Source organism: Ursus arctos, unplaced genomic scaffold (assembly GCF_023065955.2).
Source record: "Ursus arctos isolate Adak ecotype North America unplaced genomic scaffold, UrsArc2.0 scaffold_25, whole genome shotgun sequence".
NCBI classification, from domain to species: Eukaryota; Metazoa; Chordata; class Mammalia; order Carnivora; family Ursidae; genus Ursus; species Ursus arctos.
Genome location: NW_026622930.1, coordinates 7,850,453 through 7,994,631, shown reverse-complemented (window position 1 = coordinate 7,994,631; position 144,179 = coordinate 7,850,453). Strand labels below are relative to the sequence as shown.

The 144,179-nt window shown below is 42.8% G+C and overlaps 1 protein-coding gene across 2 annotated transcripts; it reads left to right on the top strand.

The window, feature by feature from the left end:
- The first annotated feature begins 31,295 nt into the window (after positions 1–31,295).
- Positions 31,296–109,065, top strand: VRK1 (VRK serine/threonine kinase 1). 2 transcript variants are annotated; one of them, XM_026515333.4, is made up of 13 exons: positions 31,296–31,403; positions 65,438–65,602; positions 71,028–71,083; positions 78,969–79,038; positions 79,834–79,921; positions 83,894–84,002; positions 84,121–84,213; positions 86,467–86,599; positions 87,394–87,514; positions 87,813–87,871; positions 91,749–91,927; positions 103,844–103,931; positions 108,633–109,065. In XM_026515333.4, exons 2-13 carry the CDS (start codon positions 65,443–65,445, stop codon positions 108,662–108,664), a joined length of 1,188 nt encoding a protein of 395 aa, XP_026371118.2. In that variant the 5' UTR covers positions 31,296–31,403; positions 65,438–65,442; the 3' UTR covers positions 108,665–109,065. The 2 variants fall into 2 exon arrangements, with proteins under 2 accessions (XP_026371118.2, XP_048075998.1); XM_048220041.2 differs by lacking the exons at positions 91,749–91,927; positions 103,844–103,931; positions 108,633–109,065 and adding an exon at positions 88,779–89,167 and having other exon boundaries at positions 31,301–31,403.
- The last annotated feature ends 35,114 nt before the right edge of the window (positions 109,066–144,179 follow it).

Here is a 144,179-nt window from a genome sequence, read left to right as displayed (position 1 = left end):
ACTCATGGTGAGGCGCAGGGTTGAGAATTGCGTGGTGGGAGGTCTGTGAACACTGCTCACGGAATCTGTCTGGAAGAGGTGACCATCAGCACAGGTGGCAAGCTAGGGATGCCTTAAAAGCTGAATAAAGCAGGACAAGATGTGGTTCCTCCAAACCCAAATCCTGTTCCCAGATCAGAAGGCAGACTGTTGTGTCCCCAGACACTCTGCCTCTCAGGAGTCCTTTACCCTGTGTTTCCTGGGTCATGCATTTCAGAGCACTAGCAGAGTCTGGGTCATTTAAAGATTTTCTGAAATCGAGGTCCCCACTTGAAATAGGGGTGAGAAGAGATTCACTTGCTGGAAGAAGGGGTTGAGGTTTTCTCTGAACCTGTAGAGAGATCAGAGACACTGCACAGGAGGCCCCAGTCTAGAATGATCCATTTTACTTGAGAGCATATACTATTTTCTCTCTAGCCATTAATATCAAAAGGCCCTGCTCATATCTAAAGAAAAGAGACTTTTCCATTAGTCAAGGGCATTGGGAAAAAACACAAGGCAATATAAAAAAAATAAAAAAGGCTTGATGCTAGAAGTAAGAAAACCAACACTCTTTCTACTATGAAAGCAATTCAGTTCTTAAAATCTGGTGTGCACTAAAATGGTATCAATCATTCATCCATGTGTTGATGCGTTCATGCATCCTTGTATCCCCCTAGCCATCCACCCATCGCTTTTTTCACATAGTCAGCTATGCCCCTGGTTGTACCCATACTAGCCTCAGTCAGAGAAAAGCTCCGATGCCTGGTAGAGGCCTGGAGAGAAATTCTTAGAGCAGAGAAATAGTTAAAATAAATCAAAATAAAATCGGAGTTGGCTGTGGTGCTTATTCTTAATGACACACAGGAAATGATAAACCAGCCATGCTACATAATTGACCACTGAGGATTTTTCTCTCTCAGTCAGTTTGAGATGTACCGAATCCAATATCATATCAGTGATTTGATTTGTTAATAATCAAATTGCAAATACCTTTTCATTTGGCTTCAAAAAGCAAACAGCCATTCGGAATAATTTTTATGGGTCTTGGAAAGCAATATAAACTTAAAATATTGTGTTTGCAAGTCCTATTGGCATGACCATATTATAATTTATATTGGCCTATTTTGATGTACAGTTGCATAATGAAACTTTAAAAAATATATTCTGCAAAGCTGCATCTAAGCCCAAGCCAGCAACACAGATTAATGTAAGAACATCGTGGGGATTCTTTGCATATTTTCTTAAGAAGATTTCTAGAGAATGATGGTTCTACTCACCAAAACTTTAACTGAAGCAGAGATTGCAAAGTCTTTCAGAGTTTTGCCTCTTGTCACCTTTCCAGACCCCGTCTGACACTCCTCCTGCTCCATGCTCCCCCACCCCCTGCCCTACTATTTGCAATTTTGTGAACGTATTGTGTATGTACATTTCTGTATTCAGTTTCCTGTTCCCTCTGTCTAGAATGTCCTTCCTCTCTTCTCTGCTTGGAGAATATCTCTTAGATATTCTTCATCTCCTAGCTAAAATGTCATCCCTGCTGGGAACTTTCACACTCCCAGTGGTTATTACTTCCATTCTGCTACAACAATTTAAAGGGGACTCTATTATAGCACTTGTCACAGTGTGTTATTGTTATATGTTTACACACAGGAGTGTTTTGACCAAGAAATGTTCTATTTGAAAGCCCCAGTGCCTACCACTGTGGTGCATAATATATGCTCAGTAAGTGGAATGGTGCTGTGGATGGATAGATGGGGCATGTGGTAGTAGACAAATGAATAGATAGGTAGATAGTAGATGGTTGGGTGGATGAATGGGTGGTGGATGAATGAATGGATGGGTGGGTAGTGGATGGATGGATGAATGGATGGATGGGTAGGTGGATGAATGGGTGAGTGAATGAATGGGTGGATGGATGGATGGATGGATGGGTAGTGGATGGATGGATGAATGGGTGGGTGGATGAATGGATGGATGGATGGGTGGGTGGGTAGGTGATGAATGGGTGAGTGGATGAATAGGTGGATGGATGGATGGGTGGGTGGGTAGGTGATGAATGGGTGAGTGGATGAATAGGTGGATGGGTGGATGGGTGGGTAGTGGATGGATGGATGGATGAATGGGTGGGTGGATCAATGGGTGGATGCCACTGTACATGGGTTGGCGGATGGATTGAAGGAACAGATCTTCCTAGAGGATAATATTTTCTTTGGCATTGAAAGCGTCCCAACGCAGGTTGTCGAGAGGCTTCAGGACCTAGATGGGTTGTCAGAAAAACTCATCTGTTAGATTTCTTCCAACCAGAGAGCCCCTGATTCCATTATATTCCTGTAGGGTTTTGCTTCAGCACAGAAATGCAGTAGAGACTTATTTTACTTTCAGAAACTTAGAAAAGAAATCTTTTTTCTCTTGTAATAGGTAGATGTGTGGGATTCTCGATTATGGCTGAATAAGAAAGAAGGGAAGGAATAGTATTTACTGAATGCTTACTATATGTCAGGCATGGGGTTAGGCATTTTCTAATCATTTTATCATTTAATCTTCATGATAATCTCATAAAAAACTATTATTCCCATTTTGTAAACAAGGAACTGAGTCTTAAAATCTCTTATATTTTAGCCACTTATTGAAATCTCTTACCATTTCTAGTACTTTTTAGTAGGAAAGCAGATAACATTGCCTACACATAATGGAAATTTCATTTTTCCTTTCTAATAGTATTTTTTTCTCACCTAATTGCTGGCACATGGCTAGGACATCCAGCAAAATGTTGACTAATAAAGAGAGCAGGTATTCTTTTCTTCTTGATTTTCATGGGAATGCTTCTATGATTCATGACTGGAAATTAATTTGTGGTGATTTACGGTAACTACTGCATTTGTACACTGGTTAGGGCATTGGCTAACTGGCAAAACAAAGCGAGTCTAGACTACTGTGGCTTAAGTAAGATAGAAGTTAATTTTTCTACATCAGAGTTCACAGGGATAGTCACAGGGAACAGCCCAGGGGTGGTTCCCCCAGTCTCTTTAGAGAGCTTCCACACTCTCCAGGAATTGCTATTTTCCGGCCAGCTGGAAGGGGAAAGGGGAACTCAAAGGAAAACAAACAGTCCCCTCTTTGGAGCAATAACCTAGCAATTGCAGGTATCATTTATATTCACATCCCATTGGCTTGAACCTAATCACCTGATCACACCTAACTGCAAGGAATGCTGGGAAATGTAGTCTCTGCCTCAGTGGCCATATTGCCTGCTAACAGTGGGGGTTAGGTACAACAGGGGAAACAGAGAATGGATGATGGGGGACTAGAACCATCTCTGCCACAATACTCTTTATCTACTTACATAAATCTCCTTCTATTTCTAGTTAACAAGTAGTTTGTTTTATTTTTAAATCTTGGATTAGAAGTTTGGTTTCACCTGATTGTTTTTCAGTAACCTTTGAGGTGACCATATGATTTTCTCCTTTAATCTGTAAGTGCGGTGGACTTCCTCATGTTGAACCATATTTGCATTTCTGACATTCGACTCTACTGGATCAAATTGCATTATTCTCTTAACAGACCACTGATCATGTTTTATTTAGGATTTGGTTCTATATTTATAAAAGATATTGACCTATAGTTTTTATGTATGCACTATTCTTGGTTTTAGTATTGGGGCCATGCCAACCTGAAAGGTCGAAATAGGAAACTTTCTGTCCTTTCCCACTCTCGGTAACAGAGGATTGTAGAGAATGTATCCTGAAGCACTCTATTTCTTAAAGGTTTGGGATAATTTGTTCTTAAAACCATCCAGCATGGCGTTTTGGGTTTTGTTGTTGTTGTTGTTTGTTTTTAAGAGATAGATCTTTGGCTCCTGTGGCGCAGACTGCTGTTTGTCCACAGTATCTGTTCTCTCATTTTTCAATTTTTAGCTGGGTATAAATGCCTGGAATGAGACAACTTTTCCGAGCTTCTCTTGTGGCTGGATGTGACCCAGTCCCACAGTTCAGGTTGTGGGAGATTTCAGAATTCAGGTTGTAAAGAAAGGGTTGTGTGCAATTCCTGGCACGTGCCTTTAAATGTGGGCATGTTCCCCTTCTTCCCTTGATGTGCTGCTTGGAAGGGGTACTTAGAGATGAGTCAGCTGACAAGGAGCTGAGATGCAGATCAATAAAGCAAAAAGAGCCTAAGATGAGAACTTAGTACTATGAGAGAGTTGACTTCTCCTTTGTTTAAGCCTCTTTGTTGTTGTTGTTGTTGTTTTGTTTTTGCTACAACCACTGACCCACATCTAATTAATACAAGCTGCATTTTCAATAACTTCTATTAAAAAAAAAACACCTCCTCTATGCCTCTTTATTGTATATTTGTTCTCTCCCCACTCTTCCCCATCAGGATCTTTCTTGCCTCCTTTGCAAACATAGCAGGCATGTCCCTCTCTCAGGGCATGCTCTTCCCTCTGCCAGGAATACTCTTCTCCTGATATCTGCAAGGCTTTGTTCCCTCCCTCCCCTTGGCCTTTTCCCAAATGTGCCTTCTCAGTGAGGTCCGACCATCCTCTTTGTAATTGCAAACCTACCCAATCTAAGGCTCTGTATCACTCTTCCATGCTTTTTTCCTCTCTAGAACACTCATCATCCTCATCAGATGTATTTAGATTCACTTGTTTATTAATTTATTGTCTCCCCACTGCCACCAGAGTGTCATCTGCACAAGGGCAGGGGCTCTTTGCTCTGCTCGTTTTCTTTTCCAGTGCCTAGAACAACACCTGGCTCATTGCCTGTGCTCCAAAAATTTTCAATGAGTCTCTGATGAAACACACTTGCCGAAAGTATGTCTATTTCATTTCCCTCTCAAAGTGCAAGTGTTTGTTTTTACTGACTGTTTTCTGGTTTTCTATTTAATTAATTTCTGCCTTTGTGTTTATTAGTTTCTTCCGTCTACAATTTTTAGGTTTATTTTCTTGTTTCTCCCAGCTCTTCAGTTTCCTGAGTTAAATGTTTAGCTCATTTATTTTCAATCTTTCTGATAGAAAGATTTTCAGATAGAAGATTTAGGGCTATAGGTTTTCCTCTGAGTATTCATTTGGCTGCAATCCATGGGTTTTTATATGTGGTGCTCTCATTATTGCTCATTTCTGAACAGTTTTTAATTTTGGTTTGCTTTTCTCTTTTACTCAAGAGTTATTGAAAAATGGCATTTTAACATTTTGAGGCAGGTCAACTCTATTTAGCTATCTTCACAGTTGCTGTTAATTTCTAATGGTATTGAATTGTGGTCAGAAATGTGTTTGTTTTCACCTTTTTTTAAAAAATACTTTCTAATGGCTTACTGTATGATCACATTTTATGAGTGTTCCTCGAAAAGAACATGGATTCTCTGCCTGCTGGTTCAAATTTCTATGTTTCTAATATATCAAGCTTGTTAACTGTGTTATTTAAATCTTCTACACGTTTCTTTCTTCATTTGATCCCTTCGTTTTGAGAAAAGTATGTTAAAGACAGTATGATTTTATAGGAGTAAATTTCCTGCTCTGTGTCTGTCTTTTAAAATAATGTTGTCAGGTGCAAAAAAAAATGTCATAACTATTACATTTTCTTGTAAATTATACTTTTTATTAATCTAAAATATTACTTTTGGCTTGTATTCAATGCAGTCTTATATTAACATTACCACAATGACCTTCATTTTTGACTTGCTGCTGGTCTTATGTCTTTATTTTCAGTCTTTGTGTGTCAGTTTTTAGTTGTAACTCCTATACATGATAGGTATTTGCATCAGAACAACTCACTCTGAGCTTCTGGACTATTAATGTAAGAATTTAAAGCATTTACATTTCTTTTTCCACAGACGTGATTTTATGTTTTGGAGTTACCATGCTCCCTCCCGCTTTTCCCAAACTTTTATTGTAAAGATTGAATTTTCTTTGTTCCATTTTTTTTTTCTTTTCTCAGCCTTTGGAAGCTATATGTCTCATTCATATCTATTAACTTTTACCCTTTAATTATCAGCACATATATTTAAGCATATAGTCCTAGCATCCACTAGAATGGATATTATCCTTTCACACAAGACAAGAACTGCTATTGATTTGATGTGTATCCCTGCAGAGCCTTTTCTGGGCATTTATACACATGTGGATGTTCTCCTACGAGGTAGACCGCTAATGACCCTTGCCTGTATGCTCCCTCTGGAGTGTGATCGAAACCTGCCAGTATGGTGAACTATCATTCCCGTGATTATGTCACCTTCCACGACAGAGGAAGATTATCAGGCTGGGTCTAACCTAATCACATGAGCTCTTTAAAAATAGAGTTTTCTCAGGCCAGTAGCAGAAGACAGATCTGAGGCACAAGAAGGATTTTTTTGCTATTGCTGATTTGAGAATGGAGGGGACCCCAGGCAAGGACCAGAGAGTGGCCGCAATGAGCTGATGTGACCCCCCAGTTCATAGACAATAAGGAAATGGGGGTCTTGGACCTACAACCATAAGGAACTGAATTTTACCAGTAACGGGAATAGCTTGGAAGAGGACCTGAGCTCTAAAAGAGAAGGCAGCAGGCCAACACCTTCATTTCAGCCATGTGAGACCCTGAGCGGAGAGCCCAGCCATACCATTTGTGACATCTGACCTACAAAGCTAACTCCTTCCTTCCTTCCTTCCTTCCTTCCTTCCTTCCTTCCTTCCTTCCCTCCCTCCCTCCCTCTGTCCCTCCCTCTTCCTTCCTTCCTTCCTTCCTTCCTTCCTTCCTTCCTTCCTTCCCTTCTTTTCCCTCCCTTCCACCCTCCCTTTCTTCTTTCTTTTTCCTAGGTCATATTGCATAAGACACCATATACATATGCCATTACATAAGACACCTAGACCCCAGGTTACCATTAAAATGGTCACAGCTTGCAGAGGGAGGCCACAGAAGGCACACTCAGGTACCTGAATTAGATGGTACAAGACAACATCCCCCAGCTTCAAAGCAGGTGGGCCTTGGCTAACCAGGAATGGAGGGGCAGCAGGGAATGAAGATTCCAGTCCATTCCGTGACCTGCCTTATGGGTGTATCCATAACAAAGTACCCACACTGGTGGCTTAAGTCAAAGAAATGACAACCTCCCAGTTCTGGGGGCCAGAAGTCTGAGATCAAGGTGTCAGCACCAGAGAGGCCTGCAGGTGCCCTGGGCTGGCTGACGGTATGCTTCCCAGGGTGGGCGTTCAATGCTGTGCAAAGCTATTTGAGGTATGGTCACCTGGGAGTCACACTGCTGACCCATCTGAGCCTCTGTCCTGGACCCCCGGGAATTGGCTTTTAAGCTATTTTATGGCCCCTTCTGTTGATGAAACACACCCAATGTTATGCCCTTAATAAGGATGCCTCTAGAAGAAAGCTTTGAGTAAGGACCATTCTCCTCAGATCTGAGCTTCCTCCTTTCCCTGTCAACTTTAGCTCTTCCAGTAGGTGGATAAAGGGGGTTCTCCTGAAAGAAGAGAATGCTATGAAAAGACAAAGTCACTCTTTGAACACTTTGTCTGGGGATCTGTCTGGGGCCAAAGGCAAAACTCTATCTTGACATGCACACCCAGAGGTGTGGGCGAGAGAGAGGGGGTGGTCATGGCCAGCCCACCGGGAAAAGTTGGAAGCCCAAATTTTACAATTTCGCTGGCATGGGTTTTACTTTTGAGAGTACTGTACATGAATAAACTGACATAGAGCAAGAACTAATAAGGAAAATGAGGTAAATTAACATAAAAGATCAATTCATAATAGGCCTCCGTTTCACAATAATGTCTACGCACAAAGGCCCCAGGTTAGAGCATTCATTTTGAATTTGTTACTCAATAAGAATAACATAGATGAGGCTTGAATAATTGAAAATTCCCAATTACAGTTCCGACGAGTGGGGTTTTCCAGCCTCTCGTGAGTGACGTGCGAGACAGTCTCGCTAAACCCAGTCGTCACGGGAGAGGGAGACGCTATCCGTCCTACCTTTCTTCCTCCGAACAAAAGCCGTGATGGCTTTGTCAGGTCCCATTTGGAAACACAATATCAATCTTGCCTGATCCATGTTATTGATGGGTTGTGGGTATTCTACTGTAATTATGTCAAAAATGAAATATTTCAAAATGTGATTGGCAGGCTGATTACAATAATGCATGTGATTAAAGCCAGGGCTTGCTTGTGTAACTAAAGGGAGAATGTCAGTGGCAATTAACTGTATTTTCTTTAAAGTTTGCCAAGATTTCTCTTGTTTTTCATTGTGTCGTCGGGAAAGAACCCACCGAGGCACCTGGCGGTAGACATACTCAGTATTCTTCCTCAGAAGAGCCAATGGGATTGGAGGCAGGGACAAAAGGACTCCTTAGCTCCTGTCTCTGTCAGGAAACTTGGAGAGCCTCAGGAAGGGACTAGAACCAGGGACAAAGACCATTCAAATTCTCTCTCCATCTCTCTCATTCTCTCTCTCTCTCTCTCTCTCTCTCTGGGTCTTCCTTTCTGTCTCTGGCTCTCTTGGAGTCCATGTGTCTCTTTCATTATCTCTTTTCCTCATCTCTTCCATTGAAAATCCTTGGAAAAGGTACTTACTGGGTGGGTCAGAGGCTCAGTTGGCTGCCATTTTGTATGGTGCACCCTCTCCCTCCCACTTCTCACCCACTGCGTTGGCCACAGATGCATGGACTTGATGACTAGGTCCACAGCCAGGTGGAAGGAGCAGGTGGCCACAGTGGTCTACGTGAGCTGCGCAAACACTCCTAGGTCCCTTGGAGCCTGATGACCCCAGGAATGGGCTGGGCTGGAGTTCAGTTCTGGTCTCATTTCAGTTCAATAAACACCTTCAGAAAACCTACCAGGTGCCAGGCTCTAATCTGGACCCTATTGGGTTTAGAGCCCATGCATTACAAATCTTCCCTGCCCCAGGGAATTCATATGGAGTCATGAAATCACTAGGAGGCCTCACTGACCTCCATGCCCCCAGCTGCTCCTCTGCTAACAAGAACCCCTGTGTAGAGAAAGGATTCTTGTCTTGGACACACCTTGCCACTCGGGGTTTTATCTTGAGATAGAAGAGCATGAGTGGAGTGCCAGGATCCAGGTGAAACATAACAGTGGACCATATCAAGGGGGAACTTGTCCCTCATGGCCTGAGGGGTTCCCCAAATCTGCTATGCCACTTCCTTGCAGAGCCTTCCCCGACCCCGTGGGCTGGGGGAGGTGCCTCTTCTCTGCCACTTTTGCACCTGCCGTGGTTTTGAACTTAGCACATGGCTTTGGGATGAGTTTTTCTCTTTGGAAGGCCCTTGAGTGCAGGGAAGGGGTGTGTCTTGGTCATCTCTGTGTGTGTGAGGCCTGAGATGTAGAAGAAGTTCAAGAAACACAAGTTTGTTAAACAAATGACCCCTTGTATGGGTTTCCTCTGGCTGCCAGGACAAAGAACCAGCACTGGGTGGTGTACAACAACAGAACCTTATTCTCACACTTCTGGAGGCTGGGAATCTGAAGTCAAGCTGTCTGCAGGGTCATGCTCCCTCTGAAGGCTCTAGGGAAGGATGTGTTCCTGGCCTCTGTCCCAGCTTCTAGTAGATCCTTGGCTTGTGGTAGCTTAACTCCACTCTTTACGTGGCATTCTCCATGTGTGCCTGTGTGTGCATATTTCTGCTTTCTCTATTATTATTATTATTTTTTTTTTTAAGTAAGTAGGCTCCACAGCCAGTATGGAGCCCAACATGGGGCTTGAACTCACAATCCTGAGATCAAGACCTGAGCTGAGATCAGGAGTCAGATGCTTATTTGACTCAGCCACCTAGGTGCTCCCGTATTTCTGCTTCCTATAAGGACATCAGTCACATTGGATTAGGGGCTCACCCTGCTCCAGCATGACCTGATCTTAACATTACAAATTACCTCTACAACGACCCTGTTTCCAAAAATGGGCATCTTTCTAGGTACTGGGAATTTGGACTTTAACACAAATTTTGGCAAGATGCATTCCACCCATAACAACACTTGAGGAAGCTGGTCTCGAGGCTGCTTCTCCCAGACATAACAGTTTGCAAGTTTGCCTCCTCACTGTGTTCGCACAATAGTCCCCGAGACAGATAAACAGCTGTCATGTTACAGGGACCCTCAGGTTCGGCACCAGAACCTGAGCACAGGTCTCTTGATCACAGAGCGGGGCCAGGGCATCTCCAGGTGTGTCCTGGTGAGGATGCTCTCTGCTGGGTGCTCTGGGACTATGTTTCTCCCTCCTGCAGAGTCATTCCCCCACCCCACCCCCCACCCCCAAGTCCTCTCTCAGCCCCTGCACTTCCAGTACAGAAAGCCAGGGTGAAGCTGAGCTTTGCCTTTGGCTATTCTAGGCTGACTTTGAGCCTTGGGAGGAGATGAATGGCTTGAAATTCCCCCAAATGCCTTCCTTGAAGGGAGGTTTTTGCTGGCTTTGCACTGAGGTCTTGGATTTGACCCAGGAATATAAGAAATAGCTGCAAAGATGATCTTGCCGTGGGAACGAAATGCCGACTGATGTGGTATTCTTGCTTGGCTCCCGGAATTGCATTAAATTCTTATCAACAAAACCGACCTCATAATAATACTCTGCATATTTCCATTGTGTTCTTTGTCAAATGGGTCACTGTCCCTACACCTTCAGAATTGTGGCCCCAAAGTGACTCCTGCTAGAGTGGAGGCCAGAGTGGGAATGGACTATAACATAGGAGGTGTGTCTGAGAAGTGTGAGCGTGTATGTGTGTGTGTGTGTGTGTGCACATGTGTGCACTATTTCCTATTTGTTCACAGGAATATATTTTTTTACTAGACCTGATGCTTTGAGCTTGTCCAGTGTTCTGTTTAGCTCTTGCTGTGTAACAAACCACCCCAAAACTTAGTGGCATAAGACAATAGCCATTTAATTACATGTGCAATTTTGTGGGTTAGGAATTGGGGCAGAGAGGCACGCAGGACAGCTGGTCTCTGCTCCACAGTGGCTTGGCCTCAGCCCAGATGACTTGAGCAACTGGAGATAGCAGAGCAGCTCGGCTGGGGCTGCGGTGCTTGGCCTTGGTCCGGGCTGCTGGCTGGGCTCCTTTGGTTCTTCACGTTGTGTTTACTTGGGCTGGATTATCCAAGATGGCATCTGTCCTCACATGTCTGATGACTGGGCTGGGGTGACTAGAGCAGCTGGGGTGGCCAGGCATCGTGCTTTCAATACACAGCTCCCCATGTGGCTAGCTTGGGCTTCCTTACAGCATGGTGGTCCTAGGGGAGTTGGACAGCTGGTCTCCCTCCAGACTAGGTATTCCAAGAAGGCAGAGTGGAAATACCAAGGGTTCTTATGACCTAGACTTAGAATTCACACACTCTCCCTTCTTCTACGTTTTATTGGCCAGCAAGTCACTAAGGGCAGTCCTGATTCAGGAGGAGGGGAAATACCCCCACCACTCAGTCAGGGGATTGACAGAGAATTTGCCGCCATCTTTAACCTTCCAAGCACACCTGCCTCTTAGCCGTTGTCCAATGCTTCACGTGTCTCCCCAAGCCCTTCTCCATGGGATCTCAGAGCTATTGTTCTTAACCACAGATCTAACCATGTGGTCCTCCTGCCCCCTCCCCACATGCATACACACATGTGCACACGAACACACACACTCACAAACATATAGCTCTTCAGTTCTAAAGGATGCCTACACTCCCTGGCATACATGCTCAGTAAATTCTTCATGGCCTGCCCCCTCCTTACTTTTCTACTCCTTTCCCCTCATCTTCTGTTCTCCATCCTAATTTTATTACTTGTAATTCCAGAAATCTCTTTATCTTCCTCCTGGGCCTTTGCACGTGCTCTCTCTGCCATATTCCTGCCTCCTCTGTTTCCTTGGGCAGCAACTCATCTTTCAAACAAGGCTTTCCTGACATCCACCCCACCCCAACCTCCCCCACAAGGTGCACATTTATCTTATGGGCCTTGTCACTTTGCATGTAATTATCTGTTCAGGTGTCTGTCTTCCCTTTTATACAATGAGTTCCTTGCAGCCAGGAGCTGTATTTTGGAGGGTGTTCTCTTTGCCTAGGAGACACGAGGGAAGCAGAGCATGCCCACTGAATATGGAAAACATGCATGAAAGAATGCTTTGGGAATGGATGGATGGATGGATGGCATGGCCCAAGGAATGGCTTCATATTGGAATACCTGAATGAAGGCATATGAAGTATTGGCAGGAATATCACAACTAAGAAATAGCTGAAAAATTCCATTTCTGCCTCTGGAATCTTGGAGCCTTGCTCCCCAAGTGCTCTCTTCCTCCCAGGAGAGCTATGGGTTGGTGACAGATGTTCTGTGCTAGAATTTGGGAAGCCCTAAATTAAACAAAATTAATTTTTTCCCTTTGACCAGAAAAGCTACATATTCTGATGTGCATTGGAAATTTCACAGAAAGTATAGAATGCCATGCTTCCCAAACTTATTTCACCCTGGAACTCTGGTAGGGCCACTGGTCCATGCTGCATTCTCTGGGAAATGTTGTTCAATTGCTCCGACTTCTCGCTGCTGCTCTGACCACAGCTCCTTTCAAGGGATACCCCTGCCGTTAGCCCCTGACAACCAGGGAGTGAGCCAAACATCCCTGGTGCTCAGCTATTGGCAAAGGGTGGGTCAATGACCAAGAGGTGCTAATCATATTCCTCTTTTCCATGTCAGGTGACTGAGCTGAAAGGTCTCATGGAATCAGGGTTGGAAGTAGCCATATTGGTCTATGCACAGCAACTCTGTGACATATTCAACTGTCCCTTTCCAACAAGGAAGTCGGACCTTAGAGAACTGAGTGTCCCGCCCAGGGTAAAGCTGAGACATGGGTGCTCCCTGGGCTCCAAGTGTGAGGTTCTTTCCACTACACCACTGCGCTTAGCGGGACCCTGAATCCCTCAGTTATTGAAGAATCACTATCCACCAGGGACAGGGACCCCACCTTCACAGAGCACCTATATGTCCCAGGTTTCTTAGCAACTGTAACTAACTGACCCCTCACAAGGACACGGGGAGCTGGTACTACTGAACTTATTTTGTAGATGAAGTGACGCAGCTGGGGGTAAAGGGGACTGAGAACTAGCCCCATGGGCATTCTGCAGGGCTGGATGTTTCTGCTTGAGTGGGGTGCCTGAAGAGGCTCATTATAGTCCAGGCAGAATGGCTTCAATATCTGCAAATGGGCACACAGGAAATGTGTCTCCCTCCCTAGCTGGAGGTCCAGCCCCGCCATGGGATTTGCTACTGCATGGGCTGCTTCCAGAGCAGTCTTCTGGGGAAAAGGATCAATGGCAAAATTGGTGGATCCAGCAAAGGCTTTTGCAATAAAAGCTCTTTATGCCTCTTGTTCAAAGCGTTTAAGTGCCTTTTAGATCACAGATTGAACCATCGACATTATAAAGTGGAGCCTTTTAATACCAAAATACACTTCCAGAGTAAAATTCCATTATGGGAAAAAGCATTTCACAGCACCGGGCTAGATAATAATTCTCTCACGTGTAATAGGATGTATGAAATGTTTGATGATAAACAGAGTTTCTCAGCATTGTAATAAGACGACTCACACAGCTGTGTGTGTGTGTGTGTGTGTGTGTGTGTGTGTGTGCGTTGTCTACACATAACAAGACACGTCTCATTCTGGATACCAGTCTCTTTATCTGTAAAGAGTGGAATCGGGCTTGATGGGTCCTGAGGTGCTTCCTGCTGTCAGATTACAAGGAAAAGCCACTTTCCACTCCCAGCCTCCCTTCCTCATCCTTAAAACGAAGGCTTTTGTATCAATCAGGACACTTAGTTGCAATGACAATTTAAAGTGGCTTCAGACACCATGCGGGGACTAAGCAGCTCTTGTAACCACGAACCTCGGAAGTGCTGTGGGTTCAGGAGCATCCTAATGCTCCAACAGGCTTCCCAGGACTTGGTTTCCCTCCCTCTCTTGACATCTCAACTCCTCAAATGCGCCCCGTGGGCTGCCCTCCCTTCGCTCCAGGCTCACATTCTCACGGCATGGCAACACCAGCAGAAGGAGAACTTCTTTTTTCCAACATTTTCAGTAAAAGCCCCAGGATTGGATCTCAGTGGCTCAGATGGAACCACACTGCTGTCCCTGAATGAGTCCCCGTTTTCAGGGTGCAAACTGCCCTGGGGAGCCAGATCTGGGTCACAGGCCCACTCGAGGGCAGAAGCAGGAATGGGGTCAGTCCCTCCCAACTGTAAAGTGAAAGTTACAGAGGTTGGTTCCCCCTTGGACTCGAGAGAGGCCACACTCCGTGGAAGGGCGAAAGGATGAGAGGCAGAGCCTATACCAGACATCCACTGGGGGTTTGAACTAGCTTTAGTTGACCCCGAGGTTTGCACAAGCTCTAGAAGCCGATGGACAGCAGGTGCTTAGTGTTAAAGGCCATTTTGAGATGATTAAATTCAACCTTTTGGCTTCCAGTTGAGGAGACTGAGGGAAGACGTGACTTGCTCAAGGTTGCTTGAGTTTTTTGTAGCAGGCCTACCACTAAGACTCGGGTCTCTAACCCTCAGCTCCCTCTCTGGACTATGCAGGGAGGGAGGCCTCCTGGGAAGGGTCAGCCCAATGGAGCCTCTTGGCAGAGTCCGGCAAGGACTTCACTATTTCCACTTGCTTCCACCAACAGCAACACTTCGGCACAGCCAATACAGGATATGCCAAACTGGCTGATGCCTTCCAGGTTTCCTTGTGCGGAATCAGGACTCCCAGGAGTGGTTTCTGGTTATGCTGCTGATTTGCTGCGTACTCGTGATCAAGTCACTTAACCTCTCTATGCATCGGTTTCTCAATTTGCAAATTTACCCTCCTCCTTATTGCCTCTTTCCCCACATGCGTACCTCTGGGATCTCTTGTGTTCTAAAAAAGTGGTCTAATACACATCTCTACAATCTGGGGTTCTACGAAGGCTTGGGTAACCTCTCTCAGGAAGTATTTGAGTCTTAGCAAAGGTATTTAAAGAATACGGTGACTCTCGGGGCACCTGGGTGGTTTAGTTGGATAAGGGTCTGCCTTTGGCTCAGGTCATGATCTTGGGGTCCTGCGATTAAGTCCTTTGTCGGGCTCCCTGCGCAGTGGGGAGTCTGCTTCTCCCTCTCCCTGTGTCCCTCCCCTGCCCCACTCGTGCTGTCTCTCTCTTTCTCAAATAAAGAAATAAAATCTTAAAGAAAAATAATATGGTGACTCTCTAATAACAGGAGTGTTTCAGGCAGTGTGGGATGGCTGTCTTGCTGGCTTTGGAGAGGACATGCCTAAGGTCAAACCTTGACTTCTCCATGTGTGTGACCTTGAGCAGCTGATTTAATCTTTTTTGGCCTATGTTTCCTTCTCTGAAGAGTGGGAATTTTGCAGAATGGATGTACTCGGGCCAGAGCAGCTCCAATCTGAGGAGGCTGCATCACAGCAGGAGACATGCCCTACCGCACCTGGGGTCAGTGGGCAATTGTCAGCGCAGGCTCCTCTCTTGATGCCATTAGAGGGAATGATGGCAGCAACATTGGCCATGGCTGTCGTAATGGGTTCAATAGTGTTCCCCCCAAAGATACATCCAAGTCCCAACGCCCTCCTGTGATTGTGACCTTGTTTGGACGTAGGGTCTCTGCAGATGTAATCAAGGTAAAGATTTCAGAATGAGATCATCCTGGATTTAGGGTGGCCCTAGGTCCAATGACTGGTGTCCCTAAAAGAGAAAGGAGAGGGAGGTTTTGCAGACACAGAGAGAAGGCGGCCATGAAGACAGAGGCAGACAATGGGGTTATGCAGCCACGAGCCAAGAAATGCGGAGGGCATCTGGAAGTGCTAGAGGCAAAGAAGGGTTCTCCCCTGGAGCCTCCGGAGGGAGAACGACCCTGCCAACACTTTGATTTTGGACTTCTGGCCTTCAGGACCGTGTGAGAAGAAATGTCTCTTAAGTCATCAAGTTTGCAGTCATTCACATGGCAGCCGGAAGAAACCAAAACAGCTGCTAACCTGTTCATGATAAAACAGGGACTTCATAAGTCCTGTAGTAGTGACTCAACCACTTTTCTGACTTAAAAAATAAATAAATAAAATTCTTATCTTTGTCTTTTTCACCCCCCAACCCCACTCAATCTCAGCATGCCCTATCTTTATGTTCAGCCTGATTACCCATGGGAATTTTCCCTACTGAGCTGATTAATCAAAATACTGAGTCATTCGTATTACCCTTAGAAATTCCTGATCATGCTTAAAAATAGTCAGTAACAGATATGTACAAATAAACCCAGCTACAAACCAGAGTGATTATTGGTGATTTAATTCACTCCAGGATCATAAGGGGGTGTGCAAAATTATATGGCAGGAAGGCATTTTTAATCATATGTCTTCACTAATAACAAATATACTAATGTATTATACACACGCAGGCTTTGGTGAGTCATTTATTCATTCAATAGATATTTATTGGACTGTGTGTCAGGCACCATGTGAGCCCTCTGCTTTTATGGAGCTCCAGTCTAGTGCAAGAGACAAATAGCTCCATGTGCAATGCCATTGGGTGTTGAATTTGGTGACGAGTGCTTTAGAGGAAGGATGTGGGCTGCTTGGGTTGAGTGAGGGTTGAGCACGTGGGTGAGGTTGAGCGCTTGAGTTCTGGAGCTGGGGCCCTTGGGTTTGAATCCCAGCCCTGCCTGGACAAGCTACTGACATGGTGGGGCCTCTGTTTCTTAGTTCCCCAGTCCTTGAGCCTAGCCTTTCTTCTCAAGTCATGGTCTTTTGTGGGTTTCGGTGGGTAGACAGCCTGACATGTTAATCAAGCTCTGCCAACTGGGTAGGACTCAAACTCCTGACTCAGTCTCCCTTATGGTGGGCAGCTGTTGAGATCTCTGCCTTGCTCTTTCAGCCTGCCAAATGTGTCCCCCTTGGGTTTCTTGGAGTCTTGCTCATGTGGGTGCAAGTCATCAATCGGCCAAAGATTTCAGGGGTGTTTATATGGGGGTCTTAGGGCTGCCCCATGGCTCTATTCTGCAATCCTTTCCCATTTCCAACTGCTCTAGCAGTTCAGATCCCATTCTCTGACTCCTCGGGCTAGTGAGATTGTGACTTTCCTTTTGAGTTTCTAGCCACCATGTGATGTGTAGACTGGGGAGTGTCCTCAGTGGAAAAGTCAGATAAACATGGATCTTCTTCTTTCAAGGATCAAATCCTCTTCAGTTTCTGCCTACTTTGGGCTGCCATCCTATGGAAGGTTAGTATGCTATAAGCTCCTCCCCCACTATCCGCAGAACTGTCTGACTTCTCCCTTCAGTCTACACTTGCTCCTTGGGTTAGTTCCTCCATTCTCACAAATAACCCACCCTCATTTCTAACAAGCCAACTATGTGCTGATGACCCCCAAGTTTTTATCTACACCCTCTGAAATCTGTGTGGATTGGAACAGAGACACAGAGAAAAGGGCCTTAAAGACTCAGAAGTTGGAGCCAAAGAAGTGCTAGCAAAAGACACAGGAAAAAAGTTTCCAGAAAAGGAAACAGAAACCAGGCCAGAAATGTGTTCTAGAGGCCAAGAGGAGAAAGTGCCTCAAGAAGAGGAGAAGCTCAGGCGTGTGTGTGGGGGGGCTGCTTCGAGGAGGCCAGTGACCTAAGCAATGGTCACCGTACTTAGTAACATGGGGTCATTGGTGACCATTGAGAGAATGCTTTTGGTGGCATGAAGGAGGCCGAGAGCACATTGGAGGGGTCAGAGAGAGGGTCAAAGAGGCGATGAAGGAACAAAGACATAGGTGTAGAGAGGGGGCCACAGTTAAGGGAGGTGTACCCCATGGAGCATCACAAGACAAGGGTAGCTTTTTACAGTTTCTCAAAAGCACCAAGCCTCATACTCCCATGTCTTTGCATATGCCCTTCCCCTGGCCAGGAATGCCCTTCCCAGCCCTGTCTGTTTGATTCATGTCTACCCCTCCTTCAAGACTTCATTCGAGGGTCTGGCTATGCCTACTGGATTCCCCCCACTGCTTGGTTAGATATTGCTCCTCATGTATTCATTCATTCATTCATTCATTCATTCATTCATTCATTCATTTTTATTCTCCTTCATCTCCTCTTGCTTACCCCTGGTCACAGCTATTGGAGTTCAGGAATCCAGTGAACTAACACCCCATCTCCTTTCCTCTGAAGTAAACTGAAATACAGACCTGGGATCAAACAGATAAAGAGCAGAATGCCACCTTTATGATTGATAAAGCTTCCCTGCAGGTTTCACCTGTGGACTCGTGAGCTTCCTTGAGACTCTGGCCCCCAATCTAAACCTTAGGATGAGCCCCCTGAGCTCAGCCAAACACAGCCATGTGGGGTCTCAGGCCCCACGCCTTTGAACCTCAACAGAGAGGTTCGTGCTTCCAGACCTGAGTCAGGAAGGCAAGGCCGGTTGGATCCCAAGCTTTCTACCCCACCTGGAGGCAGGAGCAGGAAGATCAGAGAGGAAGGCCCCCACCCCATGTCCATGCTCAGTGACTTCTCCTAGTCTACCCATCTGACAAGTCCCTTCTTATTTGGGAGCAGTCAGTGGGAAAGGGCTGAAATTCCTTCCTATTACTGCTTTCCCTGGGATGAGGGATGTAATTTTCCTCGTGGGAACTTGAGGGAAGGAACAGCAATCCCTTCTCATAATGCAGCTATCACCATCCTGTAACAGTCACTTTGTGTCCATCTGCCCCAGTAGAGCGTGGCCTCTTGGAGACAGCAATCTCGTCCTGTCCCTCCCCATCCTGAGAACCAACACTGTGCCTAGGGCATAGTAGGTGCTCAGTAAACCTTTGTTCAACAGTACATGTATATTGTTAAGCATGTAGATGCATCAAAGGAGGCATCTCAAGTCGATGCCAAATGTCCTGAATCCACTTAAAGCTGCTTGACAAATTTTTAAGACATCCTGAGGCCTTATCACTATGCTAACCTAAGACCAATGATAGGGGAAAGAACGATCAAGTTCACAAATTGTCCTTTGGCTTATATTTTAATTCCCAGAGATACATGTTACCTTGGTTAAATCAGGCTTTACGCTTCTATTGCAGGTGTTAGCTTATGAAAATATTGGCTGAGCTCAGCTCTCTGGTGTGAAATGCAAATCCTGGGAAATTCAAACATACCCATGGATTGCAGCCCGAGTTTCTTTTATTAATGGTCACTAATGGTCTGCAATCAAGCCACACCTGCTAGCGGCAAAACAATTGGTTTGTTTGCTTGAAGTGAGTATAATTTATCAACTTGCTGAGTATTCATCTCTCTCAAGGCATTAGCCAGAGACATTTATGCAGAAAAAGAGAAGAAAGAGGGGTGCCTGGGTGGCGCAGTCGTTAAGCGTCTGCCTTCGGCTCAGGGCGTGATCCCGGCGTTCTGGGATCGAGCCCCACATCAGGCTCCTCTGCTAGGAGCCTGCTTCTTCCTCTCCCACTCCCCCTGCTTGTGTTCCCTCTCTTGCTGGCTGTCTCTCTCTGTCAAATAAATAAATACAATCTTTAAAAAAAAAAAAAGAAAAAAGAAAAAGAGAAGAAAGAAAGTTCACTTACCTTGTTTGAGTGGGCAGTGTGGAGTCATGACGGCTCTGGAGTCAGACTGTCCTGAGTATAAAGCCCCATTCTGTCTCTGAGTAGCCGGCAAGCATAGTCAAAGATTCCATTTCTCATGTGCAAGGTAACGATGATCAGACCTGCCTTTCAGGGTTGATAATAAGGATTCGAGAGGTCAGCATCCTCTCAAAGTCTCCCTTAACAGATGTACAGCACATTTCCATTCCTGTGCCCTTCTGCTACTTCCCTGATTCTGTTGTCTAGCTTACATCTGAAAACACACTTGCGCCAACATCTCTCCCTCCATTCATGCCTTTGGCTTCATAGAAGTTTCCTTCTAAACAGAGTAACAGAAGAAGCAAGGGCACCCGGCTGGGTGCACGGCTGGGTTGCCGCACCTGCTGGTGCCCAGTAGAGACGGAGCGCTCAGCCCGGAGCTGGCCCCGGAACCTCAGGAGCGGGCCGGAGGAGCAGACTGGCGCTGTGGGGTCGGTCTGGGTGCACAGCTGCCCGGGTCTGCAGCTCGAGGGCTTGGTCACCGTGTGAATGCATTTGCTTGAGCTGCCAGGACGAAACACTGCAGACTGGCTTCAACAGAGCAAAGGTATTTTCTCTGCAAGCCCGAGATCAAAGTGATGGCAAGACCGTTTCTTCTGAGGCCTGTTTCCTTGGCTTGCGGGTGGCCCCTTCTCCCTGTGCCCTCACGTGGTCTTCCTTCTGTGCCTGTCTGTGTCCGAATCTCCTCTTCTTATAAGGACAGCAGTTGGAGTGCCTAGGTGGCTCAGTCAGTGAAGCATCTGCCTTCGGCTCAGGTCATGATCCCGGGGTCCTGGGATCGAGCCCCACATTGGGCTCCCTGCTCAGTGGGGAGTCTGCTTCTCCCTCCCTCTGCCTCTTCCCCAGCTTGTGTACGCTCTTGCTCACTCTCTATTGATCAAATAAATAAAATCTTTAAAAAAAAAAGGATGACACCAGTCATATTGAATCAGAGCCCACCCATATGACCTTGTTTTAACCTAGTCACCTCTTAAAGACCCTATCTATAAATAAAGGCATATTCTGAGATACCAGGGATTAGGACTTCCATATATGAACTTTCTGGGGCACACTATTCAGCCCAGAGCACTGTGGAAGCAGGGCCCAAGGCCCAACAGCAGCCCGGCATTTGGGAGACAAGGTGGGATCCCATTCCCTGAGATGTGTCCCACACGGGGTTCTAGGACACCTGCTGTCTGGGGTTGGCCTTGGGAAGGGGCAGGACATACACAGGGCCCTTCTCAGGGACACCTTGGCACCTCATCCTTTTGCCTCCCTCTTCCTTCTCCCCTACCTCCACCCTCAGTGTTGCTCTGCTGAAACCTCTCCTATGCTCTGGCCTTACCTCCAAGACCTTGACCTTTGACACTTAAAAACCCAACCTTTTGAAACTCACAAACCTTTTCTGAATTATATTGCTTCTGCCATGAGTTTCAAAAGTGTACTTTAATATTAAAAAGCTGAGAATTGCCATCTCTGTTCTTTGGCTCTCTTCCTAGTGGCTTCCTGCCCCTGAGGCACAGGACTGGAATGTCCTTATTGCCTGAACTGTGGAGAAACCACAGGGCCCAGAGAGATTGATAGAGGGAAGGTGAGGGAAGTAAAGAAATTCATATTAACAAAATGTAGCCCACTGTACTTTGTCTTCTCAAAGAGCCCTGGCTCACTCAGATTTCTCCTACAGCTGACCTTGACTCTTAGCTCAATGACCAGATCCCAGATTTCTGAAGGTCAGGGACCATGTGCCAGTCTATGCTGTGAGATCCCACATTCCCTTTGACATATGGGAAGATCATAATCATTGACATTGTACAGATGAGTTCAAATCTGCCTCCACCACTTACTAGCTATATGACTTTGGGAAAGTTGCCCAAGTTCTCCAAGACTCAATTCCCTTGCCTGTAAAATGGGCTAATAATGGTACTTAACCTCACAGAGCTCCTGGGAAGACCAGATGAGATGTAGGTATAATGTACTTAGGACCATGCCTGGCAATGGTAACTGCTAAAATATTTCAGTTATTTTTTTAAAAGATTGATTTATTTTATTTTAGAGAGAGTGCACATGTGTGTGAGTAGGGAGAGAGACAGAGGGAGCAGGAGAGAAAGAATCCTTAAGCAGACTCCCGGCTGAGCACAGAGCCCAACGCAGGGCTTGATCCCAGGACCCTGAGATCATGACCTGAGCTGAAATCAAGAGTCAGCTGCTCAATTGACTGAGCCTCCCAGGCTCCCCATCTTTTAGTTACTATTACTGAAAAATATTTGCCTATAGATTAATTGATAGGCTATGGGTTTAGTTAAAGCAAGGTGGTGGTGATGGCAATGGTCTGTGGAAAATGGGAAAAATGCATTTTCCATGCAATGACTATATTGGGCAACAAGTCTCTCCAATTCTCTGGTGATAAAATGGTTTTGTTTTGCTCAGGGTCCCTTAGAGTCTCATAACAATGTTCACAAATAGTGCCTTTTGTTCCGGAATCTTGGAGCAGCCCTGAAATCAAAACATAATAAGAGCTGGATGGTTGAAAAGAAAAGCAACAATTTGCTTTCGTTTTGGAAGAGCATTCCTTCCTTTCCTGGTTTGCAACCTGGCAGCTCGTATGAACGTGTACGTGTATTTGACCTGAGTCTATGGCTAGTCGCTGGCGATCAGTAATGACAGCCTCTGGCAGTTGGCTCCTGGAGGTGGAGTGATGTGAGAAGCGGACCTCATGGTGTTTAGAAGGAGAGAAGAAACAGAGGGATGAACAGAAGGAAGAAAGCAACTTTTACTGAGTGGCCAAAGGGGCAAGAATTTGGCACACACTGTCTCACTTAATCCCAACAACTATGAGCAGTTCCAGGTGAGGAAAGAGGCTCAGTGAGGTTAGTAATTTCTACAAGGTCACGTAGCAATGAAGTGGCAGAAGGAGGTTCCAGACTCAGGTCTGTCTCATTCACAAAACCCACACTGCTCTCATATTAACACAGTGCTTCTCTCTTTCTCTGAGGACGTTTGTCTTCACTTTCAGAAAGTGTGGAGTGGGAGAAAGGAGGAATGCTTATGCCCCCGGGAGTTTGGGAGTGTCAAATCGAGTGTGCGATGTGGGAAGTGTAGGGAGTGGGAGAGATGATCTGGAGAAAAGTTCTAATGAAGCAGGTACCAGGTACCCTGGAATTTATTCAGATCCACCAATCTTAACATGTCCCATTATTTTATGTGCTCCTGATAAAGATGAAATCACTGCCTATACGATTGGCATTGGTTGTGAGACATATCCTGATTTCAGAGACATTAAAGAGTGAAAAGCATGCATGTTAGAATTAATACGAGATGTTCTGCATCAAGGCCAGCTCCTGTCCTGTCTTAAAGTTTAACACAGGACACAACAACCATACGAGGTATTTTAAGCACAAAGCGATTTAATATAAGAGGTTAGTGCTTTAAAAGATTACTGAAGGGCTAGACTAGCAGAACGTGCTGGAACTTGGCAGAACTCTGCAGAGCTGCCTTACCAGCGAAGCCAGTTGCTCTGCCACAGTCAAAGTGAGGAAGGACGAGGAGGCTGCCATTGGGACTTGTAAGTTGAGATAAAGGTGTGAGAGTTCTAGCCAATTCATGGTATACTCATGGGGAGGATACAGATTAAAATTGCCAAGGGAACGAGCAGAGCCCAGGATTCCCAGTGTAGAGCATCAGTTGTCCTCTTCCCACAGGGTTAGGAGAGCGTTACTTCCCAGTATCAACATGTGACAATACTGTTATTATTGCCAACCAGACACCCAAACCTCAGTGTCCAGAGTTCTGATTGAGGCTCTACCACAAGTGTGTGATTGATGGCCCACGTGGCTGATCTCAGTCTCTAGTCCCTCTGGAGGTTGCCTGATACTGCGTGACCCAAAGCACCTGCCGTAAATCAAGTTCTTGGTTCTTCGCACGAGACCAGTCCCCACCCTAAATCAGATTGTTGCACCATCTAGTGACCCAAGGCTCCCAGGCACACAGAGACACTCCTATCAAGCGTGGCATTTCAAGGTCTTAGAGATCACCTCCCAGAAGCTGGGACAAAGGTCAGGGCAAGGTTTTTTTGGGCAAGGTTAGATTCTTCACTACACATACTCACAACTGCACCTGCCACCCAGGGATCAGGAAGCTGCTCCTGCCACCAGCGCAACTGCCTTCTGACACTTATGAAATAAGGCACATGGCGCTGGAACATGGTGGCAAAAAATCCCAAGGCTCCATGACTGTATTGCTGCCCTCCAAATCTGCCTGAGGAATCTCACCTGATGGAGCCTAATATGCACGTAGAGCCCTAAGCACTTAGGGGGTCTGGGAAATGCAGGTTTTAGCTTTGCAGCCTCTGCAGTAGGAAGGGGCAGTAGAAGATGGTAGAAATGTGTGGTGAGTGTCAGTAGATCCTATCTGTCCCTGTTCCTGCGTAGGCAGAGAGCGACGCCTCTCCCAGCATCCTCCACTGAGAGCTGGTGAGCCACCCCACCGAGAAACAGCACGGTCGTTCTTAGAGGTGCACATGTTAAATTTTCCTGTACCATTAATCTCTCAAAACTTAGGGAAGACAAATAACTATGGCATCTTGAAAACTGGCTCAGTAGATAGAAATACATGAAATGATGAATGGTTGGTGCACTGCAGGGGGAGTGGCTAAACATTCAGTCTTCTGAGTTGGTCGAAAACTTGGCTTCAAGTCCAGCTGCATCACTTCCTAGCTGTGTGACTGTGAGCCAGTTACTTACCTTCTCTGAGCTTTAGTTTCCTTATCTCCACAGTGGGGGAGGGGGTAGTAATACCAACCTCCAAGGGCTATTGTGAAGGTTTCTTGAAATTTTGCTGGGAGAATATTAGCACGATTCCTGGACAATGCTTAAAACCATGAATGGAGGCTGTCCTCATCACCATCACCTCCATCATCATCATCATCATCATCATCATCATCATCACCACCATCCTTATCAGGATGAAGAAAAGGAAGAGGAGGAAACATTTTCCTAGGCCTTCAAAACCCCCTTCATCCACTTCTGACCTCAGAATAATCTATAATCATCCATTATTATGTCAGTAAATCTAAAAGGACCTGTTTCTACTATTGTGGAAGTCACCAGATTAGTTCAGTAGAGTAACTAGGTCAATGTCTGTTACCTTGTCTACGAAGCCTGGCAGAACAACTTGCTCTCTTTTCTGTGTTCTCATTGCATAGAGTCTGTGTGCCACCAGTTAGGCTTTACATCATTACCTCTTCCAACATCAGCCGCTGTAACTGATGTCAGGATGGATATAGAGTCAGACAGCTCTATTGGTCACCAGCAGTGAACTTGAACAAATCAGTTCATTTCTCTGGGGCTTTGTCTCCTCACCTGGACACTGGGGATCACATTATTCACCTCTTTTTTTTAATGATTTTTTTATTATATTATGTTAGTCACCATACAGTACATCCCCGGTGTCTGATGTAAAGTTCGATGATTCATTAGTTGCGTATAACACCCAGTGCACCATGCAATACGTGCCCTCCTTACTACCCATCACCGGTCTATCCCATTCCCCCACCCCCTCCCCTCTGAAGCCCTCAGTTTGTTTCTCATAGTCCATAGTCTCTCATGTTTCATTCCCCCTTCTGATTACCCCCCCTTTCTTTATCCCTTTCTTCCCCTACCGATCATCCTAGTTCTTATGTTCCATAGATGAGAGAAATCATATGATAATTGTCTTTCTCTGCTTGACTTATTTCACTTAGCATTATCTCCTCCAGTGCCGTCCATGTTGCAGCAAATGTTGAGAATTTGTTCTTTCTGATAGCTGAGTAATATTCCATTGTATATCTGGACCACAACTTCTTAATCCAGCCATCTGTTGAAGGGCATCTCGGCTTCTTCCACGATTTAGCTATTGTGGACAATGTTGCTATGAACATTGGGGTACATATGGCCCTTCTCTTCACTACGTCTGTATCTTTGGGGTAAACACCCAGTAGTGCAATGGCTGGGTCATAGGGTAGCTCAATTTTTAACTTTTTAAGGGACCTCCACACTGTTTTCCAGAGTGGCTGTACCAACTTGCATTCCCACCAACAATGTAGGAGGGATCCCCTTTCTCCACATCCTCTCCAACAATTGTTGTTTCTTGCCTTGTCTATTTTTGCCATTCTAACTGGCGTAAGGTGGTATCTCAGTGTGGTTTTGGTTTGAATTTCCCTGATGGCTAATGATTTTGAACATTTTTTCATGTGCCTGTTAGCCATTTGTATGTCTTCACTGGAAAAGTGTCTGTTCATATCTTCTGCCCATTTTTTTTTTCCAGGAATGCTAGAAGTTGTTTTATTATTTTTATTTATTATTTTTTTAATGATTTTTTTATTATATTATGTTAGTCACCATACAGTACATCCCCGGTTTCCGATGTAAGGCTTGATGATTCATTAGTTGTGTATAACACCCAGTGCACCATGCAATACGTGCCCTCCTTACTACCCATCACCGGTCTATCCCATTCCCCCACCCCCCTCCCCTCTAAAGTCCTCAGTTTGTTTCTCATAGTCCATAGTCTCTCATGTTTCATTCCCCCTTCTGATTACCCCCCCTTTCTTTATCCCTTTCTTCCCCTACTGATCATCCTAGTTCTTATGTTCCATAGATGAGAGAAATCATATGATAATTGTCTTTCTCTGCTTGACTTATTTCACTTAGCATTATCTCCTCCAGTGCCGTCCATGTTGTAGCAAATGTTGAGAACTCGTTCTTTCTGATAGCTGAGTAATATTCCATTGTATATATGGACCACAACTTCTTAATCCAGTCATCTGTTGAAGGGCATCTCGGCTTCTTCCACGATTTAGCTATTGTGGACATTGCTGCTATGAACATTGGGGTGCATATGTTCTGCCCATTTTTTGATTTGTTTATTTGTTTCTTGTGTATTGAGTTTGAGAAGTTCTTTGTAGATCTTGGATACCAGTCTTTTATCTGTAGTGTCATTTGCAAATATATTCTCCCATTCTGTGGGCTGCCTCTTAGTTTTTTTTACTGTTTCCTTGGCTGTGCAGAAGCTTTTCATCTTGATGAAGTCCCATAAGTTCATTTTATCTTTTGTTTCTCTTGCCTTTGGAGATGTGTCATGAAAAAGGTTGCTTTGGCCGATGTCATAGAGGTTGCTGCCTATGTTCTCCTCTAGAATTTTGATGGATTCCTGTCTCACATTGAGGTCTTTCATCCATTTGGAGTTTATTTTTGTGTATGGTGTGAGAGAGTGGTCAAGTTTCACTCTTTTGCATGTAGCTGTCCAATTTTCCCAGCACCATTTATTGAAGAGACTGTCTTTTTTCCACCGGATGTTTTTTCCTGCTTTATCAAAGATTAGTTGCCCAAAGAGCTGAGGGTCAATTTCTGGGTTCTCTATTCTGTTCCATTGGTCTATGTGTCTGTTTTTGTGCCAGTACCGTGCTGTCTTTGTGATCACAGCTTTGTAGTACAGCTCGAAATCCGGCATTGTGATGCCCCCAGCTTTGTTTTTCCTTTTCAACAGTTCCTTGGCGATTCGGGGCCTTTTCTGGTTCCATACAAATTTAAGGACTATTTGTTCCAGTTCTTTGAAAAATGTCCTCAGTATTTTGATCGGGTTCGCATTGAAAGTGTAGATTGCTCTGGGTAGCATGGACATTTTAACTATGTTAATTCTTCTGATCCATGAGCATGGAATATTTTTCCATTTTTTTATGTCTTCCTCAATGTCTTTCAAGAGTGATTTATAGTTTCTAGAATATAGGTCCTTTACGTCTCTGGTTAAGTTAATTCCAAGGTAACGTATGGTTTTTGGTGCTATTGTAAATGGGATGGATTCCCTAATTTCTCTTTCTTCAGTCTCGTTATTCGTGTATAGAAATGCAACTGATTTCTGAGCATTGATTTTGTATCCCGCCACATTACTGAATTGCTCTATAACTTCTAATAGTTTGGGAGTGGATTCTTTTGGGTTTTCCATATAGAGTATCATGTCATCTGCGAAGAGAGACATTTTGACTTCTTCTTTGCCGATGTGGATACCTTTTGTCCCTTTTTGTTGTCTGATTGCTGTTGCAAGGACTTCTAGTACTATGTTGAATAATAGTGGCGAGAGTGGGCATCCTTGTCATGTTCTATGAGGCCAATATTACCTTGATCCCCAAACCAGGCAAAGACCCCATCGAAAAGTAGAATTACAGACCGATCTCCCTAATGAATATGGACACCAAAATCCTCAACAAGATCCTGGCTAATAGAATCCAACAGTACATTAAAAGGATTATCCATCATGACCAAGTGGGATTCATACCTGGGATGCAAGCGTGATTCAACATTCGCAAATTGATCAGTGTGATACATCATATCAACAAGAAAAGTCTCAGGAACCATATGATCCTTTCAATTGATGCAGAAAAAGCATTTGACAAAATACAGCATCCTTTCCTGATTAAAACCCTTCAGAGTGTAGGAATAGAGGGTACATTTCTCAATCTCATAAAAGCCAACTATGAAAAGCCTATAGCAAATATTATTCTCAATGGGGAAAAGCTGGAAGCCTTTCCCTTAAGATCAGGAACATTATTCACCTCTTAGGGTTACTGGGGGTAGTTTTCCAGCACATAATACATGTTCATAAGAATTCACAGCTCCTAGAATTTGTAGACATATCTGGCTTTCCCACAGGATTATAAATTTCTTAAGGACACTGTGCCTGGCACAAGGTAGATGCTCAAAAGTCCTTGCTAAAATGGATATAATGGCTCTGGGCACCTGGGATGAAAGGAGGCATTGAAACCAGGGGCAGGGGACTCAGAAGACCCTAATACACATTCTACTCTTCCCTCTTCTCCCTTTTCTCTCCTCCCAGGAGGTAATATTTTCTGGGGTTGTTGTTAGGTTGCTTAAACTAATAACACACTAGCAGCTTTGTTCCAGGTAGATCAAAGCCCTCTCAAAGCCCTGGGGAAGACAGAGAACTGGTTGGCTCAGGATGATTATTCCCATTCTACGGATGAAAACAACAAGGCCCAGGACTCATGAACTGACTCATGAGCAGAACCAGCGACTGTTGGGCAGCCTGTCAGGGCAATGTTGCCTCTTGGTGACTATCCTATTTGTTTGAACTTTGCAGACCTTTTCTGCCATGGTCTAGCCAATACCAACATTCTCCCTCTTCATCAAAGTACACTGTTCTATTGTTACCTTTCTGTGCCTTTGTACTAGGGTTACAAGAGCTGGTAGGGCTCCTAGAAATAAAAAAGGGCTATCTGGGGCCTCGCTATCTGGCAAATCAATACAGATCCCATACATAGATTTTTGGCTGGTCAGCCTTTGCTAGGAAGCTGGAAAGTTTTTATTCATTTAGCTGAACCCACTTATGGGTCACCCTGCTTTATCTATGATGATCTGTTATCCAGGAATCCCATTAGCTGACTATGACAGCCTTGTGTACAAATCTCTATTCCTGCATTGAAAATAGTTCTTTATTAGATGTTTCCTAATGTAACTGGGGCTGTGCATAAAACCACAGTGAAAACAGCACTTAGTAGATTCAGGGGGCCTGGAATAATTTAAAGTCTTTGAGATATTTTTCCCCTTTAAGAACTGAAATAATGTATGTGAAAAAGCAGTGTCTAACCCACCATAGAGGCTCCTTAAACATTAGTTAAACCAGAATCCCCAGAGTTCCCAGAGGTTAGCTCATACCCTGGCTCAGAGTAAGTGCTCAGTAAACATTTGTTTGGACTGTAGATGTTTTTGCAGAGACGGCAGGGTTATATTCATGGACCTTTCCTCTCTAGCTCAATTCATAAGTTCTAAAACCCAGCCATAGCAAGTTCTGACTGGTCAGCTTTCTGCACAACCCTGATCTTGTTACCAAGCTACCAACTCATCAAAATTCATGGATGTCCCAGCAGTGTATCCCCATCTACAGGGGAGTATCCCAAGGGTGTATTCTTGGGATACCTATGTCCCAGGGGTTTATTCCCATCTACAGCATTTCAGACACACTGTCTCCATGACGGCAGCTTGGACTAGTCTCCTGCCATGCTCTGCACTGGTAGGACATCTCACCATGTGTGGGTGGTGTTGGAGGTGTTAACAACTGCCTTGGAACATAGCTTCACTTAAGCAGCATTTAACAGTAAGCCATCCAACTGAGGGTGACATAACCATGAGCTCCAGAATAAATATGTTCCATTCTCACCTTAGAATACTCCATGCACTGCTGCTGGCTTAATTGTGCTTTAAGGCCAGGCAACTGTCAACCCAGCCTGGAAGCAGGGACATTTCTTCTGCATGTGTATGTTGGGGTTAGGGGAACATGGTCACAATGTGATGGGTAAGTCCCGTTCCAAGTCTTCTTACCATAGCACATGAGTGTGTGTGTGTGTGTGTGTGTGTGTGTGTGTGTGTGTAGAGTGTTTTTTCTCAATGGATTCTGGACACATTGTCTTGCTGGGAAATTCTACACCCACGAGATGTGTGAATCTTGAGACCTCTTTGCTGACAAATATTCATCGGGTGCTCACCTTGTGCATGTATTTCCTTTGGGGTATCAACAGAAAGCAGATGACACATTGGAGATAAGATGATCTGAGGAGGGTTTATTTTCAAGGAGACTATTAACAAAAGTGTGGGTGTGGGAACCACAGGGGTGGAACAGTAACTTATGGCTCAGAGTAGTTGTGGTGTTTGTCAGCAGATCTGAGGCACAAAGGAAGGGGCCTGTCACTGTAAACGGGATGGGAGGGCCAGGGAGCAGTGACCTTCAGCTGAGGGACCCAGCCAACTGGAGGTGACCTTGCCAAAACAAGGATCCAGGGGAATACCCATCCTCATCAATGACCCTCCTCACTGATATCCTTCTGCCTATGGCTTTGGTGATTTTGAGCTAGAACATTGTTCCAGTCCACAGTAAGCTTACAGCCGCATGGCTGATGGAGGTTTAAACGATTGTAAATACAAAGGAAACCATGGCATAAGATAATTATAGATGAGATGCTACAGAAGGTTAGGTAGACATTGAAGTAGGCTTTGAAAGACAGGATTTAGATGTATGACAATCGTTGGGCAGAATATTATTAATACTATCTACTATTTATTGAGCACCTACTATGTACAAAGCACTGTCTTAAATGACCATCTCATTTAATTCTGACGGAAACAGGAAAGCAAGACTCACAGGGATTAAGTAACTTGCCTTAAGTCGCAAAACTATAAAGTGAAAGAGCTAGGGTTTGTATTGCGGGCTGTTTGCTTCCAGACCCAGGCCATAGTGCTGAACCAAGCTGCTGGGGGACGAGCCTTCCAGGGTGGTGGAGTAGAAGTTGGGAAAACGTGAGCGCAAGTAGGCAGAGGAGACCCTTAGCCCATGGGACTACAGGGCTTCTTTCACATCCAACCCTTTGCCAACACACTTACTTAATAAATCAAGCTACTTCGAACACTGGCAACACTTATTTCGGTTCCAACAGCATTGGAGGATACAGTAACCGCTCAGGACTGACTCGCAAGCAGTAAACCACACTTCCCGGAAGCCGGAGGGAGGGACCCGGATCATCTTGAGTCTGGGAAAGACTCTATTTCCCAGCATGCAATGGGAGCGCCGGCCCATAGCTCCCGGCATGCGTGGAGAGGCGGTGCGGGCTGGCGCGGGCTCCGCCCCTCTGTGCGGCTGCCCCGCCTCTCCCGCTCTCCCTCAGCCAATGGGAAGTCTCCATACTGCAGGGTGTGACGGGGCAGACGCCGCGGTGGAGTTGCAAGTCGGCGAAAGCGGCGGGAAGTTCGTACAGTGCAGAAGGCGACGCGTCTCCGGCTCGGGGTAGGGAGGCCGCGGGCTGCGCCGTCCGAGAGCGCGGGCGCCGAGCGGCGGCCGCGGAGGGGCGGCCGGGGGTTGGGCCGGCGCGGGGCGGCCGGGCGGCCGTGACCTCGGGCGGCGCCGCGCGGGCGTCCCTTCTCGCTGGTTCCCCTCAGGCCCAGCCGCGGCCCGGGCTTCCTGCACCTGCCAGGCCTTCCCCGCCCTCCACTCCCCGGCGTGGTGGTTCTTTCTCTCGCGCTCAGACCTGCCTCGCGTCCTGGGCACTCGGGGCCCGGTCTCAGGGCCGGGGGCCGCGTGCTAACAAGGACCGACGAGGTCCTTCTGGCATCGTGAAGTTCACATTCGGGGGCGGGGGGGACACCGAATAGAAGCAAATGCTACAGTTTGCAGACCCTGAAAAGCTCCCTTGAAACCGGGACAGGCGATTGTAGGCCGGAGTGTTGGGGGTGAGGAAGGGTATCCCAGAGGAGGTGACGTTTGACTTGAAAACTGAGAGGGGAGAAGGAGCCTGCCCTCTGAGGATAGCGTTCCAGGCCCGGGAACCTTAGGGTAGGAGACTGTCCCCTTACCAACCTGTCTGTCCGGGTGAGGCCGGGTAGGAGCTTGCCCTGGAGGACATGGTGCAAGGCGTAGGGCTCCGTGGGTCGTTTATATGCTAAGGGATTTCGTAAGCCGTCTCTCTCCCTGGCTGACAAGGTGGTACCCTTTACTGATGCAGTTGTATCCGAGGGCAACACATAGTTTTTCCTACCGCCGAAATAGTTTTTGGTTCTTGTCTCAAAACTCTTACGGTGATGTAGTTAAATTCGACGGACAGCACCAGAGTCGTTGGGCTGAGAGGCAGGGAGAGAGGCAGACACCAGGTTCCTGTTGAGGCCATCCATTTTTCTAACTTCTTTTTTGTCAAGTCACTCATGTTTGTTTTTCTTTGTATCGACTCTTCCCTTTCCCTCTCCCATCTCCCTTTCTTGGAACAACTTGGAAATACCAGTTTTGCTGTTGGAGTGGCGGTTTTAGGAAGCTGTTGAAGAGCCTCATTAATCAATCCACCCTTCCTTCCATCCTTCCTCCCTCCCTCCTTCCCTCCCTGAATTTGCCTGTCTGTTGAGTCTGAATTCACAAAAGGGAAAAAATGTCACTATTTATTTTTCAGAGTTCAGAATCAAGACACCTTTTTACCATATGCTGAGCATATCTTTGGAGAGAATTTAATCTACAATTTTAAAGCAATTTCAGAGGGAAGCTAGGGTTCTTTATATAATCATTTTATTTAGATTATGCTGTTCAAAATGGCGTGTAGTAATTGGAATTAAATTTCTGGATAGATAAGGTTATGTTCATCTACCCATAGAAGGAATGTAACTTAAATAGTCACCTAATAATAGCTTTCTCTGCTGAAGCGATCACAGATGGTTATTCTCTGTGCATCTCAACGTTGCTGATCCGATTCTGTTTTAATACAGTAAAACAACTTGAATTTAATAACAAAAAACTTGTGTGAAATATCACTGTAAATTTAGTGCTAGTATCTGGTACAGATACCAGGTTTATAGTGTAGTGGCTTCTTGTTGAGTACTGCAAAAATTATGAGAGGGTATTTGTTAAACAAATGGGATAATGGAGTAATGTGTCAAGCATAGAACCTGGCATAGAATAAGTTACTAAGTGCCCAGGAAATGGTTCTGTGGAAAGCTTAGGCTAAGTTTTATTTCAGGATGCAAGTGTATATATATAAAACCAGCAGTACATTCCAAATGTTGACAGACCCTAAAATTTCTTAAATAGGCCACTTTTTTTTTTATTTGAGAACTAATGTGAAATAATAAATATATAAATGAATGTCTTAGATGTCTAGAAAAGAAAAAATTAGGTTTTTATTTTGACAACTGTATATTTTTGCCTTAAAGCCATCCCTAATAAGATACATTGTACAATGGATAGAATTTTGAATTGAAAAATAAAATTTTGAAAGGGTTTTTGATTTGCAAAATAAAACTCACTGGAAGGTTTAAAATCTGCCTTCTATCAAGTGAAGGATGAATCCTGAATTTATGCCAGTGTGCAAGTACCGATAATACCATATATCAGGCAGTGAACCTAATGGGAATTAAGTGTTGCCTCTGTGTGTGGGGGTGAGGCTTTCATGCAAATTGGTCTTGATGGGTTATGAGAATGGATTGGTAACTGAATAGGACTGGAGAGTATTTTTGGGACTGGTAGGATATTTTCCATGCTTGCTGAGGTTATTTTTCAGAGTGAGCAGAAATGGACTCATTTATTCACCAGATATCATGTGTCTGCCAGGAACTTGGTTAGGTACAGTCTATTCTTGCCATTGGAGTGTTGTGTTTTAAATTAATAGAGGTCATTCTTTTTGATTTCAGTTGTCTAGCATCCAGCACACAAGAAGTCAATATATGTATAGGACACATTTGAAAAACTGTACTATTTCTTGATAAATTTAGAAAATATGAAATTTTTAGTAAGGATATATTAGTTTAGAAAGGTGACAGAATCCTGACAAAGCACTTAGCTAGGATATATTTGTATTCTAAAATATGTTTGGCCCCTGGACTGAAACTCCTGTGAATATGTTCCTACTTGACGTTGTAAATATGAGAAGAGGGCTGTGCCCTTTAATTTTTCCCCAACTTGGTTCCTGAATGCTGTTTACCTAGTATTGAGGTTGCTGTTTTGAAGTAATTTTATGCACTTTCCCGATTCCTTCTGCCCCACCTCTCCCAGTGTTGTCTTTCATCTCTGCACTCAAACCAAGCATACTCTACTACTCTTGTTCTGTATGACATAGGCAACCCTTTCAAAAAGGAACACTCTCTAGAGAGCCTAGAGAGGGATGAGGTGCGCACTTCCCTCCCAGGAAGAGTTAGATTTTTACTATTCATCAATAAATACTAATGACAAGAAAGTACTCTACTTAATAGTAGCATTCTCCAGTAAATTTATTAAGAAATTTACTAGCCACAACATCTTTGTCAATTTGGAAAAATAGAGTGCGAATCATATTGTTTCTTTTGTCTTCATGTAGATACATGGATTTTGATGATTCTTTGCAATAATTCCTGTCTCTCCATAGGTTTTTGGCCCATTGGATGGGAACCAGAACTCTAGGATTTGAAAATTAAGATAGACACTTTCACACTGGCTAATATTTAGGAGGAATAGTAAACATATGCACATACTAGGATATTTACCAATAAAGCCATATACATTAAGTGGGATGATGTAGTAGGTGGGCTCATATAATTAAATTGCAAGGTTATTAGTTGGGAGATTTAGGAGCGTTCTGTCCTCTACCTTTTAAACAAATAGCATACTTTATTGAAAAGACACATTTGTCTTAGGACCTCACTGTCTAGTAGGTCCCACAAGGGACTGAAGAACTGGAAAGTCGTTAGGAACAAGGACCGCAGCACCAGCCCTCCCTCCCACTCTTTTGGGGGAAGTTAGAATTCTTTTCGTGCATTTATTTCTTTTCTTCGCAGACTGGCTGTCTTGCTGCTGTTTGCACGTGTATGTCTGCTCCACAGCTAGCTCCTTGTTTTAAGAACCCAAAAGAGACTCCATTATCTGTCTTTGTCAATTATATTTAAAATTTTAAAAAAATCATGAAGTTAGAAATTTTACAGCTAAGATAACTACAGCTTTCTTTCAGATTAATTGCTTTTCTCCAATTGTTTTACCAAGTCACAGCTGAACAAGTGCCATTGTTTGATGATACTATGTATAAATGCATTGTGAACACATTTTACAATACTCTGAGTTGGAAAGTGCTGCTAAACCTCCAGTCTTCATAGGCTATGTCTGGAAGACATAGAAACAAACTTGTACTGTTTCTGTTGGCAATATTGCCTTTTTTCACTTCTTATTGCAGTTTACTATATAATATGGCAACAGAGCTAGCAACAAGGGGATTATATTTAAGTATACATTTTTTGTTAGAGGTAGTAAGGAAAACTCTGTTATTTGGGAATCAAGATAAAAGTTTTAAAAATTCATTTTTTTACCAACTAAGCTCAGGTTAGGACATTTTATTTTATTTTTTATTTTTATTTATTTATTTTAAAATTTTATTTATTTATTTGACAGAGATAGAGACAGCCAGCGAGAGAGGGAACACAAGCAGGGGGAGTGGGAGAGGAAGAAGCAGGCTCATAGCGGAGGAGCCTGATGTGGGGCTCGATCCCATAACACCGGGATCACGCCCTGAGCCGAAGGCAGACGCTTAACCGCTGTGCCACCCAGGCGCCCCAGGTTAGGACATTTTAGAGGCTTAATCTTATTGGTTTTTCAGGCCTTTAGAAAATATTTTAGAAATTGTGACTTTCAAATTTACATTACCTCTCATGCTGCTGGTAGGAATGTAAAACGGTACAGCACTCTGGAAATGAGTTTGGCAGTTTCTTAAAAAGCTAAACATACAGTTAACAATTGCACTCTTGGGTGTTTATCCTAGGGAAATGAAGACTTATTCACACCAAGACCTGTACATGAATGTTCATAGCAGCCTTTTTTATAAGAACCCATATCCCAGAACAACTCCACCTGTCCTTCAGTGGGTAAATGGTTAAATAAAATGTGTTCTAGCCATATAATGGAACACCCACTCATAATAGAAAAAAGGAACAATATTGTGGGCCTGCCTCAGTTTGGGTGGAGCTTAACGGGCATTGTACTGAGTGACAAAAGCCAATCTCAAAAGGGTGTGTGACTGTATCATTTTGTTTATATAGTATTCTTGAAGTGATAAAATTGTAGAAATGGAGAACAGATCAGTTTCTGTGGGGTTAGGGCTGGGGGGTTGGCGTAGATGTTTCTGTGTAGTAACAGTTCTGTATCCTGATTGTTGTGATGGTTACACAAATCTTTACACATGATGAACTATCCTAGGACTGTACATACACTCATAAAAAGAATGTAAGCACTGAAATTTGGATAAGTAGTTTAATTACTAATACTGTATCAGTGCAGTTTCCTAGTTTTGCTACTATGCTTGTCCAGGTTATGGCTCAACCACATTTCATTTAACTATTCACCCACTGAAGGAGCTGTGGATTTCTGGGTTTTGGCTATTCCACGTAAGGCTGCTATGAACACTCATGTTCAGGTTTTTTTTTTTTTTTCCTTGATTTATTTGAGTGTAGTTGACACAATGTTACATTAGTTTCAGGTGTACAAAAGTTACGGACATGTTTATGCATTCTGCTACCTGCACCACAAGTATAGCTACCATCTGTCAGGATACATCGCTGTTACATTATTTACTGTATTCCGTTCTTTGTGCTGTTCCTGTGACTCATTCATTCCATAACTGGAAGCCTGTATTCATGTACAGGTTTTAGTGTGAATATAAGTTTTTATTCTTCTCGGATAAATGACTAAGAGTGAGAATGTTGGGTTGTGGGGTAAGTGAATGTTTAACTTAAGAAACTGCCAAACGTCTCCACTGTAGCTGTACCATTTTACAGTCCTATCATCACTCTATGAGAGATGCAGCTTCATCACATTCTCGCCAGCATTTGGGGTTGGCAGTATTTTTCATGTTAGCCATGATAATAGGTGTGCAGTAGTATCTCATCATGGCTTTAATTTGCATTTTCCTAATGGCTAATGATGTTGTGAGCATCTTCTGTCTTTTTTGGTATGTCTATCTTTTTTGGTGACTTGTCTGTTCATATCTTTTGCCCATTTTGTGATTAGATTGTTTGTTTTCTTACTGTTGATTTTAGAGTGTCCTTTGTATATCCTGAATACAAGTGCTTTGGCAGATAAGTGATTTGTAAATATATTCTCTCAGTCTGTGGCTTGTCTTTTCGTCTGTTATACTGTCTTTTGTAGTCCAAAAGTTTTTAATTGATGAAGTCCAACTTACTGATATATGGATTGTGTTTTTGGCATCATGTGTGTGTCAGAACTCTTATCTAATCTTAGGGCAGAAAGATAATTTTATGCCCTACATTTAGATCTGTGATCCATTTCGGGTTAATTTTTGCATAAGATATGAGGTTTAGGTCTTCGGTCTTTGTTTTTCTTTTCCTTTTGCCTATGAATGTCCAACCGTTCCAAAACCATTAGTTGAAAAGACTACTCTTGCTCCATTGAATGATATTTTACCTTTATAAAAAAATTAATTGGCCATACATGGTAAACTTCATACCAAAATGAAGGTAGGAAGTGAGTGTGCAATGAAGTATGAAAATTAATACAGATTTGTGAAAGTGTGACATGGCTTGAGTCTTAAATTAAGTATGTATAGATTTGAGAGGAGTGGGAAAACGTTTTAGAGAATAGCATGAGCAAAGACAAGCCCTATAAAAAAATAAGAACTGGCTGTTTTGGGGAGCCCGTGAGTGAAGGGGAGGAGGGAGATGAAGGATAGTTGCTTCACGAATATAACTGTTGCCTAGATTATAGAGTCTCTAACTGGGTTTCATTTGCTCCTGCAGGTTCTTGAACAGGAAAATGATACAGTAGAAATGGCATTCATAGAGGTTGTTGTAGGCCCTGTGTGGCGATAACAGGTTCACAAGGAAGAACAGGGTGTAACCATGGCCCTTGACTTAGCACTTTGTGTTGCGAATGTCTACTGGAAAGCTCGAAAAGTGGTGTAATGTCAGAGTATTAAAAACCTAGTATTTTCTAGAAGAATCATGGTAGATTTCAGACTTTTGCCACTGTCTTTGGCAAACAGAACTCTGCTGCACTTCCAAACTCCTTCAAATTAATGCTACTTTCAGTACGTTTTACATGTGGGAAGAAGAGTAGTTTCTATTGACTCATTGTTGACGTGGTTGACATTTCTTACCAAGTCTGAAGGTCCTCGAGGTGAGCAGCTGAAATGGTGGAAGCATAAATAGTTAATAAATTGGTCCAATAAGGAAAGCTAATGGCACCGCCTTATTTATCATGGCAGAGAGGAGACTCCAGTTATTCCGTCAGTGTGTCCTGCCGCTTGTATGTGAAGAACTCTGCAGAGAATGAGGGCCAGCAGTCCTTCTAAATTACTGAGGGCTAAACAAGGACACAAGTTTCAAACTGCAGTATTCGGGATGAGTCTTAGGTCAGAATCTGGAAGAATTTCCAGACAATGAGAACATTAGATAATTCACGCAAGCGATCCAAAAGATCTTTAAGGCCAGGGTAGGAACCTCCATGTACTTTGGGACGTTTTGCTTTAGTCAGGGGGATGGCAGGGACAGGCCTTGAATCCTAATTTGTTAATTTGTGACCCAATTGTTTGTGACCCAAATTATTCAGTTTTTGGTTCTTAGCACCTGTTTCATTTTTTGATTTCTTTCTCTGAACAAATTATACTCCCCTCCCTCCCCCATTCATCTGTGGGGATCTCTTTTGGTTTCTGCTTGCTTTCTTACATTTAAAAGATTATCTTGGATAGCGATTGGACTTCTGTCATTTAAAAAATAATCACCCAACAAGTAGAACTTAATCTCAGGCAGACTGCTAAATATCAATGCATTTCTGCTTTTTTACTTAGAACATGGAAAAGCATGTCATCCCATTTTTTAAAACAATGATGACTCTTTGAGCAAGGATTTACTGTCTAAGAGATCACCGTGACGTGTGTTAATGAAAGATTGGCAGTGTGAAAAGCTTTAGTGCAACCCCTTGTCTTCAAAGTACCTTTCCTGTTTGATTTAATTTCTTTAGTCTGATTCTTTTCTACCAGTCTAGATCTTTTTCCCACTGAAATGTTGAGATTGACCAAGAATATTTCATTTGTGATTGCAACCCTTCAGTATTATCACAGAGTTTGTTTTTTTTTTTTTTTTCTGCAGAAGAGCAAGCTCTTACAGTGCTATGCAAGCTGCCCATTTAAAACTATCATTGCTTGGCACCTATGCCCTAGTGACAGTTTGACCAACATGTGAGCAGGCACACTGCCATCCTGACAGATGGGCGGGAGTATAGGCAGCCAAGAAACCATGTATCTGCATCTAGTGTATTTGTTAAGGGCAGGATTCCCAGTCGGGGATGTTCAAACGTCTGTCCATCCTGAGCTTTCACGCCTATGGATAAAGGGATGTCATCATTAATTTCAGCTTCTGACTGAGATTCCATGGGTATATAAGAGCTTCTTGGCTCTTACAGAAGTAGGCAATTGGGGACAATCAGGATAATTGTTCTCTCCTTCATCACAGGACTACTTCAAATAATCCTTTCCTCTTTCTTCTAGCCAGCTAGGTTTCAGTGCGTACAAACCTGTTCAGACACCGTCCCTATACTTCTAGAGTATGTGCTGCTTCATTTGTTTTCTAGAGTACAAAAGCTTCGAGAGTCATTTAATATTTGTGCTATGTATATGATTGAAGTCGGGTAGATCTGGGTTCAAATGTTAACCCCTGTATGACATTAGGGCAACCTGATCTTACCGTCAGATCAAGGTAAAATAATACCTGTCTCAGCGTGGCTGTGAGAATTAACTGTGAGATGTGTATCCGAATTACTTGGTGTAATGTCTGGCCCACAGTAAGTGTTCAGTAAGTGTTCGTCATCACTACCATCACCGTTGCTTTAACGTACCTGAGGGGATTTTTCTCTGGAGAATTATTTAAACGGGAAATCTTTTTTCAGCTCTTCTCCCACCATTTTTGAAAGTCACGTACTGGATATTAGCACATTGTCTGGTCTGTAACGGAATGCTTCCAGTGATAGGGATCTCAGTACCTTTAGAGCAGGTTTTTCACCCATGGCACTAGGGACATTTTAGACGGGTCATTCTTCGTTGAGGCAGGGGTTCTTTGAATTGTAGGATGTTTAGTAGCATCCCTGGCCATGGGGACAAAATCATCCCAGATTGAGAATCACTGCTCTAGAGACAGCCTATCCTGTTTTTTGTTTTGTTTTTTTGAAGATTTTATTCATTTATTTGAGAGAGAGCAAGAGAGAGGGAGAAAGTACTAGAGGGGGGAGGGGCAGAGGAAGAGCAGAGTCCCTGCTGAGCCGGGGAACCTGACATGACATGGCACTCGAGACATGACATGGCACTTGATCCCGGGATTCCACGATCATGACCTGAGCTGAAGGCAGACGCCCAACCAACTGAGCCGCCCAGGCGCCCCGGCCTCTCCAGTTTTTAACCCAGTTAGCAAGCTTTTTCTTATATTGAGTGGAAGTCTTCTTTATTATCTCTCTTACCCAGTTCCGTCTTTTGGAGACACTTAGAACAAACAAGTGGCGTCTCTGTTCTGTATAACGTCTTTTCAAATACTTGAAGATGGTCATCAAGTTTTCTCAGTCTTCTTGAGTTGAGACATCTCCAGTTCATTAACTATTCCTTACAAGGCATGATTTCATGTCCTTTCACCACTTTGGTGGCTTTCCTTTAATTTAATTCCATTCTTAAACTGTAGTGTTTAGGATTAAATGCAGTACTCTAGGGCTGGTTTGATTAGTAAAAAATAGAGTCACATCTCTTGTTTTGGGCGTAGCATTTTTCTTCTATTAGTGTAGGGAAGAAAAATACTTTACTTCTACATACTGTGTTCTTATTTTCAGCTATATAATGGTTTCGGTGACCACATCATACATTGAACTTGGATGATGTTGAGCAGATATATCTATGCTGTATCTTCTTCATCCTGTTCTCAGACATTAGTTTTGGGGTCCAACATGGGAGCTTATGTGTATCCTGTTAAATTTATTTTAATTGAATTTAGCTAACTGCAGTATTAATTCTTGGTTGACTTCTAAGTTTCTTTTAAAAGAAGTAGGTGATGAGGCCATCAACTGAGATTGAGCTGTGTGTTTGTGTGTGTGTGTGTGTGTGTGCGCACATGGAGATTGAAAAGGGGGTTAAGATGGAAGCTGGGGGAACCCTGATGCCAAGAGGCATCTGGGAGAAAGGAAGGAAAAAAGGATACCAAGGGAGAGGTGGGCAGAAGGTAGGATGAAAATGAGAGGAGTGTCTTGGAGGCTGGAGTGACTGTGTGAAGTACTGTGGTAGATACTTGAATACAAAATGAATAGGACGTGATCTGTTTTCTCTGCCCGTTTTATTTGCCCTATCATTTAACTGTTCAGTTAATGGCACTATCTAGTCAGTTATGCCTGGAAAATTAGAGTCATCCTTCATTTCTTCTTCACACTCTTGCATCTATATGAGTTACCAAGTTCTACTGATTAAAAAAAAAATGTTTTTTTTTTCCTGAAATATAATACACATACTGGAAAAAAAGCACAAATATTAAGGATCTAGCTCAGTGATTTTTTTTAAACAAAGTGAACATACTAAAATCACCACCACCCAGAGCAAGACATTTACTATTCTTGCACTCCGGATGCTCCTATTTTGCCTCTTTCCAGTAATTACTCCCACCCAAGGTAACCACTATTCCGACTTATGTAACTATAGCTTAGTTTTGCCCACTAAGTGAAGTTTTACCGTATACAGTCCTTTTTACCAAGCTTCTTTTATGCAGCATTGTGTCTGAGGTTCATCTTTGCTGCATGTAGTTTGTTGTTGTTTTTTATAGCTCTGTTCTGGTTATCTGTTACTGCGTAACCATTAGTTTTGTTTTTTGATTACTGCATAATGCACCACGCCAAACATAGTGGGGTAAAACAGCAGCCATTGTATTGGCTCATGGATTCTGTGGGTTAGGAGTTTGGTAGGCATAGCTTGTCCATGCTCTACAGTGGTGGTGGTCTAGAATCATTTAGAGGCGTCTTCACTCACATGCATGGTGCTTTGGCTGGGGTGTCTCAAAGACGAGGATCATCTGGGATTGTTGACCACAGCAGCTGCATGTAGAATTCTTCACTAGGCCTTGGGTTTTCACAGCATGTCGGCTGGGTTTTCAGAGGAAGCTTCCTGGGAGTGACTTATCCCTGGAAGTCGTATAATGTCACTCTGCTTTACTATTGATTGAAATAGATGCAAGCCTCCCTGGATTCAAGAGGAGGGAACATAGACCTCATGTCTTTTCTGGGAGAGGGTGGCCATTTCTAAAAGTCTTCACAAATTATGTACCACAATGTATCCACTGTATTGCAGATGAATTTGAGTAATGTCTACTTTGGAGCAGTTATGGATAATGCTGTTGTAGTAATTCTTGTTCATATCTTTTGCTTCACATATATATTGATTTTAATTGGGTATATAGGAGTAGAGTTATTGGCCATAGTGTGTATGTATCTTCAGCTTTGGTGGATGGATACTGCCAGACAGTTTCCCAAAGTGGTTGTACCAATTTATACTACTCCTAACAATGTATGTGAGATCTAGTTGCTGTGCAGTCTTGTCTCTACTTGGTACTGTCATTTAAACATTGAAAGTTTTTTTTAAACCATTCCGTGGTTGTGTAGACGATCTCAGTGTGATTTTAATTGACATTTCCTTGACAGGCATTTTGAGCACCTTTTCATATACTTGTTATCCATTTGGTTATTCTATGTTGCAGAGTGACTGTTCAAGTCTTTTGCCCATTTTAGACAAATTAGGTTGTCGTTTTCTTATTGAAATATTGGGGTTTGTATATATTCTGGATATGAATTCTGTGTTGAATATATGAATTCTAAAAATCTCTTCCCATCCTTTGGCTTGGCATGCTACTCTTGTAACGTGTCTTTTGATGAACTAAAATTCTAAATTTTAATCAGTTCCATCTTACCAGTCTTTTCTTTGTGGTTAGTGCTTTTTGTTGTTTACTTTTGCTACCCCACAGTCATGAAGATTTTTTTTTTTATGTTCTACTGGCTTTATTATTTTACCTTTCATATTTAGGTCTGATTCTCTAGGAATTGATTTTTGTGTGTTGTGAGGTAGGGAGGTCAGGATCCTCTCTACCCCCCCCCCCCCCATATGTGTATCCATACGAGTAGTAGCAGGTAGCATTGGGTCATGTGGACACAGCTGGAAGTTAGGGTTCCTATATTCCTAGCCTTAACCTACCTTTCATGCACCTTCTGAATTTGGGCTCATTATTAAACCCTTCTGGCCTCAGCTTCATCTGTAAAAGGAAGGATTTGAATGAAATGTGTTCTGATTTTCATTCTGGCTCTGGTTTGTTAGATCATTCTATCTAGTTCTACAGTTTTATTTAGGCTTGTCAGACTCTGATGTGTTCATGATACCTCCCAGCTTTCTGCTTTCGCCAATAGTGATGAGTATGCCATTTAGATCTTCATCTAAGCTACTGATGAAACACAGCTTTTTTGATCACATTGGCAAGTCACTGCCCAAACATGGTCTTCTGATCTTCTTGGTATTTTTTGTCCCCTGCCAGGAACTCATTATTCTGTTTAAGTAAGCTGTGGTGCAATTTTTGGCCTTTGCATATACTATTCCTTATACTTGACCCTTCAGTTTCTACTTGAACTTCTAAGAGTCACAGATATGGTGTAGAGTTTCATGAATCATCAGAAGTCGTTCGTGACCAGTGAGTTCTAATCTCGGCAGTCTCCCTCCAAAGCATCTTGCATATGTTCTTCTGGAAAGTGGTGTGCCTTTGAATATCAGGTTTACACACTGTAATTGTGTCCTAAGTAGAGTAGTGAGGAACCGCCTGTATGACAGAACAGGAAATCTGTCATTTGCTGGTTCCTTTGCGTTCTTAGAGGCCTGCTTTGGGGTAACTTCTACCCTTCTTTCAGAAGGTAAAGTTTTGTTTCCACGAAACAGTATAACTCCAGGATACCTATATTGTTCCTTCCTTTATTATCCTTGATACCACATTTTTCTTCTCATTAACTTCTTTAAGCACCTTTATTGAGATGTAGTTCACATACCCTACGATTCACTCATTTAAGGAGTATTGTTCAGTGGTGTTTAGCATCTCCCCGGGACTGCAACTGTCATCATAATCTAATTGTACAATATTTTCATCAGCCTTAAAAGAAGTCTCCTACCCATTAGCAGTCACTCCATTCTCTCCTCACCCCCACAGCCCTAGGAAACTATTAGTCTGCTTTTGTCTCTATAATGCCTATTTCGAGGAATTTTAAATAATTGAAGTTGTAAAATATAGGGTCTTTTGTAACTGGCTTCTTTCACTTAGTATGATGTTTTCAAGGCACATCCATGGTGTAGCAGGTGTCAGTACTTCATTTCTTTTTATTGCTGGGTAATATCCCATCGTACGGATAGACCACGTTGGTTTATTCATTCATCCACTGAAGGGCATTGGCGTTGTTTCTGAGTTTTGACTATTATGAGTAATGAACATTTATGTACAAGTTTTTGTGTGGATGTATGTTTTTATTTCCCTTAAGTGTGTACCTACCAGTAGACATACCGTGTCATGAGGTAGCTCTGTGTTTAACTGTTTAAAAACTGCCCAGTTGTTTTCCAAAGTCGGCTGCACAATTTCGCACTTCCAGTAGCACTGTGGGTGGGTTCAGATATCTCCAAATCTTCACCCCTACTTGTTATATTGTCTTTTTGTTTGTATCTTTGTGAGTGTGAAGTGGTATCTCACTGTAGTTTTGGTTTTCATTTCCCTAATGACTGCTGCCCTCGGGCAACTTTTTGCGTGTTGTTGGCCATTTGTACATCTGTTTTGGAGAAATGTCGGTTTAAATCCTTTGCCCATATTTAAATTGGGTTGTCTTTTTATTATTGAGTTCATTAGCCTTTTAACATTCAGTTTGATTTATTTTCAACTAGAAATATTCTTTTGCCTTGGTTTTCTTTCCTTTGTTTTTCTTCTATTTAGTTCAGGGACCGATTATTCTTTCTGTAGTGAGGGAGAGGGTTAAGAAAGTTTTCAAGCCTTTTGCATTCTCTTGGCAACAGCTTCCCTTGGCAACCTACATAATTGTGGAATACCTTAGACTGGAAAATGTACATCTTCTGATTACGGGAATAGATCTTTTATAGTTCATACTGGTTCTAAAATGAACCATGCTTCTTTCTCTACAAATCAGTAGGTAAAACTCCTGCCTTAGACTTTAATCTAAGTAATTTTACAGGTGAGGAAAAAAGACCGGGAGAAGTTGGACCATGTCTGGCTTCACAGCAGGTAGACCTGGAGCATAGATTTAATTCAGTCCATTCTTAAGAAAAATCTGTTGGTTTCTCACAAGGTGACATCTTCCTGTTAGACTTGGGATACCAGGGTTAGACAGGGTCCTTAACTTCCAGATTCTCACAAAATATGTCAAAAGAGTGACATATATGCAATTAATGGTAATACAGTGTCACAGTGCTGTGAAATGTGGGCAAGGTTGTAGAGTCTAGTGCTCTTAACACTACTCAATGCTGAAATTTTCACTTTACTTTCCTTTGCATGTAGGCAAAATTAGATTTTTGAGTAGTTGATTTTGTCTGGACCACTTAGTAAAGAACGGTAACAAGAGTGCCATCATTCACATGCTGAGATTGTGGAAGAAACTGACCTTAGAATGTTTGGGGTTTTGCACTGGAATCTGAAGATGGTCTCATCAAGTACAGTGCTTTTATACATACATTATTGCCTGTTTTTTCAAATATTCTGCAGTGGTTTATTACATTGTTTTTTCCCTGAATTTATGTCGATATTTTATATTAAAAAACAACAACTAAAAACTTCTTTCTGAAGATCTTTACATCAGTGGTTCGTTTCATTACTTCTTTTGTTCTTTTGATATTTGGAAGTCATTCTCTTTATTCAGCAGAGTTGGGCTGGGTATTTATAGTAACATGTGAATGTATTTCTGTTTTATCTTTAATACTGTTTTAATGGTGTTTATAATAGTATTAGATTGTAATATTAAAGCAAATATTTTACCACCTTAAGACTTCTTGTTTTGCAAATGATTTATTCTGTAGTATGTGCTCTCTTTTAATGCTTGTGTTAAATAACAAAAAGGCATTTTTGCAAAAATTTTATTTTCCATACATGTGTTTTGAATCTTGGTCCTGCTAACTTATTGGTTGTAAAAGCCATGGACAAATTATTTAACTTTTCTTATTCCCAGTTTTGTTACATGCAGTAAGGATAATGCCACCTATGTTTTAGGGTTATTTTAAGAGTTAGAGATAATGCATTTAAATTAGCCAACACAGAGCCTGCCATATAGGTGCTTAATAGTGAGGGTAGCTGTTGTTCTATGTTAGTTCATTCATCTGTAAGAGCTGTCATTAATGGTTAATTCTCCTATAGATTCAGTCATCTATATTTTTACTCATTTAGGATTATTTGGGCAAAAATAAGTGATATTATGAACTTCATGTCAGTATTCACTTTCAGTTAATACTCTTTCAGATTGTATTGCTCTTTAAAGACTGATGTAGGCTTTACTTCAAAACATAAAAGTATGGTCTTTTCTGCAAGTATTGTCTGCAAATGTAGGCATCGAGAATTGTTTTTCTACATAGTTGATTGTTCTGTTTTTAATTTGAGGCAGTGACTGGGCTGACTTGGGCAGATCCTGATGTTAAAAGAGCACAGGCAGATTCCAAAGTAACAACACTGGAAAGAGCTACTTGGTATTTTATGTAATACAAGTTCTTTCATTATTCATGAGGAATTCTTTAAAAATGTTTTAATTGAAAAATAACATGCACACAAAAAGAAATTTAGATGATAAAGGAGGATAAAGAATGGAAACTAAACCTACCACAAAGGCATCTTTTGCTACCAATTGATTATGTAGGATACCAGTAATATGCTATATATACGCATGGTACATTGTTGCACCGGGAGTACTGATCGTATATATTCAAACATACATTTTTCACTTAACTGTATCTTGGAGACTGTTCCATATTGATGTATATAGGTTTACCTCATTTTTAAAATTGCATATTCGTTCTATGGATATGCCATCATTCACTTAATAAGTTCCCTTTTGATGTAAATTAAGGATGTTTCTAGCCTTTTGTTATATTATGCTGCAGTGACTATCCATGTACATGTTAACCTTAAAATAACAATTATTTTACTAGCAGAAATGGATTCATTCAGAAATAACAGAATTGTAATTCAGGACAAGCAAACTGTGGCAAAACTAGAGGCTAGGCAGACAAAGGAGAGGAACATTATTTTACAGAGAAGAAAGAGTAAGCTGGGAGAGGGTGTTCCGAGTGAAAGTCCACCGGAGAGAAACAAAGATGCTGGGTGCTGAGGTTTCTCATTGGCTGAGCTGGGCAGGTGGTCTGTTTCTTGTGGGAGATGCAAAGTACATCTTTCCCTGTGGGGCCTGTAGTTGATGGTTCTTTTCTGTTAACCAGTCTTCTGCTGGGTCTGTAATTGACAGTTCTTCCCGTAATTGATGTTGAGTGATATAGCTCCCCGGTCTAGCCTCCTGACTCTACTTTAGTGAGGTTTCCCTTCATTAATTTTTACAAACATTTGATAGGATGTGAGTGTACCTATAGGACAAATTGCCAGAAGTGGACTGAGCCATAGGGCTGCGTATGTAACATTTTGGTAACCAGTGCTAAATTGATGGGCCTCATACTCCTACCAACCCAGTGTATTTTCTAACTTTTTGAATTTGGCTAATTGATAGCTTAAAAATGTGATTTTAATGATAAGTTAAGTCTTACTGTAATTTTATTTTGCATTTTATTAATGAATGAAGCTGAGCCTATTTGCTGTCGATCTTCAGGATATGATGTTAGTGAAAGAAATCATGGTGACAAACAAGGTATATAATATTTTACCTCTTACCTAAGACACAGGTGATGCAGATAAATGTATCCTATTTGTTGTTTAAAAAGAAAAAATGAAGGATAAACTAAAAACTAACAATTACATGGAGGGAAAGGACAGGAAGGCTGGGGAATGGAAGCTAGACTTCTGAACACACCTTGTGTTGTTTGGGTTTTGGAAATGTAAATGTTTTACAAAATTATAAAAATTCAGAGAGAAGAAATATGTATCAGTTAAATATTTAGGTTAATGTTTGGAACCAAGAATTTTAACACGTGAGAATAGAGACAAATATAAAGGTAAAGAAGTTAACCAGAAACCCTATAATCCTAAGTTGGAACAGGAAATATCAGTATAAACTTGTGAGGTATTTTCTCTTTGAAAAAAATTCTTGGAACTTTGTCCACTCAAAAGATCCAAAAATAATGACAGCCTGGGACCACTGAATATCATAGGGCCCAGATTTTGGGGCCTATGATATTTTGGTCTCTAATCCGTTTTCCACTAAAAGGAGACAGGCTCTTTGTAGAAGTGATTAATTTTAGGTTTGGGACAGGAAAGTGTGCATGAGGAACCTGGAACATCTTATACTAGAAAGCAAGGAAAATATCCGGGACTGTTGGGGTTGAATCAGAAGGTACAGTGGCCAACCCGAAGGGCTTCCATTGTTCAGCGCAGAAGAGAAAAGAGTAGCCCTGGCTGCAGAAGCTGCCTGACATTTATAGACAGGCCATGGTTTCCTCCAGTTAAATGTAAGCAATCTCACAGAACACCTCAGATGGGGGTTTCACTCACGTTATGATAAAATGAAACCAGGCATGAAGCCAAGGTCTCTGTGTCGTCCACAAAATTCGTGACCAAAATGAGTGATGGCTGTTTCTTTACCACTTACAGCTTGATCTCCATTCTAGTCTCCCCTCCCTGACATAGGATTTATGGAGATACCCATTCATAGAATTACCCCACATTCTGACAGCTAATTTAGGGAAACTCCTGCTTCCTTAGGTCCTCCCCCAAATTACCCAACCAAAGCCCGAATCCTATAATAGATTCTTTATAACATTCTTTTCCTGAGCCACCCTCCTATTCCCTGTGGAATGTGTTCTCCAGCTGCTTTAATTCTAGGTGTGTCCCTGGTGTTCACTGAGGGGCACTGACACCAGATAGAAGACAGAACGAACAGTCTGAGCGACGACAGTAACAAAAGATACCAGGGAACACATTCAGTGACAGTAGAGGTTCCCAATCAGCAAAATGCACAAAGGGGGAAATTTTACAAGACAAACGACAAGGGAAGGAAAAAAAAAGAGGGAGGTGGCATTTGTCCATTCAAGAGATTCAAAGACACATCTGCCACATGCATCAAGTAAAAAATCAGCTATAAGGAGACATTTCTTGAGACAATTAAGGAGTCTTTGAACTTGTTACTAGACGATATTACAGAACGATTGTTAATTTTGTTAGATGTGATGATATTTAGTGACTATATTTTTAAAAAAGTAACTGTTAGAAGAATTTTTGTATGAAACGATATGATGTGTGGGGTTTACTTTGAAACCGTCTGGCGGGGTGAGTGCATCGGGTATAGGGAAAAAAAGAGATTGGCTGCGTGCGGATAATTGTTGAAACTGGGTGACATGTATGCAGAAGTTCATCATACCGCTTCTCTACTTTGCATGGATTTGAAAATTCTCCTAGTAAGGAGTTTCCAGAAGCCTTTTGTATTTCTTTTTCTGTGAATTTCCGTCTGCACCTCACTTCTCTGCTTTTCTGTTGGGTTTTCGTCTTTTTTTTTCTTAGAAAGGAATCTTGAACACTAAGAAAATTAGCCTTTTGTCATGTTTTATAGTTTTTATTTGTCTCTTGGGTTTGTTTATGCTACTTTTAACCTGTGGAGAATTTTTATTTTGTCAAATATATCCATTTTCTTTATGGCTTGACTGTTTTATTTTGTTTTCTCGAAAAACCTTGTCTCTGGGAGTCTTTAAAGTTTTTCTTTTATGTTTTTGTGAAGACTTTAATGGCTGGAGTACACCTCTGATATTCTCGGACTATTTGGTCATCCGAATTTCCTTTCCAAGTATTTAGAGCTGTTCTCCCCTCGAGCCCTGCCACAGGAACATGTAAGGAAAAATGTTGTGCAGTTGCTATCCTGTGTAGATTTAAATATGAACACCAGAGAATTAACTGTAAACAAAGTTTGGTTGTTAATTTTGCCCCCAAATAGGAGAGCTAATGGGAAATCTATCATTTACAAAATTGCCAAAACATGCTAAGTGCTGTATAAACATATTACCAGTATAGTTCAGCCTTTCCAGTTTTAGAACAGTTTCAGTGTTTGCTTAGCATAGAGAAGCATTCCTTGTAGCTCCTTTCATAGGGCCGATGGGTCACCTCCCTTTGAAGTCAGCATTTTCAGACTTGCGCCCCTCTTAGATGCCTTTGTATGGGCAGAGCAGGAAGTTCCCAATGAATGTTACTGTAATGTCTGCTTCATGGTTGGTTCCCGGAGATCTGTTATGACTCCAGGGGTGGATCTTCTAACCATCACATCTGAAGTCAGAAAGAGAGGTGCACAGGGAGACCTCATGGGATGCTTCCCCTTTCTGGGGAGGTGGTGGTAGCGCGGCATCCTGAGCTTCTGTTTGAAATTGGACCATCCTGTGTGTTCGCAGTTGAAATTAATTCTGCAGTTAGTGCTCCTCTTTTAGACCCTTCAGAAATCATTTAAAGGAAATAAAAGTTGGGGAAGTACACTTGATATACTGTATTTTAAACATTTTATTCGCTATACCAAAAAATGTTATAGTGTAATGTAAATCAGTTTCCCAATACAAGTAGAAAACATTCTGACTAGGAAGAAATTTTTCTTCTCTGAAAATACCCACTTTCTTTCTCAGAATTAGAAGCGTGAGTCTTCACCTAGTTCTTTCCAGCGTAGGTGTGAAAACCTGACTAGTGTGACAATTGCTTCCAAAGATGGTGTCACAGTTTGAGTTTAGCTTAATGTTTTTCAGGAATAAGCCTATGAATTTATAGGATCATTATCTCTGGAGGTTCACTTCTGTATGCTCATGGGTTGTTGTGCTGTAGTTGACTCTAGTTTTGTTAATGTCCCTATAGGTACCATATAGCCGTGAATGCTTTTCCTGCTTAAATTGATATGCCTGGTTCTCAGAGTGAGACCAGGGGACTGATTGATCGGGTCTCCCTAATAGGAACTCACAATTAACCTTCCTGTGTCACAGGTTTTTATGTTAAATGATATTGATGATAAGTATATTTTTATTCTATGGATATCCTTACAGTTCAGTCTCAACCGTAGGATTTGTGGGAATAAAAAAAGTAAGTATATGAAGACCCTTGGTGCAATTGGGAAGAGGCTGTATAAACTCAAGATGCTGTATTTTATTTTTTAGATGATTTCTTAGCAGTAATCAAATGCATTAATCAACTTCTGATTAGCTGGCTCATTTGTAAGAGAATTGTCTTTAAATGTATTGCTTTCAAATTGTTCCTGATGTAATTTAGCAAAAGAGGTGATGAAGTTCTTTGTTGACCGATTATCTCTTGTTTGCTTTTATTCTTTGACTTACTGTAGTTTGGCAGGAAGCCATTTATACCAAAACATGTAATTACTTTTTAATCCCAAAATAAGTTTGAAATGTAAATGAGTGATTTTTGATCTGGGATATGATGGGATGGGAAAAGGGTGGTTTTTGGGGGGCTCCTCTTGAATCATTTATTCACTAATTTATATAGTTTTTTCCAACTTCTGAAATGAACTAGAGGGAGCTTTTATTGACATCCTCTAATACAGTAGAGTTGTGTGTAACAGAGCTAGTATGTTGAAAATGAGTGACTGAATGAAAAAAGGAACATGTGCCAGCGTATCTAGATCGGTGGTCCAGTCTGAGCATCACCTCTTCTGTGCGGCATTTCAACACACGGACGCCGGGACTCTTGTGGAAGAGGCCTTTCTAGTTTTGGAGTTCTGCTGGTAATTACCATGCGTAGCCAGGTTTGAGAGCTACTGCCTCAGACCGTGATACTTATGTAATTGAGTTTATAATTTTGCTCTGAACTTGCTGGCACTCGTTGAAAAAATGAGAGACCTGGAGTTTCAGAGCTCTTGCTATCTTAAAAACTTGCACCCCCTGGAACAGGTACTTTCTCCCTGCCCTGAAACCAACAGAGTTGGTTCTGTAGATGTCTACAGCTGCTTGCTGTCTTTAATAAATAGTTTTATCAGAGGATTCAGAAACATTCTTTACCTGAAGGGCTTTTTATTGATCCTTGTTTGAAGCTGATGATATAAAAATCCTAACTGTATGAGGGTGTTTTTACGTGAAGCTAAGAGCAGCTTCTTGAGGCCAAAGGTTGCATTTTATCCATGTGCATTTCGAGCTCCAAGCATCAGTTTCTGGCACATATTTTGGAGGTGTTTTATAAATGCCTTTGGAATAAAGTAGTTCAAATATTTAATATTCTGGTGAACTAAATTGTTTTAAAGATAGAGCTTAGAAAATCTAGAGTAAGAGATGATTAGCATGTTTCCTAGACCATCTGTCACTAATATCAATTGTCTCTACTTGGCACTGAAGACTTGTTTGGGGGGGTGGGGGGCGGTAGCTTGTGTAAAGTTTAAAAAAATCTAAAAAACCTCTTAGGTTATTCTGCATCCCTCTGTTTGGTGACTAAAAGTCAGTGCAATGTTTAAAAAGTTGACATTCTTATTATCCAGGAAGGATTAATGCAGTCATTGGTTTTTCCAATAGCAACACCATTGTAATAAGTGGTAGCTGTTTCTGCTTTGCCCCCTTCCAGTCTGTTTGATGGATTCACCAGAGGGAGCCTTTGGAAATGTAAGCCAGAGCATGCACTTCTCTGCGCAAAACCTTCCCAGGATTTACCATCTCCCTGAGAGCTAAAGTCAGTGTCCTTACATTGAGTGGCCTGTGTGTTGGGCGTGACCACCAGCCGTGTGCTCTTTCATATCTCTGACATCGGTTAGTGCTCTTCCCTCCTGGATTCTTCTCCAGCTGCACCCACCTCCTTGCCGCTTTGGCTTGCAGAACAAGCTGGCCATACTCTCGCCTTAGGGCCTTTGCACTTGCTGCTCCGCCTTGATGCTCTTCCTCTAGACAGGTGCATGGCCAGCTTCCCTCACTGTGTTTCAGATCTTTGCTTAAGTGTCATTTTCTTGTAAGGCTTTACCAGATCATCTTTTAAATTTCACCCCCATCCCCTCTCCCTGCTTTATTTTTTCCCTTAGCACTTATTACCATTGGACGCTGAGCATGTTTTGATTTTTTTTAACAAATTCTCTATCTTAAATTTAAAAAAACTAAATGAGGACAGGAATTTTTGTCTGTTCACTGCTTTATCCTTGTATTCTAGAACAGTTCCTGGCACAGAGTATGCTCAACATAAATATTTGTCAAGCAAATAAATTAATGAAGAAGGCACTATACATTGGAGTAATACAGAATTGCATGGAACTCAGTATTATTTTTATTTGAAGTTAGAGGGTGTAGCATGGTAGAAATTTTTATATTTCCTCTCAAAAAGTTACAAACCATTCACTCTAATAGCACTACTAAATTACTTATATTATATAAGTTAAAAGGAGACTAGGGCCTCTCCTAGGCTGTACTTTTTAGGAATGGAAGCTGATCCACTATAAACCCATTCCTACCCTGAGGTGACATTAGTGACAAAGGCACTACAGAAGCACTGAAGATTTTGAATTTATATCAGGCTTACATAGTTTAGCCTATGGATGGAGTGGATTTTGAGAATGGAGTAACATATATTAGCAAAAAAGACTTTGGTGAGAAATAGATCAGTGGGAGAAGAATTCTTGACTCGTGTTCAGAGTATGATTTTTATTTTGATTGAAGTATTGGGAGTTAAAATGTAAGCATAATACATGTCCCCAAATCTTGTAGAAGTATGTTTCCCCTTTTGCTAAAGTCAGAGTCCTGAAGTGGCCTGCAGGGCTCTGCTTGATGTGTTGCTCCTGTGTTACCGTGTCCCCTCCTACTTTCCCCTTGTTTCCCCCACGTAAGCCACACTGGCGTCCTTCTTCAGTTGCCTGGCGTGCTCTTACCTTAAGATCTTTGCACTGCTTGTCCGTCTGCCCACAGTATCTCCCCAGACACACTACCTGTGAGTCTGCTCAGATCTCACCTACCTTCTTAGTGAGGCTCACGTGCCCGCTGCCAACCTCCTCTCCCTGTCCTTTACCCCCCTGATCTTTGTTACTTTCCTTATCTTTTTTTTTAAAGCACGGCACTTACATTTTATAAAATATTATATAATTTACCCATTATGTTTGTTTTTATTATCTCTTTCTTCCTTTCCTTTCCTTTCCTTCTTTTAATGTGTGTCTCTTTCTGCTAGAATATGTGTCAAAAGAGCAGGACCTTTGTTTTGTTTCTTGAGGTCAAGTAAGTATCTAGAACAGTGCTTGGCACATGGCATATATTCGGTAAATATTTGTTAAGTGAGTGAATGAATGAACGTAATTCATATAATAAATTCACATAATTCACAGTTAGCCTTTATTACTGTGATAACTAGTAGATTTCTATACAGGCATACCTTGGAAATACTGCAGGTTCGGTTCCAGCCCACCATAATCAAGTGAATGTTGCAATAAAGCAAGTCAAATGAGTATCTTGGCTTCTTAGTGCAAATATAAACATTACGTTTACACTGTTCTGTAGTCTGTCAAGTTTGCAATAGCATTATGGATAAAAAAACAGTTATATACCTTAATTAAAAAATCTTATTGCTAAAAAATGCTATCATCTGAGCTTTCAGTGAGTTGTAATCACTGATCACAGATAACCATAATAAATAAAGTAATAATGAAAAAGTTTGAAATACTGAGAAAATTTCCAAAATTACACAGAGACACGAAGTGAGAAAATGCTGTTGGAAAGATGGCGCCAATAGACTTGCTCTGTAGAAGGTTGCCACAAACCTTCAATTTGTAAAAAAGCACGGTATCCGTGAAATGTAATAAAGCAAAGCTCAGTAAAAGGCGATAGGCCTGTAATTAGCATTCGTAAGGACCACCTTTGAAATAATACCACTTGTAATGCTTTTCCAGTTGTGGGTGTGCACATGCGTAGGGGAAGGGTGAGTCCATAGTCACCAAGAATCTGTTGGTATTATACTCTCTTTTTCTGTTGGGTCTATAAACCCTTTTCATTCTTTTTTTTTTTAATCGTGATGGAAAAATAAGAACATAGAATCACAAAATTTACCACCCTAACCGTTTTTTAGTGTACAGTTCACTAGGGTTAGGTATGTTCACATTGTTGTGTGACGAGTCTCCTGAACTCTTTTTATCTTGCAAATGTGAAACTGTACCCATTAAACAGCAGCTTTCCTCTTCCCCCTCCCCTCAGCCCTGGCAACCACTCTATTTTCTGTTTCTATAAATTTGACCGCTCTAAGATACCTCGTATTAGTGGAATCTTACAATATTTGTCTTTTTGTGACTAGCTTATTTCACTCAGCATAGTGTCTTCAGGATTCACGCATACTGTAGCTGGTGTCAGAATGTCCTTCCTTTTTAAGGCTGAATAATACCACATTGTATGTATACACCACGTCGCATTTATTCTTCTGCCCACGGACACTTGGGCAGTTGGAAGCAACTTGGGTTGCTTCCACCTTTTCGCTGTTGTCACTAGTGCTGCTGTGAACATGGAGGTGCGACTGTCTCTTCGAGACTATAAAGTCTGTTCTTGAGCTCTGTTAGCTTACAGGAAAAGCATATCAACCAGTTCTATTTTTGTATGTGCCTCCATCTTAATTTCAAAGCTCTTAATTTTATTTCCAAGATTTTAAGTTTATTTAGCATGTTTTTTCTTTTATTTACTTTCACATGATAAAATGTGTATTTTGGCATAAGCTGGGGAAGTGTAGGTGGTCTTCCTTTTTAACATGCCTCACTCCTGCAAAACTGTATGTCAAAAAGCAGGACAAACTCCTTGAAAAAACAAGCGGTTACTCATTGTTGTATTTCCCAAATTACCTAGACTGTGAATGGGCTAAACTGTAGAATGAGCACCAGGATCGTATTTTGTTATGGTAGCAAAGGAAGAGAATGTTTCCAGAAAGAAAGAATGAACACCAATGTCACATTCTCCTGAGCAGGCAGATCGGGAGGGTGGGGTGTCATTTGGATTCAGTGCCGTTAGCCAGAGCAGTAGTAGCGGATCCTGAAGGTGAAGTCTGGACGGAGCGACGTCTGGTGCCAGGGAGGCGAGTGGAGAGGTTAGTAGGGGCACATGATTATTGAGACATTTGCGTGAAAGGAAGAAGAAAGTTAGGATGATAATGGGGAGGGAGTAATTAGTAGTGTAAGTCCTAAGAAGGTTGGAGGGGATGGGGTATAAGGCAGAGGTGAAGGACCAAGTCCTAAGAAGGTTGGAGGGGATGGGGTACGAGGCAGAGGTGAAGGACCAAGTCCTAAGAAGGTTGGAGGGGATGGGGTATAAGGCAGAGGTGAAGGACCAAGTCCTAAGAAGGTTGAAGGGGATGGGGTACAAGGCAGAGGTGAAGGACCAAGTCCTAAGAAGGTTGGAGGGGATGGGGTACAAGGCAGAGGTGAAGGACCAAGTCCTAAGAAGGTTGGAGGGGATGGGGTACGAGGCAGAGGTGAAGGACCAAGTCCTAAGAAGGTTGGAGGGGATGGGGTATAAGGCAGAGGTGAAGGACCAAGTCCTAAGAAGGTTGAAGGGGATGGGGTACAAGGCAGAGGTGAAGGACCAAGTCCTAAGAAGGTTGGAGGGGATGGGGTACAAGGCAGAGGTGAAGGACCAAGTCCTAAGAAGGTTGGAGGGGATGGGGTACAAGGCAGAGGTGAAGGACCAAGTCCTAAGAAGGTTGGAGGGGATGGGGTACAAGGCAGAGGTGAAGGACCAAGTCCTAAGAAGGTTGAAGGGGATGGGGTACAAGGCAGAGGTGAAGGACCAAGTCCTAAGAAGGTTGGAGGGGATGAGGTACCAGGCAGAGGTGAAGGACCAAGTCCTAAGAAGGTTGAAGGGGATGGGGTACAAGGCAGAGGTGAAGGACCAAGTCCTAAGAAGGTTGGAGGGGATGAGGTACCAGGCAGAGGTGAAGGACCAAGTCCTAAGAAGGTTGGAGGGGATGAGGTACCAGGCAGAGGTGAAGGACCAAGTCCTAAGAAGGTTGGAGGGGATGGGGTACAAGGCAGAGGTGAAGGACCAAGTCCTAAGAAGGTTGGAGGAGATGAGGTACAAGGCAGAGGTGAAGGACCAAGTCCTAAGAAGGTTGGAGGGGATGAGGTACCAGGCAGAGGTGAAGGACCAAGTCCTAAGAAGGTTGAAGGGGATGGGGTACAAGGCAGAGGTGAAGGACCAAGTCCTAAGAAGGTTGGAGGGGATGGGGTACAAGGCAGAGGTGAAGGACCAAGTCCTAAGAAGGTTGGAGGGGATGGGGTACAAGGCAGAGGTGAAGGACCAAGTCCTAAGAAGGTTGAAGGGGATGGGGTACAAGGCAGAGGTGAAGGACCAAGTCCTAAGAAGGTTGGAGGGGATGAGGTACCAGGCAGAGGTGAAGGACCAAGTCCTAAGAAGGTTGGAGGGGATGGGGTACAAGGCAGAGGTGAAGGACCTGATGTTTGGTAGAGCAGCAGAACTTCCCTGAAGTGTGATAGGAGGGACGGAAGATAGGGTGGATGCCCAAGTAGGCTTGATGTAGGTGCAGGTGGTATGTAGGTTTGGGTCTTAGAAAGATGAAAGAATTCCCACTTATAGCTTCAGTTTTCTCTCTGAACTGGGAGATGAGGTCATTTCTTGAAATTTATGACTCAAGAAGGGGAATGATGGTGTTGAGAATAAACAGGGTTGGAATAGTCATTGTAGAGAGTGGGAAGAGATGTCAGTTGCCAGGCTTGTAGGAGGACAGTGTCCATTGCAGTTGAATGAGGTACATTAAGCATGAAGTTAGACATCGGATACTTGAGAAGAAAAACACTTTTTGCTGTTTGATTTGACACATTTATTGAATTCCTACCTACTGTGTGTGTTGGAAGACAGTTCTTGTACCCAGGGAGCTTAGAAACTTAACATTTATTACGTAAAATAAGAGTTGAGAACAGTCCTGAAACTTCAGAGATCGGATCTGATGAAGAAGAGAGAGATGTTTGGGTTTGGAAAAGACTTGAGTCAATGTAGATGGGGGAGGGCGAGAAAAAGCTTTACAACTGCTGAGTGGAGAGAAGAATCCGTAGGTACCCCATTAATGGATGGAATGGGGAATAGTCCAGTTTGTTCAGAATTTTCCCTGAGTCAGTGTGTCTCCATGCACTTTAAAAACATATCAGAGAAGCTTAGGCTTTAAAGAAGATTCCGTAAAAGTGGGTGGACCCCCCACCTCCTGGGAGCTTACGTGCATATCTGTTGTAGGGGAAGGTAGACTAGACATCCAGTATATAACAGGCTTTATTGTTGCACTGTAAATTCCCAGTTTGGGTTGCATGAATTTGTAGAGCTCATCAAGTGTAAGTGATACTTTTCTATCCATTCAAGCTTTTTTTTCTATCTTGAGCAGGAGATTAGAAAAAATTATTCCAAATTTGAATCCAGGACTTGAAAAGTGTCAGTTGTCTAAATACAGTACCATATTGTGATAAATATAGCCATTGAAATTTAAAAAATCTCTTCACAAAACTTTATTTTAATATTCACAGCAGAACTTTTTTGGGAATGTTATCTGAGAAACAGGACCATTTTATTATCAGAGCTGACTATTAATTAGGGTATTGTTTCAGATATAAAAGTTGATCTGCCACTGAAATTCTATTTGAATATGTATAGTTCCAAGCTTGCTTTGTGTATTTAATAACTTTAGTACCATAATTACTCTGTTTACAATTAAATTTTGGTGAATATGCTAATATGGAATATGGCAGTGAGTGATTTCAGCAAAGGGCACTGCTGATTTGCATCTTGATGTGCTTCTCGCTTGCATCTGCATTTCATTTAATATCACGGGGAAAGGAAATGGTCAGATTATGTAATGGAGTTTGTGACAGTGAAGTTTTCCTTTTCTTTGAAACCTCTCTGCGAGCAACCGTAAGAGTGGATTTGCTTTGCTCCAGGTGGGCAGAAGTGATGCAGAAAGGCTGAATTTGGTTGAGGTTTGTGCTCTCCAGCGTATCGTCTCACAGAAACCTAACGTAGGTATGGGTTTCATCATTAGGAGAAATCTATAATGTATTGAGGGGATTGTTGAATTCAAATTAATGTTTTAAGTTCTTTAGGAAGGTCACTTAGTAACTGAGGCAAATGCTTATGGTTGTAAAACTTAACAGTTTTTGAGCAGGGGCTTCTAGTTTTAAATACTTCTACTTTTCTTCTTTTCAGAAATCACCTGAAAAGGAACAAGGAGATTTAGAAACACAGCTCTCATATTCTCTGAAACTAGGAGACTTCTGTGACCCTGAACCAGGAAATAAGAGGGGTGGCCAAATGCTGTGAATGTCAAATGGGGGCGTGGCAGGACATGGAAAGAGGACACTCTTGGGGCTGAGACACAGATCTCAGACCAAGCTGGCAGAGGAGTGTTCTCCAGTGAGTGGAGCACAACCAATTGGGGCACAACCAATAAGCCTTTGTTTAGAAGAGCAGAAAATGGGTGTTGGCAGAACAACTTTATATGAAAAAAAGAAAGAGAAAGAAAAAAAGAACAACTTTGTATGAACTTTTTTTTTTCTTAGTTTACTTAGGCTGTATGGTATATTTAAGTTCCTTGAACCCTGTGGATCTCCCTAATGTGCATGCATCACCGAGGAAAAGACAAGAAACTGAATAACCATTTGGAAAATTCTGGATTCCTACCTCTGATTATCTTATACCAGTATAAGTGTAGACAAATCAAAATTTTATCAGCAAAATATGAAACCATAAAATAACTAAAAGAAGACACGGGAGATGTTTGAAAAGAGTAATCTGACTGGGAGGGGACTTTCCAAGGATGACATAAAGTCCAAAAGCTAAAAATAAACAATATCAAAAGACAAATGGGGAAGATCATTTGCAATATAAAGAGCTAATTTCTTCACTAGAGAATATGTAAGAAGTGCCTATAAATAAAAGCAAAAGGCAACCCATAGTTCTTAGGCAATGAAGTGCAGATTTTACTTAGGGGTGTGTGGGTGTGGGGGTGTGTGTGTGTCTGATTGGACAAGCTCATAGAGTATGAAAAGATTCTCAGTTTCGGTCCCTTGGTGATTGTTAATTATAGGAACAGTAATTTTTTAATGCTTAAAACCATAAAATATTTCATAATACAAAAGACCTTATTAAGCAGATACAGACTTAATGAATTATGAGGAACTATTAGAACCACCACCAGCATCATGAGATAGAACCACCTGCCTGTCCTCATAACAACTTTCTGAGACTTCCTAAAAGTAACTTCTGTCTTGTATGGCAGTCGCTCCCTTTTCTTTATTGGTTACCACGCAGATGTGCTTCCCTAAACACTGCGGTGTAGATTGGCCTGATTCGGTTTTGTTTTGGATATGTTGTTTTAAGTCTTTCTGCACCTGGTTCTCTTCTCCCCCATCTCTTCTTTTTTCCCCTTTATCTGTTGAAGAAATGGGATTATATGTACTCTGGGGTTTCTCACCCTTGGGACTTTGCTGATTGCTTTCCTGTGCTATAGTTTATCATGCTCTTCTTTTCATACCCTGTGCATTGATAGGCTTGATCAGATTCGGGGTCTATTAATTTTTTATTTTTCTTTTTTGGCAAGATTACTTCATGGGTAGTGGCGTGCTCTTTTATCAGGAGGCATACAATATGTCTGGACATCTCTCATATTTTGATGTTAGTAGCTATCAGTGCTCAGTGTCTGGATCCATTAATTCAGTAGGAGGTGAAAATGGTGTTAACCTAAAACCATTCTTATTCATTTAGTAGCTGAAATTTTTCCATAAGGAGAAATTTCTCTTTATCTAATATTTGGTTACCCAGTGGTACAATTCATATAAGAAAGAAAGGATAAATGCTTGATTCTTATTCTTTTCCTTCCCTTTTTTTTTTTTTAAAGCAGCTTTCAAAATTGAGTGGTTTCCTGTTATTCTCTAGAGGTGGCCACTTAGGTTTTCTTGCTATTACAAACTCTTGGATTTACCCATTTTATGTGTTTTAATCCATAGTGGTTATTATCTTTATTGACTCAAATTGGCCCATCTTTGGTCAGTGGGAACACCTAAGTTGGCTCCCTAGACATATCTGACATCACTCTGGTAGTTTTTGATAGCTTCCTTGACACCTAGAAGTGACACGGTGTTCCAAGTCTGTCTTTGACATTTCTGGCTCCACATCTGGAATCAGCCCTCTCTTCAAGCAGTCTGGTTTCTTTGAGAAGAAACAGTATTTTTAAGAATACAATTTGTATACTAGAGATACTCATTACTACTGGGTTGGTTAATTGTTTCTAAGCTTTTTTGTGGCTAGGGCTGGAAAATGCAAAGGTGGTGTGTGTGTATGTGTGTGTGTACGTGTGCTTTTTGTAAAAGAAAAAATAACTTCTGAATTAAAAATATTTCCAAATCACTTTTAGCCTTACCTCTTCTGTCTTCCTTTTGTATCACCTTTCTTTCGTATTTGAATCTCGATTTTTAAGGATACAAGGGGATGACGGAATTAAAATATCACGTAATTACTCATTTGCATTATTCCACAGCGATGTGTACAGTAACCCTAGTTTACAAAACCAAGTATCGCACTGTATGATTACTGCAGAGTTGAGGTTTTTTTGCATATGTTCTCCCATTTTTTTACAGTTGTACCGTATCTACTTCGTCAGAACATATACCCATTATATATTCTGTCCTCTCCTTATAGTCCTCGCTGAGTCTCGCTTCTACAAATCAGTGTCTGCTTACTGCTCACTGTCCATTCTTACAGCGACATTTTGGATATCTGAGGCTTGTTCTCTGGTGGATTCTTACTCCCTTTTTCCATGTTGAGAACACTTTCTGGTCTTTATATTTGAAATTTAACTGAGTATAAAATCTTCAGTTCTTGGTTTTTTTTGTCTTAACTATGTTACTTCCCCCCTTTTTTTTTCTGGCATAAGTGTCGCTGTCAGAGTGATGACGGTCTGATTTATTTTCCTTATAAAAGATCTGTTTTTGGTCTGGATGCTCAAAGAATACTTTCTTTTCCGTGGAGTTCTAGAATTTTATTAGGTGGTGTCGGAGTGTGGGTTGTCCTGGGCTGATTTCTCCATGTACTGTGTGAGGTGTGACCTTTCATTTTGTAGTTTCACTTTTTTTTTTTTTTTTAAGTTTAGGGAAGTCTTAGATTAAAGCATTTTTAGTATTGTTCCCTTGCTTTGATTTTCTTTGTTATATGTTCACTGGCTTTTCTTTTTCTGTATTCTAAATCTATGATTTTTCTCTTGAAATGTTTATCTTTTTCACCCTTTCTGATTTTTAAAATTTTTTCCTTTTCACTTTCTGTTTCGGTTAAGTCACTGTGTTTAAATTGCCTTCAGTCTGATGTTTCTTATAGCTTAGTTTCCATCTCTCAGATGATTATGACTTTTCAGTTCTTTCCTTCTATCGCTTAGTCTCTGAGTTTTTCTAATTCTGGTCTCTGTTAATCTTTCTATATAAAAACTTTAAGCTTGTTTTGAAATACTGGTTCATAGCTCTCAACTTTTTGGCAAGCATGTTCTATGTATTTTTCTGCAGGGACTTTAAAAAAAATTCAATTTGCACGGGACTAGGCCTTGGTCCTTTTTTGTTGCTGAGTTTTATAAGCAATTATTTTTCTTCTTTGTGCAATTCTAGATGGTATAGTTCAGGTTGACTTTATGTCATTTCTGGAGTCTGCTCTTCTGTTTTGTTTTGGTGTCGTGTTCTAAAACATGGAGGCTAACTTACAGATCTACTTTTATGCTTGAACCTTCTTTTTCCTTTCTTTGTATTATCTTTGTGATACTCAGTGTGGATTCAGTTCACAGCCATTTCTCATCTACCTCGGGAGGCTTTGATTGGAGAGTATTTGGGCTGGCTGTGGGGGCCAGCCTGCTCCAGCGCCTCCAGCAGAACCTTGCAGGAGCCCGCCGCTGGAGTGCGCATGGCCCTTCCCACCTCCGGCTGCTGTTCCCACGTTGTCTCCATGCTTCTGAGGAGTAACCTGGGGTAACTTGGGGATTCTCAGATTCATCAGAGACACCACCCTGACTTCTTCCCTCACAGCTGCTGGTAGCCTGTAGGTCATCTTGTCTGCGGCCTCCTCACCCACTCCCATTTGAAGTTTGTGGATGTAGGGAATACTGTCGCCTAGTTTTGTTGTAGACGCTGTGCATCAGGTTTGAGTCCTGCTCTCCAGTTGTCCTGTTTGGTTTTATGGGGAAATTTAGGGAGATTAAACAGGTGCGCTGCCGATCCCATCATCTTCGTAGCAGGGAACCTTTGGAAGCAGTGGTTTGCTCAGGGATCCAAGAGACTCACAGTGATGGCTGATTCTGTGGGACTGCTTTTAGGAAGGAAGGAAAGTCATTCCCGACTGCATTAATTGTTACAAGTAGGCTATAGGAATAAAACCCGGAGTAGAAGCTAACCACTTAATTTGGAGGAAAACCACTTTTTGTTGACTCCAGTTTATATTGAGTAGAAGGTGAGCTAGCGTATTTCATTTGAAATATGGTCACTTTTGGAAAGGAATTTGAGTAAAACACAAAAGATAGTCTGGTTACTATCTTGAGTTACAGAAAGAGGAAAAGATTTTTTTTTTAACTCATTTTAAATTGCCTTTACTGTAAGGAAATCATCAAGTAGGAGATTACTCTGATGATTTGTTACAGTGGGGTAAATTTAGAAGGCATCCATTTTAGTATTTGGAAGTGCTGTGCCTTGGTTCTTTCTTTCTTCTTCTTCCTTTTTTTTTTTTGTTTTTCTTTTTTTGGTCTTGGTTATTTCTTGCACTCAGTCTACAACCATCGCTGTCAGAATTACCTTGTCTGGTATATTGAATCTGTTCTGTCACTGTTTACACTGAAATTCCATTCAGGAAGATTGTATAATGATTAAAAATACACATTAAGAGAATTGTTTGATAGGAAGAAAGAATAGCCACATTCATTTATTTTAAATATGTTTTGTTAGAGAAGGTTTAGACAATGAGTAGGGATTGGTATTCTATAGAAAAAATTAAATTTAAAAATCCCAGTAAGTTAATAAAGAGCATTTGTATACATGGAGTTTACTGTGGTGTGATAGTGGGTGGATATTTGCTGAAAAAATCCCCATCTAGCATTGTGTATATGTACTTAGAATAGCTAGGCTCCAAAGCAAACTACCTTATGTAATGTAAATTGTCCTGTCTTAACAAACCTGTCTTTCACCTAAACAGCCATTTCAGGTGTTGCAGACTATAGCCCCTGAGAAAGTATTTGTTTTAAATTTTTTATTCATTTATTTGAGAGAGAGAGAGATAGCATGAGTGGGGGGGGGGCGGGGAGAGACAGAGGGAGAAGCAGGCTCCCTGCTAAGCAGAGAGCCCTCAGACGTGGGGCTTGATCCCAGGACTCTGGGATCATGACCTGAGCTGAAGGCAGACGCTTAACCGACTGAGCCTCCCAGGCACCTGAGACAGTATTTGTTTTAAATCTTTTTCAATTAGTAGTTGTAGAACTGAGAGGTTGACCCCCGCCCCTGGGGTTCTTTTTCTCCGTGAGGTAAGCTACATCTCAGGGCAATTAAAGCCCAGGGAGAAGTGTCTTGATCACCGTCACCAGACTAACTGGTGTCATAGCTGTGCTGGAATCCAGGGCTTTTAATTCTAGCCCAGGCGGGTTTCACTATAACACACTGGTTTCTCTGAATGTTATGTTAAACTTGACTGTGAGAAAGGTGAATCCAGATTCACTGCCAAAAGCAGTGGGTGAGAAGGGAAGCATGGAGTGCTGGGTGTCACCAGCTTTGACTTTTCTGTGAAGCCAAATGACCAAACAGCCACCATTCCTTGTCACTGTTTTGAAAGGTCCTCTCCTTCACTGTGGTAACTTCTGTGATTGTGGGCCATGGCGTTGAGGCTTTGGAGTCACGTTAGCCCTCAGAGCAGATTTCTGTTGCTTTGCCACTTTCTAGGTACATAGCCTTGGATAGCTTGCTAAACTTTGCCGAGCCTTCATTTCCTCATCTGTAAAATGGGGATGATAATGTAATCTTCACAGAGCTGTAAGGATGGATTCGGGGCCTATGTGTGAAGTATCTCCTATCATGTAATAAATCCATATGTGCCATAAATTCCACATTTGAAAAGTACCTTTGTAGCACAGAGCTTTCCTTAGTGGAAAATGTTTTCAGCACTTTGAGGATTATAATTCTGAGCGTTGCTTTCTTTGATTTTATAGTGAAAATGCCTCGTGTAAAAGCAGCTCAAGCTGGAAGACAGGGCCCTGGAAAGAGGCGACTTGCAGAAGACTTTGCAGCTGGGGAGATAATCACTGACTTGACGAAGAAGGAGTGGAAACTAGGATCACCCATTGGCCAGGGTGGCTTCGGTTGTATATATCTTGGTAAGTGTACCAGTCCAAAGATTTACATGCTTTCTTATCAAAATAGTTTCTCAGTTAGGAGCTTTTACAGGATGTTCTTAATTATCTACATTCAGCTTAATATACTGTATGATTTGGCAAAAACACATCTCTGACATAGGAGTGGAAAAGACGATAGTTGATTTAGTCACAGTAGAAAGAGAGGGTGATATATCTGTAATATTGTGCTTTAAATTTTTAAGATACTCTGTATAATCTTAACCTCTTCTGAGACCCAGAGAAAGCCGTGGCCATCTTTCTTTCCCCACCTCCACTCAGCTGGGATTTTATTCCTTCTGTTTTGGTTTAATTTTCAAATAACAGGTGTAGATTGTTTTTCTTTCTGTATAACCTTAGTAGTTATTGTAGTGGAGTTGGGAGAATGACCTAAAAATTGCCTGATTAAATGTGCTATTAATTAAGATACGTACCCTGAAATTTTGGGGGACCCATGTGGAACCCTGAGATTTTATAGGCTAAGTAAATTGTTGATATAAAAATATTTTAACTGATTGCTTCTAAAGCTGACTGCTTCACCCAGAGTATTAATAGTATACAATATATTTCATGTTTGCTTTTGAAATTTCTAACTTTTCCACGATAGGCCTTTATTCCACCTCTAATCTCGATTTAGTTATCTACTTAATTATTTAATTTCTGCCATGAGGTTTATAAAATTTTATTTTTAGTAATGGAACCCTTTTTTCTTTGAAGCGACATCTTACTCAGGATACTAATATTAGTTACTAGGTCAGCGTTAGTGGAAACTTCTTAGCACCGAGATTCTCAGGTCCTGCCCCAGGCCTAGGAATCAGACACTGTATGTAGGGAGAGGGCCCAGCAATGCGACTGAACAAGTCTCCCAGGTGATTCAGATGCATGCTGATTTGTGAGAGCCATTGACGGAGATCAAGAGCTCTTAGGAGGGTCCGAGTCCGACTCCTCCAGGACCGGCGGGCTGTGGGGTTAGCTGCAGCTTCTAGCGGTATGTTCATGAGGCAGCTTGAAGCCCAGTGCTCTACTGTATGTTGTATATATGATTTCTCTAGGTCAGTGGCACCTGCCTTTGGGAGACACGTATTGATTCTTTAGTTTTGTTCAGGGCCCAGCCCATTCCAGTAAACTAGGCTGTCTGTTAAGGTGAAAATTCTCATAAATCAAGAAAGGTTAGTGGCTGTGTTGGCCAGGTATATAGGTTTTGACCTTGTGAGTTAGAGATGGTAGATTCCATAAGCTATCTGTACTGCAGACTGTGTGGACTTAGGACATCCCATGTTAGGAACAGGAACTTGAAGCAAGTAGGTTCTTCATTTTGTATTAGTTAATTTGCTTTTGTAACCTTTGGAACATCTGCAACTCGCACTGCCTTTGTGCTATTTTATTGGTGTTTATATTTATCATTAGAAAGTGCCATCTAATAGTACTATTTTTTAATATCCAGTGTTTTGACAGATTGCCATGATAAAGCTTTGCTTTCGTAAAGCTGGATTGATCAGTCTGGAGTTTGCCTTAGTATTGCTGCCTCCAGTCGGTCTCTCTGTGCCCACTGATTCACAAAAGCAGCCATATTCAGGATCATCAGTGGTTTTTGCTGATGAATTAAAAAGATTGCTTTTGAATTTTCTTTGGATATTTTCTGCAGCATTTGCCACTGTTTATCTTTCCTTCTCAGAAAGATTGCTCCTGTGTCTTTCACAGGAGCACGTCCCCTCTCGCTTTCCTGCCGCTTCTGGAGGTGCATAGTCCCCCTCAGAGCACCTTCTGCGTTCTCCAGCTTTCCTTCCTTAGCTAACTTCCCCCTCCGTGCACTCTCTCTGAGTGCTCTCATCAATTTCACGGCTGCTCTTGCTGTCTTTTTACTGTTGACTTCCCCATCTTATATCTGCGGCCTGGGGCTTGATCTCCGAAGTACGGGCCCATGGCCAGGGGCCTACAGGGCCCTCTCTGTGGGTGCCCCCCTGACTCTCTCATGATCAAGAGAGGCGTATCTCAAGCCAGACACCAGAAGGCATTCTCACGTATTCCTTCACCAGCGAACCTAGTACTTTGTCTAGGCCTATGGCTTTAACTGTGTGGCTTTCTCTCCATCTTTGCCGACCCTGCCTTGGTGCTGGTCATTTTCAGGTCTCGTTTGGATCCTCACTGCAGCAGTGACTCTTCTCTGCTCAGTCTTGCCCCCTTGTATCCCATTGTTCACGCTGTGACTTGAGTGATCTAGCCTAGTTAAATTTCCAGAATGGCTCCCCCCGGCCCTGGGGATAAAGTGCCAGACATAGGAGAATGACATATGACACCCTCCCTCTCGTCTGGTCCCTGCGTAGCTTTAATCTTCATCCCTCTAACTTCCTCAAGATCTGCACTTCAGCTGTCCTGCTGCCCTTTGCCTCTTGATCTCCATATGTGATGCTTCTCTTGTTTCATTTTTCCCAAGCTGAAGTTAGGGCAGGTACTGTCTGTTGTGTTAACCCTTTTATAGTACTTTCCATGCTGTATTGAAATTTCTTTCTTGGCAGCAGGGCATCTCTTCTTACTGTGTTCCTAGTGCCTGGCATATTTTGTAGCACATAATGCTTGAATGAATTATCGAGCTTCCTTTCCCCCCTTTCCTCATTTGAACTGTGCAGTATTATTGGGACACTATCCTTATTTTAATATTTTGTACACTAAATGCTTGTTTAAAAAGATCTAATCTTGCTTTATTATGAATCAGCATGGGAGTGATGTGTCTTGGAGCTCACACTTTCCGCCTACCCATGATAGCTGTTTTTGTGACTCAGCGTTCCGTCTTCACTCTGCAGTACTGGAGCTGTGGTTTCTTCAAAATCCTGCTGTTCCCATCTGATTTGTGGTTTCTTGTTTTTGTTTGCCTGTCCTTCTTCATCTCTTCACCGTCTAACGTGAAAATGCCTTAGGGCTCAGGCCTAGGGTTTCTTCTTTTCTCTGCTATACTCATGCCGTCGGGGCTCTTCCAGGTCATGGCTTTAAATGAGTAGTGTTTCGGTGTTGGTGACTCTCAGATTTATTTCTCCAATTTGGACCATTCTTCTGAACTCAGGGCTTGTATATCAACTGCCTGTTGACCATGTGAACTTGGATGTTTACTAAGCATCTCAGACATAAGGCTCCTCAAAGCACCAGCTCTTCCTGAAGCTTTCTCCACCTTAGTAAGTAGCAACTTCCTCTTTCCAGATGCTCAGGCTGAAAACTTGGAGGCCTCCTTACCTCCTTTTCCTCCTCTTGCCTTCCATATCCAGTTTATCAACAAATCCTGTTGGCTCTTCTTTGAACATATGGCCACATATGAACATGTGACCACTTAATCACCACCTTGTCTGCAACCACATCTCGTCATAGCCTGGCCGACCTCCCTGCTTCTGCCCTTGTCCTCTGCACTCCATTCTCCATTAAGAAGCCTGAAGAATTCTTAAAAAATCCAAGTCTTATCTTGCCAGTCCTCTTCTTAGAACCTTCCAGTGGCTCTGAAGCTCAATCATAGTGACAGCTTTATGTCACCTGTCATGCTGCTGTTTGGTCCCTTCTGCTTTTTTTTTTTTTTTTTTAAAGATTTTTATTTATTTATTTGACAGAGAGAGGCAGCGAGAGAGGGAACACAAGCAGGGGGAGTGGGAGAGAGAGAAGCAGGCTTCCTGCTGAGCAGGGAGCCTGATGCGGGGCTCGATCCCAGAATGCTGGGATCATGACCTGAGCCGAAGGTAGACGCTTAATGACTGAGCCACCCAGGCGGCCCCCCCCCCCCCCCCCCCCGTTCTGCTTTTCTGATCTGTCCCTTCTTACTTTCCACCTCACTTTTCTCCAGCTGTTTGGACTTCTTGCTTTCCTCAGGCTTGCAGCGGCTTCCACGTCAGGGCCTTTGTGCTGGTTTGCCTGGAGTGTTCTTCCCAGGTATTTACATGGCTTATTCCCTCACTGCCTTCAGACCACAGCTCCAGGGACACCCTGTCAGTGAGGTTTCTCTTAGGAGCTTGCAACACTGTCTGCCTTCCTGCCTCGTTTTCCTGCTGAGGCACTTTCACCAACCGTCAAGCACACTTTATATTTTAATTGTTGTCTGTGTCCTGCCACTGAAATGTTAGCTTTATAAGAGCAGTGATTATTTCTTCCTGTTCATTAGTAAATCAATTTCCTAGAAACTGGCATATCGTAGGTACTTGGTAAAAATATTTGTTCCATGAATGTGGGCAGCCTTATATTCCTGACTCAGTATTCCAGGGCATCTGTGCTTTATTTGCATGAAATAAAATGACAGCCACATGATGATTATTGTGGATGGCAGTTCAAAGTTCTAGTGCCGACATCCTGAACTACTGATGTAGATGAAATTTCTTTTCCCTCCAAACTAGTGCTTTTAGGAACTTCAGCTCCCTCTTTTTTTTTTTTTTTTCCCCTTCTTAGAAAGGTTCCCTGGTTTGTGTAATTTAAGAAATGTCATCAGTTATCATCCCCTTGGAAATTCACAACCTACATTAGCATATCAAAGGCCATGAGGACTTTTGAATTAAAGAAATCTTTAATTCAGAGTTTTCCATACTTAATTGATGATCGTATTGAAGATACCAGCAATTATAAAATGCATTCCAATTTCAGACATTTTATTTTTTTTTATTATTATTTTTTTTTATAATGAATTTTTATTATATTATGTTAGTCACCATACAGTACATCCCCGGTTTCCGATGTAAGGCTCGATGATTCATTAGTTGTGTATAACACCCAGTGCACCATGCAATACGTGCCCTCCTTACTACCCATCACCGGCCTATCCCATTCCCCCACCCCCCTCCCCTCTGTGGCCCTCGTTTGTTTCTCATAGTCCATAGTCTCTCATGTTTCATTCCCCCTTCTGATTACCCCCCCTTTCTTTATCCCTTTCTTCCCCTACTGATCATCCTAGTTCTTATGTTCCATAGATGAGAGAAATCATATGATAGTTGTCTTTCTCTGCTTGACTTATTTCACTTAGCATTATCTCCTCCAGTGCCGTCCATGTTGTAGCAAATGTTGAGAAATCGTTCTTTCTGATAGCTGAGTAATATTCCATTGTATATCTGGACCACAACTTCTTAATCCAGTCATCTGTTGAAGGGCATCTCGGCTCCTTCCACGATTTAGCTATTGTGGACATTGCTGCTATGAACATTGGTGTGCATATGGCCCTTCTCTTTACTATGACCAATTTCAGACATTTTAAATCATGAAAAAAAAAGTCTTCAAATTGATGAAATATACTGTAATGATATCCTGAGACACATATTTGGGAACTGAAATTTATTCTATCAAGGAGTTATAGATATACATGGACCTAAATATTAACAAAGGGTTAGTAACAGGCTAATTAAAATAATGCTACTTCTTGTTCTGATATTACATATGTCACTTTTTCAAACAGCTGATATGAATTCTTCAAAATCGGTGGGCAGCGATGCACCTTGTGTTGTAAAAGTGGTAAGAAAATATTTTAGCTGATTTCCTTTTTTGTTGAATGGGTATAGTATTTATTTTGTAAGACATCCTTTTTGATAACTAGAATTAATCATAAGTACTACATTTTTAACAATGTTTAATAAATGTTTAATAAGGCACAAAAGTATCTTTATAGTTTTAAATAATTTGAGTTCACAAAAAGTCCATTTTCTCTCTTTTAAATTAGAGGGATCCTGGTATTTGGGGGAAAAATGAATGAAAGTATGGAGGTATACAAATGTAGAATAAAAATATTCAGCTCATTCTTTTAATTTCAGCTATATTTACAATAGATGAGATACTTTTTTATTTATATCCCACAAGACTACTATTTAAATGAAATTTTACTATAGTTTATCTTGCATTTACTTCTGAGCTTCCACTTGGTCAATTTTTTTCATTTTATTTCCAGTTTTCTTCCCTTCCCCATCTATTTTAATAAATTATTAATTTAATCGTGATCATGTTGAACTTTCTTTTTGCTAAACTAATGGTGAAATTAGTTTGTAATGAGTAAAGGTTGACAGCATCCCATCTGATACAATCATACTTTGAATGGTCAGGTCCAAGTATGCACTGGTGCACTAAAAGGCATTTAACTACTATTTTTTGTTAAGAATATATATTTTGCATCTTTCTGCTTACAAAATTATATTTCTAACTCCTCTCTCAAAGTTCTTTATGAAGAACATACTTTTGTTAAATAATAGAAGAGGTAACAGGGTCTGTTTTTTGGGCAAATTACTCTCGTAAGTTCTCCACCAGTCCTTTTTTCCTAAAGGCTACAGAAGTCAGAATTATCCTGAAGTTTTGTGTTTTGGTTTGTTTTATTTCACTTTCTTTACAATGAGGAATGTATTTGATTCTCGTGAATTAACTTTTTTGGACCTGAATTGTTTTAGTGATTGTTTATTACTTTTTTATTCAGGCATAATTTTTACGAGGAAATCCATAGATACTAAATAATTTGAGGACTATTCACAAGTGCATATACCTGTACAGCTTCCACCTGTATCCAAATAGATAAGATTTCTCTCACCCTGGAAAGATTTCTTATATCCTTCTTTGGTCAGACCCCTATATCCTGGACCCTTTGAGGTAAACACTTATCCGAGTTTCTTTTTTTCTTTTTTAAAAAATTGTTTTTTTGTGTTGTGGACTATTCCTGTCCAGAACGTCATATAAATGGTATTACACAGTATATACTGTTTTGTTTCTGACTTCTTATGCCCTGCAAAATGTTTAATAGGCTCATTCATATTGTCGGTGTATCAATGACTCACTTAGTCTTACTGCTCAGAATATTATATAGACATAGTCTTTTTTTGCATTTCCCATTGATGGACCATTTTTGGCTATTATGAATAAAGCTTTTATAAAATTTTTGTACAAGGTTTTTATTTCTCTTGGATAAATACCTTGAAGGAAAATTCCTGGTTTATAGGGAAGGTGTATATTTAGATTTATAAGAAAGTACCAGCCAGATTTCCAAAGTAGCTGTGCCATTTTACACCAACACCAGTGACGTGGGAGCGTCCTGGCTGCTCCATATCCTCTTGAATGTGTGGTCGTCAGGGGGGTTGGCTTGTTTCACAGCCACGGTGGTGGGTGTGTAGCAGTGTCTCGGAGTTCTACCCGATGGCTGATTTTGATTAGTTTTTCCAAGTAATTGTGCTTATTGGCCATTCAGGTATTTTCCGTGAAGTGGCTCCTCAGTTTTTGTTTGTTTGTTTTAAATAACTGGGTTGTTTTGCTTTTTATAATTGAGTAGTAAGAGAGTTGTTCTGTATGCAAGTCCTGTTCCAGATGTATGCGTTGTAAATATTTTCTCCCAGTTTGTATTTGCCTGTTTGTTTTTTGAATGCTTTTTCTGCATCTTTTGGGATGGGTCATAGGATTTTTCTCCTTTATTCTGCTAATGTGGCAGTAATAATTGATTGGTAATTTGAGTGTAGAACTTTTATTCTTAACATACGCTCCACTTAGTTATGATGTATTATGCATTATACGTAATGCTGGCATTGACTTGCCAGTATTTTGTTAAGGATTTTTTCCATCTTTGTTCGTGAGGGATATTGGTCTTTAATTTTTCTTCTAATATTTCTAAATGTTGAAAATGTCTAATCTCGTTCGGTTTTGGCGTCGGGGTTATTGATGCTCCGTCTCCTTGCGCTGCAGAACCTTGAATCACCTCCTTTTTACTCCTGGTGCCTCTGTGAGGAAAGAGGAGGCTGGCCTGGGGCTCATTGTGTTTGTTTCCTTTTTTTTTTAAGATTTTATTTATTTATTTACTAGAGGGAGAGAGTGTGTGTGCAAGTGGGAGGTAGGGGCAGAGGGAGAGAATCTCAGGCAGACTCCCTGCTGAGTGCAGGGCCTGACTCTGGCCCTATCTCAGGATCCTGAGATAGTGACCTGAGCTGACACCAAGAGTCAGTCACTCAACTGACTGAGCCACCCACATGCCCTGATTTGTTTCCTGATTTTTAGAGGTCACAGTCTGTAATGCCTGTTCTAATGTCTAAAAGGAGTGATTCCATCTGTTTTGTCCAAGTTTTATATTTGTTTACAGCAGGGGGCTAATTGGGTCCCAGTTACTCCAGTCAGGCCAGTAAGTAAAGTTGATACCTTGATGGGCGTGTCCTGGCATTTTGCTTTTCTTTAAGCCCTTTCACTTTGGATTTTTCTCTCTTGGTGGACTAATATTTCTTTTGAAATATGTTTCTTATGAAATGTTTGTTGCTATGTCAGAGGAAGGAAAGTTCTTACTATTAAATTGGGTTGTTTGTATAGAAATGCAGAATGTTATCTGCATTTGTCTTTGATATGACAGATTAAAATTAAAATCGATGAGCAGGACTACTTTCTTCTTAGGATATTTAAAAAGTTTCCACTGTGAGAAGAGAGCAAGTCCACTTAGGACTTCTCATAACCTTGAGGTTCAGAAAATGTGGTTGGCCGTGACCACCTTACAGCGGGCTAACCTGCACTGCCCTACCCTGCACTACCCTACACCCGCCCCCCCCCCCCCCCCCCCCGTGGGAAGGACAGCGCCAGGACCACACCTTACGAGGGGGCGGGGCTGTGCGTCACCATGTCTTTATTCTGGAGAGCCTGAAATTTCTTCCAGCTGTGCTGTAGTTCAAAATGAAGATGCTCTTCTTTTATTATGGGTCATTCTTTTTTTTTTTTTTTAAAGATTTTATTTATTTATTTGACAGAGAGAGACAGCTAGAGAGAGAGGGAACACAAGCAGGGGGAGTGGGAGAGGAAGAAGCAGGCTCCTAGCTCAGAAGCCTGATGTGGGGCTCGATCCCAGAACGCTGGGATCACGCCCTGAGCCAAAGACAGACGCTTAAGGACTGCACTACCCAGGCGCCCCTATTATGGGTCATTCTAAGTATATTGGTTGTTATTTAATGTAACTTCACTTGTACTACCTGTTTTACTTACAGAGTTATGAAAAAATGGGTAGGAACAAGCATTTCCTAACTGCTTAATAAGGTAGTAAATTACTCTTTATTTCTAATTTTAAAGACTTTTGTTACGGAATCTTGTTTAGCGCTCTGCATCTCTCCTGTCTCCTAATTTAGTTCTGTTTCCATTGGTCTGTGTTACTCCTTCTCTTTGTAATTAGAACAATGATAAATATTCAGTTGATTTCTCTTTTGCATTTAATATCATAGTAACATTTTCAGTGTGGTGGTTTGTGATCCTGGAAGAATGCCATAAACAAATCAGTGTTGCTACTTTCCCTTTCCTCTCTCAGGGAGAGCCCACTAGCTGCTACTGCTGATTCCTTCCCAGATCCTCGTCCTCTCTGAACTCCTTGAAACTCCAGTAGCATTCATTCTGTTTACATTTATTTTACCATTTCAGATGCTAATATCCTTCCCACACCACAGTTGCTTTTAGTTTTGTGTGTGTTTTTCTCCTTAGCTGGATTTCAAGTTGTTTAATGATAAGAATCTTGTTGTAAACTTGTTTTCTTTATGACCTTTTTAATTGCCTGTTTTATTCTTCTGAAAACTTTGTAGCCATAATTTCCCACCACCTTTTGGTTTTTTGGGGCCACCCACTTTCATCTCTGGTCTCTGTCTTTTCAAGTGGCATCATTTGCCTTCACTGGTAAGTTGCCGTGCCGTAGCTCTGCCCACTACTATTCTGTAAGTCTTTTGCTCTATGAGCTTTATAATATGAAAGATGGAAATCGTTCATCAAACGCAAACCTGTAAAATGAGTATCAGATCTTTCCAGTATGCAAATCAGCTGTTTATGAACATTTGCCATTTAAAACATTAGGGTCTATTAAAAATCTTGTTTTCAAAGAACAGGTACTATTCTTTGGGGAAATTTCATAAGTAATTATTGAAAAAAAAGCAAGATACAAAATTATGTGTAGTATGGAGGTAATTTTATAAAATAGCCATGTATGTGAAGAAAATATGTCAAAATGTTTCCAAATTTTCTAAAATAAGCACGTATTTTATCTTTGGAGAAAAATCACCCTAGCAAATGTTATTTAAGAAATAATCGAAGGCTGGGGTGCCCGGGTAGCTCTGTCGGTTAAGTGTCTGCTTTCGGCTTGGATCATGATCTTGGGGTCCTGGGATCGAGCCCGCATCGGGCTCCCTGCTCAGCTAGGAGTCTTCTGCTGCCTCTCCGTCTGTGTGCGCACACACACCCTCTCTCTCTCTCACTCTCTTTCTCTCAAATAAGTAAATAAATCTTAAAAAAATAATCGAAGGCAAGTTGATTTTTAATGTGAAATCAGACTTAATAATGCAATGGCGTATCAAAGCAAACGGTGGTTCTCCACTCTGGTTGTGAGGTATAATCTGAATCTCTGAGTGCAGAGCCTGGTTATTGGTATTTTTAGTAAAGCTCCCCAGGGGAATTTTTTGTGCTTCAAGGTTGAGAACCACTGGTGGAGTGCGGTGCACAGAGCACCTTAATTATTTTCAGTGGAATCATGCATGCTCATGTTTACCTTTGGGGATTCTTTCATTCAGTAAGGGGCCAGGTACCCTGTGGTTCTGGTAGGGCTTCCACCTCACTGTGGAAGATTTGTCAAAAAATGTGGTTGCGGCTAATACGCATCCCTGCTCCATGAAAGAGCTTCAGATAGTTAACCCAGACAGGCATACTCAAGATAGATGTTTAGGTACATACTAAATATATTCTCTCTCCTACCAAATGACCGTTCTGGTTTTGTTTAGGGCCTTATTTCTTATTGACTTAGGGGAGCAGCTTTGGAGTCGTGGTACTGGGGTCACCAGAGATGGTAAACTTGTGTTCTCTGCCTTTAGATAACTGGGACACCCTATCTGTATTTTATCTCAGGAAAGGTGATGTGCAGCGAGAAATGGGAAATTGGTAATTAAGTTGGCTAATGCAAGGAGAAAAAAATACTCTTTTGTGTTTTCTGGTTAATAGCCTTGATAACGAATTAGTTTTCGTTACACTCCCCCTTTGCAGTCATGTCAGTGAGCTCAGAGCAGAACTGAGGGGGAGGGTGGACTTTTGGGTCTTGTAGCCTAACAGTTTGTTATATTGTGGTCACTTTACAGTGTGAACGACATAAAGTCTGTGTTTCGAAGTTGCCTGGCAAGAAGTTTGCAGACTGATGTTTAATTTCTCTCACTGACTTTATGAGAAGTGACCTGAATTTTCAATTCACATATCATAATTTTTTAGTAGGAAGGGGAAACTTTATACAGCTTCATTTTTAAATGGCAGCCAGTTGCTTTTAGAGGGTGCCATTGAAATATATCACATTTTAATTTTTTTTCTGTTGTCATCTTCATTTTGACACTTAGAAGTCTTAAAGAAACGTTTAGTGATATTCTAGTTAAAATGTCAGTCCCAATTTCTTTTCTAAATCTTGGCTATTATAGAGTTGGCAAAGTATTTTAGATTTGAAATATGTTAATAAAATTTTAGTTATGAGTTAAGGTATTTTCTTCCACAGAAATAGCGAGCTTTGGCCAGAGTGCAGTGCCAAGGAAGTAGCTCCTTTATTTTGTTATAATGGAACCTTATTGGATTAGAAAAAAGTATGAAATGAGCTCAAAGAGCCTTCATTGTAGTGGGGGCTTTCATTATAATAGTCTGATTTATATAGGTTGATTCTTATTATTATAAGTTTAATAAATTATTGCCCGAAGGGAAGCTTGAAAATTAAAGTTGATACGACATAGGTTGAAATGGAATGAATCAGAATTTTATACCAATGGTAATAAGCCAGGATTTGTCTTAGGAAAACCCCTTTCAAACCTGAATTATATTAATAAGCTATTCTAAAAGTTAGCCTTTGGAGAGTAACTTCGCCAGAATGTCTTCTCTTGAATTTCCACTACTTTCTTCATTTCTTCTGCTGAGACTGCTACTCCTGCTGAAGGCGTGGCCGCGGGCTCTGGACACGTGCAGGTGTCTGTCCAGAGAGCACTGATGCCAAGAGAGGAGCCACAGGTTATGGTGAACCTTGAGGTACTGAGTCCAAAAATTAGCGATTTGGACTGATACCTGATATGTTGATTAGTTTCTACTTCTTAAGAGGTGATGAGATGCCAAGCCCTGTGTACCATTCTGTTCCAAGGCTGGGCTGACAAGCATACTACCTGGAACAAGGCAAGTTTATTTTCAGGTTCTGATCCACGTGTTGGTTATATATGTTGCCTGTTTGCTGTTGAGTGCTCATTCTTAACTAGGTGCTGCCTGACTCTTTGCAGATTGGCCCCACTAGTCTCCAAAGGTGCTTTAACTGGGGATTCCTGAAGCTAGTGGGCCTCATTGTCATTTCTTCTAATGCTCTGCTGACCTTGGAACTCCAGCTACACAGATGTTCTGTCCAAAATAACTTTCTTCCCATATTTCCTAAAGGAAAAGCAACCCTAAAATTAGTTTGGAAATGTTAGCTTCCTTGTTTGACGTTTTCACTGCTTTTCAGAATTTGTCTTAGGTTCTCGATAAACAAGATAATACCAAGAGAAATGATCAAACATGACATGTTAACCACTTTCGATTCAGACACAATTTGCTATTTAAAAAGACAAAATTGTAAGATCTTTTTTACCCTTCCATGTCTATTTAACAAGGCAAAACTCCCAACAGGCGTTTGTTTGTCTTGTTTGTCCATGCCTTTTTGTGCATGTGTACCTCTTTACAAATCATTTTAACTGTTCCTATCCCTTAAAATGTAAAATGAATGTAGTTCAGTGAAGTTGGTGGAAAACAATTATTACTAAGACCTGGTTTCCTCTTGACTTTGAATTATCATGTGGGAAGTAAATTTTGGGGCTCCTTAGTTTGTAAAAGGCGGGAATCTATCAGCAAGGAAGGGATGCCACTAAGTGGACAGTGCTTACTCTCTCTGGAGGTCTAGAAGATTCCCTTTGTGACAAGTCCTGATCAACTAGATGCAACTGTACTGATAAACAGGGAGAGGAGTTGGATTTCACCACTGATTGGTTAAGTCAGGTATTGGAATTTTGTTAGATCTCAGAAACATCTGGTAGCCCTTTGGTGAAACAGTTCACGTGATTGCCAATCATTACTTAAGAGAAAGCTTAACAAAGACGAAAATGAGTTTAAATATTTTTTTTAAACTCCTGCGAAGACAGAGCTGTATATCTGATGTTGAACTTTTTATCACTGCAGAAGCAGACCTTGAGAAAAATATAAGATTCATGGACTCTTCTGAGAATATCTAAATCATTTCAAAAGAGTGTGTGCCTTAAACATAGTTACAAACTTAAGTATCACAATTACATTGGAAAGAAACACTGATGTTAGTGCTTTTTGAAGTTTCATTGAAAATGACTCCATAATGTTAACGACTGCTAGCGCCAATTACCTCTTATGTTTTAAGGAGCCCAGTGACAACGGACCTCTCTTTACTGAACTGAAGTTCTACCAGCGAGCTGCCAAACCAGAGCAAAGTAAGGAATACAGCACACATACGTACACTCTTGAAGTGATTGCTGCTTGCTGTGTGAAGTCAAGACTAGACCACTGGATCGATGTTACGATGCTTTGTTATTTTTATTTTTTACTTCATAAGTAAATTTCATTTTAATGAGATTTGTATGAAAGAATTCTGATCTCTTACTGGGCTTGATATGATAAGATTTCACCTATATTGATATATAGAATAAAGTTAGTAGAGGATATAGGATTTAGGAAATACCGTCAAAAATTGAGAAGTAATGCTAATTCATGCATAGGACTCCCAATCTTTTTGAGAATTTTTTCTGAACTCTGGAGAACATAACCTGGGCAGAGGGGGGATGCTGTAATTGATGAATTAGAAGAGACTGCAGGGAAGAGAGCAGAACCTCTTCAAGCTCCCCCACCCCTCGAGCTTTATTTCCTGGTTGACGACCTTTAGAAATGAGGTAAACAACTTCCAGATTGGGTAAAAAGTAAGTCTTTCTGGAGAAGTGAGTAACCATTTACATCATTAAAGATAGTAACGGCAACTGGCATACTGTGACTGGATTGATGCCTTTCTCAGATTTTTCATTTTAAAGATAATGTTTAGAGCAGGATAAAATTTTGCGTGTTCATAAAAATGCCTTGATTGCAAGGTACTTGTTATTTGTTATTATCATGTATTCACTTTTTTATGAAAAAACATGAAATCTTATTGCATGTATAAGTTCATTCTACTCTTAATTATTTAAAAATTATGTAAAACAAAAGTGAAATCACAGGCCTGTGTTTTTAACTTGTAGTTCAGAAGTGGATTCGTACCCATAAACTGAAGTACCTGGGTGTTCCTAAGTATTGGGGGTCGGGCCTACATGATAAAAATGGAAAGAGGTAAAAATTTGCATGTTTTGTGTTTCTTCTGCCTGTTTTGACGTCTGTTTACTGTCCACTGTTTACTGAGCACCTGCAGCTCTGCCGGGCCTCCATCAGGGGTGCGGGGCGTGCACTTGACAGAGATGGACAGGACATTATCCCTAGTCTGGAGCACTAGCAACCGACTAGAGCCCAGCTGACGAGTAGGAACAAAGCAAATGCACCCTGCATTTTTTCCCCTTACTAATGAGCAAGCAAGCAAACAAAAAACTCCGTGTTGTTTATGGGAAAGGGAGCCCTTCAGGCTTCCGTTCGGTGTTCCATATTAGGTACGTGATCTGCCCGCAGCAGCGTCCTCCTCTTTATGACGTTTTAGTCTAGTTGGTGAGAAAAAACAAACACATATGAGACAGTTATAACTACTAAGTGCTACTAAACTGTGTGACTGATTTGTTCGTGTCTTAGGAGTTCTGCGGTTGGAGAGAGAACCTTGTTGGCACCGCTGAGTTGGAGAAAACCTCCCATACTTTGGTGCATGATTGACATTTTAAAAACATTTGGATGAATGAATGGGACTTCCTGGAGTAAGGCTGATGGCTGTCTGAGGAGTAGATTTAGTTCAGCCCTGGGGGTATATTGGTTAGGGTGCTTTCAGCTGGAAGTAAAGGAAAACTTTGACTCCGCTCTCTGAAGTGGGCCCAGGTTCCTTTATCTTGCCCTTTTGCCCATCTCTCCTTGGCTTTGTGCTGTGTTAATTCTCCATCGTGTGGCCTCAAGGTGGCTGCCCTGCGTCTACGTATCACATGCAGACACAGCAGCCCACAGCAGTAGAAGGTATTGCTTGTTGTGTGTTTCACTTTCCTGGAAAAGGAACCTCCCTTCCTCTCATGTTTCTTGGTCAGGGTTTCATCAGTGCTCATTCTTTTTTTTTTTTTTTTTTTAAGATTTTTTTTATTTATTTATTCGACAGAGATAGAGACAGCCAGCGAGAGAGGGAACACAAGCAGGGGGAGTGGGAGAGGAAGAAGCAGGCTCATAGCGGAGGAGCCTGATGTGGGGCTCGATCCCACAACGCCGGGATCACGCCCTGAGCCGAAGGCAGACGCTTAACCGCTGTGCCCCCCAGGCGCCCCATATCAGTGCTCATTCTTAAACCAGTCAGTGGCAAGGGCTGAGTGATCACAGTGATTAGCGTGGCGAAGCACGTGGCCATGTGGAAGCGGATGGAATGCTTGAGCCCAGTTGGTGCTCTGTTGGAAAGAATGGAGAAGAGAGGTAGTTGTTGGGTGGGCAGCCAGTGCTGTTTTTTGCTTGGAAGTTCTTATCCTGGGATCTGTGTATCTCTTAGGGAAAATGGCGGACTTCCTGAAATGATAGCGTTTTTTGTTACATATGGTTTTGCTGGGACAAGTCTCGATAGTTTTATGAAAATTTCTGGAGAAGCAATATCGAGCAAGGAATAATAGAACCAGACTGTTTGGTTTCAGATCTGTGTTTTGCTCCTTAAAATGTATGTGACTGGGTAAGTTACTCCTTCTGGCCTCGATTTCCTCATCTGTGAAATTGAAGAACAGCTACCCACTTAATAAGGGGGATGAAACACAAAGCTGTTAGAATATATGTAAAATATTGTGCTAGCTTTTACTCTCAAAGGGGTCTTAATCCCTTAAATGTTCACGACTACTGATTAAGAAATCCACTGGAACAGGATAGCGTCTCAGGCGGGAGAGTATCGAGAATGCAGGGGCAGGGTAGGTCTCCTGCCCGCTGTGTGGCACTTGGCATCGCTCTTTCTCAAGGAACAGGGTGTGTGTGTGGAAGGGAGAAGGAGCCTGAGGCTAGTCATGAAGACCGGGGTGGGAAGGGAAGAGCATTGTGGAAGCATGGAAATCTTCACCCCCTTCTTCTGTAAGGATGCTTCTACCACTGAGTAGTAAAATGAAAGTTATTTCTAAGTAACTCCTTCAAGGGAGAACCATCAATTGCACTTTCCTGGAGACTTGAATAAAGTGACGCGAATGATGGAAAATCAGTTGATGTGTATAATGTAAAACAGGCGATTTGGGGATTATTTACAGTTGTGGTGGAGTGGTCTGTGAATAAAAACAAAGATGTACTCAGTGTGATGTATTAATAGATCTCGTGTTGAATTAAGCAATTGTGTTTTAGCCCTCTTTTAGACTCTTAGCAGAGGTTGTATTTTTGTAACCCCTGTATTATTTTATACTAATTACATCATGTACTGTAAAAACAAATGTGTGTGTGTGTCTTGTTCTCATCCCTCAACCTTTCAAAACCTGTTGTACAGGGGCACCTGGGTGGCACAGCGGTTAAGCGTCTGCCTTCGGCTCAGGGATCGAGCCCCACATCAGGCTCCTCTGCTATGAGCCTGCTTCTTCTTCTCCCACTCCCCCTGCTTGTGTTTCCTCTCTCGCTGGCTGTCTGTATCTCTGTCGAATAAATAAATAAAATCTTTAAAAAAAAAAAACCTGTTGTACAAAGGAAATCAGGAAGTTAGAATTATTGTTCCTTCTTTATGATGATAGAGATCTTAGTGTACTGGAAAATCTTATATGAATGAATACATTTTGTCTGACTAACTGCATGACTTTGGACAAATCACTTCCACCTCTGTAGACCTTAATTAATTGATTCATTAAAAGATGTTTAGACAAGATGATCTCTCAATCTCTTCCACTTCAAAAATGGATAGAATCCTGTTCTGTTTTTTTAATTTGGCATGTTGTCTTTTAATGTTAGCTTTCCTTCCCTGTTGAACGTGTCATATGGTATGTGTTGTAGGCTTCTCAGAAAAAAATAAGGGGATTTTTGTGTACCACTGATGTTTACTTATTTGGATATATTTAGTGTAGAGGTGAAAAAGCATGGTGCCACCACTTCCTGTGGGACAAATGATCAGTCATCAGTTTTCTTCTGCTGTAAAATGGGGCGAATAGGAGCCCCTAGCTTGCGAGGGTGATGCGAGGTTGATCCACATGAGTGCCTCTGAAGTCCTCAGAATAGTGCCTTGTTCAGACCAAGGCTTCAGTACGTGCTCGCTGTTGTTATGACGTTCGTCACTAGTCTTATTGTGAGTGTGATCTTGGTTTTTACTGATTTATGGAGTGATTTAACCAGATGAGTCAGAATCTGGAAGACTTGATAAAAGTGATCCTCAGAGCTCACATGAACTGTGTTACTGGAGTGAGGTGGTGCTTTTTGGGCACACACAGAAATGTCACTTACGGTTGTCACATGTTGGGATTTGAGTGCCAGAAAAGACCTCTGCACAGGTGCATGAGGCCCCACGCTCTCATTTGATACCTGTGGGAATCGGGGCTCAAAGAAGTAATGTGACTCGGCCAAGGTGACAGTGGGTTTGTGGCAAAACTAAAAATCTGCAGTTTCCCCAGGATATTTGTTCTTCCCTAGCTTTTGTGCTTTGAGTATTTAATATATAGCCCTTTTATACCATTTAAACAATTTTATTGAATTTAGCTATTGTTACAGCATCTCTTGATAGTCTCGATTTTAATAAAATGTTAATACTGCTAAAATGTGCCCTAAAAGTAGAAAAAAACAGTCACAGACAACAGGCTAATATCCAGAAACATAAATTAACTTCAGTGTGAGGAAAACCCGTGATACTGGTTTTACACGTATTGTCTTGTCTTTCCTGGGAATGAGTCTGCCGGCGTCTGTCTGTGGGCCTATTACCTTACGTTGACGAGAGCTCAGGAGACTACCTGGCTGCCACCAGGAGGGGGCCTTCAGGGCAGCACAGGGAAGCACTCCCAACTCTTGAGATTTCTAGTTGGAAGAAGGGGTTTCAGAGGTTTGTCTTTCTTTCCTTTCTCCTTTCTTCCCTTTTCGTTCTGCTTTCTCACTAAACATGGCCTTGAAAAAATTACTGTGAAGGGAGAGTAGTCACTGCAAAGTAGGTTTTCCGGAGTTCTGTTTTGTTCATTGACTTTTCTTGTTTGTCTTTAGTTACAGGTTTATGATAATGGATCGCTTTGGGAGTGACCTTCAGAAAATATATGAAGCAAATGCCAGAAGGTTTTCTCGGAAAACTGTCTTGCAGCTAAGCTTGAGAATTGTATGTGAGCTTCGTTCCTCTTGTTTTAATCCAGTAAAGGCGAGTTGTGTTGAAGCTCGGTCCTCTGCTGGTTGGTGTTAGGTACTGCATTAATTTATTCTATATGATGCTTTCATAGCTGGATATTCTGGAATATATTCACGAGCATGAGTATGTACACGGAGATATCAAGGCCTCAAATCTTCTTTTGAGCTACAAGAATCCTGACCAGGTAGCTTTATTAACTTTAATTTCTACTATTTAAAAGCTGTTGTTTGAAAACAAATATGGTTGCTTTGAACTTTTGAACCTATGAAGAAGTTTTACTTTTTGGAGTAGATATGATAATAATAATATTTCTTCTTGACACTTTTATCTAGTTAACATTCTACATTTTTGATGCAAAGAATTGTTGGCACTTTATCAAGTTGGCTATTTTGCCCTAAATAATATTCAGAAGAAGTGCTTGTGATACAAAATGAATTTCAAATAGCTATTTGGGGGTGGAAGCTTAAAATTATATAGTGCACCGATGAATTATGTTTGCCTGTCTGCTTTGTCATTTTTTTATTTCCTTTGTTCAAGAAATCCATCAAATGTAAGTGTTCTGTTACTTGGAAAATTTGGTCTTTAACATGTTGATTATTCAAATCAACTGGTTTACAGAAATATCTTAGCTGTCTAAATTTGTATACCCTTAGTGTTTAGAATTCAAATGTGCATTTTTTTTAGTTCATTGCATTCACTTTGTAATTTTTACTCTTTAAGGAAAAGAGAAAAGCTAACGTTATTATACCTTTATTTGGATCAGTTTAGTTGGAGTAGAGGGGTTTATGCAATTTTCTGGAAGCTGTTCCACAATTTGGGTTAAAGTAAGGTTTGGTTGGCACTCCTGGTCAGGCCACCGCATGGGATATGTCCCATGTGTGTTCTCGTGCCTTACTGATGGTGTGTGAGAAAGGACTATCTAAATATTTTAAGTGTGTTTATGTTGACACTCCATTTTTTTTTTTCTCAAACCAGTTTTTAACTTTTTTTTTGCTTAGTTTTCCCTTTTTCCTTCGCCTTCCCTTTATTTTCTACCATCTCAGGTATTGCCCCATCCCCCGTCTCTGTCACGGTGGTGGTCACGGATCTCCAAGTACAACAGAGGAAAATCGCTATACTGTAGCGTGCTCGTGGGGCAATCTTACAGGCACTCACAGGATTCCCAGACGTCTTGTGTTCGATGTTTTTAAAAAGGTTAAAAGCAAGCAAACAAACAAACAGAACATAGTTGAGAACCTGAACCATAAGGATTCCATTAATTGAAGTGAACTGGACTTGTACAATGTATTAAATAAAAATACAGTTTAGTTCAGTTTGCAGTTAGCTAAAATATGCTGCCTTTTGTTTATAGGAAAATATTTTTGCAGCTCTGTTATCCTTCGGGCATATGCTTTGGATGGGATTATTTTTCTAGTGTTAGATGTGTGTGCTAGATCCATCCCCATATTTTTACTTCAGTTTCCTCTTGTGATCACATGCATACATTTGTGAGACAGTTACCCAGAATTAGAGATGTGATATGTGGCTATGGAATAGAAGAAAGCCAAATTTACTGGCTTTGTATGCTCATCAGACCCACATGTACATGCCCACGGATATATGCTTTGTAATAGTAAGATTTAGTTTTAATTATGAAATTTGACTTTAATATATAACATTAAATGGAGATAAGAGCCTTATCTGAAGTTTCTTCAGATCGTTACTGTTAACCTGAAATATTTTTATGAAATGAGTTGATGAATTGATTATTTCATAAGTGGAAGAGCAGAGGAATAGAAAATAATTAAAGTATCATGTGTCATCTAAGTCGCTAGTCTCATACTTGGGGGGGCACTTGTAGTGCAACAAGTATTGATGGGTTTCCTCTGTGCTCAGTTCTGTTTTGGACTCTGCAAGAGCAAGTATAAGATTTGTAGTCTTTGCTCAAGTTGAGGAGACAGGATTAATTACAAGTGTAACAGGCTTACCTAAAAAAGTACATAGAGTCAGGTCACATTATCTGGACCATAGTGACATGGGCCTTCAACATTTTGCTTGAAGTAAAAGGTCGTTCAGAATTGGGGTGCCTGGGTGGCAAAGTCGGTTAAGTGTCTGACTCTTGGTTTTGGCTCAGGTTGTAATCTCAGGGGCCTGCGATCAAGCCCTGCATTGGGCTCTGCACTCAGCACAGAGTCTGCTTAAGACACTCTCCCTCTGCCCCTCCCTGCCTGCACACACTCTCCCTCTCTCAAAATAAATAAATCTTAAAAAAAAAAAAAGTCTTTCAGGATTAAGTTTTGCTGTTGTTAGCATATTGGATCTCACTTGTTTGGGGTACAGTGGTGTGGCCTTGCAGACGAATTCACCCTCAAATGACAGTGTTTTGTCTCTGGGCCATAAAGGAGTATATGTGCAATCATTTTGGCTTTGATTTTTCTTGGTGCTTGGATATTTATAGGTGTACTTGGTAGATTACGGCCTTGCTTACCGGTATTGCCCAGAAGGAATTCATAAAGAATACAAAGAAGACCCCAAAAGATGTCACGATGGCACTATTGAATTCACCAGCATTGATGCGCACAATGGTGTTGGTATGTCAACGGCGCCTGACCGAGAAATACACTGCTAGTATTTCAGTTGAATTCCTACATGGTTCTTAATTTCATACAGATAAACAAGCAGATAAATAAGAATTGCAGAGGCAAGGTAGGGTGGGGAGAGGGTTGGGGAAGGAGGTTAGACTCCTACAGTCGTGTAACGGGGCCACCAGGATCTTTTCCCCGGTGGTCTTCTCTGTCCGTCAAAGACACTACGGTTATAGCAGGGAAGGTGGTTCGGTCAGCTCACTGAGGATTTCTTTTTAGTTCTATTTAGCTTAGTCAAATGTGGGGTGTTTTATCCCCCCTAAAAATCTGTAAGTTTCTTATGCAGCCACGAGTTTGTAGCAGGCAAACTAACTTCATCACCCCTGAAGTCAGCCTGTTCCTTTAGCAGGCATTTTGCTTTTCTGTGCCCAGCACTGTGGAGGAGCCAAGACCCCCCAGTTCTCTGGGCCTCACCATAGTTTATAGCATTTTAGTGTCTTCAGGCTTTCCAAGGACAGTATTAAATGTGTCTCTGTTGTATAATTTATTTCCTAGACCAGTAGTCTCAGTTTGAAACTCTAGAGTTTGCCAGTTTGGGTTTTAAAGTAAGTTGTTAGTTGGATGTAAATTATTTCTTTCATATTTCCCAATATTTATTCAATACTTTTATTAAATGCAGTGATAAGTTTTGATGAAAAATAAACCGTAAGATTGACTGTTTTACCTTATTGGTTTGTGTATATTTGAAACTATACCTCAAAGTGATTTTGGTGCTTAACCTGCTTCCTTTGTATTCATAGCCCCGTCAAGACGTGGTGATTTGGAAATCCTTGGTTATTGCATGATCCAGTGGCTTAGTGGCCATCTTCCTTGGGAGGATAATTTGAAAGATCCCAACTATGTTAAAGATTCCAAAATTAGGTAAAGGAAAACTTATAATAAATTATTTTGGGCAAAATCATGTTAAGGTACATGTATTTAAGTCAGAATTTCTTGACAGAGACTATAGTTTTAACTGCTACTAAGGTAGAAATAAGAAAGTACTTGCTAAATAGGAAGAGTCCTTGGTCTTCTGTTCAGTTTGTTTTAGAAGAAAGTCTGTAAGGGTATTCAGGATGTAGCACAGTGCTGCTTATTGTGCTATTTACTGTTATTAAATATTAATAAATTTCCATGGCATAAAGCTTCAAACAATGACTCATTCTTTAATTTTTAACAGATATAGAGAAAATATTGCAGATTTGATGGACAAATGTTTTCCTGAGAGAAGCAAGCCAGGTAGGAAAAGACTTCTTAAATGTTCATAGGGTTTCATTTTCTGGGAGGAAAGACTGAGTGTCATGACATCTACGGCATATCCCGTAATGTAAAAGCTTAGGTATTTTCAAGTGTGGTCATTGTAGTGGGGCCTGTTCTCATCACGACAGCAGTTCCCTTTCCAAAGGTGGGCTAAAGGGGTACTTGAGCTTCCTTAAATTATTATTTAGCTTTCAGGAGAGGAACCAAATTTCATTCATTAATTCAACAATTTTTTTATTGAGGCTTGATTGTGTGCCGGAGACCGTTCTAGGCACTAGGGATACACCAGTGAACAAAATAAAGCAAAATTCCTGTCTTTATGAAGCTCGTGCTCTAGTTGGGAGAGATAGACAGTAAACACATAAGGGAATGTTACAGTGTATCATGTGGTTAGTACTATGGATAAAAAAGAAAGCAGGGAGCAGAATTAGTGAGTGTGGGGATGAAGTAGGGAATAGAGTGGGAGGGAGTTGGAATTTCAAATAGGGTGGCCAGGATGGCCTTACTGAGGAGGTGATGTTTGAGCAGTCAGAGCTAGGGAGCGAGCTGTGTGAAAGTCTGGAGAACAGTGTTGTGGGCAGAAGCAGTGTAAGTGCCTGGTATACTTGTGGAGTGCGTTCTTTCAGGCCATCCATCATAAGTGCTTTGGCTTTTACTCTGAGCAGGAGTGTAAGGTTTGGAGTAGAAGAGTGACATCAACGTCTACCTTTAAGGGAGACCTCGAGCTCCTGTTTTGAGCATAGACTGCCAAGGGAGAAAGGCAGGTCTGAGCGGGAGCAGGCTAGGAGGCTACCACAGTAATCCAGGCAAGGGGATAGTGAGAACTGGTCACTTTGCATATATTTCGATGTCTTTTCAAGCCATTGCTCATTTGTCTCCTTTTCAGGGAAGTCCACCCTGACCTTGTGCTATTTGAAACTGCAGTCTTACCAACCACACAAGAAATGGAACGTTACAGGCTTCTCAGAATCCCCCTTGTGCCTCCTACCAATCACGAGCCTCTCCTGCTGGCCTGATAAATAACTAGCCTAACTTCCAACCCCAAAGATTTGTCTTTGAGCTCCTTACAAATGGAATCATGGAGTGAACAACATAGATAAAAATCCCTGCCCTCGTGACATTAACTTCTAGCTCTGTTAAGAGTCCTGTTTCTTTTACTCAGTATTGTATCTGTGAAATTCATTCCCATTATTACATGGGTTTTTTTTTTTTTTTTAGTGTTTCTATTTATTTATTTTTTAACTTTATTGACAAATATAATTGTATACATTTAAAGTGTACAGTGTGGTGATTTGACATACATTTTTATCGTGGAATGATTAACAAGATCAAGATAATTAACACTTCTGTTACCTCACAGTTAACTCTGTGTGTGTGTGTGTGTATGTGTGTGTGTGGTGAGAAAGCTCAGGATCTCCTCTCAGCCACTTTCCAGTCTGTAGTACCAAATTATTCACTATAGTCCCCGTGCTGTGCGTTAGATCCTCATGGGACCCCGTTGTTCCACGCTTAACAGTGATGTGTTCTCATTTCTGATAGTATTCTGTTGTATTTAAATCCTATTACATATCTGTTCTGTGTTGGCAATCATAGATCACCAGTTACAAATACAGATGTCCACCTATAACTGATTATTGTGCCTTATATGAGGAGGGGCCAGATTTCTTCCCCACCCCCATATTTATAAACAGTTGAGCCAGTTTTTTAGCTTTTCTTGAAACAAACCAACCAACTTCTCTTTCCGTACAGTGCTACATTTGTCTTAAATCAAGTGTGGATCTGTGGATCTGTTTCTGGACTCCTTTCTTTTTATTATGCTTTTTGTCTGTTCTTGGGCCGCAGTGTCGTAATGACTCTAGCTTTATCTTGAGTCTTGACATCTGGTAGTGTAAGTTCTCCAACACTGTTGTTCTTTAAACCTGTCTTTGCTGTTTTGCAATTCTTGACCCTCTGTGTATCTGTGTGCGTTTTAGAGCCACCTTGACAGTTCCACACATCCCCTCCCTTTCCAGTTTGCTGGAATTTTGAGTGGAATTGCATTGACTCTAGATCGACTGACAGCCTTATACTATTGAGTCTTCCGGTTCACTAATATGGTATATTCTCTACTGCATTTCTTTCACTGTGTTTTATAATTTTGTCCGGAGAAAATCTTGCCCGTCTTCATTGTATTTGTTGCTAAGTATTGGATGGTTTTTTGATGCCATTGTAAATGATCTATTATTTTATTTTAAGATTTTATTTTATTTAGAGAGAGAGCGTGTGTGTGTGTGTGTGTGTGTGTGTGAGAGAGAGAGTGGAAGGTGGGGCAGAGGGAGAGGGGAAGCAAACTCCCTGCTGAGCGTGGAGTGGAGTCCGCTATGGGGCTAGATCTCATGACTCCAAGATCATGACCCCAGCTGAACCACGAGTCGGAAGCTTAACTGACTGAGCCACTCAGGAGCCCCAATGATCTATTTTTTTTTTATTTTATTTTTCAGTTGCTTGTTGCTAGTACTTAGAAAACGATTTTTTAATATTTACCTTGTATCCTGTGACCCTGGTAAATTTACCTATTAGTCCCACTAGTTTTTTATAGATTCCTTAGGATTTTCTGCATACACTGCCGTGTTTATGAATAAGCCACTCCACTCTTTATGCCTTCTGTTTCTTTTCTTGCCTTACTGTACCGGCTAAAAACATATATGACTATTACACTGAACAGAAGTGGTGAACGTGGACATGCTTGATATTTTCCCCTCTCAGAAGGAAAGTTTTCCATATGAGACCATATCAGGAGATGTTTGCTTTAGGTTTTCCATAGATCCCATTTATCAGATTCAGAAAGTTGAAGGGAGAGATTTTCATTTCTTTTTTCCTCACATTTCCCAAGTACCTAGAATTGTGCCTGCCATGTAGTGAGTGCTAGCTACTCAGTGTTTGAGTGAATGGAGGTGTGTATATGTGTGTGTGTAGCACTGACAGGATCTCTGGGTTTATCGCAGGTGGGGCGTGGGAAGAGATTTCTGGCTTGAGGAGCTGAAGAATGGAATTCTCAGTAACTGGGGCAGGGGAAACCACAGGGGAGCAGGTTTAGGGGTAGGGTCAGGAGTTTGGATTTGAATTTGTTGGGATTCCAGAGGACAGTTAGAGATCCAGGAGCCAGTGTACGAGGCGGTGGGTGCACAAGTTCCTGGAGGCCTTGGGAGGAGCGGCTGGGGAAGGGAGGAGTCATTAGCCTAAAGGTGAATTTCTGGTGTTGAGTGTTGATCTTGACCAGTAAGATGTCTTTTTAGGGGAGTGGTCCTGCTTCAGTGTGCAGTAAGCCTTTCGTCATTCAGAAGCTGATTTTTCCCTTTTATGGGAAAACTCAGTCTTGCTTCTTTCTTCCTTCTTCAACCTGGTTTTGGTATGTTTTATTTCCCATTTATGCAAAAAATGCAGCTATTTTCTATAGAACTAATGGCTTTCGTGGCAAAAAAAATTATGGGCTGTGATATTCCTTGTACTTTTTAATACCTTTTACTTTTTAATCTATTTGAGGTCTTTTCCTGTTTTGTTTTTGTAGCCTTAAAAGTACAGCAGTTATTTTGTGCATGTTTAAGTTCTGGTATGTCTCTTATCTTCTGTCCCTTACAATTACAAAAATGTCTTTTACATTATATCTCGAAATAAGTTTCTTACTTCACTTTCTGGACTATTTCTGACTTCAAAAGCATACTTTCCATTGAAGAAGTGATTTATGTAAAAAAACATATTCTAACAGGATACACATTTGCATTCTAATGTTGCTATAACCTGTAGTTATTTCTTAGAAGAGATAAATAGGTTGTGTTTGTGATTAAAAAATTACAGAATAATTGTGTTACTCTTTTAGATGAGATTGCTAAATACCTGGAAACAGTGAAATTACTGGACTATGCCGAGAAACCTCTTTATCAGAACTTGCGAGACACTCTTTTGCAAGGACTGAGAGCTATAGGAAGCAAGGATGACGGCAAGCTGGACCTCAGCCTCGTGGAGAACGGGGGCTTGAGAGCAAAGTCAATAACGAAGGTGAATTTTTGTTCCTAAGTTATCCTTTGGCTTCCTGTGATGGTAATTGCAGCAAACATTAATTTTAGGGAAGTAAATCAGTAAAGAAAAGTGTAACAGATTGCTTGGCAATTAAGTATCTGTCACCATTAGGTAAAGGGACACTCTTTATGAGACATGAAACATGTAGAGGGTTGTAGAAGAATGAATAGACATCTATTTCTTATGTCCAGTAGCAAGTTCGTAAATTCCTGGAAAGGTTCTGACTTGGGGTACTGATATCTGGCAGGGGGATTTGGATGGGGGTCACTCGTTCGTAGTGTGGGTGTTTTTTTTCTCCCAGGCCACCTAGAAGGGTTGGTCTTGTCTCTTAGCTCTTCCTCCTTTGTTGGTGTGGTCAGTGTTTATCATTTGAAAATTGGTGTTTGAAAATTACTATTTGAAAATTAACGTTTGAAAGTTTCCTTGTTTGCTGGTGTGAAGTGCTTACCATTGGAACGTTATTTTGCTCTTTAAAGAAGTCATTATGTAAAGCTATGTATCTGCATGTGAAGAGGTTAATTTATCAGAGAGATAGGTTAACAGTGAACTTTATGGGCAAAGTATTGTGCAGGCATGTAAATAACTTCTGGTATCACTTTAAAATTTAGATTTTACAGGTATGCATTAACTTATTGCTTATTTTTAATAGTTAAATTATTGATTAACTCAGATTTCCTTTATAGTCTGAAATTATTGAATAAAATGTGCTAGCTGCTTTTAAGTGGTCAGGAACTACTTTTAGAAGAAAAAAATATGTATTTTAAAGATTTTATTTATTTATTTGAGAGAGAGAGTGTGAGACAGAGGGAGCACAAGCAGGGGGAGCTGCAGAGGGAGAGGGAGAAGCAAGCTCCCTGCTGAATAGGGAGCCCGATGCAGGGCTCAATCCCAGGACTCTGGGATCATGACCTGAACTGAAGGCAGACCAAAAAATGTATTTTTTTACAATACTGACTATTTTTATTGTCACTGACTGTAAATTCCAGTAGATTATTTTGGAAATCTCGTATTCTGAACTCTGAGCAAAAGTGTTTAAAAACAAATTTTCTCTCTTTAAAATAAGGAGCATTATGAAAAGGTTTTTGTAATTCTTTTTAACTTATAAAGGAGCTGGGAATTTTGAAAATGTATCTTGAATTTGACTTTTTTGGCAAATAGTAGGTCTCCTTGTAGTTTCACTCCAAAATCTGAAATTATACACATGCATCTACATATACATATTTTTTCTTTTGTAAGTTTTGTCTTAATTGCATCGCTCCATTTTTGTGGTCAACAAGTGTGCTGAGAGCCACATCCAGCTTTGAAATGAAGAGGATAAAATGGCAGCCCGAGTGGAATTTTTCAGTAAGGTAGTGAACTTACAGTTTGCATGTATGTATAAACATACAACATGCATCTTCCTGCTCAGGACAGGTTTCTGTGCGTTAATATTTATGGATAGCTTCTGCAGTGTTTTTCTCTAAATTTTTGCTGATTGAGAAGTAAAGATCTCTGTTGCAGTGAGAACTTGTCCAGTGCCATACCCCCTTACTTTGCAGATCAGTGTTATTTGGACTTAAATGCTGGAGAAGATTTGGTTTCTGCAGCTTGGCTGACTTTATAGCTGAATAGGTCAGTCTGCTGCAGAGCTAACATCTGTGACCTTACAATTCTCATGTGTCCTTGGGTAGTTCAGAAAGCTGGAAATTTCCTGCTGGATCATCCCCTACATGTATAAAGCTTTATTTAGAAGGAAAAAAAATGAATAGCAAGCAAACTATTAGATTTCCTTCATTAGTTTACTGCCATTTTTCCCCCTCCCTCATAACTGACACTTGTATTAAAAAGAAGTTAATAAAAGTTAAGATTAGGTAAGATCATGAAGCTGCCTAATGGCCATGTAACTGGAGGTGAGTTGTTAATTTGGTGGCCTTTTGTCTTGTGTTTTAATGTGAAAGAGTTGGACCAGGCCAGTTTTCTTTTTTAAGATTTTCATTCATTCTTTTTTTTTTTTTTAAAGCCCCAGAACATTTTCTTCAAATAAATTGTAAATACCCCACATTTAAAGCAGATAGGAACAAAGCTCCACCAATTGAAAAGTTAGGGGCTCTCTACAAGGAAAAGCTTTTTCTTTGATAAATTAGTATTCCATCTCTTTTTTTAGCAAGGGGCATATAATCAAGATGTCATTTTTTGCTCTGGTTCCTAGGAAGCTCTGAGTTAATTATGATGCTTAATCATAGAAATTATATTAATCCTTATAATTAGCATATTTTCTCCTTTCCCTTTGTTATGATTTCTTAAAGCTTTTAAAGTATATGTTCTTTGTATTTATGACACTCAAAGCTCTTTTGGAAAGGGATAGTTTTAATCAGGTCAATATGTATTTCTCTTTATGTTCCTGAGAGTTGTCCATTATGGTAAAAACTTGTGAGAATTGATTAGCAGTGGAATGAAACAAGGTTTCTATCCATTTTTAAAAAGCCATGCTTGATTATGGTACAGTAAATTTGGAAACTAGAGTAAAATATGAATTTACCCACTTGAAAATGTTCAGCCTCAATAGCCCAGGAGTTTTCTTTAAAGCAAGGATTTTGGGATAACCTAAGGCTGAAATAGAAAAAAACAAAGTATCAATCTACCCTTAGGAAGCACACAGCCCCAGGTTTTCATTGTTGATTAGAACTGGACACTTGCATTAGGATCGGGCAGTCCAGTCCCAGCAGTTATTGGATTCAGTGTGTACTCTTAAACCAACATTCAACAATAGAAAGGTCTAATTTATGTACCTGGTCTAGGCTGGGTCCCCAGGGCTATAAAGATCAATAGCATGTAGTTCCATCCTTAAAGAATTCCTCCCTGTCCCATCTGGGTTAAGAACAGCTTAATTTACTGGAAAGAACTCAGCAAGTTAAAAGGACATTAATACCTCCATTAGCTATTTTCTTGTAAGGTTTTGATTAAGTTGCTTGCCCAAGCCAACAAAAAGGGCTGTTCATTAGAATTTCTCGAGCCTCATCCCTGGAGATTCATTGAGTAGGTCTGGAGTATGGCCCTGTGATTTGCATTTTTTCATTTTCAGACAGTATATACTGTTGTTTCCTCTGAATGACTCGCACATAGCCTTCTCTCCACTCCCACATTTTTTAGTTCCTTTAAGTTATATTATGCTAGTTGGGCTTCCCAGAGTTTCTCTGAAAAATGATTAACCATTAAATAAATCCCTGCTGGCACTCAGCCTGGAACATGGTACAAAGAGACGAGTAAGAGTAAAGGCCTTCCGTTGCCAACGAGTGGCCTGCAGCTGCTCTGGTGGACAGCTTCCTGTCTCTTGAGGTGACTGCACCCCCTGCAGTCTATAGTTTCAGTTAGATAGCCCCAAATAAACCCTCTGAATTTGGCGGAAGTCTGTCTAACTTGGTTAGCATGCTAGAATAATAGAATAATGTATTTTCCTTAGGTAAATTTAGATGGTTGAAGTTGAGATGTTTCTCTGTTTTCTTTTCCTTTTTTTTTTTTTTTTTTAAGATTTTATTTATTTATTTGACAGAGACAGCCAGTGAGAGAGGGAACACAAGCAGGGGAAGTGGGAAAGGAAGAAGCAGGCTCCTAGCAGAGAAGCCCGATGTGGGGCTCGATCCCAGAATGCTGGGATCACACCCTGAGCCTAAGGCAGACACTTAATGACTGAGCCACCCAGGCACCCCTGTTTCTCTGTTTTCTGATGGGGATTTAGCCTTAGTTTTCTTTTCTTTTCTTTTTTTTTTAAGATTTATTTATTTGAGAGAGAGAGCTAGAGAAAGAGGGAACACAAGCAGGGGGAGTGGGAGAGGAAGAAGCAGGCTCCTAGTGGAGGAGCCTGATGCGGGGCTCGATCCCAGAATGCTGGGATCACGCCTCGAGCTGAAGGCAGCCGCTTAATGACTGCGCCACCCAGGCGCCCCTAGCCTTAGTTTTCTATGTAACTGGATTCATTGTTTACTAATGATTCTTTCGTTAGGTGCTTGAGCTCTGTATTTTAAATCTTGTCTTATTTGGCTGGATTTTGTCAGGTAGCTTTTTTTCCCCTATGTGTATACATATTTTTAAAGGTTTTATTTATTTATTTGTCAGAGAGAGAGAGCACAGGCAGGGGGAGCTGCAGGCAGAGGGGAAGCAGGCTCCCCGCTGAGCAAGGAGCCTGATGTGGGACTTGATCCCAGGCCGCCAGGATCATGACCTGAGCCAAAGGCAGACACTTAACCAACTGAGCCACCCAGGCATCCCTTTTCTCTATATTTTTAAATGAGATTATGACATGTGTACAGAAAAAAATGCACAAGTAAATGTGGAATTTGAACTTTACAAAGTGAACATGCATATTTAAACATCCCCCAGATCAAGGTATATATCATCACTTGAGCCCCAGAAACCTCTCTCAGGCCCCCTCTCAGCCATTATCCCTTCATTAAGAATAACCAGTGTTTTGACTTATAACACCATAAATTAATTTTGCCATTTAAAGAAAGTTCATAGTAATAGCACCATGAAATGTATACTTTTTTGTGTCTGTCTTTTATTCATTATATGTCTGAATTTCCATGCTGTTGTGTGCAACAGAAGTTTTCTATTTCTTTTTACTGTATAGTATGGCTATTATATGAGTACATCATAATTCCTTTATCTCTTCTATTGATGGACGTTTATACTGTTTCCGGCTTTTGGCAGTTGTAGAAATGCTGGTTAAGAATGTTCTTGTAATTTCTTTTGGGAACTGCATATATTTATTTCAAGTGGGGTATATACATAGTGGGAGTACTGGGTAGAGGGCTTACTTATGATTAGCTGTAGTAGGTGCTGCCAGGCAGTTTCTCCCAGCAGCTCTCCCAGTTGATGCTCTCACCAGCAGCTTACAAGAGGTCCAGTTGCTTATCGACACTAGCTGTTACATTATATTTAATTTTATCTCTTTTGGTAGATGTGTACTGATGTTTCTTTGTGGTTTTAATTTAATCTCCTTTAGAATATTGATTTTGAACACTTTTTCATATGCCTGTCAGTCTCCATTGCCCTTTTTCTGTGAGGTACATTTCAGATCTTTTGTTTATTAAAAAGCGGGGAGGTTGTCAGCTTTCTTTTGATTTGGCAGACTTGACTACTTACTTTGTATATGTGCAATCTATGTATTGCACACATTTTTTTTTAAACAACTGATAGTTTATCTTTTCATTCTGTTAATGTGGTAATATCTCTTGATGAACAGAAAGTTCTTCATTTTAATGAAGCCTAATTTATCAGTCTTCTTGTTTATGGTTAGTGCTTTTTGTATTCTGTTTTGGGAAAATTTTGTCTACCAAGATCATGAAGATACTCTGTTATTATCAAGAAATATTACCTTTTGTATTTAGGTCTATGATTCAACAGCAACTGATTTTGTGCATGTGTAAGTCTGTGTTTATTTACCTCCTGTGGATAACTAGTTGATTTGAACCATTTATTGAAAAGTCTGTAATGTCCCCACAGCATGTAGCCGACTTTCAGGTAACCATATATGTTTGGGTCTGCTTCTAGAAACTCTGTTGTGTGCCATTGGCCCATTTATCTTTTTTGCCAAGCCACACTGTTTGGAAGTCCTCCAATTTTGTTCTTCTTCTTTTTGTCTTAGCTATTCTTGGCCCTTCAGCTTTACATATAAATATCAGAATCAGCCTATTAATTTCTACACAAATATTTCTGGGATTTTGATAGAGATTGCATTGACTCTATCATTTTGGGGAGAATTGACATCTTCACAATATTCTTTTCTGTCCATGAATATGGTACACCCTTGTATTTATTTAGGTGGTCTTTCATTTATCTCAGTCATGTTTGCAGTCATCTCTGGCTGTGTAGAGATCATATGCATCTTCCATGTCTATTTTCTTCTCAGTGCTTAATTCTTCATCTGTTTCTTTTGTATCATCTGTAATTACCACAGAACTTCCTTCATGTCATTTGGTTGTCGGCTCTTTCTGCTATTTTTTATGTTTCTAATGTATTTATAAGTTCTGTAGTGATTATTGTTCTATTTATTGATTGTGCAGTTTCCTTGTTATCTGTTATTTTCTTTCATAAATTATTTCTCATTTACTCAGTTTTTTAAATCTTTTTTTTTTTTTTTTTAAGCCTCTAGTGCATGTCATAAAATTTTCTTCTTTTGGGAGGACTGTGTTTTCTTTCAGAGTGGAATCTTCTGCTGTCTTTTGCAGGCTATGACCATTTATTTCATCTTCTCTTTTTGTCCCCAAGGATTCTAACTTTGTTGGCATGCTTCTTCTCTGGATTGTATTAATATTGAATAGAATAGCTTTACCTGGGCTTAACAGATTATTGTATTCATAAATCCTTGGCTTTCCCATTAGATGAAACTGTTTTGCTTTTCTTCAGAGTTTAGATTTGAGAGTTTGGCGTTGTTAGGGGACTTTCTTTGCCTGCAGCTCACACTCTGGGAGGATCTGGAGGGCCATAGCTCAGCTGGTACTGTAGGTCAGATTACCTGTCTTTATTTAGTACCTGCTCCATTCCCTTCCTGGCCAAAAGAGGCAAAAATTTGGTAAAATCTAAATCCACGGTGATTCTTCTCTATGTCTTTAGCAATGTTTTACTCATTTTCTCTTTTGTCATCTATTTTGGTCAATCATTGTTTATTGTTGAAAATAATTAGTCTTGAATGATTGTGGCTATTCTGCCCTCTTTCTCCAGGTTTCTTCTTCAGGGAAGGAACAGAATCCCATGTCCTGCTTTCAGTGAGGGACTGTGGGAGTAGGGAAGGTCCCTTCCAGGGGCTGTTCCAGTCTGTCTTTTCAGTCTTCCTATTTATATTTTATAAATTGAAAGTCAGTGGTGAAAAATTTCTGAATGGTGTTCACCTATGTTCTTTTCCCCAGTATGGTTCAGTGGTGTGTAGGAGCCGCATGTTGCTTTCTAGAAGTGTCTGACTCTTCTTGGCCACCACTTCCCAATGGTTATGGTGAGAGGCTCTGTCACTGTTGCTGCTGAAATGGTTCTTAATTGTTATTTTGTGTTTATTTCTTCAGAGTTTAGATGGGGCAGAGGTTGAAATATTACCCCCAAAATGTCCCTTATTTTTACTCACAGTTTAGCTTGTTTGTGGGTGTGAACATTTCGGGGTCATCAAAATCTTTGCCCTTCCTCCACAAGAGTAGATCACATGGGTTGTGCTGTCACCCTCTCAGCTCCTCATAGACCCTCTCTCACATTATAGTCACCTGACATTTCAGTTTTTGTACACGTGGTAGCATTAACTCATCTTCGGTTAATGATATTAAGTTCTTCATTATGGTATCTTAAGAGTGGAGAACTTGAACTAGTGAAGAACACAGTATTCCAAACTTTGTTAGTCATATGTTGAAACATTTTCTTTTGCTAAACCCTTTCCCCCAGACCTGTTAATAATTAGCAAAATTCACGAGTTGTACTTGGTTTTCGTATCTCTGGAGTAGATAGCTAGATGTGTCGACAGGACATCTGAACGTAAGCAAATAACAACAGCAACTACAATAAAATGAAGAACTGCATGAGCTCCATTTACAGTGCAGCAGTACTTCACCAAATGGTATTCGTGCACATGGGGTTACATTGGACACTTACTTAAGACAGTGTACAGAACCCTGAAGTGGTTTATTCTAGGACTTACAGTTTTAGAAGCTTAACATGTATGTGTTTAATGTTTGGTAAAAGCTAAGATTACTCTTTTCTTTAATCTATTTTTTAGCATGTATTTTTCTACTTGAGGGTGCAGCCTATAACAGTGCCAGGCACACAGTAGGTGCTTAGTAGATATGTGGTGGGTTCTCTGCCCTAGATAAAGTGAAGGCCTGTGTTATTGCAGAAGGAAATTGTAATATTCATGATTCTTGTTACAGCCTTTATCACTGGAACTCATTTAAAATAATAAATCACTTTAATGCATTCTGGCAGAATATTTTTAGATTATTCTTCAAATTAATCTGCCCCTCTTTTTAAGTCACTCACTTCCTGACCCACTTCCCATCTTTTCATTTCTTCTTTTTCTGATTATATCTGACCTTTTCCTGCTTTTTCTCAAAATATATCTGTAATTACTTAATGTCCACTTAAACATTACATAGTTTATAAAGGGCTTGGAGTAAAATAGGAAGTCAGCTCTTTATTATTACAACACTAGATAAATAGTTACTCGACAGGTGCAGACCCGTAGATATTTCTGTGTAAAATACCATACTAGGCTCCACGGGAGCTCCCCAGATGAGGAGCCATAGTCCCTGCCCTCTGGGAGCACGTGCAGAAGGGAGCAACAGAGGTGTGGACGAGGCTTTCCCGGGCACACAGCTCTGCGGACTCTCACGCTTTAGGAGGGGGCGCGCTCATGTGAGAGCGTAGCAGCCGGGAACTGTCAGGGAGGCGGTGTAGCTCCCGGGACGGAAAGTGGAGTAGGAACAAGGAGCTCTGAGTTCTAGTCTTTCCCACCCCCAGCTGAGAAACACTGAGCCGGTTCTCTTAGCCTTCTTCTGTCTCCAGCCTCAGCGTTTTCTGTCTGTATTGTGAATTTTAACTAACTCCACTGGTTTTATAAGTATTGTGTAACACACGTGTCCGCTTTGCTTTCATAGAAGATATGTGTTCTGTGTTTTTTTAGTTACTGTTGAGTAACAGATAACCTATTTTTTTGGTTGCTATTAATGAATGTAGGAGCATAAATAAATAATGCTCTTAGTTTATAAAGTATGTACCATTTGCACAGTGACTTCAGGTGGCCTTAAGGAAATAAGTAAGATGAACTGATTGGTGCAGTCAGTCTCTAAATAATTGTATTTAGAGTTCTTTGTTCATGGACACAAGTACAGTACCAAACATTTAGAAATTCTAGGCTGTATATTCTAAGTTCCTGTAATAAACATTTGTGATTTTTGTAATAAAGAGTTAAAAACCAACAACAGTCCTGAATACTCCTCACCTTTGATAATAGCCGTGGATCTGACTGGCTTTTCTTAGAGGCTGTTGAAAGCATCTAGAGGTGATCTTTTGATGTGTGACCTGGGAAGCAAAGAATGAATGGGTCTTTAGTTTTTGCCTGGCAAGATTTTTATTCTTTGTCCTGTTAAAACAGCTTTAAGTCTCTAAGTGGTCTCTAGTCAGTGTTTAGACTATTAGTAAATTATCAGTCCAAATGCATCTAGCTGATTTGTCTTCCCGTTTCTAAGCTGGAAGTGAGAAGCTGCTAATTAACTAAATTTTAGCCTAGCATATCTGAACACTTCAAAAATACAATGTGTAATACATACGCTAATGCCCTTTGAAATAAACCTAATTTTCTGCAGATATTTTAGCTGTGCTGAATTAAAAGAAAACTCTATTTTAAGTTTATAAATCATTCTGGTGTGTCGTACAGTATTTTGATTTCATTTATAAATGCAGAGGCACTTTGTGGGACCTGGTGTGGAATATGACAGAATCAGAGATTAGCGTGGTCCCTTTGTGAAGTCGTTGTCTGTTCAGAGAGAACCAAAATTGCCCTATCTGAAGCCCAAGATGTTGACAAATAACGAAATGAGGCATTTGGAGATACTCAGGAGGAAGAAGCTGCCAGTGGATAGTTTGGAGTTTTACTCATTGCCTTATAGAATCAATTACACACTTAGATGCTGTTAAACGTGAAGGTTTGGTGGTTTTTTTGTTTTTGTTTTTTGTTTTTTTTTGAATTGGTCTTTTCCGTAGACCATTGGCCCCTCCTGTCAAAACTAAATACAGTCTCAGAAAAGTTGGGCGGGAGATAACCAGCTGAAGTGTGGACTAATGAAATTCAGTGCTTTACCTATCGCATGATGCTTAAAATACAGGGTTTTTTTTGTTGTTGTTGGTTGAATACTGGCTGATTTTCATTCCTATGTAATTTACTTGCATGGAGATTAAGAAAGCTCTTTTTTATTACATAAGCTTGAGAACAAGATGAATGCACTAGGTTCTTGGGTAGAATGTATTGGATAGCTCCCTTTATAATGAGCATTTACAAATCTGCCTCCTTAAAATCAGAAAATGCATTCTTTCCTGTATGGAAAGCAATATAGTAGTGAAATATTCCTCCTTAATTTTGGTCCGAACGAACAAAAGTGTCTGTGTTTATTCCTGCCTAATGCATCACAGATCTGCTGACATGCTAACCTTGGAGTCTTGGCTGGCGTTAATCAGGCCTGTGCGCCGGCAGGAAAGATGTACCTAATGCAGTCCATCAGTGCAGTTTGCATATGGAAGTCCTCACAGGGGAGCTGCCCGTGCCAGCTGAGGGTTACCTGCCCACTGCAGTTATTGTATGTAATTATCGAACCAATCTGTTCAGCCCAGCAGGGTCTAGATGGTAATCATGAAGCAACACTTTGGAAAAGAAAGATGTAAGGCGCGCTCCCCTTCTCTCATCAGTTATATGAAGTTACAGCCACTCTTAACAGCTGTTTTTGAGAGGCAATACCTCCATATACAAATCTGCTAAATGAATGCCTTTGGAAGTTTCTTAAGGTTTAGTCAAGTTATTTTTGTCTGTGGGAAGCGTTTTCTTTAGGATCATGCGGGGATCTCAGAGTTCTGATCTTCCCACGGCCACCTTAAGAATATTTTGAAACAGTGGGATTATTTGTAATATGTAGATAATAACAGTTCTGACCATTTGGGGGTTTTAAGGTAATGTGGTTTGAGTTGAGTGGAGCTTTCCCATGCGGCTCTCTGTGGAACAGAACCCGTGGTTGCCATCAGGCAGGAGAGCGGTGTGCTGTCAGCATGCAGTGTGCAGAATGGCCCGAAGGAAGGGAAATTCTCAGATGAAGTTTACCTTAATATTAATTGTTAGGAAATATAAGCGAGGGCATTGTGATGCATTGTGAATCTGAACTTGGGGGCAGGTGAGAGGATTTCCTAAACGAAATCCAGGCAACGCAGGGAAGCTTTGAATTATCATTTGGATTTTAACGCATTTACATTTGAGACTACGTGGGATAAAGTTATAGGAGAAATACCAAGTTATAAAGTTATTACTAAGTCCTTCCATAGTCTTTCCTACATGTGGACGTGTTGAGTAATTTAAAAACTTCACATAGGACTGAACTAGTTAGAAAATGTCACAGTGATAGAAAATAATAAAAAGAAACTGAACGAACATTTGGGAAGACCGGCTGGTGACAGAATATAAGCATTAACTCTTAAGTAACCCTCAACTAGAAAAATAAAGAGGAAGTTGGAAAAGCTTGAGGGGACGGTGGAAAATCCAACCTATTTATGACATTTTAGGAGAGCTGTCTTTTAAGACTCTTCCTTTACAGACAGGTGTCCCCCTTAAACTTTTAATGAAACGTATACCAAAAGAAAACATTTATTGGAAGTTTGAATGAGATTTTACCACTGGTTGATAGGGTATAACCAGTGATATACTATACGGACAAGGTGTCTATTTTCCCATTTATCAAGTGGATTACCGTCCCACCCCCCACGTACGCCACACACATTGTAAAATGGGGAGAATAAGTGTCATTGGCCGGAGTGGTAAAACCAAATTTGTTAAATGCTTTGCTTTTACAATAGAGTTTCTGTATCACCAATCTTGTTGGTTAGACTTTCAGTGATGAGCTATAAGAAGCATAAAAAGTTTGAGGTGGTTAGAACAAACAAGCCGACATTCAGACTGATGTTCAGACTCACTGAAGATTCTCTTAATCCCATTTTCTTCCATCCTCAGCCCCTTCCCCTCAGGTAACAACCACCCTGAAGTTGTGTATATTCTTACTGTATGTTTTGATACACCCACACCTGGATAAATGCGCATATATACTAGTATTTGGTAAGTCTGTGTATTTACTTATCTGACCGTCAGACCACATCTCTCTCTTTTAAAAAATCTTTATATGTAACAAGCGCAAGAAAGGAATTGAGGAGGGCACCGAATCCAGTGTTGAAGATATGGAATGCTCAGAGATCCAGACAGAAGAGGCCATAAAAACTCGTAAGTTGAACAGTCTTGCTATTAGCTTTTTCCATATATAAACACAGATTTCATTTCCTTCCACTAAGTAAGAGGTTAACTTATGGTTGTAGTATTTTGATTTTATAATAAAATATCATACGAGAAGATCTTCTGTTTGTATAGTACTATCACAGTGTCCTTTGGACATACATTGTACATTGTACAACATCACGAAGTTGGGGTGGGGAGCTGCTCTCATATTGCATCCAGGGAGCCCAGGACATGGAGCACTTCAATGGCAGAGCAGACTCTTACCTCTCAGGCTACTGTCTTTCCATTCCCGCACATTGATCTACGTCACGGGATACAAGGGAAGGTCCGGATCAGGCAAGTAGTACCTGGGTTTACCGCGGCTGCCAAGGTCCACTGGCCTGAGCTGCCCGAGTGCTCCCCACAAAGTCTGTCAACTCTTCTTTTCTCTCAACAATTTGGGACATAAGGAATTAAAGCCTCAGTCATCACTTTTCAAAGCTCTTGAAGCAAAAAGCAGAGTATAAAGTCATTTCTGAGATGGCTCATAAACTGGGCCTGAAGGCTCTTCCAGTATGGAGCCGAGCCAGCACTGACGTTAGCAGGGCCGCGTCTGCAAAGGGCACAACAGGAATGGGCTTCCGTGTGCTCCGCTTCGTAGATGGCCAGTGCGGGATGTGTAGGCACGCCTCTGGGTGCCTCAGAAAAGGGAAAACAGATTCCAGGTTTCACAAGAGATGGTTTCTTTGATGCAGTGAAGAGATTCGGTGCTGGCTACAGTACCATGTTTTTCTTTTTCCAGATTTCTCTCCTATCTTGCTACCTTTTGTTTATTTATTATTTTGTTGGTTCTGAAACATTTCTCACTTTTTAATAGAAAAGGCTCATTTTTGGTAAAATGCTCATTTGGTAAAAAGGCTCATTTTTTGTTAAAGCCCAAGTGTCCTGTTGAGTCAGGCCAGGGAGGTATTTTACCTTTCCTTTGATAGTGTTGCCTGTGCACATTTGTGGAAGGCAAACATTTGACCTTCAAAGAGAATCTTCTGCACTTGATTCTGTTAACATGGTCTTTCTTGAATAGTATGGATAGAACATTCTTAGGCTTACGTGAATTCACCCCAGAGAATACTGGGGGTGTCTGGAGAGGGAGGATAGAACTTTAGCCTGGAGGCTAAAGGTTTTGAAGAAGTTCCTTTCTCTCTTCTGCAGCCATTTTCCGATCCCTACTGTTCTCCCCGCCTCCCGTCTTGTTCATTTTGTTATTAGGAAGTGAGGAGTCCCGAGGAGCAGTGCATGGAAGCCTGTCTCAGCCAGAGGCTAGCAGCAGCAGCTATGACAGTGAGTGGGAGCAAAATTAAGGAACATTTGTAAAGATAGAGCAATATTCTTCCTTTTAAAAATCCCTTAAATTTTAAAACGGGCAGTTTTAGTTCAGCGAAGGGCTCACGTTGTGATAGTAAGGTTGATACCCAGGGTATCAACTCATTTAGAGCAGAGTGAATTCACAGCCGTGCATGGAGAAGACTCATGCCTCTTTTGACTGCCTGAAGGTCATTTGTTACCTGGACTTTGCTTAATGAGCATCAGAGTTATTTGTTTTGATACATCAATGATTTTACATTGGACTATAATTATGAAAAAATGTTTTTTATACCTAAAATTTTAATTTAAGGTCCTTAACACTGCTGGTTTTTACTGGGAGAAAATATATTAGTATATTTGTTTTATTTATTAATAACAAAAGAAGAGTGTGGACCCGATTGCATATTTAGGGAGAACAATCCAGATTTTTTGTTTTAGTTAAAAAAAAATAAGTTAGAAAATAATCACATTCTCCCTTATTTATATAAACTCCAAATTGCTTTATTTAAACGCTGTTTCTCTTCTTACTGTAATTTATCCTTTCTCCTAAAGTATAGGGCTAGTTGACGTATTTTACTGTCTAAATATTCCTAAATGAGAGAAAAATTACCTGAGATGGTAAAATGATACTGCTTCTGGCCCTCCCCCCCCAAAAAAGAAGGCCAAGTGTTCATGAAAATATATATTTGTATTCATCATTTTAAAGTAACTTGAAGGAGGAGGCACATTATTACATTTGAATTTTGTTTTAAAGAAATATATAATACAATTCAGTGACTTCTGTGTTCTAGAGCTTTAAGATTTTGTGTCATAAACGTGTGTCAAGAATGGTTACCTCTAACAGCAGCTTTAGAAATGTCAGTTTCTTCATTAACAATTTTATTTTCAAACACAATTTATGGTTTACAATATGGTAAGAGATTTTTCTCACTGTGTGATCTTTCAGAATGCTGTGCCTGGCAAAATGGGAGCAACTTTCCTTTAATATCTATTTAGACCATTTTAAAAACGTGTATAATTTTCTTGATACACCTAAACTCATTTTGAGTAGTTGGGGGTCTATTGTGTAAGAACACATTCTGAAAGCTTTCAAAATGTGTATTGTGTAGGTTTTCGCAAAGAAAGAGAGGGGGTGACGGGGTGGTTTTCAAGAAGAACAGAGGCCTCTAATCCTTTTATTTTTATGCAAGGCATAATTTTTACCAATTGAGAAAATTTGGTTATTTGCTGCAAGTAATTTTTTCCCCCACAAAATGATAAGCCTTAAAAAACCATGCATATTCTGGCATTTCAGAACTGTCCCAGTACTTCAGAATTGTACTAAAAATTAGTTAATGTAGCCATGATATTTATGGCTAGCTGCTTTGTCCCTCCCTTTCATGAAATGGACAGTACTCTACAATCCTCTCTTGTTAGTGTTATATTTAAAGTAACCTTGAATTTTGGTCCATTCTTGAGAAATCTGAGGGAAGCAGGATTTACAGTTACCTCTTAAATATCTATGATCTAGTAAAAAAAAAAAAAAGGGGATATTTTTGAGGGCACACTACAAAGAAAGTTCCACTTGTTTTAAATTTTTGCATTAATAGAATTATAGAAGAGTACCCAGACTTTTATTTTTCCTTTTCCAGATATTAAATTTTACACATTAATCTTAGGATTGCACCTTTTACCAGTGGTAATGTATTATTAAAATGGGTATGTTTTTTTAAAGAGAATGAGAAGAGGAAAAATATTTTTTCTGCCACAGTTAGAATTTATTATTAGGGAAAATACTGAATTGATACCTGCAGCAGAGACTCCGCATTGCAGAATCCTGATTATATAATAAATTCCAGGTAGTGTTTTTAGTTACAGTGAAAAATTTTATATCTAGGTTGAAGGGGATAAGCAGCAGTGGTATTTAAGAGTAAAATGACAAATTGGGATGTTAATGAGAATAACACTACTTGAACATAGTGATAACTATTGTTAGGTGTCCTTTGTAATGTGACCATAGATTCCAAATTTATTGAAAGGAAGATGTACTATAGTACTGATTATTGACCTGGATTTTGTGATACCCTATTACACCCCATCTCATTCCATCACAACATTCTTAGTTTTCTGTGCAAAATTAATTTCAAAATTCTTGAAATAAAAAATTAAAAATCTACCATGGGATATTTTTTATCTATCACAAAAATTGAAGAAAAAGCTCAAAAGTTTAAACCAGCCATAGTGTAGGCTATGCATTATCAATGGCAGGAAAAAAAAAGATACCCATGTAAATTTGAAGTTGGCTTTAATTGAAGTATATAGCAATTTATTTTTGGAAAAATAAAAAACAATTTTTAAACTGATCTTCCACATTAAGTAACTTAACTAAGCCCGTAAACAGAAAACCTTTAGAATTTATTGTGTGGTAAATATTTTGTCCTAGATTCGAAGAATGTTTTGTACATTTCAGAAAAGAAGTATTGATCTGTTGTTTAGTGCATTCATTGATTAATTATGGGCGACCCCGCTGTCCCGCACCCTGGTACTGTTGCTCTTTTCCTGGCCGGGGGAGGCATGAGGCAGTAGGAAGGCACACTTCGTTTGCCTGCGCTAGGCAGCCGTGATCAGGCTTTATACCCTCCCGACTGCTGTGCTTGCCTTGGAGGTAGAGTGGGCGTGCCAGGTGGGGTTGCCAGGAGTCTGCTTGGTGAGGTGGGATTCCCATGAAGATTTCTGCCCCCAGTAAAGAATCACTGATTTATTCCAGCTCAGGAGTAGTGGATAGAACCTGTCATAAGGTACTTAGTCCAGCGTCAGATGTGGTGCCTTTTTAGAAGGCTGCTCAGTTGGGGCTCTTTAATTCCTAGTGGAAAAGACTTCGTGTTTTGGAATGGCCCAGTGCTTTCCTGCCTAAAGAGTATAGGTAACAGGCTTTAAAAAACAACGCATTTTATTCCTTGCTTTTGAGAATATGCATTACTTCATCACTTCCCTCCAAGAAGTGAATGCCTGTCTTGTTGCTATAGCTTACATTAGGAGTTATTGTTTTACATCACACAATAAAAATTTGGGGGAGAAATATTTCAGTGCCCTTGCAAATTGGATGTGTTTTACAGTGGGAGAGTTCTGTGGTGACTTAAGACTGAAAGGTAGATGTTAGCGTATTTTTGGACATATTAAGAAGTTGACACAATTTGTTAAGATTTTCAGGCTATTAACCATTACCCTTGTGTATGAATTTTATTTCCACAAGTATTCATAGTCAATTAGATTTTTAAATACAAATAAGTATATATGGAAATGCTTATATTTCTGTTCTTCAGTTTTTGTAAGTTAATGATTTGAATTTCTTTGTTTTTTCTCTTCAAGGTTCAAAAACCAGAAAGAGAGTCCAGAAGTAAATCAAATGCTGTCAACCGACTTTTCTTTTCTTCCTGTCATTTGATTTTTTCCTCTTTTTCTATTTTAAATGTTATATTTTCATGTGAGTCTTTGAGGATGGGGCTAACCATGAAATACCTATGTCTTTGAAAAATACAAACTTTTTTATTAAGTAAATACTTTGTACAATTTATTAAAGGCTAATTTATAAACTTGAAAATCTTTAGGTCATACTCTTTAAGCTCATCCCGAGCTGTATGTGTTTGAGGGTCTGAAGTAGCTGTAAGAAACACCACCATGATGTTACTTTCTAATCATTGTCCGTTGCCCTGAGTGTATAGAAATGCTTGGCAAATTCCTCACTTCTAGGCAGTTACACAAACCTTAAAATAAAAGTCTCTTTTTGCGTGATGCAAATACACCATTTGTTGTGGCCGTAAGATTTGGATTTCATTGGTACTGTTCAGTTCCACAAGCATTTATTGAGCACCTGCTGTATGAAGCAAGAGGAACAATAAAGGGAGAGGATTATGAAAGCAAAAGTGGGGTACTGAGTAGGTCTGTGGGAGATCAAGCACATGTATTTGAAAGTTAGATTGCAGAAGGACTCCCTAAGCATGCAAGTGGTAAAGAAAACAGGTGATAAAGTATCAAGTGGTAGCCTGATTACAGATTTATAGACTAGCTTCTTTTAAGGAGATCCTGTGAAACAAAACAAAGCAAGCTTATTGCTCGTTCACAGATTATTTTTCTTATAAGTATCTTTTTTTGTAGCCTATGATGTCTGTGCAGTAAACCAAGCAAACGAGAGTTTTAGTGATCAGACATTTTCAGATTTGGACTTTTCATAGTTGCCCTGGCAATAAAAGCTTGGGATTTAAACCTTTATGAACAATTTCAGGGTTTACTTTGTTGCAGAAATTGGAATTGGGGGGCGCCTGGGTGGCGCAGTCGTTAAGCGTCTGCCTTCGGCTCAGGGCGTGATCCCGGTGCTCTGGGATCGAGCCCCACATCAGGCTCCTCCACTGGGAGCCTGCTTCTTCCTCTCCCACTCCTCCTGCTTGTGTTTCCTCTCTCACTGGCTGTCTCTCTGCCAAATAAATAAATAAAATCTTTAAAAAAAAAAAAAAAAAGAAATTGGAATTGGGTTGGATTTCCTAAAGGGTGGTACACCTTACCGCTTAATGGCGTGTCCCATGTTTGTAGATGGCATAGAGACACACTTTTATTTCAGCATTTAAGCATTAAGCATGTATTTTAATACGTATTCAGAACATAAGTAGCACATGAAGCTGGTGATTTCTCTGTTGCCTAGGACAAGCCTCAAGTAGGTATTTCTGTTTTTAAAAAAGTGAGTTGATTTAAAGAAAATGTTAAGTAATAGTACAGGTGGAATGTCGACATACCCCAGATTGTCAAGGTGGTACCACGTTGCAGCAGCTCCGAGCCAACACTGAGACTCTAAAACTTTCCCCCTAATGTGGGTGTTTAGTTGTCACTTGGAACGCATATCACTGTGGTGGTCAGATGTTGAAAACTGCAGACTAGATCTGCAGACTTTCTTTTGAAAGTTCATCTTTTAAATGCCTCCGAAGTTCTTGAGCTGTGTGTCTTTGCTGAAGAGAGAACTAGATTTTGGGCAGAGTCTCCTCCTGTTTTCTGTAGAATGTTGGATTTTCGTGCTCATCAGTGTTATGGTCCCAAGTTTATTTAACACCTAAATCAACTCTCAAGTTCTGTTTCAAACACATTGTTGCTTAAAATAGGATAAAACGTGTGTGGTGTGTTTTTGTGTATATGCCTTAGCCTTTTTTATTTTTCAAAACACAAAAACATAGCAAAACCTGTTGGTTAAATATTAAGAAAACAAATATTTCCTCACATATTGTTTTTAACAAGTGCTGGCATTTTCTCGAATGTTACTCTGTTGGCAGGGCTGCAGAAATTAAAAACTAGTAGCCATAGTAGCCAGTTGGAGTCATTGGCTCCATCTCCTTATTCTGCTGCTCTTCTTCCTACCTTACACTGGTTTTCTTTGGCTCCCTTTATTTGAAACCGTGATCAAATAGCCTTGTCATTCAGAGTTATGCTTTTTTTTTTTCTTACCCTTTTCAGTTCTGTACTTACTGTTTTTATCTTGCATCGTTTCTGTTTCCTTTCCAGTCCGTGTTTCAGTGGACTTTGCCAGTCTCTGTTCCTTCATAACCCAGCGTCCGTGTCCTGACAGGTGTTGCTGGCACCGTGTGGTCCTGCCTTCTCTGCTGTTTTCCTCGGTCATTAGTGAGCTGAGATGCTCTGGTCTTTGAGGATCGACACCTGTGCCAGGCTCTTGTCCTTCATGCCGTGGGGGCAATACATGGTCTAGATGTTCTAGAAAGCAGCCAATACATCTTTGGTAACCAACTCAGCCCTTAAGTAAAGTAGCTTCTAGGTATTCTTCAGTAGTGATCCCTTAAGACAAATAAAATGCTAATAGGCCAGAGCTATAAAAACCCCAGTTATTTTTTTGAATTACTGAATTAAATGTGCATATAAAGGCCTACATTACATAGCAATAAATTAGTGGTGGAAATACAAATAAACTATATATATTTCTGTGTATGTGTTTATATTTGGTTGAGCAATATGTGCTTGATTATCCCTTAAAATGCTATTTTGTTGGCTATATCCTTGTGATTACCAGAGTTTATTAATAATACCTGGTCACGGTAGGACATCTGGAACACACAGAAAAGTATCAAAAGACAAATTAGCCATACTGCTCCCACCCACAGGCAACCACTGTGAATGTCTTGACACATTTTCTTCCAGGCTTTTCTTTGCATTTTTATCTTCAAATAATTATTACACTTCATATAAAACTTCATATATTGCTTTTTAAAGCTAGAATTAAATACTTTCCATGTTATTATAGATACTTCACGAATATAATTTTTATATTTCTATAATATTTTTTCTTGTGGATTTATGACACTTCCCGACCATTTCCCTAATAGTGGACGTTCAAGTTGTCTTTGGTATTGGGATATTATAAGTAATATTTTTTTAAGGCTTTTTTTTTTTTTTTTAATTCATTCAAGTGATCTCTACACCGAAAACATGGGGCTCAGACTCACGACTTGTGGTCATGAGTTGCCATGCTATGCCAACTGAGCCAGGAGCTCCTATAAGTAATATTCTTGATGAAACTAGGCAGAAATCTTTGTCTACACGTATGAATATTTCCTTAGATTTTCAGAAAGGAACCACTGGGTCAAAGACTGAAAATGGAAGGTTACTGTTGCATATTATCAGGTTGCTTTGCAAAAATTCACCAGCCAACACTTTGCCCAGCAAATCAGAGCGCACAGCTTAGATTTGTCATCCTTGAGTATTACTTATTTTTATAATTTGATAAGGTAAATTTTTTTAAATTGCTAGTGAACCTGAGCAATTTTTTATTTGTGAACTAATCTCTCTGTTTTCTCCCTGGTGTATTTGTTTGTAGTGTTTGTATAGTGACGATCTTAACCCTTGCTTATGTTTTTTGCTGACTTTTTCCCACTTGTTTTTTGCTGATGGTAATATTGTTTATTTTTGTGAAATTTAGTATTTGTGGCTTTAATCTTTTGATCTTTTTCATTGTAATTTCCACCACTGTTTTAAAATATTCTCCATCCTGAAATCAGAAATATTTACCATGGCTTTTTCTAGGCTTTTTAAAATGCTCCTAAATTTTTCATCCAATATGGAATTAATTTTGGCCTATCTATGCCAGGAGGTAGGGATCATGATGTACTTTTTCCCCAAATAGCTAACCGGTAGCGCTAGTACCTTTGTTGAATAAATCTTCTTCCCCGGCCCCTTATACCTTGGCTTGTGATACCTGCTTTATTATATATTAAGTTATTATACCAGGGTCTGTTTCTGGACTGTCTGTTCGTTTTCATTGATCTGTCCTTATGCCAGCACCACACTGATTTAATTAATGCCGTTTTACTTATTCTTATTTGTTGCCCAGACTACATTAACAGAAATCAAAAAGAAAGAAAAAATTCACTTATGAGCTTACTACACTACAAAAATCAAACTCTTGTTCTTTGGCTATGTTATTTTTTAAGTCCTGTTTTCATGCCTTCGTAATTTCTCTTAACATCGCATAGATATGGTTTTGTGAATTTTGGTTTATTTTAAAGTTCCACAGGTATTCTATACCCCTCATTCATTAAGCTGTGCTGGTATGAGGAGGACAAGGCACACTGAAGAATCAATACCGGAAGAGGGTCTTTGGAAACAGAGCAACAGCCTCACACACTGCATCAGTGATTCTTTACCGCTGGCCGGGTGGTTTAGGCAACTCTGTATTCCTTGGGTGTGGTTTGCAAATAAAATACTTACCATTGCCACTGTACTAAGCATGTATTATTCATATAGTGGTGAGTTTTCTTTTATTATGACAGTAGTGTTTTGCAATTTGTGAGTGACGTTCCTGAATTTTTGTAATTTTGGCTCATGTTCACCTGTAAAATTTCTGCATTGAGCAAATTATGGTTTTATTTAAGTGAGTCGCCATAAATGATCTTTGAAAAATTCTTTCATCTTTTTGATTTAAAGTGCAGCACTCGTTTAGAAGTCTGAACTCTCAGAAGGATGACTGGAGATGATCTGTAAGATAACTTTTGTGCCTGGTACTTGGGGGTGGGAAGAGTTCTAAAGGCCAGTCCAGAGTTTGCAGGGGGAGGAGAGGGGACAGTAGTCTGAATCTGTTCCTGCTTCTCTATAGGTTGTCTTTCTGCTGCTAATATCTTTCAGAAGTGAGTGGGGCGTGATCACAGTCATATAAATGAAAACCTTGTAACAGCCAGGCTACTTTGTTTAAAAACTGAAAAATTGCTCATTCAGTATTCTTTCTGACCTTGACACAAGTATCTTAGTACAGAAGTTCACACTGATCCTTCTTGGTATACTTCTCAGATGGGAGCGATGCTCCTACACGCTTTCCCAAACTTTCTTCATGAGGGTTCAGTATGTGCCAGCACTGTATAAATGTCAGAGTTGAGCCACTGAAGGGTCTGCTAACTCTGAACACTGGAAAGTTCCAGGGCAGTAGATTACAGGGAGTGTTATAGTGGGGTAGTACACATTGATTCTATTGATTCTGTTCCATTGCCTGGTGAAGAGAAAAGAGAGGACTAGTTCTTGCACTCTCCTAGATACAGAAGTGTGCCTAAGATCCCTAAGGAGAGCTCACCCCCACCCCAAAGAGGGGAAGGAAAGCTATGTTCTTTTGTCTTCTTTTATTTCATTAACTCATACAGAACATTTTGGTGCTAAGGCGTGAGTCCATTCAGCTGGAGAAGTACTGTGCTCATCCTAATGGGTTTAACACTGGTTGCAAAGCTGTGCGATCTGGTCCCCCCTGCAGCAGCCTCCCCCAACCCCTGCCCCTCCAGGTTTCTAGTCCAAAAGTCCTTGGCAGCGATTGAAAAGGTTATGACAAAGATATGTATTTTGCCCTACCATTTGTAATTTAAAGAAGGATCATTTAGACATTTCTTAAGATACACATATAGTCATGGTGGGGTTTTTTTTCTTCCTTTTTTTACAAGTTCCTAACCAGGTTTTTGAAAGAAGTTGTCTGTATTCCAGGTGCTGCAGCCCCCAAGTAAGTCTTTGCTATGCCATGCAAAGTGTTCAGAAAGCAAAGGTGGCTGAAATTACATGAAAATGGCTTCCAAGGCCCTGTCTGTTCCTGTAGAGGTCAGAGAAAGCACAGCCTGCAGAAACACAATTCGAGGTCAAGAATCCCAGACACCTGCTGTTCCCAGTGAACTGTGTGATGCACATAGAAAATGTTTGGAAGCGAGGGTTGAGCTAAGTGAACAGTCATGATAATACCTGGTTGGTCTTTTAGCAGCAAAATTGGGGGGAAATATGAAACTTTTTAAAATGGTGGGTTTTAAAAAAATTTTTTTTTGGTGTTATTGTTGATATCCCTATTTGAATGTAAAGTCCCTAACAAAAGAAGCAAGCTGCCTTTAGACTGCATTTACTGCTCTTGATGACTCCAGTTGTGTGTAAATATTAGAAAACAGCAGGGTCCTACATTCCAAGAATCACTTGAGCAGTGCCACGAAGACAAGTGTCCTTACTGGTATTGTAGTCATACTCCCAAGCTCTCCCGCTGTTTCTAATCTGTGCGCACAGCCGTGAAAAAACTGGACTGACATTTACAGGCACAGCAGGGAGATACTTGACTAGGGAATGTTAAAGACTCCAGTACCTCCGATTCAAAGTGGCCACCACACATGATAAATCTTCACAGGAGAGCTAGTCTGCACTTCAGCTGATGCCATAATGAGGGTGTCTGTAATGAAGCAAAGAAGTAGAACATTTGTTTCCCTAAGCTCAACTTTTTAGCAGTCAGATATTTATTGTTGTCTTTTTCAGACCTGACTATCTACAGGGACACTCTCATTCTGGCTAGGGGGAGGATCTTTTCTCTTCGAGCTCTGCTTTTTGGAGGGCCTCTTCCTTCCATCCTCCGTCCTCAGCCCCTGCCAGGGCTATACAGGAACTTTCCTCAGTAAAACAGCACTTACCCATCTACTGTGAATAAAAATAAAATTTCCCGGAATCTGCTCTAACTGGGATGTAAAAGAGGGTCAGTTGCTTTCTGACTCGAGTTTGACAGACTTTCCTCCCGGTTTTGTCCCAGGGAGCTGCCAGATTTGTATGCCATAATACCAGTAATGCAATTAGGTTTGCTGCACATTGTCTGGTTGACTTCTCAGTTAAGAGTTTCTTTCCCTATGGGAATAAGACTAGACAGACTGTCATTTGCTATTACTAATTCTGCTTAGCATTATCACTGGAGCTTTTTTTGTAATTAGCTATCTTAGTTGGCTCTTAAATTTTAATAGCCAATTGAAGCTACGTTTTAGCCAAGTTCCATATCTAAATTGCATTCAGTCCATTAACAAAGTTGGTTAAAAGGCTATTAAAACAAAAGCCAATATATGGTGGTTCGCACTTGCATCTCCGCAGCCGCAGCCCCGCCAGCCTCCCGCCAGTTCTCTGAAGGAAGTCACTCTCCTCGCGCAAAGTTACGCACAAGCTGGACTGAACTTCCGAGTGGCAAGAAATGAATGTCGACAAGACTTTTGTTACGTTCGCATATTCACAAATGTCATCGCTTACACCCGGCTCCTTTTGGGGAGGGTTCTTTTGGGGTTGGGCTTTATTTGCTTGGTGGCGACAGAGGGGGGGAAGAAAGGGGCATTTAGTATTCCAACTTAAAATTGACGGTTTTTGAAAGTGAATAATTGAAATGATGTTTTTCTCCATTTCAGCTGATCAAAATTATTAGCAAAACCATCTGAGGCACCTTCTGGTAGAATTGTAGTCTTGCTGGGTTTAGTTTGTAAAACATTCTGCCAGACATTAAAAAAAAAAAATTGTAGCCGAGCCAGCACATAGGCTCCGAGCACCCGTTGCCTAATTGATAGTCCCCATTGTCATTATTTTTAAATTCAGAAGACCATTTCTAACGCTAACACCCCCGCCCTTTGCAGATTAGTTCATCGTGGTTTTAGTTTCTACGTGGAGTCTTCCTTCTTGCAGATCGGGACCCTGGGTCTGTGTTCCATGTTCAAAGATACTTGATTTCAAAAATTTGTGTAATTTGTGAGGCAGGCTGTCAAGAGAAATTAGACTGGTATGGGGTGTGTTCAGTTGACATTTCATCTCTGAATCCTTGGAACCCTGGGAATGAGGATGTGGAGAGAAACCAGCAAGCAAATGAGTCTGTCACCTTGACTGAGCCGATGTGTTTGAATGCTTCCCATCCCCACCCCGCCCATGCAGCCAGTGTCCTGTTGTGAAATGAACAGGTAGTTTTTCTGCTTCAGAAATATGTATTAAAAAACAGCCAGCAACTCCCAATAGCGACTCTATTTCCCCATTCAGAAGATACTGGGAGTTGTAGTTTAACTGTAAATTTTTAAAGCGGTGAGTGGGTTTGAGTACTTTTCCTTTCGCAGTGTCTGGCCATTCTTCTCCTTGGCCTTCTCTGAGGCCCTAGGGACTGCTGTCCAGCTTCCGCTTTGATGGTACGTCTTCCTCACCGAAGGCCGCCTGACAGGCCCATTTTAGTGAAGTCTAGGCTCCTTACACTTAGGCTTCTGCATGAAAAGGTCTAGTAGCCCAGGCTCACATAACAACTTTCGTCCTGACTTGCCTCTCCAGCCTTTGGCTACATGGCTGAGGCGCCATCAGTGAAAGGGTGGCCTCAGTGACAGAGGTGAAGAACTTCGCTTGTCTGAGCAAAGGACAGACCAGAAATGCTGGAGGCTCTCTCTGGTGATTTTTGTTCTTTGCCAGGAGCTGATGGAAGAGGGCAAGAGAGGCCATTTTCTCCAGGGTTAGATTATACGTTAAAGTGAAAATTAACATACTGTTAAAAAGGTGTATGTGACTAATTGGCCTTTCATAAAGATGGAACTGGCTCTGAAGATCAGATCACAAACTCTCTAAAAGGTCAGGGCCTGAGGGCCTCTCCCATGGAAGACTGAGGGCAGGGCCAGCCCTGCCGTGGCTTTTCAGGGACCCCTCTCGCTATTGATGGGTGAACCTTGATGGCTTTAAGTGAATGTCTGCAATGTATGTCAAACCTCACCCGCCCATACATCATTTGAAACTAATCGTTAGGAAATTCCCATTTTTTGAATAATAGTACGTGTACATGGCACATGATACAGAAATCAGTAGGGAGAGAGCAAATAGAAGTTTTCAGTTGAAGATCGTAGGCTTCCCAGGCATCTGGATGGAGAATAATCCTGTTTTATTTGTTGCATTATAAACTGTGAAAGAATCTATGGCAGAAAAATTCAGACCCTTTCCTTCCCCCTAGTGCCAGTTCCCCTCCGTTACAGGTTTAGATAGCTTTCCAAAGCCACTGTCTATATATCTGTGTGTGTGAGGGAGACAGAGAGGGAGACAGAGACAGAGTGGAAGAGAGCAAAGCAGGGTTGGGGGAACATGGAAAGTTCTTAAATTTTCTGTGTTGTGGTTTATTGGATAAAGCCTCAAGTGAGGGTATGGGACCAAATGCCAGATTTTAATGTAACTCTTCATGAGGTTAGGGGACATATTTGTCTCATCATTTGGTCTCCGTTTTACATCATTATCTTTGAAGATCTCTTGATGACCCATCAACAGAGGTGATTGGCTTTGCCTGTTCACACTGGAGACAAGTGGCTCTGGCTCTGGAGCCCAGCACAGACCTCGGGCATAGATTTGCAGAGCCACATCTGTTTGCACCAGTCTTACTGGTCCCCTTCTCCCCCACCCTGGGGCCTCCTCTGCGTATCCCGTGTGGGATCTCCGGTTTCCTGGTCCAGTGTGTTCCTCTTTCTGGGTTTACTCCTCTTAGCTGGTAGAGCACATCCTCCATTAGTCGCTTAAGGAAAAAGTTGTATGGGAGGTAATTGTTTTGAAATCTTCAGGTCTAAAAATGTCTTTGTTCTCCCCTTCCTCTCGACTGATGGTTTGACTCACATGGAATTACAGATTGGAAATCGTTTTCCTTTGATATGTTGAAGGCATCACTCTGGTGACCTCTGGGTTCCAGAATTGCTGTTGAGCACTTGTCTCCTTCTGGAACTTCTGTTATTCAGATGTTGGGAATCCTGGGCTGATCTCAGCCCTTTTTCCTTCTCCCGCCGCCCTCCCTCCCCACCTGCTTTCTGTCGCTTTTGTCTTTTTTCCCTCTACTCCCTGGGAGATTTCTTCAGTGTTTCTTCTGTTCTTCTGGTTCTTAATTTTTTTTCCAGGAGCTCCTTAGTTATCCTCATTTCTTTAAAATGTCATTTTGGTCTTCATTTATGGATGCAGGATCTTCTGTCTCTGAGGACAATAATTTTAAGATCTGGAAGCTTTCTTGTCCCTACGTGTTCTCCCAAGTTACATTCCCACTCCCCTGTCTTGTTTGTTTGTTTTGGTCTTTGTCTTTCATTTGAGTTGGTTTTCTCAAATGTCTGGTTTTCTTGGTTGTCTGTTTATGCAGAAGCCACTAAAAAGATGATTGGGAGTCTGAGTCTGTGTGATGGGGAGGGGTTTGGAGCTGTCATTTTTTTGGCTTCCCTGTAGCATGGGTTGTTTTTAGAAGAACCCTGTCTCTTAACCTGGTACCTTCAGAAAGCCAAGCCAGAGATAAAGGCTTATGTGCAAGTGGTTTATTGGGAATGTGGTCCCTGGGAGAAGTGAGGGACAGGGAAGAAGGGAACACAGTTACAGGGATGCATCATCAAGTTGGCCGTGAACAAGAATGACTGGCACTCAAATCTTGCAGGACCTTCAGGACCTTCTAAATAACCCAGTGAGATGCATCTCACGGCCTTTCTTTGAGTGCTAACTTCCCCACAATTCTGAGTTGCGCATGTAAAATGCCCACTGTTCCTGGCAGTTGTTCCATGCAAATTCCAGAGAAGGAAATAAGAGGTTACAGTCGGGAGCGGGTGGAAGCCTGTGCAGAGTCCGTCTCTGTGGCTTGGGCTGGAATGAGAGGATTGAAGCAGTGTACAAGAGGTACTCCATGCCCTGCCGTCTGGTTATCTCAGTCTTTCCTCTTGGACTGGTCAGTTTCCCTAGAGATTCTTCCTATCCCTTACCCAGAAGGTTGAATTGTTAAGAGAGCCCAATTGTCTTACCTTAGGCTGCTGTAACAAAAATCCCGTAGACTTGAGTGGCTTATAAATAACAGAAATGTACATTGTTCTGGAGGCTGGAAGTCTGAGATCAGAGGGCCAGCATGGTCAGGTTCTGGTGAGGGCCCCCTTCTGGCTTGTAGACTGCTGACTTGTATCCTCACATAGTGGAGAGCAGAGAGGGGAAAATAAGCTCTCTCAGGACTCTTAGAAGGGCACTAATCCCATTCATGAAGGTTCCACCCTTGACTTCATCTATCCCTCATTTCCTCCCAAAGGCCCTACCTCCTAATACTGTCACAAAGGGTGTTGTGAGATACATTTCATTGGGGGTAATTAAGAGGGCCTGTGAGATTTGTGTGCCAGGTAGAGTTCAACATGAATTTGGGGGGACACAAGCATTCACCCTTAACACCCACCCAGGGTATCCATTTTTGCCTTGAATGAATTGTGCTGTTGGTGTCAAGTGTAAGAACTCAGCCCTAGATGGAGAAGATTTTGTTTTTCCTAGCAGTTTTATAGTTTTGTGTTTTATATGTACATCTGTCATCCATTTTGTTAATTTTTGTGTAAGGTCTGACTTTTAAGTCAGGTTTCAATTTTTTTGCCTATAGACATCCATTTGAGTGGTTGGAAGACAAGGAAAACTGGGAAGTGAAGTTAATCTGCCAAGCATTTGTATTAAGGGAAAGAAATACCAGTTACCTAAGAAGAGGTTGAAGGAGACATGGCCCAGTAGCAGATCAAGGGGAAGGGCAGGGGGTTTGGGTTGGTCACCATCTCCTGGGCTTGGTCAGCAGAGGGGGATGGCCATAGGGAGGCTGCTTTATGACTCACTAGTCTGCGTCCAGTAGAACCCATCTTGGTGTCCCCACCTGCATGGACCTGGACAAATGGAGGGGCTTCCAGGGGAGGGTGGGAGGGACGGAGGATGGTTAAGGAGCCATGTCATATGAGGAAACACTGGAAAAACCAGGACTGTTTAGTCTGGACAAGAGGACAGTGGTGGTCATTGGAGTGTGGTGGACTTCTGTGTGGGCGAATATTTGAAAATCTGTCCTGTGAATGAAGAATAAGGCTTCACTGAGTCACCAGAGAAGCAGAATGAGGCTGAGGAGGTGGAAGTTAAACGGAGCTGGCCCAGGGCAGAGAGAGAACTGAGAGAACGCAGTTCAACTAGAACCAGCAGCCCTCAGGCGTGTCCCGTAACGCCCGCCACTTGTATTGTGGGAGGGGGGCAGTTTATTGTTAGACCCTCCATCTCGAAATAGTAAGTATAAAAACATACTAATATTAACTCACTTTGAGGAATTGAGTGTGTCCGGTACTCCAGGCACAGTGCTCTGTGTACATGCATTATCCCGTGTGATCCTCCTGAAGAGGCGGTGACAGGGGTGGTGTGATCTTCCAGGAATTTGATGCGTAGGTCAGGTGGCACCCAAAGTCACAGGTAGGACTCCTACAATGGGGTAGGAGGTGAACCTTGTTCAGAGCCACCCTTTTTGCTGTTGCCCCTGGTGGCCACACTCTCTGTAACTTGATAGCCCATGTTCAGCCATTGCACCCTGGCCTTGCACCCCCCAAATATTTTCAACCCTGCTTGTGTCAGTGCGGGATAGGTTATCCTGCAGCAGCAAATCCTTCTAGAATCCCGGTGGCTTAAAAATCACAGGGATTTGTCCTTTCCCATGTTTTAGGACTCAGGCTGCACTGGAAAGGAGATCTGGAGATACTTGGTGACCAACAAGAGGCTCTCACGTAGGCCTGTAGGAAGTTAAAAATAAGGTGCACACAAGGGCAGGAACTAACTACTCATGGGGCAGGAACTGAGGTCAGTTAGAGGACATTCCAGATGGCCCAAGCTGTGTTCACTGCATGTAGTTTGGGGAACTTCTTCCTTTGTTTTTCCCCCTGCTCAGCGATTCCTTCAAAATTTATGATTCAAAGCTGGGAAGTTCAATTTCAAGTCTTTAGAATATTGCTATACTCCATCCCCTCTCACCGATGGGCCTCCGCCAGCTGCTATGTACAGGGATTTGGGTCGGCCAGGGAGACCGCGAACAATAATGCGCATCTCTGGTGACACAAAGTAAGACTGACACAGCTTTGAGTTTAAGCTCACAGATTTTTCTTACTCTCTCTGATTTCTGAAAGTTCTGTAAAATTTGGGTTGCCAGGTAAAAACACAGGATGCCCAGCTAAATTTGAATTTCAGATAAACAGTAAATAATTTTGTAGTATAACTATGTCCCAAATACTGCCTGGGACATGCTTATCCTAAAAACATTATTTATGATTTATCTGAAATTCAAGTGTAACTGGGTGTCCTATATTTCTGCTTGCTAAACCCCACCTGAAACGCAAGTGTTGCTAATTTTTAAATAATCTGAGACAGCTCAGGAAAGCACATTGCCAAAGAGCTACATGGAAGCAGTGTTTCTGGTGGCATTTCCGATGCATGTAATTTGGGAATCGGTAAGGCACACAACAGAAACCTAAAGACAAATGGCTTTCATCTGCTTCCAAGAAGGCATGATTCTGCTTCTTGGGTTACTGGAAATCCTCCTGATGACCCTCCACAAGGAGAGAAGTCCGTAGCAAACGCACTGCAAGGTGACACCCAGCCCTCCCCCGACGCTGGACGAAGGTAGACGGGGCAGAGTGAATCTCTTTAACGAAGCCCGAGTGTGACGCCCAAACCCGAGGCAGACCCTTCCCGGTGCATCAGCCGGCAGCCTGACAGTGGTTCTAAGGACGTGGTTTAGTTTAACTATTTGTCTGGTACAAGCTGCTCCTAATTCTTGATTGTCCTCTGTTTCTGGAGGCATCAGAGAAGAGCAGTGTGAATGAAGACCTTACCGCGTGGGTGCCTGGCTGTCCTTTCTCTCCATGCTGTGTGCTCATCGGACAGACAACGGGCTCTGGCTGTGTCGTGTGCTCACTGGACACACTGTTGAGCCACCAGGCTCTGGGTGAGTAAGGAACCTTGTTCTCGCGGGAACACGGTCCGGGAGCCCTCTGTTCTTATGCAGAGAGACCGTCTCAGGCTGGGTACCAGCTTGGAGCCTTTGTTCACTGGTCTCATTCATTCCCTGTGACAACCCGAGACGGGTCCCCATCATATAGATGAGGACCCTAGGGCTGACGTCTCTGGTCATGCCGGGATGAGATAACGTTTAACCGACGGCACCCTGCGCACCCATGGTCCATGTAACACAGCCCAGACTCACAGATGCAGGCCAAGTCTCTCACTTGAGATGCAGAAACTAAGGCTCAGTGAGATTAGGTGGGATACCCAGTCCCCATGGTGGAGGCAGGGCTGGTTTGAAGAGGGGCCCCGTCTGAGTTCAGCTAGAGTCTTCAGTTGGGTCCCCAACAAACAGACCCTGAGATGGAAAGGAGTCTTGAGTTCAGGAAGCTGACGGGAGCGTGTCGTGGGATCGGCCGCATGGGCAGCAGGGTGCTGGTGAATGTTTCCTAGCAATTCCTGGTGGGGAAGAGAGTCTTGACTTGTGGTTTGCCAATTTCCATGGTGTCAGTTCCCCACGGTGGCCGATTCCTCGCTACCAACCTGTCCTGACACCCAAGTTGGGAAAAGGGGCCCAGAATTGGCTCCTGGTAGCTGGTGGCCACAGGCTTCAGTACTCCACTGTGTGGGGGGGAGTGAGGGACACTGAAGGGCCAGAGGGGACGTTCAGCTAGGTGCAGGCATCATGGAGGGAAGTGGGGACTGTTCTGCAGCGCAGTCCCACACTCAGGGGAAGGGCTGCGCCTCTGTATGCCCTTCTCCTCCGTCAGCCTGCTACTGGGTTCGGGCTGCCCACAGTGCTTACTGGGCGAGGCCGGGGCGCTCTTCCTCTAGGTGCCCACAGTGCCGCACCTGTGGCCCCCGCGAGCTCCAAGGCTCGCGGCAGTCATGTCCGACTCTCTTCTTGCCTTTTGTTGGCAAGAAACACCTGGCTTCTGATTCACCCTTGTTTTCCCCACATTTTGTGACACCTGGATGGCGCTTGGCAAATACTGGGTGACAGATAGATGGGGGGAACGTATGATCCGGTGAGCATTCGGTAAAGGTCTGCTGACTAGATGTGTTCAGCACAGCCTCCAGGCTCCTGGCTGGATTCTGTCATGTTGTCTTGTCTCCTGTGCAAAATCTTGCTCCCCGACCAGAGACCGTGAGCCCCTGGCACTGGACCCGAGCCCTCTGCCTTCTTCTGTGATCCACAGAGCAGTCCGTAAGCGCTCACTCTCAGGAGAGACTGGCTGAGTGTGGGAACCGGTGGCTTGGCGGGATCAATACACTGGATAAGGAATTGCCTTTGGGCAAACTGACTTTTTGGAAGCGTGGTTTTGTATTTCCCTTTGGAAAAAGATTGGGAAATTAAGAAGTTAAGAAAACAGTTCCAAGTTACTACAGGGTTACGGAATTCCAGTGAATGGAAAGCCCTGGAGGATATTTGCGTTGTCTGTTGTGTCGGTGGGCAAAGCAGCGTTTCTGGAAGGCCTCGAGAGGTCAAAGTCATCTGCCCCTGCAGACACTTTCTTTCCTGAGTGGACATGTGGGATCTTGGGGATACTCTTGAGTCTGTGACTGGTGGTTCCTGGGACATGGACAATTCCGTCTCTGCTCTGCAGTCATTCCTTTCTGACCGAGTGTCTGCCTTTATTTCTGGGTTTTCTCCTCCAGGCCACGCAATCACTATTGCTGGTCCGATCAACCCAAATAAATGACCCAGGGCCATCCCAGACAACCTCTGGTTGTGTGTGTGTGTGTGTGTGTGCGCGCGTGCACACGTCTGTGCATATGCACGTGCACACAGGGAGGTGTGCAGAGTCCATCCCTTTTTAGAGGTTGACTTGGCGTCTACCGTTTCTGCCTGTGATGATCAGAGTTGCTTCCTGTGGCCTGTGGGTCCGTATTTCACCAGGATGTCCTAGAACCTCACTGCCCTCATTCCCCATCCATCTCTCTAGAAATCTCTGTTACCCTGGCTTCGGGATTCTCTCTCCTACTGGCTATCTTCTAAAAAAGTATAGACTTACGACACTGATTATACCGAGGGAAAAAGAAGGAAGACTCGAGAAGAACTGCCTGTGCCCTGAAAGCCCTTTATCCTCTTTCCCCTTTAACTAATTCCTATTAATCCTTTAAGAGTCGATTCCCCTTCCTTCAGGAAGCCTTCCCTGATACCACAAACCTGGCTTAGATATCCCGCTGGTTTGCTCTCTGTTAAATAGTTATTTTTATAATTAAATATCTGTAGGTTGTCTTTTTCTTAAAAGCTTACAGAAATACTGGAGCAATAATTGTCTGCTGACTTAATCCTTAATGCCCAATGTCTAGAACATAAGGGACACCCAACAAATTAATTTTTAGTGGGGTAAATGAATTATGGTTATTTTAAGGGAATCGTAATCAATTGCTTCCAAAATCATTTGATCCTTGAATGATAAAGAACCCCTATTTGCAGAGTTTGGGGCACAGAGAGATTGGATACCAAGCAACACAGAAAGACATGATGGTGGACACGATGTTTACCCATCTCTTATTTCAAAATCTGATGAAATAGAAATCAACAAAATTTAATTCATTCAAATAACATAATATGTATGCTTCCAAACCAAATGGGTGAAAGTTATGCCTTCTGAATTTTCATAATGAAATTCAAGGACAAAGAGTAAAAAACAATGATTAATCACATTATTTAAGTATGAAAGGAATACAGAAGATTCTAATATACATGACGTTTTCATGCTATTTTTACAGAGATTGCTTTATATGTAATACTGTGGTGGGGGTGGGAGCTAAAAAATTTTGCCATTTTCTATGCCACTGGAGCAAGCTGAGGTCTGGTGGGTCTACACAGCTCCGAGGCGTGCTCCCCCTCACACACAGCCCTGGGGGCTCGCTGCTCAGAGTAATATATGCTCTTCCATATCTTCCCAGTAATTAGGCAATTTTTATGTACGAGGTGGTTTATAACACACACACCTACATCATTCTGACCTTTCTTCCGTTTACCTGCAGCGTGTGGTATTTTGGGAAGTGAACTTTTCTTGGTGAGTGACGGTGTCACACTGCTCGCCAGCTCCCGTGGAAAGCAGGGCAGCCAGCTGCCCTGGTCGCTCTCAGGAGCAGGAACCACAGACCCTGCCAGGGCACCTCCGTCTGTAACTCCCAGCCCAGAAATGCCAGCCCTTCTCTCAGATGCCCTGTGCGGGTCCGGGGTTTTGTTTTCAATAGTTCACAGCATGTAATTCCAAGAGCCAAGGTGGGTGTTGTTGGACCACAGTGTCCGCCTTGAGGTGATGGATGCGGGCTGGGGGCTCCCAGCAGCTGGGGGGAGGGGCTCCGGGCATGAAGACCGGCACCCGATGCCCCGGAGGAGAACCTTGTGACTGGCACGCTGGTCTACAGAATGGACTCTTGGTTCCCATCGTCTGTCTGGATTCAGAGTCATGCTCCCTTGAAAAGGATTTTGCAGACATTTTTAATGGAAAATGCTTTGCTACCCTCCCTAGCATTGACTGTGGGTGAGGTGTGGCTTTTAATTAATCATCTGAAGTTTTGAAACAAACATTCCACATTATTTGTATCTTAATGAGTATGTTGTCTATCAAAACAAGCAGAGCCTTTTTTTTTTTTAAGATTTTATTCATTAGAGTGAGCAAGAGAGGGAGAGAGAGCACATGAACAGGGGGAGGGGCAGTGGGAGAAGGAGAAGCAGACTCCCCGCTGAGCAGGGAGCCTGATGTGGGGCTCATCCCAGGACCCTGAGATCCTGACCTGAGCCAAAGGCAGACACGTAACTGACTGAGCCACCCAGATGCCCTAGCGGAGCCTTCTATATTCCAAATCCCAGGGTCCATTGTGGGGTTGGGGACAGGGTGCGACCCATGTGTACTCAAGGTCCTTGGCCTCTAGGCCCTGGGTCCCCTGCCCATAGTAGCCCAGCCCGTGTCCTGGAGCTGACTGGTCAGACAGAGCCTCCTTCCCCCAGGCAGGGATGAAGAGGGTGGCACACAGGGACACCTTGTCTATAAGAGGGGGTTTCTTTGAACACAGTGCAGAGGCCATCACTGACCTTTGGGGCAGATTGGATGTTTGGGGATAGTTCGGATGCTGTGGAGGCAGATCTGGCAATGGAATGGGCAGTCACTGAGGAGTACAGCTCTGGAGAATCAAAAACAATGTATGGCCATAAAAACAAAGCCATTATATGGTTTACAAACGGGCTCCAGTGGCAATTCCAATATAAGAGTCCAAATGAGGTTGGAGCAGTGACAGTCCCAATCAAATGGGAATGTGGCTTCCCCAGGGGCCATCATAAAAGGTCCCATGTAGGCAGAGGGGGATGTATTTGCCAGGCGGTTAGGTAGCCCACAACCACAAAACTGGTGGATGGCGAGTCGCGGCCAGGGTCTTGTGGTCAGTCTACACTCTGCCATGGCCCTGGCACATGGTCCTGGAAAATCTCCTCCCCTGCAGCCTACCGTTCGCTCTCACCGGGGTGCTTTAACCCCCTTGCCACCAGGTTGGTTCCTACACATGCTTCAAGACTCGACTTTCCCTTCCTCAACCTGCACAGAGTTAGTCTCCTCTTTGCCTCATTTTGCATTTGTGTAGATCTCCGTTATGTAGACTTTCCCAGGGCATTGTTACAATTGTCTGCCTTTTGTCTCCCCGCACCCCCACCCCCACACCTTGGACGTCAGAAGGCAGGCAGGGCTGCCTTATTCAAGTCTATTTCCAATGCTTGGCCTATAGTAGATGTGCAATAAAATGCTTTCCGAATGACCGCTCCAACTTGGATGAACGCATTGCCTCATTTCTCACGTGTCCTTCTAAACTCACAGGATCTTATAAAATGAGAGAAGAGATGTGGGAATTCTGTGGTCATGTGTGTGGTTGCTGTGTGCACACGCACGTGACACCATGATTTCTTTACACTGATCCTTGTGTTTCTTGAGCACTGATGTGTGGCAGGCACTCTGGGGGGTGCCTTAGGTCTACAGCGCTGGTTCCTCTAATGAAATCCACCTCTAGATGTGACGTGCAGCTCAACCCTGCCAGAAATACTCCCATTTAAGTGCGATATGTAACAAGTAGTATTTGAAAGTCAATTACCAAAAGGATACCGCTGCAGAATAAAAAAGAACTAACCGTGGAAAATTAGAAAGCTATGCAGAGCAGTCTTTAGTCTCAATTAGCCACATTTCCCCGTCTTCCAGCAGCTGAACTCGGAGTGTCATTTGAGCGGGAGCTTGGGCCTGGCAGCTCGCGGCACTCTTGCTTCTGATGTCCCCAATTATGCAATAATGGTAATCACTGATCGAGGGCTCAGTTGAGAAATGTCTGTTTCCCCATGTCTAGAGCTCAGTAATCATGGGGGAGGAGGACGTCTGAGCAGAATTCGTTGATTTCAAATTATTGTTTGAGGAGGCAGCAAGTGAGATCAGGCTTTTACCGCCAGGATTGTGGAGGCTGAGGGGTGGGAACGCCACCCTCAGAAGGATGCCTCAGGCAGACAGAGCTCTGCCCACACCCTAAGCCTGGGCTCCCTCCCCATCCTTAAAAGTTCAAGGACCATTTGAGATGGAATTTCTGGCATCAGATCACTTCCTGCTCGAAACGACTGGTTTTTATCGTAGAGGGCTGGAGGCAGGAATATGGGCTGGGACAGGCTGGTTTTCCATTTCTCACCCCGGGAGGGCTTCCCGTCTTCCATCAAATCCAGCCATTGGCAGAGGCTTTCTGAATTCTCTTGAGATGTCTTCAGCATTTCTGAAAAACACCAGGGCTGCAGTAGATTATGCAAATGGCCACAAATTCTTCCCCTCTCACCAAGAGGTGGAGTCCACCTCTCTTCTCCTTGAAGTTGGGCTGGCAGTGTGGCCACTTGTGGCCAGTAGGCTATGAGCAAAACCATGCAGGCAGAAGCTTGACGAGTGCTTGCTCGTTGGGGTTGCTTTCCCTCTCTGCTTTGGGGTCACTGCGACTGCCACCAATACAAACAGATCTGAGCTGGTCTGCTGAAAGAGGGGGGACACATGGTCCCCGTAACCCTGTCACCAGCTACATCCAGCTAACTGTCTGGCATGTGAGTGAGGTCATTGACTGAGAGCACACGCAAGAGTGAGCCCAGCTACCACCAGAAGGAGAACCTTGTAGTGGAGGTCAGCCCAGATTGCCAAACAACAGGGTCATGAGTTGGATCAATGATGGACACTTTGTAAGTCCCTGATTGTGGTGGCTTTGTTACACAGCACAAACTACCTGGTACGTGGCTAGCACAGAACACATATTACGTTCCAGGCACTGCTCTGAACACCGCAGGCACGAACACCTTTCATCCTCACAAAACCCTATGAAGGAGGTGCTGTTGTCATCCCCATTTTGCGCACGAGGGAGCTGAGGTTAAGTGGCTTGCACAAGATTACACAGCCGGCCCATTCAGGAGCGGGAGTCACACCCTGGTGGCCTGGCCCGAGTCTTGTCCTGACCGTTATCCCCCCTGCTGCTCCCCTGCAGATCCGGAGCCCATCACTGCCCTGCTCAGACTCTCCAGTGGCCACTCCAGAACCCTAGGGAGGAAGCCACTGCACTCCTTGACGTGGGATGTAAGACGTTCTCGATTTCATTCATTCGGCAACGCTTTTACTGGGGTCTGCGGTATGCAAACCCTGTTCTGGGAACCGGGGGTGCAGCAGAGTATAAAGCAGGCAAAGCCCCCGCCCCCATGGAGCTTACAGTTGGCTGGGGTGGAGCAAATAGTACTTTGGAAGGAGAGAGATGCCAAGGGTGAGTGAAACTGTCTGATTGCCATATGGTTTCATGGCGGGAGTCGGGACCTCACCACCCCACTGCCTGCAAGTGGAGCCAGAGACGCCAGGAGGGGAGATGGGCTGTAGTTCCTGTGGGGTGGGTAGGGGCCTTGTCAGAGCCTTGAACACAACCCCTGCCCACCATGGCCTCACTTCCACCCTCTTCCCTCTGTCCTCTGAGCTCCAGCCAGAGGGAGGTCTGAGGTTCTCCCAGACTGCTTGCCTTTGGGACAGCCACCTTGGCCCCAGTGGTTACTCTGCCCCATCTTTCCCCCTAGACGGGGCACAGACTCGTGTCCAGGTGGCTGGAAGGAAGGATGGATGAGGGCTCAGGTACGGATGCTTGGAGCCCTGCCTGGAGGTCCAGGCAAAGGATGAATGTGGCAAAGACGCTCCCGTTGGTCTGTGCACCAAGCCTGCTCATGTGGCCATTCCTGTTTAGCCTGGGCGAGTGATGCCATCTGATAGCCCCAGAGTTTCACCGTGTGAGAAGGGATTTGCCTCCTCCCCCGCAGGTGCACCCCTTCCCCTCCTCACCGATGTGCAGAGCTGGCTTGGCCTTGAGCTCCAAGTCCTTGGAATTTCTTCTGCCTCCCTCTTTTAGCCTGAGCCTTTCATGGGCACTCGGGGATATAGGCAAATTGTGGGAAGACTAAGTTCTGGAGTCTCAGCCCGGTCCTTCTCAGCTGTGTGTCCCCAAGCAAGAGAGCTCCCTCTCTGGGCCTCAGCTTCTGCATCTGTAAAGCAAGGGCAATCATGCCTGCCTTGGCAGGTTGTTACGAGGTTGAGTGAGTGAGTGCCTGGTGCACACTAGGTGCTCAGTAAATGGGAATTCTCCCTCTGCTGGGCCCCGTTCTCCTTCCCACTTTCTCAGAGCCTCCTGGGAATGGTCGGAGCTGTGAGGATTAAAAGAGCTGAACATGTGACCTGTCTGTTTTCAAGACCCCTCTCGCTTTTTCACTCTTGCTCACGTTATGTATTTAGTTCGCTGCTCCACTTTCTCCCTGCTCCCTTTGTCCTTCCCTCCACATAGACAACCGTTCCCATAGGTTTAATGAGAATCACTGCTTTGATTTACATAAGCAGGTGCGTGTGCACACCCTGTCTGATGCTTCTAGGCGTGTGGTGCTCTGTGGTGTCTTTGCCTCATTTTCCCCGTCGTTCCCAAATGGGTTCCCAGTCCACAAATACCATGCCTCAGGGATCCTAACAGGCATGTTCTTAGTTATTCTTACATCTTGAAGTTGGCTGGCCCCTTGTGCCTGCTGTTGACTGTTGTGACATGTTGCCCCTGCCTGCCCTCCACTGACGTCACAGCACGGGCTCTGGGACAACCTGTGCAGGGCGACTGTAGCCTGGAAGAATGTCAGGGGCTGATGGCCAAGCACTCTTTCAAGAAACACCCATGATTAATGCCGTGAGGGCAACGCGGTTTGGGAAGGATGGGCTCTGCCAACACCAAAAGCTGGTGCGTAATTGCTGGGCCCAGGCGGGAAGGAGAGCTGGGAAGACTCCACTCCCTTTGTTTCACTAATCTTCTTCTTATGTGAGCCTAAGAGCAGAAAATGATTTTTAAAAAGAGCGGTGTCTAAACAAATCGAAAAGAACTCTTTCAATGAGGATAAAAATCCCAAGTGATAAGAAAGCATTTTGTCATCAATGGCAGCCATTTGCCCTTTCTTAGACACAAGACTGGTTCTCCTCATGGTGTAGTGAGGCTTGGCTTCAGGAAAATACTGTGAGGCCTTGGCTGGTGCCCTCACGGGGCGTGTTCGAGTTGTGAGGTCCGTAATCTGACAAGCGGTGGCACAGCCCGCATCTTCACCAACACCTGACGTAACTTGGCTTTCTAATTTTTGTCAGTCCAGTATGTGCAGTGTGCTGTTTTAAATAGCACTTCTCGGATGACTAGTACGTTCCAGCATCTCTTCACATACTTGTTGGTCCTTTTGTTTTCTTCCTCTGTATGTTGCCTGTTCTTTCCTTTTGCCCGATTTTCTATTGGGTCTGCTCTCTTTTTCTTCTCGATCTTCAGGAGTCTCTTGCCCCTTCTAGCTACTAACCCATTACAGGCTTAGACCTTACGAATGTAGTTTTCCCTCTGTCTCCTGGAGCTCTTTGGAAATGGTGGCATGCCTGGTCAATTACAGGTCCTCACTGTAATTTCCACATGTGGAAATGATGACACTCAGCTTTCCAAATGACCCCTTGGCCATGACCTGGCCCTTCAGTGCACCTCCCCTCCCTCTATGTCAGTTCTTCCAGGAGCTGTGTTTTGAGGGAATGCTCATGAGACCCACTTGCAAATGCAGAGAATGATGCTATTTAACTTTTGCAGTTACCTCTGTCTGCACCCCTGGGTATCTCAATTAAGTCAGCTAGTATTTTCTCAGCGTCTTCGAGTAGAAATTAGGCTCTGGCTTTCAGGGACAAAGGAGGGGGAGCTCAGGCATGATAGAAGCTTGCAGATGCACCAAGAATAATGTGAAAGAAGCTGCTCACCATCTGCTCCCAGGGCACAGAGCAGGGGTAGGGGGACCAGGAAGGCTTCCTGGAGGAGGCAGTATTGGTGCCTCGAGGATTGGAGGCATTTCTTGCCCTTCTTCTTTCCCAAACTGTGAAGTCCTGAGGTCAGTGACCATGTGGGGCAGTTCCGCTTCTTCTGAAGAACAACAATGACTCCCATGCAGAGAGAGCCCTACCCTTCAGAGGTGGCCAAGCACAAGGACAGGAGAGACTGAACCCCACGCCCAGCCCTGAGGGATGACCCTGACTCTGCAGAGATAGCACTGAGGCTCACCAGGGCTCTCTGGGGATCAGTGACTTTCCTAAGGTCACTCACTCAGAAAATATACCCTCTGCACCCACCCAGCCACCCCTGCTCTCTTGGCCAGACCAGGCCTTCTCTTAAATGGGGGTGACAACTGGTGCTGAGGTCCAGAGTCACCAAACCCCTGTCTGTCCTGAACATGAGCATGCACAGACCACAAGCCCCCATGCTTGGGATGACCATGAAGACCAAGCCTGCACTGTGGCCCCAGTGGCGGCAGCGGGGGCACGTTCTCATTAGACAGGTGAGCGGCGGAGAACTAGGGGCCCGGCAGGTCTGGGGACAGGCCCAGGAGAAAGAATGAACTCCATCCCATGTTAGTTTTCTTTTCCAAGAAGTCAGACACTCTGGAGTTTAGCATGCATGCCGTCTCCTCCTGTAATATCGTGGAAGAGAAAAATTCATTCATGTTAAAGGAAAAAAAGTTCCAAAAGATACACATTGATAGAAAACACATTGCTGGGAATAAAAAGAAAGTAATGAATAACATTCCACATAATAGTGACTAAAAGCAAAATAGTCTTCAGCTGAGGTTACAAGTTGAGTTCAAATTGAAGGTGCTTTGTAATACTGATAAAATAGCTGTCCTTTCCGAGGGGGAAAATATTGTACTGTATTTTATCAAGTGGTCCAAAGAGGGGGAAATTAAATAGGAGGAAAACAGCTTCGGGAGGACAGGGATATGGTGGGTGGGTGGACGGAGCCTTGTGCCTGGGTCCATGCATTGCTGATTTCAGACAGAAACCACTGCAGAAATGCAGGGTTCGATCCAGAGGAACAGTTTGTATTCACAGCCACCTGCTTCATCTGCTCCCTCGCACTTCTGACGGCGAGGGGAGCATCTCTAACCCGACCTCATGGGCTGGCTCTGGGACCTTCCAGCTCACTCCTCTCATGGCTGGGCTGGCGGTGCTGTCCTGGGCTGGGGGAGGCTGGGGCACAGGTCCCATCTCTAGTTCCCTACAAGCCTCGTGCTGCACATGTCACTTCTGGCCTTGCTTAGTGCCCCTCCCATGTCGGCCTGGACATCTCCATCATGCAGCCCCCAGGGTGCCCCACTGTGGGGCTGGTTTTAAGTAAGGCTGTGTGGCAAAGCCTATTTTTTTTTTTTAAAGATTTTATTTGTTTGACCGAGAGACAGCCAGCAAGAGGGGGAACACAAGCAGGGGGAGTGGGAGAGGAAGAAGCAGGCTCCCAGCGGAGGAGCCTGATGTGGGGCTCGATCCCAGAACGCCGGGATCATGCCCTGAGCCCAAGGCAGACACTTAACCACTGAGCCACCCAGGCGCCCCGGCAAAGCCTATTCTATACTATTCTATCCTGCACCCTTGCTCACCTTCTATGCGAGAGGCTCAAAAATCCTGTTGTTCCCTTTGCCAGACTCCCTTGTATCATATGTAAGGGAGTAGTCCTGTGTTCCAGTTTGGGATTATGACATGAGCAAGAAAGCTTCCGGGAAATATGTTCCTCTCTGACAAGAAGAGAGAGGTATATACGAGGAGTTCCTTTTGCTAGAGTCTCCTTTTTTGCTTCTTTCTATGGATGCTGCAGTGTGAAGATGTAGTGGTTGGGGCTATGGCAGCCGTCTTGCAACCATGAGGAATAAGTCTAAAAACAAGAGCCAATTCACTGAGTGTGCTGAATCCCATGCTTGGGGTAGACATGCCTCCTAAATTTCTGCCCTCATGGAAGTTGCATGCATCCTTGTAGGGGAAATGGGAAGTAAGCAGTCCCCTCACCCATCATCTGAGACTTTCCCTTTTCTGTAAATGTGATGCAGTTGAACATGGAAACATTGGAAGCCTCGCATTGAAGGCAGAGTAGCCACAGTGTGGAAGGAGCCTGGGTCCCTAAGTCATACTTTGGAGAGGAGACAACTGCTACACAGAACCCTGCTTTGGGCTTTACAGGAATGAGCAATAAACCACTATTATACTTGGAGCCATGAGTCACTTGAGAGTTTGCTTCTGCTTACTGCTAGGATTTCTTTAACAATAGAGTCTTCCTGGAGTTTACCTTATTTCCAGTCTTTACTTGAAGGAAGTAAAGTATTTCCTTTGAGATCAAGGCAGTTCAAGGTGGAGCTTTGGTTTATTGCAACCCTTAGCACCCCAAATGATTGGCTTCTTAGGATCTTCCATTAAGATCCATGGGAAGTGATCTTAGCAAGCTGTCCTGGGAAACTGGAGGTCCCCCACCACCCTCCCTGCACCTCGACCCTAACACTCTGACTCAAGTTTGGTATCTGAAAAGCCAGACACAAGTCCTTGTAGTCTCAGTGAAGGGCATGACAACAAGAGGGCAGGACAGCAGGCTTGGGCTAGGTGGCCTGGAGTAGCTGGCAGAGCAGCTGGCAGAGTGCCTCTAGAATCAGAAGGACTGTCCCCTCGGGTCACCTGGGTGGCTTAGTCGATTAAGCGTCCAACTCTTGATTTCCGCTCAGGTCACGATCCCAGGGTGGTGAGATTGAGTCTTGTGTTGGGCTCCACGTTCAGTGGGGAGTCTGCTTGAGATTCTCTCCCTCTCCCTCTGCCCCACCCACTCCCTACTGCACACACGTGTGCTTGTTCTTTCTCTCAAATAAATAAATAAAATCTTAAAAAACAAACAAAGGAAGGACTGTCCCCTCAAGCCCCAGTCAACCTAGGAAACTCAAGACTTCCTTAAAGCTCAGACAGATTCCTGGCATTGCCTGGTAAACATCCCTATTCAGGCTTCAAGGGCGATGAGGCGTTAGTTTGTTTCCTGCTGGGGCAGGAGCCATTCCTCCCCAGCTTCTCTGGCCCCCTGAGCCAGCTCAGTTCCTGCTGCAGGTCCAGCGCATCTTAAACCCTGCAGGGGCTCTCCAGGCTGAGGTGGTCAACCCCAGAGGGCGTGGATTGGCTTGGGAGGGTCTGGAGGCCTGTGACTTCAGGTCCCTCTTCTCATCAACTCAGAGTTTGTGGCAGATTGCACTTTCCATAGGTGGTCACTGCAGTTTCTCCTGTCCCTGTGCTCTTCTAGAACGTTGCCACCTTCCTTCCAGAGGCGAAGTCTAATTCCCTTCCCCTCGAATCTGGCTAGGCTTGTGTCTTAGTTTCCTAGGGCCACCATCAAAATTACCATAAACTGGGTGACTTAAAACAACAGAAATTTATTCTCTTACAACTCAAGGTGTTGGCAGGACCGTGCTCCCTCTGCACGGCCCAGGGGAGGAGCCTTCCTTGCCTCTTCCTAGCTTCTGGTGGCTGCCAGCAGTCCTTGACCTTCCTCATAGCTGCCTTGCTCCCGGCTCTGCCTCCACGTTCACATGGCCTTCTCCCGCTGTGTCTCCTCTGTCCTTGTGTCTGATTCTCCTTCTTGTTTACGGACGCCAGTCATTCTGGCCCCAGGGCCCAACCTATTCCCATAGGACCTCATTTACCTGATTCTGCAACGACCCTATTTCTACATAAGGTGAACTTCGGAGGCTCTGTGTCAACATGGCTTTTGCGGGGACCCTCTTCAACCCGGTACAGTTCATGACTCGAAGGAGACGGTGGAAGTGATGTGCTGCCTGCTCGCCCACCTGCCCGCGTGCTGGCTGGATCACTCGTGCTGGAGCCCTGCGCTGTCGTGGGAGCAGCCCCACTGGCCACGCAAACCCAGACCTGTCCACATGGACAGACCTCCCGGAGAAGGCCTGAGACTATGAAGAGAGAGAGAAATGTCCTGCTGGCCCCCAGAGGCTCCAGCCTTCTGCCATTCCAACTCCAGCCGCCACCATCTGACTACAACTGCATGAGAGACCCTTAGCCCGACCGTCCAGCTGAGCACCCCCAAATTCCTGGCCTGCACAGCCAGTGGCAGATAATGTCAGGGGCTGAATTTTGCCCCTTCCTCCAAATGTGTCTGTGGCAGCCCTGACCCCCAGGACTTTAGAATGTGAGGGTCTTGGAGTTAGGGCCTTTAAAGAGAAAATTAAGGTTAAATGAGATCATAAGCGTGGGTGGGCCCTAACCCAATCTGGTTGGTGTCTTGATAAGAAGGGGAGAGACACCAGGGGTGCCGAGACACAGGAGAAAGGCCGTCACAGAGGGAAGGTAGCTGTCTGTAAGCCACGGAGTGGGCTTGGGAGAAACCAACCTTGCCAACACCTTGAACTTGGACTCTACCCTCCAGGACTGTGAGAAACAGATTTCTGTTGGTTAAGCCACCCTCAGCAGCCTGAGCAAACTAACGGAGGCAAGGAGGTGACTGTCGTCGTTTTAGGCTGCTACATTGTGGGGGCGTTTGTTACACAGCAACAGTTACTAACACAAAATGTATAGAGCACGAGGAGCTACAGGGAAACACTCGGCGACCTGGGTCTCTGCTCCTGGCTCTGCCACCACCTCTCTGGGTGGCCTTGGCCGGTTCTCTTCTCCTCTGGGGGACTTGCTGTCCCTATCTGTAAAATGGGCCCATCCAATGACGTGTAAGGTCTCTCACAGGCCTGTGAAGCCCTGACTTTCGGGGTGAGCTCTGGGAAGGAGTGAGTTCAACAGGGAACCAGATTTGCAGCCGTGTTCCTGGAGACCTGGTTCGCTCAGGAGGCGTTTGCCAAGAGTCTCCGTAATCTGAGAACGACACCTACTGTTTGAGGAGCTTGTTTCGTGTCAGATCTGCAGTGATCTCCATACATTATCCCATTCAATTACACTGTCACAATCACTCCACAGCAAAGGGGTTCTTTTTATGGCTAAGACAGACGAGCAGAGAAGTCCAGTGACCTGCCCAAGGTCACACAGCGAGTACGTGAGGGACCAGGGTCCTGACCACAGTCTGTCTGACTCCCAGGTTCACGTTGTGTCAAGTTGGCACTCAGGGCCAAGGTGGGCGACACTTATCTGTTTTTCCCATTAAAGTGGTTTCTCTGCCTGCCAGTGGTTTTGTCAGCCTCACCCGCACGTTAAAGTGGCCGTCGCCACCGCTGACTCTCGCAGATGGAGGGGCAGACATGGGAGCCGGGGACTGTCCAGCCATCTGTGCGGGGATGGGGTATAAATGCTGTTATTGTTTCTTAAATAAGAACAGATAGGATTTGTACGTCAAGGCCAAGTGAGGGGAGAGGTGCCCTTTGAGGTCTTCCGCGGGCCAGACCCAGGGCAGGTGGCAAACTTGTCACTTGATACGGAATTAGGCCAAGTCGAAGTTCAGGTTGAGAGACTGTGGTTCAAGTTTCCATTCAGCTGTCAGGAAAATGAACTTGCCTAATGAATGGTGTCCGCCCCCCGCCCCCGCCGGCCACTAGGTTTCTCTTTTCATTTTTTAAAAACAGTTTTTGTGTCTGATGGCTCCTTTTTGATCACAGCGGCACTGTTCAGTGGGGTGATTTATGATGTCCCGGCTGCCCATACAAAATGCTCCTTTTATCAGGGTGCTGGTGTTCAATGCAGAAGACGGCCTCTGTCCTGGAGGGCTGGGAGCGGGGCCTGAGCGACAAGCTCGTCTCCACAGCTCTGTCCCTGCGTGATCTCGCCATCTGGGCTTTGGGGGGTAAAACACCGGGCCCCGGGAGCTCCTGAGGGCTAAGTGCTGTCCTGTGACTGTCCCAGATAGTAAGTGCTCATCAAATGCTAATTCCTTTTCCCCCCACTCCTTCCCCTCGGGGAGTGACGTATTCATGTTTGCACTTGCTTATTCAACAGGAATTTATCGCGTGCCAACTGTGTGCCTGACTGCAGGGACACACCGGTGCACAAGACCAAAAATTCTCCCCTTCCGTGGGGGAGGCAGGCCAGGGACAAGTGGGCAGGTGAGGGTACTTGGAGGTGGTGAGGGCTGGGGGGGTGAGAAGTGGTGCTGCGTTAGAGAGGGCTGGCACCTGGCCTCTTCTGGGGAGTCTGATGTCTAATCTGTGGGACCTCCCGCAGCAGAGCGCCTCCGCAGTCCTTCCTGGAATGGCTTTCTTACTCTAACAAGAGAGCGTCTGGCACTTTCCCTCACCTCTGTCAGGAAGGCTCTTTTTTCCTTTCTACACCTGTTCCAAATTTCAATTACACAAAATATCTTTAACACACAGTTCCGCCAGATTCCTTAGGAGGAGGGGGGAAAATGGTGCTGTAAGTATTCATAATGTGTTTGCATTATGGAATAATTATACATAATTGCTCTGCCTTGTAAATAAGTATAAAACATTTACCAGTCTCGACAGTGGGAGAAACTGTGAAGCTGCCTTCTCCCATGGAAGACGCCCTGGTGGGGACACGCAGGGACATTGGCTGGCTTTTCAACTCACTGGGCACTTTTTTTTTTTCCCAAAAGGGGGAAGCTTAGTGGTTATTCCTAAGTCTGTCAAAAGTATGCTCACTTATTGGTTTGTTTTTATATATTCTGATTCCCTCACTCACTCCCCACACATGAATTAAATGCCCACGATGTGCCAGAAAGTGGGGACATAAGACAGTCATAACGCGCACTGCTTGCCGAGGGCATGTGCACACACACTTCACGGGTTGTCTCCTTTAATTGTCGCGGACACCCTGTGGGCCAACTACTGAGATTTTATTCTCATTTTATAGAGGAAGCAACTGGGGCTCACAGGGTTTAAGACAATCGCCTAAGTTCACAGAGTAAGTAAAGAACAAAGCTGGCGCTTCAACCCCAGGCCGAGTATCCGTGCACTTGACCTCCCAACAAATGCCACCGCCGATTCCGCTTTATCCCGCACCACCCACCCCAACGATAAATGGGTAACTGCCTTCTGGAAGGATCCATGCCCTCCGGTTGCTGTTCCAGTGTGTGGGTTGAATTGTGTCCCCTCAAATCTGAACCTCCTGGACCTCGGAGGCAGCTTCGTTTGGAGATAGGGTCTTTTACAGAAGTAACTGAGCTGAAATGAGGTCCTTCCAGTGGCCCCTCATCCAATATGACTGGTGTCCTTATAAAAAGGAGAAGGTCGAACTGAGAGATGTCCACAGAGGGAAGACAATGTGAAGACACATAGAGAAGACAGCTGTCCATAAACCAAGGGATGGGAGGCTTCCAGAAGCTGGGAGAGAGGCCTGGAATACTTTCTTCCTCCACCGCTTTCAGAAGGAACCAGCCCTACTGACACCTGGACCTCCCACCTCTGGCCTCCAGGACCGGGAGACAATACATTTCTGTTGTTGAAGCCGCGGTGTGTGGGACGTGGCTAGAGCAGTGCGAACTGACCAGGACATCTGGGGACCTGCCCCACCCGCCAAGGAGGGAAACGTCGTCCCAGTGGTGGCTTGACTCAGAGCGTCTTGCCGAACACACACACACACACACACACACACAGGCCCTTCGTAGATGGTTTTTAAGGGCCCAACGCTAACTCATTTCTCAACAGGATGTCTGACATGTGGCCAACAGGCACCCAGAGGGGGAAATGACAGACCCATGACTGCACAGCACAGAATGGGGGGACCTGGGTGGGAACCAGCCTCGCTCTCCCCAGCGGCCGCTGTTTGTCTCCTGGTGCCTCACGGGCTGTGTGTCTGCCCCTTCCTCCCTCCCGTGAGGGGGAAGCCGCATGGGGAGGCCACTATGCCAAGGTCAGAGTCGTTGGTGCACAGAAACGGCTGGGTCCAGTGGGTGGGTTTTCCTCTTCCTGGCAGTTACGACGTGACAGCCAGCTCTGAATGGTGGGCAAAGTCCAGTCCCCACTTCTGGGTGGCAGGTGGGTCCCGTGTTGGCTGGCCCGCTGCAATGGTCGGACAGGGTGTATTCATTTCCCGTGGCTTCCACCACAACTTACCACAGACTGGGTGGCTTTAAACGACAAGAATTTGTTCTCACGGCCCTGGAGGCTACAAGTCCTAAATTGAGGTGTCAGCAGGGGCCAAGCTCCCTAACAAGGGCTCTGGGGGAGGGCCACCTTATGTCTTCCAGACTCTGGGAGCTCCTGGCCTTCCCCAGCTTAGAGTGGCATCTCTCCAATCTCTGTCTCTGTCCGCGCAGGATGGCCCTCTCCCCATGCCTCGCTGGGTCTCAGGCCTCTCCCTCAGCCTTTCTCTTATAAGGACCCCAATCCTGGATTTAGGCTGGGCCCCAAATCCAGGATGCTCTCACATTGAGAGTCTCAACCTAATTACATCTGTGAGGACCCCTAATTCTAAGCAAGGTCCTATTCATGGGTTCTGGGGGTTAGGACTTGGACATCCCTTTGGGGACACAATTCAGTCCGCCACACAGGGCGTGGACCCTTGCTCCTGAGCCCATCCGATGTCCAATCATACCGCCACACCCTCCTGAAACAGGGACAAGAAGGTGTGGGACGCAAATCATTTAGAGGAACTCTTATGGCCCCCGAGGGAAAAGACTGCGCTTCCGAGAGGCCCCCTCCACAGCGCTCCACCTGCCTTCCCCGCACCTCCATGATTCAGGGGCAGCCTCTTAGACCGGTTCTGGGACAGCCCCGCCTTCTCTCACCCTGAGGTCCCCAGACTGCCTCAGCTCATGGCACCCTCTGTGTCTCAGGACTCCTTCACAGACCCTTCCACCAAAGAAACACCCCACCGTTCTGGTTATTAAGTATTAGGTCCAGACGACCTGATACATATTCATGTCCTAACGACTTAGTAATCATTTGAAAGAAATAATACATGTAAATTAAAAAATATATATATATATATATATTCTTATTTTATTCTTAAATAATCACAAATGCTTCCTAATGGACTGTGTGCCTGTCCTCCCCGCACCATGTGCCAAGCCCCGTGGGCACCAAATTTGCATCGCCTAATTATTAGCGAGGCAGAACATCTTTTGATAGGCTTGCAGCTTCTTGGTGTTTCTTCTTTCGTGGAAAGCCTGTTCAAAGTCTTCCCTCTTGGATTGTTTCTGTCTTTTCCTTACTGATCTGAAGGTGTTCTTTATATAAGTTCTGATTCTCTCCTTTGCTGGTCGTATGCGTGGCAAATACCTTCTCCCAGTCTGCTTTGTCTTTTCATGTTTCCATGGCCGGCAATGTCAAATCCGAATGCAGTCTGAGTTCGCTCTGCCCACACTTGCCCCCGTGATCAGGTTGTCCCGTGCTAAAGCCCCTCTGTGCTGACTCTCCTCACCTCTCCCATCTCTCCGGTTCCTCCCTCCTATGGCTCGCTCTGCCCTGGGCATGCTGGGCTTGTTCAGTTTCTGGAAGCCCCAGCCCACTTTCATCTATGGCCCCTGCACAATGCACCCCCCTCCTCCCCACCTTCCTCCCCTGCTCCCTCTCCCCTGGGTCCGCTCCTCCTGGGAGCTCACCTCTGCCCACACCCTCCTCCTAACCCTCTTGGCCCTTTACCCTCCACTGCAGCCCCTGGTGACTCCTGGCCTCTCTGTCATCATAGTTTGTCACCATCCTCGTGATTAGTGTTGCTTGTTACTTGTTTTCCAAAGCGTGTCTCCTCCACCAGCTCCAGGATAAGGGACCATTTTGTCTGCCCACTGCTCTTTCCCCAGTGCCCAGAAGAGTGCCCAGCATGCAGCTTGTGTTTGCCCTGGGCCCCTGGCACAGCCCGCCCCACCCCCCATCACCACTGGGACCAGTTGCCCAGGGGCAGCCCCACGCCCCAGTGTCCTGCCGGGTTCTCAGCCTCCAAGCCAGTAAATCCCATCCCACCCCAGGGCACACAACAGAAATACATCAACTCCCTTGTTGCCGAGGGGGAGGAATGGGCAGCCCGGGGCCCTGTGCTTTTCACGTCTGAGGCCTGGCAGGGGAGACCTCCTCCGGGGGCGGGCTGGTGGCAGGGAGGGGAGATTGAGTGCCCCCCCACAGGAGGAGACGGGCTGGCTGGGGGTACATTTGCATGAGAACTAGGCATAAGGGGGAAATGAGCAGGGGGAGCAGTTGTCCAATTGGAGGTCTGGGATTTGTCTTCAGCAAATTTTCTCTGATTTCCCCAAACACTTGAAATTAATTAGGTGGACTGGAGCCTCTGCGAGCCTCTCTCGGTTGGAGTCTCACCCCTGCCAGGGTTGAGTTTGGCAAGCCTACTGCAGGAGTCCCGGGATTTCTCACACTGCCCTGGTCTGTCTTGTGAGTCTGCCGGCTCCTCGCCACACTTCTGCGGAGCTGGAGAGAGCCTTCTATGGAAGGCTTCCTGTGTGCGCACACCTGCCAGATGTACAGATGTTGGGCAATTCTGGGCTCCCGTCCTTCTGGGGCCAGAGGGCAGGACTGTGTCCCTGGTGGGAGTGGCTATTCCCACAGCCAGGCAATCCTGCTGAGATGTTCCCCCTCGCCTTGGGGAGGACATGAGGGCTGGAGAAGTGGGCTGCCCACTGAGGTGTTGGCTCTCCCTGGGTTTTCTGGGAGGTTGGGCTGGCCTTGGAGGTCCGGCGTGCACTCCCCTTGTGTGGGCTGAGTGGCCCCTGGGCTTGCAGATGGGAGCAGCACTCAGCAGGGTCTGTGGCACCAAGGTCCCGCTATCTCGTAGCAGATGTTCAGTTGTCTCTGTTTTGCCTGGGGCTTCCCTGACACCTCGAAAGAGCCGAAAACCTGGAATTAGCTGTGTCAGATGGAATCAAGACAGGAGCCCCTCCCCGAGGCCAGAGGACACTGTGAGCAGTGACCACCAGGGGAAAACATCTGCCTGGAGGAAAGTGACCTCCTTAGTGCTATTGGCAGTCACAGCGGTGACATGGTGGCTTCCCGTGCACGCCAAAGATGCATGACATAGCAGCTGGGAGCTTGTCAGAATTGCTGGGGCATGCTCATGGTGTGTGTACAAGTTCCCGCATGTGTATGTGTGGGCCCAAAGTCGATTTTAATGACGATTTTTACAAAACAATTTAGAGATTGTTTTGGAACAGGTCATGTGTTTCCAGTGATTCCACATTCAAAAGCTGGAGAAGGGTAGAGGGAAGTTTGCCCTCCCCTCTCCGATTTGTTGGCCATGCAGCCTCTTCTTAAAGTCAAGCAATGTCCCCAGCTTCCTGCGTCAGAAACGTTTGACGAATATACGGTCAGCCGTATAGATCCCCTCTACCTGATGGCAGTGTTCCGTACCTTCCGCTCGGCGCTTTAATGTCTCCGTCATATATTTTGAGATGATCTCATATTGATGTGTAAGTGCTTTCTCTTTTTTTCTGATTAAAAAAGAATCTGTTGGTGAGTCTAGCAATCAGCTTCATCAGTTCCCTGTGGCAACATTTAGGCTGTTCCTCATCTTTTGTCATGATACAGTGGGCATTGAACAGAAGAGGGGCCTTATTTTGTCATTACAGGGTAGGCTGTGGCAGAGCTGGCGAAACTCACCTGATAATCTGCTGGTCTTCCCACCCGCCCGAGCTCCCTGTAGTTGGGTGTGGTCACATGACCGTTCTGTCCCAGGGGCTGTGAGTAGAGCCATGTGCACAACTTGGAGCAGGAGCCCTGGAAAGCCCGCGTGGGATTCCGTAATCTCTTTCCCTCCACCATGGCGACTGAAAACGTGGAATGTTCTAGATGGTGAAATGACACGAGGGTGGAGGCTCTGTCAGCCTGGGCCCCTGAGAGACCCTGTGGAGCAGAGTCTCCTGCAGACCCACAGTGAACATGGTCGTATTTTGCATGAGCAGAAAGTAAACTGTGTGGTACTCAGACACTAGGCATTTAGGTAGTTTGCTCTGGCCTGATTCACAGCGAGGATCAGTATACAGGTATTGGTGATGTCGAATTTAGTAAGTGACTTTTAAATGAATGGTTTATCAAGAAGTTTTCTAGAAAGGTTCCATGGAACCCAGGGAGCTGTGGATGCAGACAGGAATTCTTAGAGCTGCCCCTGGGCATCTGCTTCTTCCCCCTTCCTACTCCACCCAGGGGGAGTATGGTGCCTAAATGACCCCTCACCACCAGACCTCTGATCCCCGGCCTCACTGAGAGCACCTACGTGTCACGCACCCCTGTTCTCGTCCTCTTTCTCCCTTTGATCACAGTGGAGCTCTGAGCTCTTGCCAAGATGATCAGTTGTATTAGAGTCAAAATCACAGGAGAGTGTATATAATCGTGAAAACCCAGAAATAATCTGAATGCCCACAATAGGGAATATATTCAGGAATTTATGACATGAGTTGAAACGATGAGTCCAAGAAAAATGAGGTCAAAGAAAAAAATAAAGGAATGGGTCCATGATAGTTTTATTAAGAGAAAAAATAAAGCAATTACAAACTAGGACTTAACGTGTAATCCCACTTACAAATATAGATCTGTGTGTAGAAAATGTGTACTCTAGGAACGTGCGAACCCTGCCCCTTGGGTCC

Excerpts from the sequence above, each read along its gene's own strand:
- VRK1 (XM_026515333.4), top strand. The coding sequence starts at position 65,443 with ATGCCTCGTGTAAAAGCAGCTCAAGCTGGAAGACAGGGCCCTGGAAAG. Across the intron at positions 79,039-79,833 it reads AGCTGCCAAACCAGAGCAAA|TTCAGAAGTGGATTCGTACC; the intron begins GTAAGGAATACA and ends TTTAACTTGTAG. Across the intron at positions 87,872-91,748 it reads TCCTGAGAGAAGCAAGCCAG|ATGAGATTGCTAAATACCTG; the intron begins GTAGGAAAAGAC and ends TTACTCTTTTAG.